Consider the following 119,573-nt stretch of genomic DNA (forward strand, 5'->3'; position numbering starts at 1 on the left):
GGTGTGAATGTGAGTGCGAATGGTTGTCTGTCTCTATGTGTTAGCCCTGCGACAGACTGGCAGCCTCTCCAGGGTGCACCCCGCCTCTCGCCCTAAGACAGCTGGGATAGGCTCCAGCCCCCCTCAACCCTTAATTAGCTAAGAACTGGCTGTATCTACCTGTGTGTTAGGGAGGGCAGACAAAGGTACATTTAAATCTGCAAGGGGTTTTAGAAATACATGCCACACTACAACTCCTAACATGTCAGACAGTAAGGGATGCTTACATCGTGATTCAATGCTTCTATAAACTATTTGGAGTTACCAGGAAGCATTTGTCTTCCTTAAAAGTTAGATTTTATATTTACCCCTGGGTTATTAAACAAAATTATATAGCTAGTGTTCAGCTGTTTTTCTCCTAAATAAACAATTATCAAGCTAGATAAATACAATTTAAATTCCAATGATGTCCAAATGTAGTGAAGTTATTTTGTACTTATTATAGGCAACATCATTCCTTTAGTCATCTATAATGAGCAAATTGTTCTTGTCTGGAGGTAGAATAATTCAGGTATACCATTTACAAAGTTGATATCTCTTATCTAAAGAAGTTGATTATATAAAGCAATATTATGACTATTGTGTGTCTTTCCACAATAACTACTGCACTATCATGTTTGATGGTATCAGATACAGCAACCACATGTGTGTCTGTTTTCTGGTTGGCTACAGGTGAGTGTACTTACTCTGTCCGCTAATCGTGGTTAACCGATTTGGAGTTTAATGCACTGAATGAAACAAAACAGTCTCACATCATACTCATCGCTAAACATTAGCTGTGTGAATCTGGCTGAGTCAATGAGTCAGTCAACTCACACAAGGGCCTGTTGGTTCTCATGCTGACCCATCCCCACACTGAGTTGAGCAGTAGTCTGTTACAACTCCAGACCACTTCTTTGCAGGGTCTAGTCTTATGCCCGCTTTCTCATAATAGTCATCAATAGTTTCACATTTTCTGGATAACCTGATGCCTCCTGCTTACACTGTAAAAACGTTTTGACGTAATTTTCAAACAGTGTGTTTTTCTTATTGGGAAAGTGCCACACTTCATAGTTACAAACTATTTTGTAGCCTCTCAAAAACCTTATTAGGCTCAAATGATACCCGTGTGACCAACCACTCATTCTATCATAGTCATAAAAGTGCAGGTCTGGATACAAACCTACATAATATTCATTAGCCTGTTCTCTGTGTCGTCAAAGCCAAGTGCAACAGCCGTTTTGGCTATCCATCTCTGGTCAAAACCCTCGTCATACATCAGAATGACTCTGCTTCCTCTCACTGTGACAGTCGGTGTTATTCTATGCTTGACAAAGTACTCCAAAAGTATGTAGTTATCAAAACTTGATACATGGTTAGCGATGTAGGTGTACCCACGGAATTTCGGATGCCCGTACCACAAATATACTCCCACATTTTAACCTGTTGAAAGAAAACGTGTTCCCCTGCAAATCCATTGCACACACAAAGTTAATCTTACCATTCTCATATCTGGTCTCAAAACCATATAAATAAGTATTTGTAATTTGGTTCTTTTTTTTTGATGGGCTGGATGAAACACCGATGTCCCAATATAACACGATAAGACCAAACAACTGTTGGTGCAATTTCCTCATCAACATTTGTTATAGAGCTAAAACAATAGTTAGAAGGTGGTGGTGTTTCTGATGTCATCTTTTTAGACTTTTTTAAGACCTCATCAACCATACTGCTCAGCTTCTTTTCCCCCACAACTTTCATCTTGGGGGAGATGAGCTGCACAAATAGTTTAATTAAAAACAAGCTGGTTTGGCTTTTGGCTAAATTAAGCATAGCCTCGGTAGCCCACTGTAATGCATGCATGTGATTCATCTTTAGAACAAGGATCTTTGTTTCAGAGAGAAAGTTAAATATTAAATATTAAAATGCTTTGTATTTGAATATTTGTTATTATTATTCTATTATAGGTTAAAGGCCATCTCACCTTGCAGGCACCATCAACAACCCCATTTTTAACACCTCACCAACTCCATACTGACCTGCTACATTTCCCATGGCTTTTCAAACTTTTATAATACAAAAGACCAAACAGCTGTTATTGCAATCTCCTCATCAACATATGTTACAGAGGTGATGCAATAGTTGACAGGGGAGGATGTTTTTGATGTCAAACCTTTAGAGACAATATTGTTTTAACACCTATTACCCATACTGGCCCACAGCTTTCATCTGAGGTCCATTCTGACATCCTGTACGGACCTTACCACCTGTTTCCACTGACACCTTTCACATGCACTAGCAATAGTGCCTTGTGTAGAGAGGGCAGAAAGGTACATAGTATCTACTATTCTAGTGGCCAACAACATGCTAAAGGACATATTATAGCTTTACAGCTCACACACAGATTCTTCTCAAGATCCACTTATAATTTTCATACTGTCACAATATTTATAAATGGATGGAACTCTTAATGTGTATGTAGCTTTTATTGTTGCTAATTATGATGGTTCAGTGACTAATATCACATTTACCGTACTGCATTTTATTCATTATTTTAGAGGCACCATCACTCCAGCTCTAGCCACTGTGCCTGAATGATCTTTTCTATGTCTTACCCTCCATTTACTGATATATTTTCCTTTATTTTATTTAATACGTGTTTTCAAAAATCTGAACAATACTGCAGTTGTCTAAGGATTAGGTTAGCAATTGTGGAAGTAATGGTCTTGTATTTATATTCTGAAATCCCATGTGGGCTTACTGATGACGTGGATCTCATGTCCTACATTACAATGACACTCCTGAACCTTTAATATGATACTAACAATCATTTGAGAAAAAAACTGAATAATTTAGCTGAATGCTGGTCTGCTTTATTACCATGCAAATGACAATCACTAGACGAAACAGTGAGCCCTTGAGATTAAAACAATTACTGTTATTGTAAGAGACAGCTACAAATGAAATTGCCAGGCCTGCAGCTTTGAATTGGTGACAGAGAAAGAGGTTAGGAAAGTCAAGCTGCTGAACCATCTCCATCAGGTTAAGTGCTTGAACTCCTGACAGACTGGTTGCAAATGAGGTCTTTTAGCTCCCATGAGCTGTGATGTGACAAGCTGTCTCTCAGCAGACTATAACTGGCCTACACTGCTGCATGATGATCTGCTGATCAGGAAGTCAGCATATGCTGAGCTTTAAGCAACAGCTCCCCCTTTGAGCATGGTGAGTTCCAAAATTTGTGTCATATAGAAGAGGAAAAAATAAGGCCAATTAGCGTTACATTGAACTCCACAGTCTTTATGCTGACTACAATGGGTTAGACAGGAGGCTGAGTCTGGAAGCAGACTCTGAGTCTGCAGTCTTTGGCTGTTTGGGGATTTTTTTTTTTTTTTATTGTTGTTGTCTTCAGATTCTTATGAGTTTTCTCTTTCTGAGATGGTCCTTATGCTCAGTCTGCCTTCATTTCTCCTCTTATTCCTTATAAATCTTTCTGTCTGTCTCAGGGTATGTTTCAAGCATAATTCTATTACACAGGTCTGTCAGTGTGTCTGAGTTATTTCGCTTTTAATAAAAGTAAGAATTGTCCTCAGTAAAATAAATCAAATTGTCTGTCACAGATGTCTATTTCATAAATACACTAATGGTGTAAAGTGCAAACTTTTATTTATTGTATGAATAATAAGCTTCTGATTCTGTAACAACAGCCATATAAACAGTGAGTATGCTGTTCACCTCAATTTTATTTATATAACACAATTTCACAACAACTTCCAAGAACCTGGTGACGGAAGGTCTCGTCTTTAACAGAAAGAAACGTGACGAATCAGGATCAGGTTGGTGCTTCTGATTGGAGGTAAAGGGAAAGTAAAGAGAGAAAAGGAGAGCACAAAGACAATCAACAACAAATTGAGTCAAATGCTAAACTGTGAAAGAGAGAGACAGACATTAATGACAATTGCATGTTAAGTAAACAGAAGCGAGTGGAAGAGAAATATTCATTCCATCGTGTTTTGGGGTAACCTGATCCAGCCCTGCTTATAAACATTTTCAAAAAGGAAAGTCTGAAGCCTCATTTTTAAAGTAGAGACGGTGTCTGTTTCCCAAACCCATGCTGGTGGTTTTACAGAAGAGGAGCTTAATATCCAAAGGCTCTGCCTCCCATTCTACTTTTGGAGACTCTAGGAAGCACCAGTAAGCAGCAGTTTGAGAGTGAAGTGTGTTTTTGGCATAATAACAGGGAGCCAAAGAAGAGAAGTACTCTCACTGCTGCATTTTGTAGCAAATGAAGGCTTTTCAGGGAGCTTTGAGGAGAGCCTGGTGATAGGGCATTACAAAAGCCCAACACAGAGTAACAAATGCACGAACTAGCTTTTCAGTGTTACTCTGAGATGGTTTTAATTTTAAGCAATATTCCTCAAATAACAGAAACGAGCCTGAGCCTGGTTCTGCCAGAGGTTTCTTCCTGATAAAAGGGAGTTTTTCCTTCCCACTGTCACCAAAGTGCTTGCTCATAGTGGATCATCTGACTTTTCTGTTTTCTCTCTCTCTTTATTGTAGGGTCTTACCTTACAATATGTACCTTGAGGCAACTGTTGATTTGGCGCTATATGAATAAAATGGAATTGAATAGTTCTGTCTCTGTGCTGTTACGAACTCCAAATGTTGACTGAAACTCTTCAGATGATGAAATGTTGGACATTGGTCTATAATTAGCTAAGACAGTTGGGTAAAGTAAGGGCTTTGTGTAATGGTTTGAATACAGCAGCCTTAAAAGCCTGTTGTTCGTAGCCTACTAATAATGATGAGCTGATAATAATTAAAATCAAAGGTAGGATTTTTTTTAAACAGCCCTGTATGGATTGTGTCTAATGGAGATATCTAATGGAGACATCTATGGTTTGGATAAAACAAATGCTGACGTTAGCTCAGAGACATCAACAGGAGTGAAACAGTCGAAGTATCATCAGTTACTACATTTACTGTCATGAGGAAGGCTCATGTATTGGGTGTGTTTTTGTCATTGTTAAAGTATTTGCTTTTGTAAAACAGCATAAAATGAACCTTGTGTTAAGAGAAAAAGTCAGTTTAACATTGTTTAACATTTAACAAGTTATTACAGTCATGTTAGCTAATTTATACTATTGTTGCAGTATTAACCATTTTTAAACAAAATTTTAAAAGAGTTAGTTTAAGCTTCAAGAAAACTAACTGATAACAAGATTTTGTGGTGCCTTGATACCTTTTACCCTTTTCATTACCCTAATTTTACTTTTATCTCAACCAATATAAAGAAGGTTAACAGCATTTGGTACTCACTGACTACTATAGCCTATGTTACTCTTTTATGCTGGAAGTGGGAGGTGGTGCATCTCTCTCTTTCTTTCAGCTGCAGCTGTGTGTAGTAGTGTCTGCTTAACAGTATATGCAGTACATCTGAGGCTAAGGCATGATAGTGTGGAGATCGTTTTCTTGGCCCACTTATTGTCAGTCATTCTTTGTTTAAAGACTCTAATGAATAATTGAAGTCTGATAACGCAGCATGTCAGAAAAACAGAAGTTGTCTGAAATATGAGCCTAATAGTGAGCTCAGTGGACTTCAGTGGTCTCTGCCGTTTAAATAAAATAGAACTTCTCTGGCAACAGGAAATGTATAGCAGGAATACATAGCTGACAATTATCTGATGTCATCCGATCATGTCAGCAGAATCTCAAAGGAATTAATGAAAAATCTTGAAAAATCCAAATCATAAAGCGCTGTGGCTGTTTGAGAGCAAAGGGAGACCCTGCCCATTATTAGCACTGCACTGGTTCTCACTGATGCTGCAGATGAAAGCTCATCCTTGAAGAGACTCAGCAGGTTACAGCAGGGGCTTCATTTGCTATTCTGCAAGGCTCACAAACCAGCGTTCACTTACGAGAATTTGATTAATTACCTCTGAAAGAGCATCTCTGATTATTCTTTTGTTTGGCTACTGATTTTGGCTAATTTCTGTTACCCCAAGCTGACTTGTAACAAGATGCAGTATAATCAGTTATACACCTGGGTCAGCGATTAATTCGAGTTTTGCAGATCATAATCTACAAGGTCTTTTAGCTGGTTACAACAACAGAATTTACAAATAATGCAAAACATGATGTGCTATAACTGATAAATTGTGATATTTGTAAGGCTTGTTAGACATAAATCTGAATACAGTCAGCCAGAATACGATAACTTTTAAAGTCTAAAGGCGTTTAGACTATAAAGGTAATGTGTGTCAGACATTTCTGACAGTGCATGTATGAGGTTTGAGGTATTGACACAGTGGGCTTACACTAACAAATATTCAAAGGCTACGTTCACGCTGCGGGTGAAAGCGCATCGAATCAGATTTATTTGACCCTATGCGACCCATATCCGATCGTAGTATGACAGTGTGAACGGCACAAATCCGATATTTTCAAATCCGATCTGGGTCACTTTCGTATGTGGCACTGAATCCGATACATATCCGATATTTTAGAAAGCGACTGCTGTTTAAACGGTCATGTCGCATTAAATCCGTCTTTTACGTCACTGACACAAGACAGACGCCAATTATCAGCACCGGAGAAGACATCGCAAACGCTTCCTGGCCAATAAGTGTAGATGTTAGTGAAACTGTTGGGAAGACAACATTGGAGAAACGTGAACATTTTATTTGTACTGTATAATCTGCAGATTCTGACAGAAATCTGCAACTATCCTTTGAAGCACCGCTCCTCTAAAACAGCAATAAGGATAATTATTAGGTTATTTACATTATTATGTAAATAACAAAATAACTCAAAGCAAAAATTGGGAAACGTAAAGTCCGAAGTCTTTATATTAAGGGCCATCAGTCAAACAATATTGTTTGCTCTGGGTCTGAGTTAGACTAAACCTACTGTGCCACATGACCTGTGCACCCAATAAAATGAGGACTGAAATTAAATTGTTTTGTTTTTGTGCATGGTACGGTCTCTCCACAAATATGCAACTTCTATCAACTAGTGTTTGCTAATTCTCCAAATATCACCACATAGATATTTGAAAATAGCGGTGGAGGCTGACGTCAAACACCAGCAACACAGTTTCTGCTGGTGTTCAAGGGACTATCAGCAAGTTATTAACCGATCAAGCTAGCTGTAGGTAGGTTAGCACCTGCTACCATCGGATAGTATCATACTATTTACTCATGCTTCCTGACTCCAGCCTCTCAGCAAGTACTACCTCAGTAAGGAACTGGTGGAGGTGTGTCTAAATAATTAACCAGCTCATAAATTTGTGTAAAGTGTTCATTTTCTAGCTCTTTGCTTTGAAACCAGGCCTTTGCAGCTATAACAGAGTGAAAAACCCTAATAGCATTGGCTTTTTGTATATCTTTGCAATGCACCTGCTGGTGTGCAGACATTGTAAACAGTGGAAAAGGCTGATTTGCTGCATATCTGTGTGAATTTGAGCTAATATTCATAACTTATGTATCAGCTCATGTATCTCCATCATGTTTTGAGGGATACAGTCTATCAATTTTGTGGTACTATGAAATCTGACCGATCAATATCAGTAGAAAGACAAACAAGTTCTCCACAGTAGCTCATAGCCTGTAGACAGATACTGAAAGACCTTTGTAGGATCATGTTTGATCCACATTTTTGCAGTAGCAAAATATAAACCCAAATAAAAGAATAACTCAAAGCAAGTATCTGACTGTTAACAGCACTGAGATCCACCACCACATCTACCACTTTCTCCTTCTCTTAAACATCTGTCAACCGCTTTTTCAGAGACCGCAAAGCAAGGGGAAAGGATTAACAAAAGACTTATTGTCTAGTTTTCCTTTGAGACTCAACCATGGAGGCTGCCCATTTATCTCTAGCTTGGTTTTATCAAGTCCAAAAGTCCAGCAATTACTTTTCCCCTCACCTTAGGGAGAGCAGGAAAGAGGGTTTCTGTAATCCCTGCTATTGTACAATAGGAAAGTTGTCCCTTTGTCATTTGTCCAGCTTACTTTAAAATATACTGCTCAAGTTGAAGGAGGCCACTAAGATGGATGCTTTCTGAGCTACTCAGCCTGGAGGATGTCGGTTGGTGTGTTGGTAGTATTTTGCACTAGAGAGACACAATTAATTAACTGGCAGTGTGTCAAGTCTCTAAACTGTGCAGAATTTAGCATCTGGTCGCATCAGTAGTGCTGCTGTGTTAGAGTCCAACTTTGTCATTACTGTTCATTTACTACATTCTTTCTCTGCATTAAATTACATTTCTTTGTATTAACTGGTAGAAATTGTGGCTCCAGAAGGCTTTGTTTGACTGTTCACAACTGTGTCCAAAACACAGATCATTTTGTCCCCGCTTTATTGCAGGGCTAGAAGGACAGCATGATGATGAGAGAGCAGTGGCTTTTTGAGGCAGTGCCAAGTCAGATTGAAATTCAGAAGTCAGATTCCATTAACACAATGGTGTTAATGGATTCTGACTTCCATAAAGAGCTAATGGTGGTCAGTCTCTGCTACTAATTTGCATGGAGAAGGCTGTGGCGTCAAAAACACCGCAGAGAGCCATCTGGAACTACAGCTCAATTGCAGTTGCCTGGATATGTCATTAGCAATGAGTACTGCTACTGTACCAAAGCCAATCAACATCACATAAGCGTCCCACTGTGTGGAGGTGGCTAACAGGGACTTAGGCCCAGTCTCTATCTTGGTTGTTCCATCCTGTCCCTTGTGTCTTTGTTTCTCAGTTTCTCCTATAGACTCAATTAGTTTAAAAAAAATAGAAAGAGCTCAAATTAATTGATATTTATTGGTGCAGTGCATCGCTAGATAGAGATAGATGGATACCAAGTCCCCCGTTTTCATTACTTAGGAAATTTGTTTTCAGTGGGAGAGATATTGCATCACTTATCCAACTGAGACTTCTCCAGTCTCAGTGCATTCTTTTATGTTTTAACACAGCAACAGTCCATCAGCATATTGTATAAATCCTTTAAAACAGATGAATTACTTTTGATGTGGGACTTGCTTGTTGGGAAATGATTTCTAAAAAATGCTTAACACTGTTTACAGACGGTTTGCCTTCTACACCAAGATGAAAATGCAGAACACAAACATACTTCCCCTTCCACAAGCCGGAAATGTGCCTACTGCTTCTCTTGATCTCCTGAATCAGCTAGCAAACGAACATCCACCCAGGAACAAGCACGGCTAATGTCAGTTTGCGAGCTAAAAATCTAACATGCCACTCAGCTTACCTGAAAATGCCACATGGTATAGATGTTAAATTGCTGCATATGGTTGTTATTGTACAGCTGTGTAAAGGTACAGCTACCAACAGCGATTTGTGTAGCTGCTAGTGCTAGCTCAGCTGTCAGTGAAACTGCTTAAAGCTGTTCCGGTTTAACTGAGATCACCTGGTTTCTCCTTTTCAGTCATAAAAATATTAAGAATGCAAATATCAGCCTTTCATTACTTTTTCAAACCTAGCTTGGATGTTTTATGCCATAACATTTACATTTTTCCTGCTAGTGTGAATATGGCCGTGATGTTGGGCTGCAAAAATGTATGACTTATCAATAATAAGATGAAATATCAAACACTAACAACAATGTGTAGTCTATATATCTATGCATTATACATGATATTTAAACATTTTCACATATTATTGTCATTTTTACAGAAATTCTAATATTTTTAAAAAACAACACCAAATATGTTCATATCTTTTTATCTGTGTTTGAAAGCATTTCATGTATTTATTGAAGCTGCAGACACTGCTGTTTAGATGATTAAAAAGACATTATAGTTGTTGTTTTTATAAACTTTTCCTTTTCCATCTTCCCTCTTAGTATCTTTATAGGCTCTGTGATTTGTTTCAGCTTTATTGCGCTTGACTCACTCTGACATTCTGATTCGACCTATTGGCACTCACAGCAGAGAGTGCTGAGTGAGTAATAAAGTGCAAGCAAAGAGCAACAAGGGAAACATATGCATCTTTTTTCAGTGCATCTTAGTTGCTACAAAGCTGCTACTGGCATCTATATATGTACAGTAATGTATGTAGACACCGATGTGTTTATTTGAACTGGTGTCTGTATGTGGGCAGGAGCCTATGCAACAACCTTTTCAATCTTTAAGTACATATTCATGGAGAAAATATGTCAGGAATTAGATTATTCAATTGCAAACACAGATTTAACTGCACTCTTTCAACGTGAGCAGATCGCAAAATAAAAAGAACAAATTATAAAGGTGCAAAATGTGACAATGTACAGAATGTTCGGTTAAAGCAGTGCAGAGCTTTGCTGCAGTCTTTTCTTTTGGCAGTGTGTGAGGCCTTATTATTGCAACAGAAGCCAGGAATCCTTAATCCACAGGGGTCTCAGTGGGAAGGAAAAGCTTCTTCAACAATCCCCGTTCTGGGAGCCTGTGGTGAAATCCAGCGATCAGTCAACCCTGAGCCTCTGAGCCTCCTGAGGGCTTGGGACTCAGGCCAGTGTTTTACAATGGCCCCTGTGCACTGAGTAAAAAGAAAGGAAGAGAAAAGCAGAGTGAGTGAGATGAAGAGACAAAGGAAGAGAAACAAAAGAGACAGAGATGCACCGATCGAGAGAGAAACATCGTAACTCACATAAACACCTAAAAAATAGGCCCAGTGCTGCTGAATTCATAGAGCTGAGCTGCAACACTGGTAGGACACAAGAGTGGGTGTCAATTTTGCACGAAGCCTACACACATAGACATATCCTAATAGTGTCTATGGGACAGTTTTGTTTCTTTTGAGGGGGGATATGAACAAAACCTCCTTTCAAACGACTTCAGCATTATTCAAGTTATCAAGATCCTGCACCACCCGACAGGAGGCCATCTTGTTAATTTCAGAACAGTGATTTAGAATCGATTCATGCAGCACTCGCCATGGAGCTCACCAGAACCTCCTCACATCATTCTGCGGTGTATCATTGAAATGCAGAATCAACCGCCGTGTGTTGTTACACAGCTCATAAAATAAGAAAAACAACAGGAAATCTTCTTCAGATTGATTGCGGGTATGAAATTAACACTCGCTGTTAAATGTCACTGAAATTATGAGCTGTGATGAGATTCATTTTTTTATCATTCTTATTAATAAAAATGGGGTTCGAAGGATATAATCAGTTGTCCTTTAGAAATGATAAGAAATCAACATCACTTAAAAACATTGCACTGGGCATGGCTGCATGCAGTTTTATGCACACGCTCATTTATTCAGCTCCCATTTAATGATAACCTTTGATCACAACTAACCGCGGACATCCTATTCACATGCGTGATTTCATTGTTCAAACATCCCGCACTGTCTTTTTCCCAGGCACCCAGAGATTGACCCTGCATTTCTGACCACTTCATCTACAGTTTTTGTTTACAAAAACTCATCAAGTGCTTAAAGTCACTGAAAAAGACTAAAAGTTCCCACTCTGTGAATGTGGGAATTTTCCCTTGGAAGATATCCCGGTGAGTCACATAACTAATAGGAAAAACTTATGCCCCTCACAAGAATCTGTTCATTACCGTGATTGTAATTACACGATTAAGTATGTGCAGGAGTAGAGGCCTGATGGGTGGCCATCAAAGCTCATCTGATCCTCCACCAGAGGGCACTGCGAAGTGCTCTCTTGACCTCAGAGCTCTTCTTAACTCCCCAGTAGTGCAATACTTGTATCTCAGCACTCTACCTCAGAGCTGTGTGTAGAGGCACTCAGCACAGACACACACATATACAGATACACATACATACACAGAATAATTTCAAATGTTGTCCAGCAGATTTCTGTGCTGTTTGTGTAGCTTGAACATGCAGACTGTAGGATGAAACTTTTCTTCCTTTGACTCCATACGGTAAAATGCATCATTCCGTTTCACAAAGCAAAGACGCGGATGTGCTTTGGTCTCTGCCAAAAGGAGTGTAAGAACAGAGGATGCACAAAAATCACTGAGCACACCAAAATGGATCTTTTTTTAATAATCGCCTTGTCGCACTGTGGTAAGCTTTGAGTGTATCTTTTGTGTCTGAACAAGCTCGACGCAAACACAGAAGGCATTCAAACATTTTTTAGGCTCCCAGCAGGATTCTTTAAAAGTTTTAAAAATGAATAATACCCCTTCTCCACATGGCATCCTCAGTCAGCATTACAGAATAGAAGGCAATAAAGTAATCTCCAGTGTGCACCATCAAGCTCAGGCTTCTGCTTCTGCTGCCTAATTTTTTTTTATTTTTTTATTTTTTAAATAAAAGTGCTGAAATATGCAGGAATGTGACAAATGACAGGGAAAAACCTGAAACCTATGACCTCCTTGCTTTAGCATGTCGGTATGCTTTTGGTCCATCTGGTCCCTTAAAGCAAGTCAGTGCAAAGTTGTTATGAGTGATCACTTTATTCCTATAAACCTATAGTATGAAGCCTTCCTATTCTCATGGGAGCACCCTGTTTGAACTCTGATGGAACCTTACTAAGATACTGTGTGTTGTGTTTTTTCCTTTAATGTGCCAGCCATCTGTGTGACACTTCCATAAATAATTTGTATTTCTGTAAACCACGCATTTGTCAGTAGGATCTATATTTTTTTTCTTAAACCATGTGAAGGCTGATTATTCAATGGTATGGCAAAGCTGTGCAGTGACCTCTAGAAAGACGAGTGTCTGAACACCCACTGCCTGACACTGAGATTGCACAATCGCAACACATTCTTGGATATAAATATTCTGTACGTTTTCAATTCAGATACTAATAAAGTTCAACTCTGAAGCGAATATTATCTCCTCGTTAGTGGGTGTAAATTAAGAGACATATGGTATGTTTTGCTTAAATACAATATACCAGAGAGGAGACTTGCAAGACTTTGGTCTACACACACACACACACACACACACACACACACACACACACTGGATACACTGGATACTATAGTGGTAATGCCAAAGCCATACCAGCTTGGACGTCGGCCGAATTAACAGGAATCAGGTGTTGAGGAGCCAGGACACACCGATGCGAAGTGGGCTAAAGAAGGAGGCATAGGACTGGTGAGTGTCAGAAAAGCTGTCCAGAATGAAACAACAAACATCGACGAGTACATCAGGAAGATGGCCACAACTGACCACGTGCTTAGTGAATACCTCAGGCAGCAGAAACCCAAGAAAGAAGAGGAGGAACCATTGTGGAAAGACAGGCCCCTGCATGGTATGTGCCACCAGCAGATAGAGGAAGTGGCTGATATCTAAAAATCCTACCAAGCTGGACTGAAAGAAAGCACAGAGGCACTAATCATGGCAGCACAGGAACAAGCTCTGAGCACAAGATCCATAGAGGCTGAGGTCTATCACACCAAGCAAGACCCCAGGTGCAGGCTGTGTAAGGATGCCCCTGAGACAATTCAGCACATACAGTGGCTTGCAAAAGTATTTGACCCCCTTGAACTTTTCCACATTTTGTCACATTACAGCCACAAACATGAATCAATTTTATTGGAATTCCACGTCAAAGACCAATACAAAGTGGTGTACACGTGAGAAGTGGAACAAAAATCATACATGATTCCAAACATTTTTTACAAATAAATAACTGCAAAGTGGGGTGTGCGTAATTATTCAGCCCCCTGAGTCAATACTTTGTAGAACCACCTTTTGCTGCAATTACAGCTGCCAGTCTTTTAGGGTATGTCTCTACCAGCTTTGCACATCTAGAGACTGAAATCTTTGCGCATTCTTCTTTACAAAAAAGTTCCAGCTCAGTAAGATTAGATGGACAGCGTCTGTGAACAGTAGTTTTCAGATCTTGCCACAGATTCTCGATTGGATTTAGATCTGGACTTTGACTGGGCCATTCTAACACATGGATATGTTTTGTTTTAAACCATTCCCTCGTTGCCCTGGCTTTATGTTTAGGGCCGTTCTCCTGCTGGAAGGTGAACCTCCGCCCCAGTCTCAAGTCTTTTGCAGACTCCAAGAGGTTTTCTTCCAAGATTGCCCTGTATTTGGCTCAACCCATCTTCCCATCAACTCTGACCAGCTTCCCTGTACCTGCTGAAGAGAAGCACCCCCAGAGCATGATGGTGCCACCACCATATTCAACAGTGGGGATGGTGTGTTCAGAGTGATGTGCAGTGTTAGTTTTCCTCCACACATAGCGTTTTGCATTTTGGCCAAAAAGTTCCATTTTGGTCTCATCTGACCAGAGCACCTTCTTCCACATGTTTGCTGTGTCCCCCACATGGCTTGTGGCAAACTGCAAACAGGACTTCTTATGGTTTTCTGTTAACAATGGCTTTCTTCTTGCCACTCTTCCATAAAGGCCAACTTTGTGCAGTGCACGACTAATAGTTGTCCTATGGACAGATTCCCCCACCTGAGCTGTAGATCTCTGCAGGTCGTCCAGAGTCACCATGGGCCTCTTGACTGCGTTTCTGATCAGCGCTCTCCTTGTTCAGCCTGTGAGTTTAGGTGGACGGCCTTGTCTTGGTAGGTTTACAGTTGTGCCATACTCCTTCCATTTCTGAATGATCACTTGAACAGTGCTCCGTGGGATGTTCAAGGCTTGGGAAATCTTTTTGTAGCCTAAGCCTGCTTTAAATTTCTCAATAACTTTATCCCTGACCTGTCTGGTGTATTCTTTGGACTTCATGGTGTTGTTGCTCCCAACATTCTCTTAGACAACCTCTGAGGCCGTCACAGAGCAGCTGTATTTGTACTGACATTAGATTACACACAGGTGCACTCTATTTAGTCATTAGCACTCATCAGGCAATGTCTATGGGCACTCAGACCAAAGGGGGCTGAATAATTACGCACACCCCACTTTGCAGTTATTTATTTGTAAAAAATGTTTGGAATCATGTATGATTTTCATTCCACTTCTCACGTGTACACCACTTTGTGTTGGTCTTTCACGTGGAATTCCAATAAATTGATTCATGTTTGTGGCTGTAATGTGACAAAATGTGGAAAAGTTCAAGGGGGCCAAATACTTTTGCAAGCCACTGTAACAGCAAGGTGCAAGATGCTAGCAGGCAGGGCATACATGGAACGCCATAACCAAGTGGCCAGCATAGTATTCAGGAACATCTGTTCCGAGTATGGCCTGGAAGTCCTATGGTCAAAATAGGACAAGAATAACTGAGCTAAGATCCTGTGGGACTTCCAGATAAAGACGGACAAACTGGTGATGGCTAACCAACCAGAATATAGTAGTGATGGACAAGGAGAGGACGATGGCCATAGTGATAGATATAGCTATTGTGAGTGATAGCAGCATCAGCAAGAAGGAACACGAGAAGCTCAAGAAAGACCACTGGCTGAGAGAAGAACTCAAAGAGAAGGCAACAGTGGTCCCAGTGATAATCTGAGCACTAGGTGCAATGACCCCTAGGCTAGGCGAGTGGCTCAATCAGATCCCAGTAACAACATCCAAGATCTCTGTCCAGAAGAGCGCAGTCCTAGGAACAACAAAGATACTGCCCACGACTCGCATGTTCCCAGGCCCGAGCTTGAAGGATAAAGACCACCTGATACAGGATACATCTTATCTTTAAGATCTTAAATCTTAGCATACAACATCGTACTTTAAGGTATTTAATCTTAAAGTACAACAGAGCACTCTCAGACTGGAGACTCTCAGACTTCCTAGATTATATGAAAATAAAATGGGCGGCAGAGCATTCAGCCTTAAGACCCCTCTTCTGTGGAACCAATTCCCTGTTTGGATACGGGAAAGAGAAATGATAAAAACAAACTTTTATTAGGCTTAAGCCTTTCTTTTTTGATAGAGCTTATAGTTAGGGCTGGATCAGGTGACCCTGAACCCTCCCTTAGTTACCCTGCAATACGCCGAGGCTGCTAGGGGCTGGAGGTTTCTTCTTGGTAAAAGGGGGTTTTTCCTTCCAGCTTTTTCTATGTTTGCTCGCTTATAGAGGGTACTCAGATTGTTAAGGTTTTCTCTGTTTATCTTACAGTATAAAACACCTTGAGGCAACTGTTATTGAGATTTACACTATATAAATGAATTGTATTGAGCTAAACTGATTTGGACTGAAACAACATTTTGTCTATTTAGTTCAAATTTAAAAAAACACAAGCGTAAATTTGAGTTTTTACCGATATTTCTTGAAAGGGTGCAATAACATCTTGGCATCGCCAATACTTCTAACAGCTAGTAACAATGGAAACAGGACTCAAGAGAGCAACGCAGACTCGGGAGGAAAAGCACAAAAAGCCAGACTTTACTTGGAAAAAAGGGTTTGTATATGGGTAATCAATCAGAGGGAGGAAAACAAGTCTGCCATAGAGTGAGCAGAGGGAGGAACCAGGGAAAACAGGCAGAGTAAAAAGAAGAAAAAAAAACACTAGGAGACTAAGAAAAAAACAACAACAACAAAGGCTGTCTCAGTGCTTAAGACACTCCAGCCCATCTGGCACAGACAGAGAGGGGAAGACACAGACCAAGTACACAAAGTTGGTAACATGGTTAAATACAGGTGATGCACATTAGGAAAGGCGCAAAGATCACAATGGCGGGAAACACCTAAGGGCAGGAAGTGAAGTGTCTGAATCAAAGGAGGCTCGAAGTGTACAAGCATGGCTTAAGGAAATGAGAGCTCACATTAGTCGGCAGCCTAGTGTGACAACAGCATATGTATGTAATTAACTTTGTGAGTATAATTTATATATGCATTTTTCTTCTTATTAGCTACAGCATGTTTTATTATTAAGCTCCATTTAATATTGACAAAGGCAGACTTTGTTGGCTGGTCATACTAACATTGACTTTGGGGCTTTTAGAATTCCTTTTAATGTGAATTTCCTCTTCGGTGAGAGTCCACCCTTATGGCAAAATCCCCATGAAGTTTTTTTTAAGCAATTTGCATATTGCAAATTCTACTTTTGTAGAAACAAGTGTTTCATGCAGAGCTCACAGCACTTTCCCTTTTTCAGAAAAATGCCACAACGCATTATTTATTGATTTCAGGTGAGAAATCAAAGAATGTTTTCTATTACTTCAAATATAAAAGCCTCACAGTCTCATAAGCCTGGACTCCTTTCTTCTTTTCCATTTCAATCACTACCTGACTTTCTCTCTAAAGAAAACTGGCAGCTTCATATGCGTTGTCTACTTCACGCTGCACATTTTCTGCTTTAAAGCTCTGCGATATTCTGAGGCCCTTCACTCACAGCAGGGGGACTCAGTGTTACAGAAACAATGTTTGCCACCCTTCCATCCTTCCTACCATTTAGCGAGTGCATATATGAGCAGCTAAACAGCCTTCCTCTTTATCAAGTGAAACAGTGCATGAAATTCAGATTTTAGTTCTGACTACGTGCTGACTCTGGCGCACACTTGATTGTTAGAAAGATTTCTGTCCCACTCTGTCACACGGCTTTGATGGAGAGAAAATCCAGTTTTACATGATCAGCTGTGGTTTCATGCTTTACAGTATTAAACATGTGCCCAGAAATAAGACTGGGGGAGGTTTGTAGCAAACCAAGTGTGTTTATCAGAGTGTTAAATCCTATCAAATATGCTTAGTTTCTCTTTGAATATATAGCTAATTTAACCTGGTTGATAAACATGTTGATGGTGAGGCCAGGCAACTAATGTTTTACTTCTGCTTAGTTATTTATCCCTCATTTCCCTCTAAGGTCAGTTTATTAATATATTATTCAGAAGCATCATCTAAAACCTGAGGATTGCCATCCATCTGCTAACATTGTGCCACAGGCAGGGAATAGATAAACAAACTGGATGTAGGGAGGGCTTAGCCGAGGAGCCCTGTGCTGAGGAAACTAGATACGAATAGAGGTTAGGGAGCCTGAAACAAAGTTTATGCCAGGCCACTTATTATTAAGTTAGATAATTGTAAAGGATGTCGAGTGATTTGACTAGCAAGCTTAACTCATCACCATCATCACCTTAAAGAGGCTGGGCGATTGTTTTGATTTGGATTATCTTTTATTGTGTACCTTTTTGTGTATATAAAACCTCTGTAAAAATTACCAAGCCCAGATTCTAAAAGAATGTGAAAAATTATCTCCCAGAGAAATGTTTCCCATGTCACTTATTTATGTCACCATAGAAACAAGTATTAAACAGCTAGTCAATCACTTTTTACTTTTTGACGGGAGTAGTTTTTGCTTGTCTTCAGCTACAAGCATGGCAAATGCTTTGTTGACTATTGTATATGTATGATTCAAGTGTGTTATACTCCCAGTATATAAGATCATCTTTTCTTTAGAAAAATCCTTTGTGGTAGGACTTTATTGTGGCTGTTATTAGCATTACTGTGACTAGCTATAACCTAGCTATAGCCTGTGACCCAGGCTAATATTTAGGGACAGACAAAATTCATATTAAATGAAATATCAATTTTAAATCATCACATGATAATTGAATATGTTTCCTGGATAAAAATCGTAAGGTACAGCTGATAACTACACTCACTGAATTTGGTGACACATGTCCTTTTACCTTGTTTTCACCAGGCCAGCTGGTCACACCAGACTGGATAACAGACAGGAGATAAAACAAAAGGGTAAAAAAGATGTGCTGCTGTGATATATGGGGTAATACAAATTCCTGTTTTTATTCATCTTTTTCTTTTTGTAAAAAATGACTGCATGTCACCATAACCTGAGAATAATATTTACAAAAACAAAGGGCATGACACAAATATTGTCAAAAATGATTAGCATCATCAATAAATTGGGACACGTTACACATATGAGACACATGTGTATTCCAAATTTTCCAGTGCTGTCATATACTGGCTTGGTGAGAAGAGCAAATTAAATTGACACTACTGATGGATTGTCTAAAAAGGGAGAGTAATGGGTTTATTGTGGGAGGAAAGTGTTTCTGACAGCTAGCATCTGTTAATCCAGCAATGCAAAATAAAAGCCTAAAAAGTCATTTCTCCATGCTTTTGTCATTATCTGAAAAATATAGCAAATAAACACCAGGCCTCAACTTCAAAATATGAGCCCAATCAACACCTTTCTGACAGTGTTAAGGGTGTTATTCACGCTGTAACACCTTTACCTTTAAGGATTTTGGGAGACATAGCTTGACATAGCTTAAAATAAATACATCTCAACTGATGTCCCACCAGTATATATCTAGACAGTGGAAGCTTGTTAACATCTCTCGTGCAGGACATATTTATTAAACTGGCAGTATAAACATTTATATAAAAACACTCAAATGCTAATCTAATCATAACACGGTATATGAGAAGTTCCACTTTGGGCTCTGGTGCTCACTCCTCAACAGAAACAGTTAAAATTTACAAAATCTTATCCAAGCACTGAGTCATGAATAGTGTTAGAAAGTCATTTAAAAAAATACATTCTGATGCAGAGATTATTAATCACTCAATTCTAGCAGCTAACCTTTGTAATTTCTAAAATATAATTACATGTTGTACTACATGTTTCAAGTAACCTAGTATTTTGTAAAAGACTTGCACACCTTATAGTGATCATTGATGTTAGACAGGCACTTTAAGTTCAATCTAAACTGAAATTACAATGAAAAAAAATGACTGGGTAGTAAAAGATTAATGTTATGAAGCTTCATTTTGCTTTATATTTTCATGTAGTTCCACTTTGAATGGCACTTAAAGAATCAAAGAACAAAGATTAATGTGCAGAAAAGTGAACATTAGTCAATTAATTGAACTAATGAATAAAAAGTGAGCTATTATACTCACTAAGAAAACCAAAAGAGAGTGGGTTCGTATTAGCTAAAAAGGCATGGAGAAGTGATAGCTCTTGGAAAAAGTTAAGGATATGCAGTTCTCTTCTATTTTCTCGTCTATAAGGTTCTCACTGCTGTCTTTGTTCAGGGGGTGCTTGATTATTACAGTGTGTCTTAAAAGCATTAAATCATGGTGATCAAAACAGACCACTGCGATTATCTGGCATTAAGCTCAAGTCTCTATCTTGACATTGGAAAAAAGGCTTCACATAACATTGACGTAGTTTTTGTGGTTTAATCAAGTCTGGAGTTTTGAGAGCGCGGGGCGGTCTGGCCAGACGGCTGGAGCAATGCACGAAGGTGATATTTGAGACTATGTGTTGAAAGTCGAGCTTGCTCTCTCTTTCCAGCATGAATTGAGAGGTGATATTTCTGCAATATGTGTCCAGTTTCTGCTCTATGAAAAGACTGCATTAACAAAGACAAATGACATCTGATAAAACTTGTTGTTGTCACCTGAACTGACGCTAACCTCAGGCAAGTTAGTGAGATATAACAGGAAAAAGCAATGTGTGTTATACTGTAGCAGAAAAGTATAAACACTTCTAGATACATAGGTAGATATCCTTTGAGGTAGATACATATTACGATATACATTAATCATTTGTCCTTCCCACAGTGATAATGCTACTAACACAAATACAAGTGATAGGGAGACAATCTACAGTGTTCATTTATAAAAATATCTTTTACATTAAAAATGTTTCAATATCAAATTTTCATCAGACTAACATAAACCTGTCAAAGTCAAATAAGAATCATTTTAGTTCAGTATTTCCAATCTGTGTTTCATGTGTCTTTGCAGATGTAAAAGGATGGTACAATAAGACAACATTGAAAGGTCTGCTAAATGCCCTAATTTAGCTTAAACAGAAATTCAAATGCTGGGAGGAAAAGATTGATTCAGTGGCAATTTTTACTTACCTGCTACTTACCTGGCATATCACTAGGTGCACTCATATTGGTTCGTTACTGTTACATGGCAATGAGTGAAATCAGTGGCCACTGTGACTTAAAGATTGGAGAGGACAGTTGGAAAACAAAACATTTTCACTGTTTCCCCAGTTAGCAAATAATCTCTACTTTCTTTAACCTCCTAAGACCCGAAGTCTTCAATGGCATGCATTTTTAATTTCTCTTCAATATTTGGGTTGATTGGCACCTGATGAATGTAAAAACAAAGAATTACCAGATTTCTTTTTTTTTTTTTTTTTACCAAATCTTTGTTCCTGAGAAAAATGAGATTCACATATGAGGATATTTGTTTAAAATTTCAATAGCACAGTGGCAGTATAATGTCCTCGTAAGTGGATACCAGGCCCTTGTAGAGCAAAATGTAATATTTTGCTCTAGACAACCCAAAATGTGATGTCCACATATGTGAACGCCAGGTCCTAGGAGGTTAAAAAAAATGGCTCTCAGATTTTCTTAAAAATATTTTCTGCATGTTCAGGAGTTGTGCTTAGTCCCTTAGTTACAGTGGAAATAAATCTAAATGCTTCAGCATACTAAGACATTTAGGACAATTTGCTCCCAACTTTGTTTGGGGATGGCCCGTTCTGGTTAGAATATGACTGTGCAAGTTTTAATGAGAAAATGTGGTGTAAAAGGACTTGGCTGGCCTGTACAGATTTCCAACCTCAACTCGATAGGACAACTTTGGGATCAATTGGAGTGGGGACTGTGAGTCAGGCTTTCTCATCACATATCAATGTCTGACCTCACAAATGCATTTCTTGAATAGTCAAAAATTCTCATAAACACTCCTGAACCTTGTGGAAATCCTTCCAAGAAGAGATGAAGCTGCTATAGGTGCAAAGGTTAGGACCTAATGGATGAAGAATGGGATGTCACTCAAGTTCATATGAGTGTGGAGGCAGATGAGCGAATACTTTTGGCAGTAAAGTGTATATGTACTTGTAGATATCACAAGTAGATTAATTATTAGATTGTTTTATTTTTGTTTTTACATTGATTCTTTACTTGCTATGAAAAACATCACCAGGGCTGTGACTAAACAAATAAAAAATTAAACTGTCTCACGTACATTTAAACATTTCTTTACCAGAATGCTGAATTACAACCCATCAGATTCTCCCTTGTTTTAATGACAGAACTGTAATTAATTCTATAATGCCCTTTGTATCATATTTGACACATGAGTTTCTGAGACCTCTATCTCATCAACATGATCAATACTTGCCATAATTTCAAAATGTTAGGAACAAAATTCTTTTTTATTCTAAAATTAACATTGTTGTTGTTAACAAACAGTTGCCAAAAACACCTAATGTATCAAATGTGATACAAAAATATATCATACACAAAATGATATAGCAAAAAAAATTGTGAATTTTGTTATAAGGGTCAATAAACATCTCAGTTCCAAAAAATCAGAATTTTTGGGCTAATTTTTTGATGGGTTGGGTCTTACAGGGTTAAGGGCAATTGTAAATAAAATGCAGTTGTTTAGTTATGTCTCAAAAAGTACTTTGCAAGGAGTACCAACTACCTCTTGAGCTATGGCCCAGCCAGTGGAATGAACTGAACCATGTTATCCATGTGAATGGAGAACCTTATCTTCACCTTCTGGACAGAAACATTACTCTAAATGAATGCTAATGTTGCTCCTTGAAATGTTCACAGGCAAATGATTCCTAACAAGTCCGCAGCAATAACCGCATCCCTATCACAGACACTGTGCTTCAAGGTAGTCCTGCTGGACTATGGTGGCAAAAAAAAAAAAAACCAACAGATTTAATGGTATATCATGTTTTTTTTTCACTTTTTTTTTTGCAGTGTAATGTTTGAGTGAATCTTTATTTGCTTTTGTCTTGTGCTGCACCACATTAAATGCATACATGCAGAATATCAGCATAATGTAAAGAGACAGCAATTGCAGACAGCACAGCACAGCTGTAAAAATAGGCATAAAGAATTACACATAGCGATGTAAACAAAAAGCAGATGTTTTACGAGGTTGGAAATACATTCAACATGCTTGTAGACCTCGAGGATACGTATTATGTACTTTGTGAGCATATTTGAATGTAAACAAAAACCTGATTGTTTAAAAGCCTCCACAGGACACCTTTAATCACTGCATGACCATATTCATTATTACCAAAAAAAAGTCTCATAAATAGCATCAATTTACTTTAATATAGACAAGTTCACACATATCTACTTACATCATCTGTCATGCTTATGGTAAAGGGGTTCCTGGTGTTGTGGGTTACATAAGCCTGCCTTTGCTTTCACATACTGCAGGAGCCCACTCATATCAGTGGGTGACATCCCTCCAGGGAGAGTTATGCATCCCCAGGGAGGTGAGAGCATGTCATTGGTGCAAACGGTTGGCTAAGGCTCAGAGGGAGCGTTTTAATTGTAGCTTGTGTCATGTTGAAATAGTCAGTAAGGCTTTGGTGACAGAAAAGGTTGCCAGCAATAAATGGTGTTGTGTTACAAGTATGATATGTTTTTACAGGTCTTCCAATGGTTACAGTGGCTCATGCTCTTTTTTGAAATGTGGAGAAATGAGGTCTTCTTCATGTTAAATGGATCTACGCCTTTGTTTTATTCAACACAATTGTGTTTTGGAGAATTGGGCTTTTATGCTATTTAAATAAAAAGTGCTTATGTGTACAATGCATTCAAACTTCGAATTATTACATTGAAAATACACAGGAGCAGGTTTGCGGTTTGTGGAGGCCGCCATGTTCCCAGCATCATATTTGAATATAGTGGCTGGTATGTGGTTAGAGACTGGCCACATACTAGCATATTGCCAGAGAAGGGGTACTCTACACCAAAGAAGCGAAAATGTCATCCTCTTTCTCATAACCTCAGGCCTCATCTCCTGAACTGAAGCCAGGGCTCTAACACATGAAAATGTGCATAAACATGTTATTTATTCCCGATATTGTTGTAGTTACTTATTGTCAGCAGATTAGACATGCGACCCTAAGCAACAACAGTGACATGTTATAAGCCTACATTCTGCCAACTAATATTAGGCTGAATCATCCTAAAAATAATATTTTCTGATAAACTGATAAACAGTTTGATTACATTCTCACATCATATGAGAGTTTATTCAGTAAGGGTCAGACAGAGAGAGCAACAACCCGACACTGACAGCTGAGGTAAACAGTAGACTCCTACAGATAGGAGACAACTCTGGGGCAGCTCCAGAACCAGTCTAAACAATAGCAGAAACACAGGAACAGGTCTCTCTTGGCTAACTAAAATATGTTTGTCCTACAGCGACCACCGTAGCTAAGATTATGCACTATCCACATTATGGGATGGGAAGTTTTACACATACAAGACCATGTGGTTGAAAGGAAGCTTGTTATTTTCTCCTCAGATGTATGAAATACAACTGAGAGACAAAAAGTGCTTATTTTAAACATTTCAGGTTGTCCGTTCACCAAGTCTGAGACTAACAAATATGCAGTCCAATCAATCCACAGTTAATGCAAAAAGCTCTCCTGACTGTCATAAGTCATTTGAAATTATCTGTAATATTTCACATGCCAGTTAATTTGAAGGTAATTTCAGAGGCATTGTTTGTTCAGCTGAAAAGCAAAAGTCTAATTAATCTGCACGGGCTGCAGTGAACGGCGAATAGCTATTGTAAAGTCATTCCACACCTGAGAGGAAGTGTTCAGAATATTCTAATTGTATTCCCATTTCAGCTGTCAGCAAGAGTGACGAATAAGTTGCCAATCTGCTGACTGTGAGACAGATGAAATTGAACGTTCAAGCTTTGCGAGTGAATTTGAGGTTTAATCTTAGCATCCAGCCAGAAAATACTAATCCTTGTGATGAGTGTATGCATGTTCATTACCAGAAATGAAAGTATAAGCCAAGTGGAGAACAATCAGCGACAGCACTCACCACAAATAAAGTCTTTCCCTGAGTGCTTTATTTGCGCAGTAAAACTTTTCTATTGTCCCTGCCCTATCAATAGGGAGACAAGAGAGAATGCAAATCCAGAGCAACCAACCTCTACTCCACACTCAAGTGTGAGCTTAATTAGCTTCAGGAGCAGGTTTGTTGAACAAAAACATGAAGAGCCAGACATTGATCAAGGGAAAGGCTCGAAAGATAAAGCACCAATGGCAACCTGAGTTGTCTTTAATTAAAAGTAAAGGGTTTATCCTTGCAAACGGGAGCTGCTGGTCTCTAAAGGGCACTCCAATTACAGACTGAGACAAAAGGGAAAAAATCCACTGGAGTAGTGAGCTTGTCGTGTCAGAGTTTTGATTTGTGTGGTGTTACAAAAGCCATGTAAATTGATGCGTGTAAATTTGTTGTGTGCGTGTGTGTGCGTATGAGAGACAAATATATGTATAAACGGGTATTGTACTTGTAAAAATATGTAAGTGTCGGGTCAGCAAAGAGAGTCTGGTTATGATTTTCCATTCTTTGAAGATCTGTGTGTGTGTAACGTGTGCACGTGCAAGTGTGCTGGAGAAGGGTAGGGGCTGGGGTTGGAAAGAAGGCGTCCCTCTAGCGGTCCCTCCCCAGCCCTGCCCCTTCACATAGAGAAGTATCTTGTAGCAGGTCCCAAAACTGGAAACTCATTCAGTCTCTTCTGAATGGAGTGTCTTTAACACAACAGTGGAGGACTTAACTCTTCAGCAACGAAAATATGAGAGCCCTGCATCTGGTTTTTGTTGGTGCCTTCCTGAGTGTACTGCTCTGCCTCCCCAGCCCTGGTCATGGAGGTAAGTGCCACTGCAAATCCCTCTTTTAGTGTCCTGGCTCTCCCCTTCTGCTCCCATTTGTCAGAGATCCACAGAAAAAGATCAGATCACCATCTCTGTCTGAGGCTTCCCCTCTGCATAAATCCAACCATGGTTGGCTGACAAGTTAATCCCTCAAAACAAACCCAGTATCAACGTTATCCTTTACAGATGCTGCACTGGGCTACAAACTTTCTAAGTAACTCCACATCAGATCTTCAGTTGTCTCCCTTTTACTGTTGTTTATTCATTCTCACGGGACACATGTCACTCACTGTTGTAAAACCTTTTATATTCTTCGATGAAACTCAATACACTGAGGAAAAGATGAGCAATGGTCTGACCACTTGTCCAAAGGCTGGGGCAACATCTGTCGGCTTCTCCTCTATCGCATTTTTTCTTCTTTTTTTTTTTCTTTTTTTTGCTTTCAAGTCTGTGGTGAGCTGAATGAGTGAGCGCATTTACCTTGGGAATGTTTGCATTGAAAGCGTGTTGCCAAAAGGCAGGAGGTAGAGAAGTTGAAGCCCTCTTAGCTGAGGTCCTGCTGCCGGCAGCAATGAATGGCTCTTTCAGAGGGGAAGTGCACAGTGGAAGGCAGAGCCGCTCCTTATCCAACAAGAGAGAAGAGAGATAAAAGTAGCAGTGAGAGAGAGAGAGAGAGAGAGAGGTGCTAGTAAACGAGTGAGAGAGGCAGTGTGTGTGCGTTTACAGGAAGCAGCCGCTTGATGGCCAAAGGATTATACAATGATCCCTTAGAGTAAAGAGGTACAGATATACTTTCTCACTATGATGAGCTAGTTTAGTCCTGCTGGATGCAAGTGCAGTTTGTGTGAGATGCAGAGTGCTGTGTGTCTTAATGGGAAATGAAACCCCCCTGTCTTCAAACAGCTTAAATAACTCACATTGCCACAAAGTTGTACACATGGCAAGTTGGCATGTTCAGCCTTGGACTTGAGCAGCTGTTGGGCCCATTGTTTTCCCCCTGCTGTCAGATTTTCAAACCCTCGCTGAAAATTCCACTCCAATTAAGTCTGGACAAATGTCTCCATTGGCAGCTAAAGTGAAAAAGTGTCCCTTGATCTGCATGTAGGAGTATTGCTTTGTTTTAGTGGCACATAGTCAAAGCTCGGCCGGGGAGCTGGACTCGGTTCTTCGGCACTGTGATCTGTTCACGGCAAGCATGAAAAGAGTCATCTGCCATTCTGTTTGCTCATTTCTAGATAAACCCCGCTGACGGGCGTGACAGTGACCCCTCTGCTGAAGAATTAGCTTTACACTGAGCAAACAGTGCTGTCTGAGTACAGAAAAATATGATTTGCTAGCGATTTATTTGCTAGCCTTTTGCATAACTGTAATTTATGTCTTTATTTAGATATAAAGTACACATTCACATGTTGGTGTTATAGTTACAGTAGCTTTGCAGTTCTCTACATTTTTAAGATGAAATGTTCCTTTGATTGAAAATGTGGCAGAATATAACACAAAAACTGCACCGGGGAACGATTTCTCCTCATCTAATTTTCTGCTGGCACAATCCTCTGTGCCTCAGTGTGAACAGCACTCACCCACTGACCCTAGAGAACTAAATGCTAATGTTGACCAGATGTACCAAGTCACTGATTAGATTTTGGCCCCCTCTGCTCTACAAAATGCCTGCCACAAGCTGTTGGGGGATTCTTCCATAGGCATCCTAGAAGGCTTACAGAGGGTTTCATTTCCTCCCAGTGTTTAAGTCTTCAGCTGTCACGGGACATGCACGCATGCACAGTGTCCAGATGCTTTGGTATTTTTTGTAGTCGTTTGCACCTTTCTACTGGGGATGCCCATACTGAAGTGGTAGACTTGTAGTCACTTTTATTGCAGTTCTCCAAGTCCAGAGAAATATAATCACTTCTGCCACAACAGCAGAAGCAAGCAGCACAGTGAGACGTCCACTATCACAACACTTTATATGAGCTTTCTTCTGTGGTGCAATATCCCATTTTCCAATTGAGTCTTATGCTGCTGTTTTTCATCCACTTAAATTGCTGTGAAAAAGTATTTGCTCTGTTTCTGATTTTTTTTTTTATTTATTTAATGTCACACTTACCAAAAATCACCCCAAATTTTTTCATAGTACTCACGTGACATGTGAATTAATGCAAAAATGCAGTTTTTAAAAGATGATTTTATTTATCAAGGCAGAAAAAAAGTCTTTCACATAACTCTGGAGGAATTCTGTCCCAATCTTCTTTGCAGAATACTTTTAATTCAGCCACTACCTGTTTAAGGTCATGCCAAAACATCTTGATTGGATTTAAGTCCAGACTTTGACTAGGCCACTCCAAAACCATTTTGTATTGCATGCTACTAACTTGCTGGTGTGTTTCGGATCATTGTCCTGCTGAATAACCCAAATGAGAGTGCGCTTGAGCTTCATGGCACAAACTGATGGCCAGATATTCTTTACTTCAGGATTTGTGAATAGAAAGCAGAATTCATGGTTCCGTCAATTACAGCAAGTCATCCAGATCCTGAAGCAGCAGAGCAGCCCCAGACAATCACATTACCACCACTATATTTGACTGTTACTATTATCTTTTTTTTCTATTAAATGGTGTGTTAGTTTAAAACCAGATGCTTTTCTAAAAATGTGGGAAATTGTGTTCTCTTTGGTCAGCAGTGTTTTGGTTTTTTTTGCCTAGAAACACTCCCACATATGCCATTTTTGCCCAGTCACCTTCTTGTTTCTGAATCATGAACTCTGACCTTATCTGTAAGGCCAGTGGCAAGTAATGTCTGCAGTTCTAATACAAATTCCTGCAACAAAAGCGATATTTTTTGGACACACAGCCAGAAAATCTGTAGTATTCTGTATTCATTCGTTATGAGAGCACTTTTTTCATATCAAGAGAAACTCGCTTTATCATGGTTGTGTCTGAAATTGGACTTGACATGTTCCTGTTCTGAGTCTTTAAAACACCCTGCAGCTCTCTATCTGTTCAGCAGACTTTAAAGCTGCCCTTTAACAAAGTTTGGAAAAATTGGATGGGTAGTTATTTCCAAATCATAAATAGCGCCCCAGTGCATACACGTTGTTTGGTTGCCCTGGTAATAGAGTTTTTCCTCATTTTTCTGTCTGTTGATAAGTGCACAAAGTTTGATGTTCCTAAGGAAGTCACATCTACTGCCACTCCCACTGTTGGCTGTTATTTACTTATTTACTGATTTCCTTTTTTCTTGCAAATCTTTCTAAATTAGGTATCTTGTTTGTTGTCTTGTTTTGCTTTCTGAAAATCCATTTATGAGATGTAGGCATTTCTAAAATACAGATATGAACAGACAAGCCCCTGCTGGCAGAACAAATGCTGCTGTGCAAATTGCTGCCAATGAATATGTTATGAAATACATACCATCTATCATCGCAAAAGCACCGTTTGAATTCCCATATACCTAATTGAGGAAGCTTTTCCTAAATTGCTCAGATAACACACATTAAGAGAACATCTACTACAAACAATATCAAATATTTTATGCACATTTGTAAGTGTTTCAGAGATGTCTTTCTGCTGAATGTGTTTGCATTTTCAATTGCAAAGCTTAACGAAGGGATTTGCATCCCAAGACTGCATATGAGCCAGCTATCTCCCCATGGGTATAATGTTACTATGGTAACAAGAAAAAAAAATAAATATGGAATTAGCCTCGGCTTTGTGAAGTGTCCGTATACAAGGCCTCCACATGTTCCTTGAGAGTTGGCAGGGAAAATGGTGTGACTACAAGTGTCTGCACAGAAGATTAATAAATCCAATATTTGTGCTGGGAAATTGATGAGATTAGCCTTTATTCCAGGTTGTACTGGTCCCGCAGACATGCTTCGTGACCCTTCCCTCAACTTTTAGTCTAAACACAACGTAAAGCTAAGATAGGATAGAAAAGTAGCTTTTGGAGTAAATGTAAACAAGAAAATCTGTGTTTATAAAAGGAGGGAAGAACACGCAGCTCCTCATCTGCCTTTTCTCTCTCAAGGGAGGACCAGGTGCTTGTAGCTCACAGTGAAATGCTTTTGTATTAAAACTGAGCGTCTTATATCCATGTTAGTGTTGTTAGTACACTGTCATAACAATGCTGGGTTCAACATTGCAGCTGACCAATCACGTTCTCTAAGCTTAGAGTTAGCATTAGCCAAGAAGTTAGCTAATGCGGTGAAAAGCTATCACAAGCAAACCAACATAAGTAACCTAAATTTGGCTGAAAGCAAAGCTAAGTTGGTAATATAGTTGTTGTTTTGCATAACTTCATAAAGAAAACTTTAGAAATGCTTACCATTTGTTCCAAAAGAGAGTTTTGTATAAAGAAAGACTTTTTTCCTCTTTTCCACCACAGTGCAGGGCAACGGCATCACAACATGACTTATCAGTTTCATGTTGATCCTAGTGGACCAACATCAGACACACCCATCCACTATATAGTGTTTGCTACATAGTGGACACAGTTAGAATAAGTAAACACTGTAACGGATAACAGCACAATCTATACACATTACTACCATATTAATCTATGCACACCTATTCATTTCTGCATACTTTACCGTAAATGTATCCACTTACAAAAGGATGAGAGAAACTGCAACTGTGCTACAAATCTTTTATGAATTATCATTATGCTTTTCATTTCATAAGCAAGCTACTTTCCACTAACACATTTACAGTTTAAATTGACCAGCTAAAATCTGTAATTTGAAAGTCATGCTGCTCTGGCATAGAAGGAGATGAGCCACTGCACGGTTGAAACATCTGAGGAGCATTATGCTTGCCAGGCACTCTCAAAGAGTAAGAAAATCAAATTAGCTCCATATCTGGTGTCTCTGTTTTGTTTTGTTTTTTTGTTTTTTTTTGTTTTTTTTTGGGGGGGGGGGGGGGGGGTTTGTTTGTTTCATAACAGATAAACAGGCTGCAACACATGATGTCTCGATGGATGTAGCGCTCCTGCTTCTGTACACTACCTTTCATAGCGTCACTTCACTGCTTTGTAGTGCACTATAGGGGAAATTCACAGTCAAGATATAGAAGGCTTATGCACTTACATAGCGAATTGGTGGACAGTTCAGACACAGCCATGTTTTATTTCCCAAGAAAATATGAGCTATAATCTGCTTCAAAACACAATAATACAAATCCCATCATTGAGGAGAAAGCAGGGTTTTGTTATGTTGTTTTATCTTAACATTTGCCTTAAAGAAAACAAAAAAAACCTCAACTCTGATTGCTTATGCACTGCAGACGAAGTGCATGTCATCAAAAACTTAAGTGCAGTATATGAGTGGCCCTTGTACTTGAGACAACATTCTGCTCACTGCCAAGCTCCTTCTTTAATGCGTCATGGAAATGAGACCCTTATTTCATCTCGAAGCATGGACAACTATCAATATTGATAATGTTTCTCGTATGATATAACCTTCCTCACTTCTGCCTGCCTGATGTTTCATCCTGCCACTTTCAGAGAGAAAGTTTCAGTGAGTCGTGGTTTATTAACTGCTTTTTTTTTTTTTTTTTAGGATTCTGGCCTGAGGCAAACATCATTGCGAGAATCCAAAATTAGCTGTATAGGCAACCTGCCTTACCCTGCTCCTTTCCTTTCTATAGCTTCATCTTGTTACTACAGGTAGAATTTTATATTTGACCTGCAGCTACAGAATGAACAGCATGTCTGTTCAGTGATTACAGTGGCGGGCCAATAATTGAGTTTTTTAGAGGTTTGATTGCTGTAAAAGCAATAACTTCTGTCAGCTTGTCCTTGAGCAAGACACTGGTGCTCATTCACAACGTGCTGCTGTGGTCAGATAAGCAAGTCAGCTACAAGCAAGAAATGTAAAATACAAAAGGCCTTAGAACAGTTGGGCTTGCTGACCACCTTATCCTTTCTTTCACCTCAGCAGCACAGCCCCAGCCAATTTACAAGGTGTTTTCATAGTTTCCGTCATTTGCATTAGCTAGCGGGATCCCAAGAATTTGGATGACCTTGGAACAACCATCTTGGAGCCCCAGACGGTCAGCGTCTAGTGCATATGCTTCTAAAATATCATATGATAATAAAAATATAATTGATGAGGGGCCATGAGAGCATCTGGAGTTACATTTTTGATAGTCCTAGTTTGAGCTCGGCTCGTGTAATGCAAATCCTTCTGTTCCTGTCATAGGTCTTGACAGGAAAGATCACTACATTGACAAAAAAAATGAGCCATACATAACTAAATCTGAGTAACAGAGTAATCATAACATAGGATGAAGATATCAAGTTTATCAAGCTGTCTTTTATGCAGCTGTAGATGTCAATGCCGGAGTAAGAGAGAAATTCTGACATTGAGGCATTCAGTGTCTTCAAAAGCACACGTGATAAAGTACATATCACTTTATTCTCAGTGTGATGCGAGAACCCTGAAAAACAAAACATACATACATGTCCCTTGCCTTGAAGACTCTGTACTCCTCTGGCAGATGATCTTTCCAACATTGTTCTCTTTGAGATTGCTGGCTGTCATTGGAAGGCGGCTCAGATTATTTTTTAGGGTTATGATCTGCTCAGAGCAGGCAGACAGCCCACACACAGAAGTCATTTAGCTTGGGGTGTGTGCACAAAAGAGTTTCTGTGCATAAACACAGGCCCAGATTTTGTCCCTAGTTAGACGTTCAGAAGCTATTCCAGCAGGGCTTCCTGTGCTGTTTTAACCCCTTTCAAGGCAATCAGATAAGTTGGTGGTACGGTTGAGTAATGGAGATTCTGTAACCAGATTTCAGGTCTGTAGGTGATTATTTGGAATTCCAGATTGTTACAATTACCTCGTCGCCATACAATTTTCGGCAATTCTTACCTACAGCAGCAACAGCACGGGGTTATAGCTGCGCCGGCAAGGGAGGAAAATAGCTGACATTTATCAAAACACCACACTGTACAAAAAGTGTGACCAATAATTTTTCTCTAAAACCATGACAAAAACAACAAAGTAGTGAATGAATACCACTGGCAGACATAACTGAGAAAAAATATTATTTAAATGGCTTGAGAGAGATATTGGTGGTGGAGGTGTAGGCAAAGGATAAAAAAATTGCAATAATTATGAAACATCACATGCTAAAACATATATTTTCCTTTTAAATCTGTCCAAGGTTATTGATGGAATATTTAATTACACTCGTTGCAACATAATGTGTTGTATTTACATCCTGCTGCCATGCTTTGTCATTTGCTTAAATTACTAGAGGTTGTATATCTGTGTGGGAATCTAGCCACGCATACAGTAAGGTCCAGATTTGAAACACCTTGAGACACTGAAACTGAGAAACACCTGCAAATTTCATGCATGTTGACAGTGTAAATTTTCATTTCTGTTTGAAATGGATGAGATTTTCAAGGCAAGTATTTATATGAAGATGCCCAAGTTTGTGGCCAAACTCCTCAAAATAGTTACACACAGCTTTTTAAGGTGGCGGCAGGTAGATTGTTCCGGGTCCTTGTGGATTTAAGCTGTCAGAGTGCCTTCTGTCTCCTCAGGCTAATTCAAAAATATTAAGACCACGACTCTTTGGAGTCCAAACCACCTGCTGAAGTACTTGTTTTTCTTCTTGTCACTGAAGATACTTTTTGTGTGTACTCCAGTTTTGGTGCTATGAATGTAAAAAGCAAAACTTAAGGTTCAGTCTGTCAAAGGAACTGAAACTTTTTTATGAGCGTTGTTAAGGAACCAGCGTGTTAAACACACCCTAAAATACATTTTTGGCATAGGAGCAGGCAACCTTGTACAGTAAAGTACTGCTCCCCCCCCCCCCCCCCCCCCACCATCCCCCCCAAAAAGCCCACAAAACAAAACTGTAATAATGTGATAATTTTATGCACATTATGATACCTGTAGGACCGCAATGGGGCCAGAATCTGTGTGGGACATTTACATTCAAAGTGTGTTATGACCCTGAGAATGATGGACTTGCATTCTTAACTGGCTGCACCAAATGAACTGTGTTTATTTTTGATAAGAGCTGTCGGGGAGTTTAGTGCCCAAAATGAGAACTCTAGAGAAAATTCTCATCATCACAGAACGGCCAAGTTTTCAATAAGCAGGAATTATGCATGACCAGATGTCTCGATATGAGCCGCCTCTATGGGGTTTTCTTGTTTTGTTTGGGGTTTTTTTTTTTTTTTTTTTTGAGGACAGTCTATTTTATCATTTGAATAAAGAAGAATCCATTCTGTTCTGGCTGCCATTGTTTCCTTTATCAATTGAAAATACATGAAAAGGAGGAGGGGAAAGGGATTAACAAAATTTTTTCTCATTCCAAAGACCTTTTGTGGAATCACTTATTCCCTCTAAATCAGTTTTCAAAATCTTTCTTCTTTGTTTGTCTTGTTGATCATCTCATCAGATGTTTTTTTCTTTTTAATGATCATATGACGTAAATTATGTCTGTGTTTTTATTGGGGAACAGTGCCTTCTTTGTTGAACACTGCACTGCCTGTTACTCACATGTCCTGGAATCAGACAAATGTTGCCAGTAGGGTAACAAAAGGCAAGCACAGGCGCTGGAAAAGCAGCTTGAATCATGGGAAAAATGTTTCCAGTGTTGAGCTGATTCATATGAGGACATGTTGGGAAAAGCCTGAGGTTTCCACTGCAACATCTGGAGCTGGCTTGGTCAGTTAGGAGCGAGGCAAAGCTGGAGGCTTTAATCAGACTGTCCCACTGATTTTGCGTACCGAATATAGACAAAACATCTGTGGTGGAAGAATGTCAATTAGCCAAGTTTTGAAGTATTCTCAGGGTTGCTTGTTGCTTTTTGCTTGAAACAGATGTACAGACTGGGTTGTTATCAGGAGCCATTATTAATCTCCTGGCAGCCCTCCAACTTCCTGAAAACGAAGTTTTGTATACAGTCAGCCAAACAAAATACATCAAATGCTGTACAGCAAATGAAAAAAGATGGCAATATATTATATGTCGAACTGCACATTTCTCAAGTATAATTGTTTTGTTCACACTGTTCCTTACAGAAATGAGCATGCTATTTTTAAGTGAATCAGTGGTAGTGTGCAGATGAATATGACTCACTGTTTTAAATATAGAGAAATCCACTTCAACTGTGGGGACTCCCTCCAGCCCAGAGGGTGTATGACTCACAAGCACAAGGCTGCAGTGGTTAATCATGAGACATCAGACTCCAGACTAATAGTTTTTTGTGCTTCTAATTAGTCGTCCACTCCTAGTTGTTATAAGCCTTTGCTCCAGGACGGCAAGACGAGTTGCTGCAGTGCGAGAACCTCCAGGGACAAACAGCATAGTTCTGCTTGGCGCATTTGGTGACTGACAGAGTTTAGAGTTTTTCCTGCAAACTCCTTAGATGTGACGTGGGAAATTCTCCAAAAAATTTAACACAGATGTGTTTTTTTTCCACATGCATGATTTTCAGCGATGAAATTCCCCTTTTTATCCAAATAGCTAGTCTCCTGCTATCAAATAGCTAGTCTCCTGCTATATTATTCCAAAAACACAGCAGCGGGGGGCTGCGGTTAGGACAGACACTTTTCACAGCATGCAGACCAGCGCCAGATCTCATCCTGTTGAACATCTTGATCAACACCACAGAGGGACCTGAGCAATTTGAAGCCAGGTGGCCTCATTACAAGCTGGGTTCATACAGAATCAAAGGGGGTGGGGATAGCACCAGCCCTGGGATCTGGCATTCTGGAATAGCATGGCCTAGTTAAATATAGCTAGACAGTAGCGCCAAGCAAGAGCATGTTGCTTCACACTAGGCTGACGAAAGAGACAAGGGAGGAAGGGAGGAAGGGAGGAAAAGGGGATCCAGGGTGGGGATTTTGGCTGTGTGTATGTGTGCGTGTAAGAGAAAGTGTTTATGTGTGTTTTCTTTATGCATTGTGGCTCACACAGATCCCAGTGTTGAGGGACCAGAGCAAATGTCGTCATTGCATTGGTTACGAAGGCTTAAAATAACCAGAGGAAATGATGTGTCCCATGAAGTTTAGTTTGACTGACTGTCTGCAGTAGCATGAAGCAGAGAACAGCTACACAGAGGAGCTGAAACACACGTCACTGCTTTGCCAAGTTACACAAGCTCCTTGTGCAATTATGTGTTGAATCTTTCACACAGTGATGGCAAAACAGATCCTCAAAACCTGCTGTAAAAACGTATTTGCTCCCTTCCTGATTACTTATTTATTTGCAAATTTGTCACAATTAGATGATTCAGGATATTGAGGAAAATTCAGTTTTTCATGAATCATGAATTAACTGTGATTAACCGTATTCACTAGCCATGCCCAGGCCCGATGACCGACAGACCTGCTGCATCGAGAAATCACTTAAATACAACCTGTCCGACAAAGTGAAGCAGGCTAAAAGACTTCTAAAAGCAACACATCATGCCACCATCTAAAGAAACAACAGAGAAGCAAAGTCATCGACATATATCCAGCTGGAAAGGGTTACAAAGCCATTTTTAAGGATTTGGGACTCCAGATTTAAGTCCTCTGGTTCTCTCCAGCATTTGACCTTAGAACTGAAGAAGCTTCTCGGATGAGAGGTGAAACATCTTCAAGCAACTTAAAGAAGTCCAGACGCTTTTCTTTCCAAGCTTCTTAGACTACGATGACATGGATGACTGAGAACCTTCACAGTTATACAGTGAGAGTCATTATCAAATGGAGAAAACCAAAATTCAACAACTCAACCAGGAGTTCACAATACAACCCCGAACAACATCTAAAGAACTGCAGGCCTCACTTGTCTCAGTTAAGGTCAGAGTTCATGAATCAACAATAATACATAGACTGGGCAAAAATGGCATCCATGCAAGAGTTGAGGCATCCACTGCTGACCAAAAAGAACACAAAGGCTCATCTCACATTTGCCAAGACACCTCTTGATGATGGGAAAATATTCTGTTCTTAGCTGGGCTTGATCTGATGGTAACAATATTGGCTTTCCCATGTCTATAAAGCTCTTTAGAGGTTGTTTGTTCGCTGTATTTGTTTTGGAAGCATCTTCACTTAGTAGCTTAAAGCCTTTGCAGCGTTTTCTACATGAACACGACCAACACACTCATAAAACACATATCATTTTGAACCATTGCATTACATTACCCAATAATTCTCTATCATCACTAAGCATGTATTCCCATTTCAACGCATTATTAACGTGTCATCAAAGGGGAGGGAGATCAAGCTCAAAAACAACAATAAGCTTTATTAAAAACAATTAGAAGAAGTAAATATATATTGCCCTTTAACTTCTCATTAGAAAATGAGAAAAACAAATCGGGACTAAGCAACTGACAGCACCAGGCGGGTGCATTGAAGTCAACAAGTAATCAGCCAAACCAAAAATGCAGATGATAAGGAAGGATTACTGTGATCCAAGAACAACCTGTTTTTTGTGGCTAGTTATGCAGTCTGATGTACTATATTGAGTCCGGCCTGGGCCATTGGATAGTCCCCATGGGAATGTGAAGATACAGAAAAAGGGAAGCTGACCATGTGTGACCCCAGAGCATCCTGTCCTCTAACAGCCAAAAACACATTCCTAAGCTTCTCTTCAGAGCAACGCTTCATTGTACTTTACCACAGAGGAGATACTTCAGATATCTGAAATGTTATTGAGTTTGGTTTAGATTTGGGTAGCTTGATTGTCACCACGTGCTTACTCGTAGTAAATTGCTGGGTTTCTTTCTGCAACATTGTACAGTCTTCAAGCTACAATGCAAAGTGACCTGAGAAGTGGTGCTATAGAAATATGACTGAAGAGAACTGAATTCTTGTGTTCTCACAACTGCTGCTTTCTTTTTATGGTCTTCTGATGGGGAAGGTTAAGCGTAAGGTTTAAATTATGCAGGTAAAAGAATGTTTCCACTTGATTTCATAAAGCTAACCAATGATATATATATATAAAACCCATTTTAAGTATGAAAATCTCCTAGAAATGTGGTCCAATCCTTGCTGAATACTCCCCAGAGGCTGTATAGTGAATTTGCAGTGAAAGAGAGAACATTTGCTACACATAAGGGAACCAATAACTGCTGGATAGCAATTAGCTCAAGGCCAGCCTAATGGGGGGAAAACTGAACTTGTTTTTCTGTCTTCCTGCTTTTTAATGCACACAAATGTTTTTTGTTTTTTTAAATTACCGAACTCACAGTACTTCTTTGCCCTTTGCCCTTCCAGTAAAAACTAATCTTGTACATATATGGAAAGGCAAAATGGTCAAGTAAACAAACTGTGTTATATAAACAGATGGCCATTTAGTCGAAGCAGGCTGGAGGGAAGCTTTGGAGTGTAGTTCAAGACTGTAGTTCCTACTAACTTTGAAAAGGATTTTAGATCTTTTAAACGTTGAACTAATAATTTGGGTCACTGGTTTCCATCTGTGGATGTCTATATATCTGTAATATACAACCAGTTACATCAGCTTTCTACATCAGTAGGTGAAAAAGCAATCATCATCATTTACTGAGTAATTAGTCTGAGTTCTGTCTCAAATGAGATAAGTAGGTGAAGGTGAGTTACAGTTGTAGTATGAGCCAAGTGAGACATTATGGATGGGGAAGCATGATTAGGAAGGGTGTGTCTTGGGTTTCACACACACACATACAAACAAGCACTACCATACTTTAGCAGACAGTGAAGGAGAGTTTAAGAGTTTAAAACTGAAATATCTGATCCCTGGAAAGTGTAGGCCAAAATAAGAATATCCCCCCGTGATTCTGAAAAGCAGTATCACAGCCACAATAAACTTTCTCTAAACAAAATTTATGTTTTCCACTTTGCAGCCAGACATTATCAGCCCAGACAGTAAATCAGTTTGTTGACAGGGGACGATCTTCAAAAACTGACTGGACAAAAATGGAGCTTGATACAATCAATCACAGTTAGAAAAAAACAAGAAAACAAAAAAAAAACCTTTTTATCTTTCTGCAGGAGTGAAGATTTCCTTTCAGTAATTTGTCATATTGTCTATTTTGGTGGAGGTCTCAACACTAACTTGCTCAGCAGCTGCTGCTGCAGCAAACTCATACTGTCGTCTAACGTGCAAGCTACTTGTGAGGAAAAAATTTTTCCTGGCAGCTCAAAGTGGAATAAACTCAACCCACTGTCTTGCCAAAGGCAATGTGGATCTCTTTTGAGATGTAAAGGTACACAGTCAGTTATGTGGAAAGCTATGGCTTCATGTTAAAGGCTCTTAGTGTTTTACATGGTAAATAGCAGAGATAGCAGCACTGGTGAGTGAAACATCTCATGATAGAAAAACTGAGGTTATAATTACTGAAATTGCACCTACTCAAGTATAGACTCAAGTATAGACTCAAGTATAGACTCAAATTCTGACTCATTGATTAGGTGTACTAATGAACACTGCAGCTTTGAGCCCATACCATATTACAGATTGTGCTTGTTAAACACATGTTGGCATTGCTCTAACCTTTCCCTTCACCTCAAATGGGAAACCTCCAGCTTCTCAAAATTGACTAACTCTGCAAAAAAGCCTCTCCCAAGCAGCCAACTCTTCATACCGGGCGCACTCTGCTCCTGGAGAAGAGGCTGTTTTCAACATTACATCCATAGCTCAGCTCTGTGCTGGAAGGTGAAATCCAGTCCAGATTGGAAACAACATGATTCGGTACTGTCTCTTGAAGTTTGGAATACTGAATTACTGCCAGGGAATGTTCACTTATTACCTGACATCTGTCTTTGTGCATGTAGATCAGCATTCCTGAGTCTCTGTATGTGCTGTGTGCGCAAAACTTTGGAGCTAATGTAGCAAACCTTGCTTTACCTTTGCAGGACCTGCCATTAGAAATCAAATGCAAAAAAGCTGCATTAAAGCATCAGCAAACTCTGAGTTTCTGCCGTGCACAGCACACGGCTGCGATCGGAAGAAATGTAATAGAGGTGAAAAAGAAATGACAGCTAGATGATAGATGACAGTCCTACTATGGAAATGCTGTGAACAAGTAGGAAAGTTGGAGCTGAAAAATGAAGCCAACACTTAAGTTTCAAAAACAGCAGTGCCTCAAATGGTCCAAATGTAAGTCAGTTACTCCCATGTTAATATATCCAAATTTACAGTCTATAGCTACATCGTCACTACCTTAATTGTGATTCCTATTTAAAAGTAAAATGGGAGGCCGAACCTTCAGCTCCCAATTTGGATTCGGGAGACAGACAACCTCTCTCCCTCTACGACTAGGCTTTCCTTTCCTTTGTTCCTTTCCTTTCAATTGGAAATAGACTTTAGGTCATGTTTGGGATATTAGTGTATTTATACTGCAATTATGTGATGACTACTACAGATTATTGTTAGATCCCTTCCAAAAAGTCTCCACCAATGTTGGTAAATGCATTTCTCTTTTATTAACTTTGTGTTGTGTAACCTTTTTTTAACACCTTTCGCACCACCCTCTTAATCTTGATCTTAATATAGGGGGTACTCAGTGGTGGTGACCATAAGGCTAAATTTAAGGCTTTAGATTGTAAATTCACAGATCAGTATTACATCCATTCTTTATGAACAGTTTATAATGCAGAATCATGGCTTTACAAAGGCTCGAAACCCACTTACACTTTCTGTTTTCAAGTTTCTGGCTTAGCACACTGACACACTGCCTTTTACTTCCAACTTATTATGAATTTTTTTCTCTTTATACTGCTGCCATTACTACTACTCACCTAATCTGGCCTGGAAAGAGCTGCAAATGGCTAAAGTCTCACATCATGGCCTTGATTTAATTTAAAGGCAGAAAACAGAGCCCAGAGGAGGTGCATAAGTCGGGTTCCCTCTCAGACCATTTGATTTACAACATGCTGAAAGGTTATTATGGATTTTTGGTCAAGATAAGTTATTTCAGACTCTAATGGCTGAAATTCGGTGAAATTTGTGGCTTATTTTCTGTGTCTTTCCCTTAATATAACTACTAGGTTGTACTATGTTTATCAAGCGCAACATTGATTGCTGCAGTGTTAATGAGAAAATTGGTGGCGGTGGTGTGGGGTTAGCATAAAGGTGCTACTCTTTAGAGCAGCACCACTCTTCAGGGAAAGTTACGTAAGTGACATTTTAAACCCTTCATGGGTAAAGTTCTAGAACAGATGCATAACTGCTCATATATTATTTGTTGTTTGTTGTTTGTTTTTTTCAGTTACCTCCATGTTGTGAGTTATGAAGAACATGGTGTCATATATTCCATTCGACCCCCTGACAATAAGTTCTTTTTTTCCAAAGTCATGTGTTTTAAGGGCTATGCTGTCAGTTATGTTTAATGTAACTATGGAGTGCATGATCCATTTACAGACAATGGTGGGTTTTTTTTTTCCTTGACCAGAAAAGACCTCCTCGGGCCTCTTTCAAATGCTAGTCATAAACTATTGATGGTGGTCCGCATTTGAACTTACTGCTGACTCCTGAATCACATCACTCAGGAGTGAGGTCATTTGGAAACAAACTTAGTGGCCCCAAAATAGTCAGTCTGTGTGGGGGGGAAAAGGGGAGCTATACCACATGAGGCCACTGTATTGGATTTATGAATGAGGCTTTAACTATGAGCAGGTGTCCAGTGTTACCGATATAATAAACGTCTTTCCTGTGAGTCTTGAGTTACAACAAGTATATTGTCAAGGGAGGGAAAAAGTGGTACTATGCTTTGTTGAGTGAAAAAGAGATAAATAATGTTAAACCATAGAACCTCATGAGTATCGTTTCATATGGGCATGTGGTATGATTTTAGGGAATCAATATGAAGACATGGAACACATGTTGTGTGAGGGGGACACTATAGTTTGACATTTTAAGGCAAGTCCTGTACCGCTTTGCTTCACCCTTCCTCACTCCGATATGCTAGCTTTCTGCTTTTTAAAATGGAGAAATCAGGACTAAAACAAAATCACAAAATATATGCAATCAAATATCTAAATTTGTGCAGCAATAACAGAAAGGATGGATGATGTATATATATCAAAACACATGGGCAAAAAACATTAAATGAGTGAATAAGCCCCGCTCAATAACAAATGAGCTATTGTGTCGTCACAGTGTTGCTTCACATTCACACTGCTGGCTTGGAAGCTCAGCGGTTAAGCATTTTCATGAAAAAGCAGCATTGTCCCGTTTTGTACTTTGCAGTTCAGTGTTCTGGATGTGTTTATTTCCATGGGTCTTATTCTGGTTGAATCGAGCACATCTGTACAGCATCTGAATGCCAGCTGGATGGTAGTGGATGCCTTTGGTGGGATTAACGAGAATCAGTGCACTACGGAGCGGCATTCATTAGCAGTCAGAAATACACACGCCGCTTCTCTTAGCCTGTGGAATTCAATTCTTCAACCTCATTTAAATTCTTATAAACAACTGTAAATATATTCATAACTAACTTCAGAACTCATTTACATTTGATCTATGGGGACAGCGCCATGCATTCTGAACAACTTCTCAACAACATATGTTGTGTTACATGCATGCCTCGAACCCATTATTGTATCCAGGGTGGTAACATAGGAGACGCTGATAAGTCTAGGTTTGACAATAATGGAAAGAAGAAATGGGAGACCTGTGAATGAACTGAGTTACAGCATCAGCAGTATTCATTTTCATGTATAATTCAGTCAGTCTGCATGTGTTCGGCACAGTTGGAAGGGAAGCTTGAGAGCTCTAAGAGTGAAGCATGTTATTAGGTGCTCAGAACACCAAAGTCTTAAAGACTTAACTTTAAGATTAGTATAATTTTGTCAAAAATGGCTGGAGTGATTGATCTTGATGTTGGCAAGTTCTTTGTCAAGATAAAACTACCCTCTGTATTTCTGTGTGTGTGTATGCTCCGGCTGAACTAGAGCTTCCTGCCGAGGATGACTGTTGCCACATCAGATATCTGAAGCAGTTAAAAATAAAACACATTATTAAGATCTTATGAAGCTGCTGTCACACAGAGAGTGACGTTATTGGAAATAAGACCAACACCCTGATGCTACGCCAAGGCCTTCTGGTGAAACAGCGGCTCAGAAGCCTCCAGAACGAGCTCTTTTGCCCCCCGAAAAACAGAATCCCCTCCTCCCATCGGGTACACTGCGTACTTTCTCTTTGAGTCTTTCTTTCCATTTGTCCTTTCCCTCGCTGCATTTAGTCAAGTGTCGGTTGGAACAGATTTTTGAGGACACAAAGGATCCTTTTACAGTAGCCATCTGAAAAATAACTTTCTGTGCCATTTGTTTGGTTTTCCCTTTTTTTTGGAGGAGGAGGCAGTTTCCTCCACAGCCCGGGTTGGACAGCTCCTCCCTTTATTGCAACCGAGTCGCCCTGCAACTTATAAATGTTTAAAAAAAGAGCCTCCTTCTGCTCGCTCCAAAACCACCTCAAAGCCTGGCAGAGTTAAAGGGCGAATGCAGTAAAAACGTATCAAACACATTCCATGTCATCAGCCACAGAAAACCCTGTTGGCTGTGCAGGCGAAAGGTTGTTCATTTCTAAACAGTTTTTTCAAGCTCTCCAAAGATCACCTTGCTTCTGCCCACCCGCAGCCCCACGCGAAGGCTGCACGGTCGTTTAGTGTCACTTCACCCTCAACTGCTAATTTGATAATTACATAAATCCGCCTGGATTTATAGGATGCATCTTCGCAACAGTTTGCTTTTTCGCAGCTGCTGCGTCGAGGATGACGGGTGAATTTTTCAACATTTTAGCAACACTGTGCCTGATATTCACATCATTAGGCATATTCGCACCAGGGAGCCACCGCTGGTAACTGCAGCTTACAAGTATTGCTCAAGGGCACCTCATTGAACCTGTTTAGTGGGAGGAAACGGCATTACTCAACCCAGAGTTCATTTGGAGATTCAAACTGACATCCCTGCAGTCATAAAACCTCCTCTATAACCTTCATGCCATCAGCACATGCATATGCTTTTCACTTCACATCAGGTGGTCCTTTCTCTGTATCAAGAGCTGTGTATGTGTGTGCATGTGTGTGTGTTTGCTTGAGAGGATTGAACTAAGTGTGTCTGTGGTTCATTGGACGGACTCTGTGAGAAGAGGAAATGGGAGTCCTCGTGTGTTTGTGTGTTTATGTTTTTCTTCATGTGTCTGTCTATCTGTAGCATGAGACAAACAGATGACTCATTTATTTTAAACTTCTCATAAATCATAGCATAAGAGTTTACCCATCATTGTACTACTAGAATAAAAACAAACATGGTTGCCATATACCAAGGCTGGTTATAAAAGGTTACAAAAAGAACACATTACCTTTATGGGGAACTAAAAAAAACGTATAAAACTAATGGTAAAACCCAGCACCACACCCTGCAAGTGACTCAAAGAAAGGAAACAAAATGTCATGCAGCTTTTACAAAACTACTGACCCGGCTGCACGTAACATGTCTAAACGACAGAGCCCCACTTGTCTGAGAAGGAGCCACATACACAGCCAAGTATTTGCAGCAGTGCCTTGTTAACCATTAATTATGCTGCCATTGCTGAGCAGATGCACATTATTCAATTATCTTGAATGTAAACCATCTTAGCAGGTGGGCTTCCAGTTTTCTGCAAATCTTTGGCTCCTTATACTTAGCAGTTTTTTCTATTTAAAAAGAGCAAAAGCAGGAGAGCACTGCCTGCAGTAATCCTGTTTGAAAACGTGGGTACGTGTTGCTGTTGCCATAAATAACTACATTCACCAGCCGCTTCATTATAGATATACATGTGCAACTACTTATTAACGCAAATATCTAATCAGTCAATAACATGGCAGCAACTCTGTGCTTTTAGGCATGTAGACATGGTCAAGACTGCTGAAGTTCAAACTGAGAATCAGAACGGGGAAGAAAGAAGATGTAAGTGAATTTGAACGTGATGTGGTTGTTTTCTCAGAAACTGCTGATCTACTGAGATTTTCCCACAAAACCATCCTAATGTTTATAGAGCATGGTCCCACAAAGCAGTTTTCTGGGTGAAAATACAGTGGTCCTTCGCTATAACGCGGTTCACCTTCCGCGGCCTCACTGTTTCACAAATTTTTTTTTTGTTCAATTTTGCATGCTTTTTTTGTTTTGTTTTTTTACAGCGTATTGTGTTCTGCGTCCTGATCAGAGATGGGGAGTAACGCGTTACTTGTAACGTAACGTAGGAACGCTGCGTTACTGCGTTACTAAAACCGTGATTTTTTTGCAGAATGTCTCATGACAGTGACGTAAGCGAGTGCGCCGGTCGTGACAACAGCTGTGTGCAGATCAACAATGGATCATATATCGAGTGCGGGAGAGAGTATGAGCGTGCAGCGTTTAAAGCGTGGACCTTACTGACCTTACTTTGAGTTTGATTCCATAAAAAGTGACAAAAACATTAGCGTCCATCGTGCGTGGGAAGAAAACTTCGTTTTATAGTGAAAACTTCCAAGCAAGCACCGAGTGCGCTATGACGTAATGGGAAACTCACAGAGAAACTCACGGATTCTTCCACTGACCGCCGCGGCACACCTGCACCAGGGTAAACCTCCGCCTACCGCGGTCCTGCTTTACAGGTGAAAATAGAGCAACAGGACCGCTGACTCTTTGACTTTATTTATTTTCTGCTGTGTTTTACTTGCATCTATTTGAAAGACTGAGTGTAAACACACAAAAAAATTTATATTAAACAAATTTCTTCCAGTCAGAGAATGTTGCATATAATTAAATTATTGCTTGATGCATAAAAAACTAGTTTTAAAAAGAGACTTTTCCATTTGATTACATTTTGTATGATGGATTATGTAGAAAAAGTAGAATTGGGCTGAAAGATCTATCGCTTTATCACCTATTCAGGTTGTAAATTGTGTTTTTAAAAAGTAACTAAGTAATTAATTACTTTTGAAAATAAGTAATCAGTAAAGTAACGGGATTACTTTTGGGGGGAAGTAATCAGTAATTAGTTACTGAAACTTTGGTTTCATTCTGTAATACTGGACTTATTTTTCTACAAAGGTTTGAACTTTGAGAGTGTTTAAACAAGACAGAAAAGTTTTCATGCCTGTCTGAGAAAAGTGTATAAAGTGTGTAGTGAAGGCTTTTACAGCCTTAAAACACCTATAATAATTGTAAAAAAAATAATAAAGTTGGCTACTTCGCAGATTTCACATATCGCATGTCATTTTTAGAACGTAACTCCCACAATAAACAAGTTACCACTGTATATGGTTCAGGTCAAAAGAGCCTGCCCAGATGGCGTTGAGCTTGTAGGAGGCAACATTTATAATCTATGTACGAACACTCGTTAACCATGCTATGCAGAAGAGCATCTCTGTATGCACAAAACATCTTTGAAGCAGATGAGCTATAGCTGCAGAAGACCACACCAAGTGCCACTCCTATTAGTAGAAAACAGGAAAATGAGGCTACAGTTCACACTGACTCATCAAAATTGGACAACACAAGACTAGAATAATGTTGCCAAGGCTCCGATAACCTCAAACTGGTCTCTTGAACATGACATTGAGTTCTGTGTACTAACATGGCCTCCCAAGTCACCAGAGCCCAAATCCAATAGAGCACCTTTGGGATGTGGTTTAATAGGAGATTTGCAACATGGATTTACCGCAGGTCACTTTCTTAGCAGTACCTAACAAATCGGCCACCGAGTGGAGCAAGCATGTTAATTGATCTGTGTGTTTTTTTTTTTGTTTATTCTATTCTATTTAAGTCACCTAAACGCCAAACCATCAGGCCATTCGCGAGATCAAACCAGCTGAGTGTCTCTTCGTCTTTTTGTCTTAAGTCTGCATTAAGATTGGGTGTGAGAACAAAGTGGCTTACAAATGCGTTCAAAGGGATTGAGTCACTGAAATCAAAGCAAAAATATTGCACACACCAAAAAGAGATAGAGATGATATCACCCACACGCATGATGGGAAAAAGCTGCTAATGAGCCTTTATGAATGTCTGACCCTAATAAGAGCATAATCGCATTGGGAGCTGTGAAATCATGTGCTCACCCATTAGTAAAAGGAACACACTTCTCACTCTCTCCGATTAGTCCAAGAAGCTCCCAAAAGGGCTGTTAGCATGCGCACTCGAGAATGTATTTAAATCTGTAGAAATTTTAATTACACTCAGATGGCTTTCAGCTGGGTTTGCTTGTTTAGTTTGGGTGGCAAATTAACGGTTTTACATGTGATTTCCTTGAAAGTGCACATTAAGTACAAAAGAGCATCACAGGTGATATAAAACTATTTTAATAATTTTAAAAAACAGATAAAAATATAAAGCAATTTGTCGGCCTTAGAGTAAATCTACATATCACATCACGAGAACTTGTGTCTGTGTCAGGTTTTCAGTCTTCGTGAGACACTGCCGCTGCGCATTTCTGTGTCTTCAAGCTGTGTTTGACAGATATGAGTCACATATTTCATTTTACTTTAAAAAAAACAACAAAAAAACGCGGGATAAAATTTCAGAAAACATCAAAATCCTCCATTCATCAGAGGTTAGATTTGTTGTGGCAGATGTTTTTTTCATGATAAAGTAACTTTGTGATTTTATCACTTGTTTGTCTGATGTGTGAAACAGAAGCTTTGCGAGAGCTGCCACAGAAAACTGGTTGCCAGCTTGACAGATCATCCAGATCTGTGAAATACTCAAAAAGCTAATCCTCAGATTTATGATTATCATATCCACTGACATGGAATTTAATCTCCCTGTGAGGTATGAGATGTGTGCATCCTCAGCCCATGTGGTGCATCGCTTCTCACATATATTCGCATATATACGCATTCTCAGAGTTTGTTTACTCAGCACTGGTAAGCACATCTGTAGATTGTTTAGAGTTTGGATTTTGTGCTGTAGGAGGCCTCCTGACTTATTTTGCCTCCCTCTTTGTTTAACAGAAATGTCAGTTTTAGTTTCCCCGAGCCAAAAGCAGAATGAATAATATTAATCACCACAAACTCTCCCCCTTCCCAAATGATCCAGACAGACCACTGTGCATGTTAATGTACTTTTTTGGAAAAAGTTCAAAAAGTTTCTTTTCATGATATTATCGAAACTCAGGTAACAATTAATGAATCACAATGAACATCCCAAATACAGGTGTCCAACAGGGACTTCTGCAGGAGGTCAGAAGAAGAGCAAGGCTATGAGGAAAAGTCTACCTAAAGCCTTGTCAGTACAAAAAAGTTTTAAAAAGAGGCTTACTCTGTGCTTTCTGACAGTTTGAAAGTTTGGCTTGATTAGGACTGTAATCCCTCCATAGATATTTTCCTCTGTGTATCCCAGGAAGAGAGATTTAATGGCATATTGTGATTTCGAATGAGCTCAGAAACTCATATGTCAGCAGAGACGGATCAGAGTTAGTTAATATGAAATATGTGTATTGTTTGAGGGTAAATTAGGCCAATTGTAAGTGTGTGTATACAAATAGTAAATCGAAATAATGTGACAAAAATGCTTCTGCAGATGGATCAGCGTACTGGTTTTGGCCGACTGTTGCATCAGAAGCCCTCCGTCACACAGTCCTCCAGCGGCTTTTGTCCTCTCCTGGTCTCAAACCAGGAATAATTTATACATTAATCGAATGTGTTTACTGCCACACTGGTGGTTTGGTTGTTTGTCAAAATCAAAAAGATTCATCAACTGAGTGAAAACACCAAGGGTGCTTTCAACTAGAAAATGCTGTCTCCATGAAACATTGTGCAGTTAGCTTTTAAGCACATTTTGTCTTGTTTGGTGATGTTACAGTGTAAACTGACTGTACCATTTACACTTAAAGGTAGAGTCAGTATTTTGTTTGTTTGTTTGTTTGTTTTTTTTGTTTGTTTGTATTATTATATGCACAGCAAAGAAACAAATTTACCGTTCAAACCTAATCGACTTCTATGTACATGGCAAGAGATTGACCACATATTACACCAAAGGCAGAGGAGAAGAGCACGCATAGGCTTTCGTGTGTCGTGAAGGTAAATTTCAGTTTGCGTCTGCACCTTCAAGAAAGAGACAACATGAATGGCATCTTAATAAAATGTCATCGTCTTCCTCATCACCTGAACTAAAGGCAGGGCTGTAACACACAGAAACGTGCACAGACATGCTTAATTATTCCAGATATTTTTACAATTACTTATTGTAGGCAGATTAGACATACGAGCCTCCCATCTCTGCAACCAACTGCTGCTAAACAATAAAAATAGCCGGTTAAAAGCTAATATTAATCCTGCCTCATGTTAGGCTCAAGCATCGTAAGAGTCACAGTGTCCCACTGATGAATACTCTGATTATATTCTGACATTGTATGAGAGTTTATTCACTAAGTGTCAGAGTGCAGCTATGTTAGGGCCACTTCAAAGAAAGTTTCACTAACACTGGCTAACAGCAGCTAGCAGTGGAAAAAACAGCAGCGCTAACTGACTGAAAAAGTCATGTTTGTCCTTCAGGGGCCACCATAGCTAGGATTACGCACTTGAATTGGGAGGGATTAAAAAAACAGTATTCAGCTGCCTGCAATCTACTGGCATCTAGCAGTGAGATATTACACCCTGCACCTTTAAATAAATGTTTCGATACATTTTTGGTCAGGCTAAACAGTCCCAGAAACGCATGTGTTCAACACAGCACCGTCTTAGAGAACCAAGATGTTTCCTTGTTTCTTAGTCTGTCTGTTGTGTTATTGTGGACTATGCTGAAAGCTTGTTCAAATATGTAAACCTGGTTCTACTACATATCTGAGACATCATGGTCTATTACCAACCAGTGACTATCTTTTCTACAAGTGACTTTGTTGTTGGATCCATGAATACCAGAGCTGGCACAAAATAAGCCCCAAATTCCATTTACAGCCAAGAAAGTGAGGCAAAAGAGCTGGCACTCTTGTTTTGCTTTTAAGACGGAAACATCAAGCACTTTACTGTGTTATGCACCCTCCCTGGTTAATAAGCTTGATGAATTGCTTATCAACAGCTGACAGGATATTGCAGACTGCTCCGTACTGTGCTTCACCAAAACTTGGCTGAATGCAGGTGTCAGCACTATACCGCACAGAGGCTTCACACAAGAGGAAAGGTTGAGTTGTGTGTTTCTATGTAAACAAGAGGCAGCGCACAGGCAACACCGATTTAACGGGCCTGCTCTTTGGTGTTGGAGACGCTCATTATTAAATGAAGCCCATAATACCTGCCAAGACTGTTTGCTCCTATTGTATTAGCCTAAAGTAGCAGTCACTGAGGCAGCCCGGCACCTATTAGACACATCATTGAAATGGAAGACTCCTACCCAGAGCTGGAACGCCAGGAATTTAGAGGCATTAACTTGAAGAAGTCATTACCAATGTGCACACTAAGTATGATAAAGCACTGGATCAATGCTGTAGTACTACAGTTAATGATTTTTATGCTGTATACTGGCCCCACCCCTTGGGCTGTAAGACTACAACATGATCCTCCTCAGAGCTGTTCAGAAACTGGTAAAAACAATAACTAACATGATAAAAAACAGAGATGTTTCCAAGCAGCGGGTAAACTACAGGACCCTCTGAATAGTGCAGCCTGTGTTTTAACTTCCTACATCAATTTTTCTGAGTTTTCCATCTAACTCTGATGTGCGAGTTCAGTAAAACATTAAAACTATTACAGAAAAAATTGCGTACTGGCTTTAAGCAACATTTACTGGTTAGTGATGAAGCTTTAGTTTCCATCGTGACAGATCATCCAGATCTGCTGAGTGTGTCGCAATGAATTCTGTTGTTGTCTTAATAACATAGCACTCTGTTTGTGTAGAAGCTAATTGTGGCCACATGAGAGTTTTGATATGAAACTACAGAAACTAGATGAAATCAGCTTACTGATTCTATCTAAGGTAGAAAGCACTACTTGTTACCATTTATGGCTACATAATAACTTCAGAGTTTACATAGCTTGAATTATAAAGTAGAAAATAAGAAAGAATAAGAAAGTGAAAGTCTGCTTTGCAAGAATAAAGGTGATCCAGTATATATGCAGGATGACATATCTGATCTACAAAACCATAAACATGAAGTACATGTGTTTAGCAACACTGTGTGCCAGATGACAGCATGTTGTGCACATGTTCATAAAACCTAAAATAGGAAAGATGTGCAGAAAAAGAGTGAAGGACAGAGCGCTTGCTCGACAAGGAGCTATAATCATAGCATACCTTCACTCAAGCATAGGGAGGAGTGAGCAGACTTATAATGAAACTCATTTCAATTCCATTGTGCTTACACAATGCCAATAAAGTTTGTGAGAACTTAAATCTTTAAACAGTTTAAAGAAAGCACATTTCTTATTAGCATACTGAATGCTAAACAGTATGTTTTTTTACTTGGTGTGCAAACTGAAACGTTTTTTCGTCACTTTTTGAAATTTTACCCACAGTTTGGGGTCTTTAAGAGTTTTTCTAGGGTTTTTGTTTTTTTAATGTTCATCCACCATTTTCTTAAATGTATCCAAATTTAGGATCATGGAGGGTCTGGAGTCTGGAGTGAGAGGTAGGGTACACGCATCCATCCATTCTCTTCTGCTTACCCTTGTCAGGGTTGCGGGGGGGTGCTGCTGGAGCCTATTGTTGTGGAAAATTTAACGATAACCTGCAACACACCCAGTGAGCTTGATTTGAAGTGGGTTTAATAAACACATTGCAATGTGGAGAGAGCATCCCAGTGAAACCCTAGGACCATCTCTGAATCGTGGCCACCACCCTTACATCTTATATACAGAGACACAGACAAAGAACATTCCACAAACTCTTACATGCTGGCCCCTCTCACAGGGGGCTATACCTCCTCCCTCATAGAGAGAATTATGACCTTGTTTTCTGCTTGGCTGTCACCTAAGGATTTACATCCCTGATAAGCAGAGGGAGTCCCACTATCTGTTTAACGTCTCCCATTACAATGGCCTCACTGTGTTAACATTCCACATGCATGTAAACTAGTGACAAGAGTGCTCTTACTATAGTAAAGTGAGAAAGTGATATTACTATAACTAATGTGATATGATTAAATATGTGATTACTACATGAGAAAAGAAATCTGCCACCACATTATCCCAACAGTCTTAGGGCGAGAGGTGGAGTACACCCTGGACAGATCGCCAGTCTGCTGCAGGGCTAACACATAGAGATAGACAACCATTCACACCTATGGGCAATTTCGATTTACCAATATACCAATTAACCCCACTAACTGCACCAACCCTAGATTCAATTGCATTTAATTTATATAGCACCAAATTACAAAAGTCGCCTCAATATTGCAAGATAACAACCCTACAATAATACAGAGAAACCCCAACATTTAGACAACTCCCTGTAGGCCCACACATTGGCTATAGTGGGAAGAAAAAACTCCCCTTTAACAGGAAGAAACCTCAGACAGAACCAGGCTCAGGGAGGAGCAACCATCTGCAGTGAGGGGAGGAAGACAGGAAAAAAGACATGCTGTGGAAGAGAGTCAGACATTAATAATAACACATAATTAAATGGAGAGTGGTGTGTAAACACAAGGTGAGTGACAGCCTACACAGGTTGGCAGGGCTAAAAGAGCGAGGCAGACAACTATTCATACTCATGGGCAATGCCACCTCACCAATTAAACTAACATCCATGTCTTTCGCATGTACTGTCGGAGGAAACCCCAGAGTATCCAGTTGGGAGCCCATGGGGAGAACAGGAAAACTTCACACAATGGCTCTCAAACCAATCGATAGGCTTGACCCAGTACCGTCTTACTGTGGTGCTAACCACAACATGCCGTCAACGCAATTAAAATCTCCACTTACCAGCGGTGTCTGTGAAGCTGGACAACAGTTGAAGTATATACTCAGATTTAAATTACAAAAACAACAAGTAAAACCTTTCATACAATCAATACTTAGCATCGCCAGCTATCCAGAACGATTTTTAAGAGCTTTAGTTTTTTTGTTTTTTCATTTATGTTTTGTTTTGTTTTATCTTCCACGTCAGAGTTTACAATGGTTGCCCCTCTCAAGTTCCTTTCTGTTTACAGCTGCAGGGTTTTGTGAAGGCGAGCATTGATTTTAGTCCTGGGCTTCGCTTTGGTCTTCAGTCAAGACAGTGAATCTGTCTCGGTGGAGCTTTCGCCTCCAGCGGTGAATAAAAAAACATATTCCACATTTTCTCCTTTGCCTGCGCTCGTTCGCACAGCCCCACTGATGATCTCGCTCTCACTCGCTCCCGTTGACACTTATTTCAAACAATGCGCTCCTCCAACCCTTGCATTCATCAAAGTCTGACAGCCTTGTCAATATCCTGTGAAAAAAGCCATCTTGTGCCTCAACGGGAGGAACAAATGTGGTCATAAATCTAAATATGGATGAGGAGTTGTCAGGATTGTATGTAAAGCTATATGCAGTGATGTGGGTACTATGCACGGAATCTGTGCAAGCCATCTGTGGCCGGGCATGTCTTATGCCATCAAATTACTCACCCGTGTGTGGCACTTTCATCAGTACGCGTAATTATGCTCTGCCAAGATTAAAGATTTGCCGACGTGATGATGGATGAAAGGCTCAGAAGATGAACCAGATTTAGATTAGCAGATACATTTCCACACAAGTCTAAGGAACATGTAGTCTGATACATAGACTGTGTAATTGGTTAATTTTAAGGACTCTTTTTAGGGATGCTTTTATACTTTACTGTGTATTCAAAGTACAGAAAACACAAAAACAATCCCTAGCCAAAAGTTTCTAGTATTAAAAGCAGCTTACATGAAAACAAATTGATCTGTAACTCATCACTGTGCATTGTTATTTTTATTTGCCCCAATTTATGTTCTGGCTACAGTCAAGAGTTAAATGGGTATTGATTAACCTACTTGTTTCAAATACAGCTATAGTATTTGTTGCTTTCAACAGTAGGTTTCATGAGGCTTTCAGAGTTGCTAATGGATCATTGCAAAAGCACTGGAACAGCTAACAAAATAATTAAGCTCTTGCCAAAACCTGTAGATTAAAGTCTTCTTGTTTCTACAGCGAGAAATAATAACCGGAAATCTCTCCAGCAGCCGAAAGCACGTACCTTATTGTTTTGTGCTAAAAGAATCATCAGTTCTTCTTCTTCAGTTTTTCAGGGTGTGGAATTCAAGACCTTCAGCAATCTGGTTAATTGATTTGTCATTCATCAAAACATAAAACAATTTATCTTAATAATTGATTAATGATTGGGCCGTGTGAGAAGATAATCGTCATTCATCATAATTTTCTGTCTTTTTCGTATTGACCAAACAATGTATCAAGAAAATCATTTCAAGAGTGATTGATAATGAGAATAATCATCAATTGATCGCTTGGAAATTCATTAACATTTACCCCAAATCCAAATGTGAACTGGTTTAAATTGCTGGTTGTATAAATGATTATGTTTTTTAACTTTCAACTAAAAATGTTATGTCCCATAATTGCAGATGCATATCAATATTAAATATACAATATAGATACATGCATTGTATCTATTATTATTACTATGTATATTTCTGATTACATTAATGAGGACCACAAAAATTGTCCCTCAACAGGTATTTGTTTGATGAAAGAAAAATAAATCAAATGAAATGTTAGACAGTTACGCTCTCTTATGAAATAATTTAAAATAAAAGAAACCAATGTGAAAATTAATGCACTGGATAGCAATAAAGATTTTCAAAATAAAACACCAGGTTTCTTAAGGTTCAAAACCTTTTCCTTAAGCTGGGCATACACTGTGCGATTATTGGCCCATTTTGAGCCGATTTTTCAGTCGTGCAACCGTTTTGGGGATCGAGTTTCGCCTCAATCTTGTGTCGTGTATCATGTAGTATACATGAGGTATACACCTCACGACTGGCTCCCGATCATCAGTCGTTTGGTCCTAAGAAAATCAAACCTGTTTGAAATCCTGTCGGCCGTCGTGAGGGTGTCAACGCAGCCTCTCACACTGCGCATGCGCAAACAGAAATGGAAGTAGAAAGATGGAGCAGCACGGCAGTGCAGCGTGTGATCTGGACACAAGCCATGGAGGTACAACTTGGAGAACTTTGGCAAGCTCATCAGAGCCTTTTCGATGTGGCCTCACAAAATTGTCACGACCACAACAACCGTGAAAAGAGTTGGATGGACATTGCTGCTCAATCACAGCTACCTGGTCAATGTTTTTCATTAGCAATTTAGCAAAGTTGATGGTGGTGGTGTGCGTGTCTGTGTGAGTGAAAAACAGAGAGGGAGAGCGAGAGACAGATTTTGTGTTATAAGCTTCATGTTGGGGACGCACAGTTTGAGCACTCAGGTCACATCAGAGTGTCGGGCCGTATAGTGTGAGACCCTGCATCGTGACCTTAGAACTTCTCACCCCTGCGATTCAATTGTACAGTTTGAGCAGGAGCTGAATAACGCGACTGAAAAAAAATCGCACAGTGTATGCCCAGTTTTATACCTTTAAAGACGAATGAACTTTACCTTTTCATATCAACCAAACTCTCTTCCGCTGCACAATAAACAAACATGAAATCCTTTTATTTATTGAACTCTTACCTCTAAAAGAGTGCCTCATTAAACTAAACATAGGATTTTTAAAACTTTCATCAACTATATATTTTGACCCATTTTATTACCATGAACTGCTTCTTTTTTCAATTCTTTTTATACATAAATCTGAATAATTTCAGCCAAGTCTCAGCTATCTTCCTAATTGAAAAAGGAACCAGACAAGGTACAAAGTGATGCAGAACATACAAAAATGCTGCAATAGTAAATTGTAGGTACAATGAGAGCTCCAGGGTAACGTGACATAAATATATTGAAGCATCTTCATTTAAAGTAAACATGAATAAGAATATCCCAAACCAATGGGGAATATTTCACAGACCTTCACAAGTGTAGGTGTAATAAACTGTGTGGGAAAATATCTCTTGGATCTCAACTGAATTCAGCTTAGTTTTACTTGTACAGTGCCAAATGACAACAACTGTTGTTTTATATAAACAGTATTTTACATTGTAACTTAAAGACCCTACAATAATATGGGAGTAAACTCCCCACTCAGATGACCCTCTGTGAGCAAGCACTTGGCCACAGTGGGAAGAAAAAACTCCCTTTTAGAAGAAGAAGAAACCTCCAGCAGACCCAGGCTCAGGGAGGGACAACCACCTGCCACGACCGGTTGGGGATGAGGGGACGAAGACGGGGCACATATAGACTGTGGAGGAGAGTCAGAGATTAATAGGTCTGATTAAATGCAAAGTGCTGTAAAGTGTTTGGAATATCATTAGTTTATTCATCAAGTTTCCTCTGATATGTAGACAGCTTTGGCGAGGCAAGTCAGTGTCCTGTATGGTTCAGTTCCAAAGTGCTCCTAAATCAAACAAAGAAGTGAAGTTGTCCAGTCGTGTTCAAACAGGTGAATTCAAGCGTAAAAAAGTAATGGATGGTCTCCTTCTCCAGCATAATAAAAAATCAGAGCAGCTCCTCGGGGTAAGAAATCGATCAAGTTCAGGTATGGCTTTCTATTTCCTTTGTCAAAGACAATCCCAAAACAAATGGTATTTGCATGGAATATCAAAACCCCAGTTTTACTACTGCATGAAATAAATAGTTACCTATATTAAATGGCCATAAGGAATATAAAATCAACTCTCAAAATACCACTCTAATAGATTAGTAAATCCACACATTGATACAGTACTTGTGTTTAGTGCAGCAGTCATGATTTTTTGATCTTTTATTTAATCATCAAATAAACAAAGTTGCAATTCATATTTAAAATTCCCATTCAATTTATTAAGGCAGAAATATGCAACATTAACTAAAGATTTAAAGACAATAATGTAAAGTCAACTTCACCTATCAAAATTGGGAAAATAGATGCCGCCGTGCTAACACAACAATGGACAACAGGGCTGCAAGGCTAATTAGCTGGTTAGCTCAACACAGCTCAACTGGGCTAAATTCACCAAGACACACTTCCAACAAACTGTCATCTCACACTTTAGTTATTAAAGATATGATGAACCATTGACATAGCCTAAATAATTTGTTTGTCTATAAGCTTATTAAGCAACACTTTATATCCATTCTATTAGTTACATACTAGGGAGGAGAAATGCTTTATAAATGCCATCTTAATGTTTAATAGTTTTCTAATAAGTGTTTTCACAGGATGATTCCATAAAAAAAGGTTCAAATGTTCACTTCTCATGCACCAACAAAGGCTTTTTTGTCTCTTTTAAGATCACTTCTGAGCTTACCTGTGGTTACATTCAGCTGTCACAGTCTGTAAGACTTTGTATCCTGGGTTCTGGCAATTCAGACATATCTTTGACTGCTCTAAAAGAGTTTCACTTTCAGGACACACACTACCATAGATCATTTCTGAAGTTAAAAAGCAGTCAACTCCAACAGTAACTGCTGTGATCTGCTGTCATGCAAGAGGTAGGTGGTACAGTATGGGAGGATGTTTGATTTCTCCTCAGTCATCTGCAATACATATGGTAGTTTCTAACAGAGTGAAAAGCATTTAGCTCAATCAGCCGTGCACGGTTGGGAGGTGGGGGATGATGCACAAAGGATGCTTATGAGCAACTTCCCTCAGATAAAATGAAGAAATAGCATTGTAATCAGACACATGCAATGAGGTGCATTACTTGTAATTACATCTGTTGGAGCTGAGAAGTAGTTGTTGGAACAACACTCAATTCAAACTCCCTGCTCTTGTTGTCATCTAAATGCAAATTATAGGTAATAAGAACCTCTGTCAATCTGCTGAAGTTCCATGCCAACTTGAAGAAACAACAAACAGAAAAAGCTCTCTGATGTATCTCTTTCTGTGCTCACTCTTTGGATTTCTGAAGACTTTTTGTTTTGTTTTCCAGATACAACATTCACTCGGTTTCTTTTTCATCATATTCTTCCTCTGAAAGCGTTTGTCTTTCTAAAGTTTTTTTGTTTTGTTTTTTTCTGCTTTCTGTCTGCAAGGCATCTCTGAGGTGCGGTGAGCTATGCTGCTTACAAACTCGTGGCACTGTGGCGTCAATTCTGACTCATGACCTTTGTCACAAGTTAGTCCTTTCACACAAGAAACCAAACAGATTCAACTGATAACAAAAAAAAAGTAGCATGGGTTTTTCATTCAAATTTCTAAAAGGAAAACTTAATTTGTCACTTTGTTTGCAACTGCAAAATATCTTGGATCTTGAATGGCATCAAAAACTCCATTAAACATTAGTATCGTTTTTGTCTTTCTTAAGCCAGTCTTTCTGTTTCAAACTTAGGTTGTTTCACCTGCCTGAACATGATCTCTCAACATCGTTTGACTGGCCTACTTGTCTTTCTCTCTTAGACTCTTTGGTTTCTGTGACAGCCCTCTATATTGTCTAAATATAAAAACTTTTTAGGAATAGCATGTTGGTTATACAGTAGATGGTAGTGGTTTGTTGCTCAAATAACACATTTGGATTATGGGTAAGACACAGTGGCCACCCTGCTTTTATCCTTTACTGTAGTGTCAAATGTTGCAAGCCTATATGTGAATAACAATATTTGGAGGTGAAGAAAAATGGCCGGCAGATATTTCAACTAAAAGTGGTCTTAAAGATTTTGCTTTGAAAGGCAGATGGCTCTATGAGAGAAGGGCAATATGAAGGGTTGTTATAGTCATCACAGATTATAGTGTTGGACTTGTACTGTTGCTACATCCACGCACGACACAACTGCCAAAGGGTGTGAGTTATGTACAGTAAACAGTGGCTTGTGTTAGAGGATGCATGTTGCCACGACGTCCCCTCAGGCTAACTGCGGTGCGCGGAGTGGCCGCCGTCATTGATTGACTTGGCAAGCTCACGGGTTCTGTTTCCCCTCCCCCGGGTCAGTTTTGTCACCACATGTTTAAACCATTACCACTGATGTGGCATGAATGTTAAGATCCAGCAAAACCAGTGTTTGCCTTTAATGCGTAGCCTTCCCTGTTTTGTGTAGGCAGGCGTGCTGTGACTGGACAGATGTCAGTGTTCTCACTGAGAAAAAGAAGGTGATCAGAAGGTTGCTGGTTTGTGCGCAAAGACAGATCTGGGCAAGTGTGTGTGTGTGAGAGAGAGAGTGAGAGAGAGAGACCCTCTAGGTGTGTGTATCTAATTATGCTCAGCATTGCTGGAGCCCTAATAAAGGGTTGAATAAATATATTTTTCACACTGGTCTATTTTGAATATTTTGGTTTCAGCCATATTTGTATTTGCTTGAAATAATCCTGTAAGGACACAATAAATCTTAGGATTACATAAAATCCTAAAATGTATTCTTTTTTTTTCTACAAATCAAATTTACCAGCTGAGCAGTACTGTAGTATGTAGTTGAGTATAAAGTCCAAATCCCCTGTGCGTTCCTCCTCGTCTATTATGCCTGCTACTAAAATTTTTCCACTAAGAACCAGTATTATCCATCTTCAAGCCAGTGCTTCAATAATAAAACCAAACCCTGCAGAACTGTGGAAAAATGAAATAGATGTATTTGTTGGAGCTGGGACATTAGACTGCTGTTTAAGTTGTTGCGCAGCGTTTCCGGGCTTTCCATGTTAAATGCTGTTTACTTTGGACTGAAGGCTGTGGGGCTGAGGAAGAGTGAGTTCTGCACAGAGGGATGCTAAAGAGAGGTTTGGGGTTGGGGGGTAGGGAGCGCTAGTAACATTTTCCCAAAAGACAGTTGGAGAAAAGGAGCTGGGTGGAGCAGGGTGGGCCTCTTCAACGGTAGCCTGGTGGAAAACATTTATCTGAATGGCGGGAGACGGAGGGCTGACTCAGCCAGCGGGCACAGAAGGAATGGCTGTTAGCTTGTGAGATCCTTAACCCGTGGCAAAGGGAGGGAAAGCGTGTGTGCGTGTGCTCATAGCCACTAATAGGTGCAAGGGTGAGTATGGGTGTTTATGTTTGCACCGTGTACTTCTGTTTTTGGGTGTGTGCACTAAGACGGTTTAGAGTAACGCCAGTTGATGGAAGGGTTTCAGAGAAAGCATCTGGATAAAGCATTTATCTGGGGTACGGCTGCGAGGGTGGTAGGGAAATGAAGGTGGGGGCAGTCTGAGCTGGAAAGGGTCAGTCTGGTGGTGTGTGCCTTCAGCTGGTTCTCATTATGGAGCTAATGTGACACTCTGATCTCAAACACACACTGAGTCTGCAGACCTGGTTTAAAGCCGGATATGGGTTTTGAGAGGCCCCTACACTGCAACCTCTGTATCACAAGTTCCCCCTCTTTAGAGACTAGAGGCCTCATTTACAGATAAGCCTCACCTTTAGATTTGGTCATGGAAAGAGTGTGTAGCTGTGAAGGTTGAAACTGATGTGACAAAGGCTCCTTTCAACATTTAACTATTGTGAGGAGAGAAAAATGTGGCGTTTTGGGTAACTGACATAAAATTAAAAGGTACCAAGAGTTTGAATACTATCCACCTTACAACTAAATAAATCCAATTTTGTATTGTCTGTTACAGGGGTGTCAACCATAAGGCCTGTGAAGGAATTTGTACATTTTTGCACTTTTAACTGTATTTCTTCCTTACATAAAGACTTCCTCCATGGTTTTTTATAACCACACTATTATAATTAAATATTAATTAAATAATTAAATGACAGAAAAGTTCCTGTAGAACTTTTTTTTTTAATTAACAAAAACTTTATATTTTATAATTACAGGACAACCTGGGCAAAAACAAGCCAAGACGTCTTCTTTAATGTACACAAGGCATTCTTTTGAAATTGCACTTTTTCCCATCCTAGGTCCGGCCCACTTAAGATCAAAGTATGTGGCTCCCAATGTAAAATGACATACCTTGTCTGCTATATAGCATGAGGTGAAGTTGCAGCCAGGACCACATAAAATTGACAAGTCATTTTCTGTTTTGAATCAGTGAGACCCAAATGAGAGAAAGACATAAAAATAATTTAACTGATCTGTCTGGAACATAAAGCCATTTCTATCTAGTGTTCCCAGGCACTGGACCCCAGCTGAGCAAGGTTTCTTGGTTTAAGGTGCTAAATCTCATTCCCTGTGCTGACATATAAGTGGAATGATTTATGACAGTGAACTGCTATTCAGCAAAGTACGTTCCAAGGCACTGAAAAGCCAATGTCATGCTGATAATTAGTGGAGGAGTGACTGATGCATGCAATCGTACTCATAACTGCAGTCACGAGGGTACTCAGTGCGAAAGCTGAATGGAGCTATTGATACTGTCAGAAATGACTGTTAACGATAAAAGAATTAGGATGAGAGCAAACACGCAGACATGTACTTTCAATACCCCCAAAAAAAGTGTGGCTGTGGAAATTACACGACCAAACGCTGGTGCTGTCACGTCTTCTCTTCTTATTCATACTTCAATTGTGGCAGTTCCAAAAGTGCCTTAGGCACTCTCAGTAGTGTGCAACAGCATACCAGCCATATGTATTGTGAAAACATTAAAACCCAAGGCACAACAGAAGACACAAACCTCAAGAGCATAGTTTGGAGATATTAAGAGAAATATTAACTGTAGGGGGAGAGTTGAGGTGCAACATAGAAACACAGGCCCCTTGTGACTACTTATCTAACAAAGCCTGCAAACTGAAAAGAATGCCAAAATGTCTCCTTTCACCAAGATGCTCTCTACTCAGTTGATATAAGTGAAAAATTGGGGGCAAGAGCCTATTTGAATTCTGTGTAAGCTAAATGAACTGAGAGCAGGCGCTGTTTAGCTTAGCCTGCTATGCTGCTACATATATTAGCCATATGCCCTTCAACTTGTAGCATTTATATGCAAACTAAAATTTCTTTGTGGAGCACTGAGGTAGAGATATGTTGGCATTTACTGTTATCAAAACTAATGACTTTTTCCAGCTTCATGCTTTTATGCTAAGCTATGCTAACTAACCTCTGGCTCCAGCTCCACCATACTTGAGGCAGATTAGCTTTCTCTCAAAAAAAAACAAATAGGTGTGTTTAAGATTTAAAACTTCGATTTAACTGTTTTTAAACACATATATAGCAAGTGTGATAAAGAATAAAGAAAGCGGTATATAAAAAATATTTTTAAAAAAATACTTTCTAAACACCTCTTTTGCCTCATTAAAGTAAACACAGTACATTCAGGAAATAAGCTGATGCATGTACTTCCAGTAGATTTTTTGGTTTCTGAGGATAACCCAAGAGAGATTAAAAATAAAAAGTAAAAAAACAAGTGTGCAGTGATGCAAATTTCATCACCAGATGATGAGCAGGAGGCTCCAAGCAGACAGCCACATACTGGGTAATTTTGGATTCATCTGCACAGAGACTGCACTACCATGTGCCAACTACCCATGCACCCTTCAGCTGGTCTTCCAGTGGACTTAAAAGAAATATAACAGGAATGGCTACTGGTCCATGGAGCCTGCAGTTGTGTATGTCCAAAACCGAGCATAAGCCCCACTTCAGGGCTTCTGCCAAGAGAAGTTCCCCAAGAGGTGGATGAAAAGTTGCTAAAAGGTTCCATTTAATATTAACCGTGATCTTTTTTCAAAACCTGGTAAGCTAATTTGTTGACTAAACCTGAGGAAAATGTAACTGAAAACTGAAAAAGTTTCCTCCAGAGATGGACTTCAATGTGGACTCATATCAGCATACTGATATAGGCTGTATCAGATAAATCATAATGATAGGGGGGGGGGGGAATTCTGTCATGGGAAAATTAGGGGTTTATGATGTCTATTAATTAAATCCAGACTTTAACCTGGGTATGATGTGGTATCACACTTTGAAACAGGGGCTTAAAATAACCGACATTAAAATAATTTAGTTTAATTATCCGTGCTAATCACGACACAACAACAGGACACAGAACGTCTTTGCGCTCCCATTTTGTGTTGACATTGTAAATGTTAGAAACTTAAGAGGCTGTACTTAACTGTGTGCTAATTTCCTGCTGCTATTACTCTTTGGTCCATCAATGCTGTGGGGGGAAAAAGGCCCAACCATTCTAGCTACCCATCCATTACATGCTGCGCTCTCAGTTTGTTTTTTTTTCACCTTTAAGCTTCTTTTCAATCAAGCACTGTAGGTTAATGAAAATCCTCAGTTGGCCTCTAATTAGATTTCAGATGTGAAAGCACAGAAGGACAGTACACTTTCTTTACCGAACGATGCGAAAGATATCACTGTAAAAAAAAGTCTTAGATTTGATAGTTTGTGTGCAATTTTTTCCTTCCTGTCTGCTCCCTTGACACACTGTTGCAGTCACTTCTCACATGTGAGACTTCATTAAATGTCCTTCAGCTCCATAAACAATTTCAGGAGCTGAGGGAAAACAGAGAAAGGCATAGCTACATGTATAAATAATCACACATTAGAATATCTCTTTCAAAACATGACAAAAGAAAGTGTGTGTGCTCAGGCGTAGTGAGGTCCATTTATTGTTAGGGGGATTGCAGGTTGAAATCCTATGGGGCGGTCCACTCCTCTGATGTCACGGAGAGATTATTTTAACAGGACTCACTGTGCGGGACCTTGACCATGGTTTCCGTAGCTCAGCTGGGCTGACAGTGGCACGCTTTGTATTAGTCAGTCATAAACTACAGCAGAGCCCCAAATCACTACAATGCATCCGTTCATGGCTATGTTTGTCTTACAATGCTGTTTGGTGAGTGAGATCATCAACTGAAGTCATTAGGATCACAAGTCTTTTAGCAGAGTTTTAGGAGCCAAGAGCCTGCAAATTAATCAAACACCTTAGTGGTTGGAAAATTGAAATTCAGGAAAAGCATAGCTTGAAAATTTGAGAATGTCCCATTGTGTGCTTTTAAACTACCATAATATATCTTTGTCTGCTGTGGCCTGAAAGAGTTCAGTTAGCATTTCAGGGTAATGAAGCCCAACTTTTGAGGGGATATTTTCCCTGAAAGCTGTGCAAGAGAGTGTACATGCTGTAAAAAGGCGTTCGTGGCAACTTTCTGGAGTATACAACAAGACTGTTCTTTGGCTTTCCAGTCATGGGATTGGATGTTACGCAGTGGTAGGGTACTCCCCTATAAGCCCTGAGTTATCCTGCTTTTTTTCCTTCTTAAACTAAACAAATGGGTATAAAAAGACAGATAGAAATATCTCTGTCAGTTTTATGTGTTTTTATTTATTTATTTGTTTGTTTGTTTGTTTGTTTGTTTGTTTGTTTGTTTGTTTGTTTGTTTGTTTGTTTGTTTGTTTGTTTGTTTGTTTGTTTGTTTGTTTGTTTATTGGAATATTGGAAAGTCTTCAGTTACACTAATTAAAGACACTACCACTTTTATGTCATTCCAAAGGGAGTGCTTTTCCTTTCATTCTGCATGGAGACCAAGCTTTTCAGAGCAGAGCACAAATCCAGACAGCATGAGTCTTTCACATCCTCCACTCCACGCTTTGTCACAAGTCCATTTACCTAAGCTAAAATTACATTGCACTTCCATTCTCTTTTCACAGAGAAAGGTCATAATTTTTCGTTGCTGCCGCTACCCCTTGTCTGTTTTGTAAGCGTGCGTTTTATAGAGAGACAGCCTGAAAAGTTGTAGGTTATTGCCAGGGAGGAGGCTTCCAGCTGTGGCCTCCACAAGCCTTTTTTTAAGTATTGTACCTCTTCAATCTGGCTGTGATTGGAGTGTCTCAGAGGGATGCAGAAGTGGATAGGGATTTGAAAGGGAGGGAGGGGGCTAGAATTATGCAGCCTGCTTTCACGCTAGCATAGCTGGGTCTGAGAAATGGCTCCTTAAAGCCTGTAAAAGTGTGTCCCTGGTGACTTCTGAAAAGTCTGGAAGGGATCCTCATAAAGCAGCACTGTCAAAGTATGTAGAGTTGTGGCTCAGCTCTCTGCTGTTTAAAAGCACTGGAGCTAGGACTATTGTCTTATGGAGAGTGCTGTATTCAGAGTCTCTAAATGTTTTTGCCAAAATGCTCACTTCCTGAGAACATTTTAAGAACGTCTTGATGCATCCTCAATCATCCAGGTAAGTAAATCTCCAAAAGTTGATTCTGTTCATCTAGACGTAGTGTTTTGTTCCTTCAGTGGGCTGGTTTCAGTCATTATGCAAATGTACTGTTTATAAGATTGGGGAAACCTGCACTCAGCTGAGACTGAAGAAGTTACTTGGATGAGTGACGAAACGTTTCTCCCACTGAAAACGTTACGTCCAGATGAACAGAATGAACTTTTGGAGACATTTTAAGAACATTTTTCTTCTGTTGGAAATTTTTTTTTTTTGAAATCTGTATTAATATAGTGAATCTGAATGTTTATTGAGGGATGACAATGTCATCCAGTGGTTAGCACTCTTGTCTTACAACAGGAAGATTCTTGATTTGAACCTCCTGGCTGGGTGGGGCCAACAGCTGGAGTTTGATGCTCCCAACAAGTTGGTTCTGACATATAGTTATGACTTACAGCACACCCTATATCAAACTTATGGTATATTAAGAATATTATGTTAATTATTTAATGCTGCTTTGATTATGCTCAGCAGCATATTTTATTTAGCATCTGTCAAAGCAAAGAATTGGAGGGAGGTGGCTGGGGTGGATGGTGGGCATATGAAACACAGGCTCTGTAACTGTAGTAAAGGATAGTAAAGAAATCCATTTAAAGAAAGGTTGCAGCTTTAGTGCAGTGTTGAAACGCCATCCATCCTCTTCCACTATGATATTTGAAATACTCACAGCTGATACTTGGCATTTTGGTTTGATAAATAACAATAAATTATCAAGGCTGTTCACTCAGCTGATTAGTTGTAATGTGCAACTTCTCCTGTTCTCTTCCAAATCCTAACAGTACATTGAGCTGTCTGCAGACACAATTAGAAAACAAATGTTTACCACAGGTCTAAGTGCTATTGACCCTTGCAAAGGATTATAATTGTTTCGTGGTAATGACTGAGTTGCCATGTGGCAAAAACAATATTGCACTTATAAGCTCTCAGGTTCTGTCTGTGGTTAGCAGACTCTATTTTTCATATCCTTGAGCCATCATGCCCTGTTGCAGTAGGCAAAACCCAGCAAAGGAAAGAAATGGCAAACATAACCTCTATTTATAGTCAATCTAACCATAGCTTAACCATGGGTTACGCAAGTAGGTGGTTTGTTTGGATTCCAAGCAGTGTTACCATGACAACATTTGAGAAGAGAACCACACACAAGGTCCTTTCTTCTGCTAAATATTTCAAACAAACAGAATAAGTACAATAAATAAAATAGCATTATTCTGTTTATGCAGTTAATACAAAGTTCAAGGATATCAGTTTTCACAATTTTCTGCATATAGTTTAAAGATTTCCTTGAGTGACTGTAATGAGTCATTTAGCACCCTGAATCCTTAGTTCATGTGTATCTGCCACATCTTCACACTCACTTAAAGTAGGACTAAAGCGATTCTGACTGATCAGTACGGACATGTCACAGGACACAAAGTCTTCTCACTGTCTCCGGCACTTGTGGTCAGCGTGTCTCTCTTCCCTATAGCTTTTCCGGACATGTGTCACTAGCCTGGGACCAAAAGAGGATAGAGAAGAGGAGGAGGAAAGGGAGAGGAAGACAAAAGGGTAATTCATCCAGCGATTCTTAAAAGGGAGGAAGACTCAGTTTCCTCCGAGCATTATAAATACAAGAGCAGTCAGTCATCAAATTATAGCCATCTGCATTGGCCTGAGACCAGGATTCTGCTTGACACAGAATGGTTTGTGTTAAAGTGCTGTTAAGGGGGAGGTGTGGTAGTTGAAGCTTATCAGAGACTGTGCTCTTGGGTGGTTAAACTTCAACACACAGACTGACACCAAGTGTGGCAGAAGAGCCACAGCTCCAGCTTACATCCTTTGGGAGCAATGATGTTCCTTTCTGTATGATGATGCCTTGTCAGCAAAATCCCCTCAGCTAGTTCCCATCTACATCCAGCACTGAGTGCCTGGAAGATGGAGACTGTGGCTTAGTCTTACACTGCAGGAAAAGAGAAGAGAGGAGGTTTGTGTGATGTACAATTCATTTTCTGTCATCCTGGAGGTATCTCTTTGCAAACATATTAGGAACTGTTAACACTGAACAGGTTTCACCAAGGGTGCAGAGACAAAAGAAGTGCCACAGAGCGAGACATTTATACAGATAGCATGTTGAAAATGTGCTTTTCCTACGTGAAGCCTATTCTACACAGAGCTTTACACAGCTTAGATGGAGAACTAATGAATTCCAGGTCCAGGTACACTGCAGAGAGTAAAGCTTTTGTGTGTATCATTAGAAAATGTGCTCCTTTTTCCTGAAGGCAACAGCAGCAAGCTGAATTTGAACCAGAAAATCCCCAGGCAGAATTGTCTTGGCATCGCTCTCTCCTTCAGCTTTTTATCCCCATGCTCAGTGAACAATCCAACAAAAGCTCGGGTTTAAGAACCATGGAGCTCATTGCGATTTTCTTTGTTAATGCAATTGCCTGTAAGAAAAGATTCTGTTCCCCCATTTTTCAGTTTCAGCCTAGAGGGTCCTATGCAATTAGCACTAGTATTTCATTTAGAATACCTTAGCTTTACCAAAAACTCTCTGAACTGTTCTATAATAGCCTCTGGCGCAGTCAGTAACAGCTAACGACAATAGACTCCAAAAAGTGACATTTTGCAAATGAATGATGTGTAACTACAACAATTTCGTCCAACTCTCTTGTACAAATGACATTTCCATGTTCTGTAACATTTCCTTGTTGAGTTGTCAGGGCTGGTTTCATTGTCATTGTGATTTCTTTCACTTTTCTTTGTTGTTATTCACACAGTATGTATTACAAAGTTTAACATGTGATAATGTCAAATCCACGTGTGATATCCGTGGCGTTTCTGTGACTGCAAAAAGTCTCTCTGTGTGCTTGGCCTTGTGCTTAGACCATTCATCACTGACTTTGTTCATGACAGAGCAGCCCTGGACCCAAAACTAAATGCCTCTTAGTTAAAACGCAGAACCGTGGGCGTGACGATAAAAGCTTTGCTTTCGTTCTTGCTGACATCAAAATGATTGTCTTTGTTTACATTTTCAATGTTTGTTGCAGATCCGCAATGGAAAGGCTCACTTACAGGATGAGAGACAAAAGGACAAAGTTAGCCTTCAGTGTTTTGAAGTTGGCAGCATGACATTAATGTAGACGCAACCCAGACATAGGCTGTCCTTTACAGACACACACACACTCATTTGTTTCAGCCCTGAGAAAGTACTTTTTTCCATTTATAGTTATGAATGTGAATTCTCGAGCCTGTCATATTTTCTTCTCCTCTCCTTAATGCCCTATCGCATGAAGCCTGCTAGGTTAGTTAATGCTGCTGCTGATTTTGAGGGAACATTTTGTCCCTCATGATCTCCCAGGAATTTATGAACTTTGACACAACACTGTCTCTATCTCGCTGCTGGACTATTCCAAATATTCCAAAGCATTAGCACTGGCCGATCAGAACATTGCTTTCTTCACTGTGAGCGTCTGTGTCTTGGACTATCACCCTTGTGATGGCAAGTGGGCGACTAATTCTATATCTCTTGGCTAAAGCCATGGAAAACCCATGGCTGAGGAAACGGGTTGTTGGAGGTGGTCCAGTTTAATTTCAGAGCATGTGCACTGGAAAATAATTGACTTCCTCCCCGGTTTACATTTTGTCAAGGGCTCGAGAGAGCACAGTCCGGGGCAGGTGGCTGAATTAGCATATCATTGAAAATGAGACAGCTCAAGCCTGGGAAATCCTGCTCCCCATGACTCTATGTGCCCGGAAAAATCTCCGCAGGGGTAATGACTGATGTCTCAGTGAGAGAATCCCTTTGAGGCCACAGGAGCTCCTCTTCAGCCAGGAGCAGCTGGAGGACACCTGATAATATAGAAATCAGTGCCTGAGAACGTTGCACTGTAAAATGAGACTGTATTAAAAAATGCTCCTCTAATTGGTTTCGCCAAACTTCCACATCAGAATTCAGGGAGTTGCCAGTCAACAGCTGTAGGATGAGTTGATAATGTGTCATCCTGTGCAGGTGTCTTTTTGTGTGGGCCACTGTAGTAGGCCATGTTATGCTTCCACAGTGCAGACAATGCAAATGATCATGCAAATGAGGCTATTTTATGTTTAGCTACAAAAGTTTTGGTGCCTTTTCCTAGAGAAATGACAAACAAGACATATGGTGCAAAGTGAAAGAAAATAAGTGTCCGTGTATGTATCCGGGGTATAAAAACAGAAATGTCTTTGATGTATAGGATAACATGATCCATATATTATACTTTCAGATAACCTACATTCACTCTTCACAGAATCCTACTTTGGGGACAGCTTCTGTCATTTAAACGCCTTCCAAGATGTCTCCACCTTCCAGTTGTCACTAAAGTTCAAGACAAGTCGACGAAGTGGGCTGCTACTCCTGGCTGCTGGGAACGAGGACTACCTGTTCCTTGAGCTCCAAAATGGGAAAATACAGGTGCGGATTTAGAAATGGCAATAATCTGAGCCCTTAAAACTCTTTTTAAACAAAGCAGTGTTGGCACCCATTGGATAACCAATTCAAAAACAGAGCAGTTGTTCAAAAGAAGAGGCTAAAACAGACAACTGCATTTCTATTTGCAGCTCTACGGGAAAATCAAGTCTAAGGACTCAGAAAGAACAAAAACACCTTGAAATCAGCATAACTTATTGTATTTGTAGAGAAGTGTAGTTCCACACTTCAACTTCAGCTACAGTGCGAAATATGTTATTGTCAAAGTCACCTATGCATAGTACAGAGAGTCCTGTTTCAGAGTGTTTTGTTATAGTGAAATAATAAACAGCTAAAGTGATTTACATGGAGAAATGACCTCAAAATAGTCATTTAATCAGGGTAATTTGCTTAATTTGTCACACATTAAAATCCCAAAGAGATCACGAGTGAAATTACTAGAAGAATGTGTTATGAATGGGTTATGAACTACGTGACCTTTAAAGTAGTCGTGAACTCTGTTTCAATTCAATAAGCTACGATTACTTCATCGTGAGTCCCTCTAAAACAGGTGGATTGATTATATTCTTTTGGGGGGTTTTGTCTTCTCTAGTTCTCTCACTTAAATGAAAACTGTTTATGTCTATAATAAATAAATAATAAATTAAAGCAGTAAAACTCTCATCAGTTACGGTGCGACCGAGACATACAGACTTTTCCCAGAAGGGACAATATTGCTTCATTTTCAGTGAGGAGAAATCAAAGGTTATTTGTAATAAAAGGAAATATTACTAGTCGACGTTTTTCAGGGATATCAGATACATTGAACAAATAGAGTCGAGGCGCCACAAAAATGAAATTGCCTTTTCTGTGAGGGATGTTAAAGAATCATGTAGTTCAACATTTTTTTTAAAGAACATTCAGATCTCTGATTTTATTAGTGAAACTTCTGGGAATTAATTCATTTTCTAAATGAGTTAATTACTTATTAATTATGACTTCTTTGTCATTTGCTTTGGTTTTGTCATACACTGCTTGAATGTTCTATATTGTAAAAAAAATTTAATTTGTCTTTCATTAGCCAAATAATTAACCTGCAATCAATTGTAACTGACAGGATCTGGCAATGATAATGACCACAGTTCATTTATGACAAAACGTTTGAGGCAACCACTGATTTCTTTATATTTCTTGGAAAATGGGAAATTGGTGGAGTGTCTTATTGAACCCAGAAAATACAAACGTACATGAAAATACAATATATAAGGAAAAAAACTGCTTTTCACTCTGACAAGATGATCCCACACTGCTTAAAGAACGTTGAGGTCTGGGCTTTGGGGAGGCCAATACATGACTGACGGTGTCACATTGTGTGTTTTTCCGTTCTGGTATTCTTTTAGTGAACTGGCAGTATCATAGTCATGGTGAAAAACGAAGCCATTGCCAAACAGACAGCTTTAAGATGTCACTGCATGGTGTAAACTGCCAAATCTGACTGTACTTTTCTTCTTCCTTAATTTCATCAATTTTGACAAGATCCCAAACACCGCTGACTGAAATGCAGCCCCCAAGCCATGACTCTCTCCATGCTGATGATTTAAACCAAAATGTACAAATTTGGATTCATCCCTCCATAAGAACTGTTCCCACTGATTTTCAAACCATTTCTTGTGTGATTTGGCATAGCTCAACCTTTTCTCCTCATTTCCTTTCCTTAAGGACACCCAACATTCCAGTAAGACCATTTCTGATGATGCCTCAGCAAACAGTAGATGGACTAGATGCATTTCTGAAGTCCTGTGTAGGATCATTGCTGGATTTTTTGTATTTTGTGTAGCCACAGTACTGGCTCATTCCTTAAGTTAGATGCTTTTTTTAATGCTTTAATGAGTTATAGGTTAGTGTTAAGTAGCTCAAGAAACAAATAATAAAAAAGCATTATTTTGAAAGTGGTCAGGTACAAGGACTAGACTGAAAATGACCCAAAAAAAGCAGCCAAAAAAGAAAGTCTACAAAATGATTGCTCAAGACCAAAAACGAGGGGTGACTGAAAACCTTTGCACAGTAGGGTTGTTTTTTATAACCTTTTTTAGTTAAACCATAGTGAAGTAAGTCATTAATGTTAAGTATCATGTCCAGATAAGAGTGCAGAGATAAATTCATATAATAGCAGCTCCAATTAAATGAACACAAAGAAATACCCAGTGTTCCACAATATACAAAAGATGCAATGCAATGTAATTTTTCAAATGAAATAAATGATGTTTGTTTCCACGTAGGCTCGGATGAACATGGGGGCTGGTGAGGTCACGCTGTCCTCATCTGAAGGAGCATACCTGAACAATCTTCTGGACCACAAAGTCTCACTGACACTGAAAGAAGGCAGGCTTACCATGACAATTAATGATGTCTTTTCAACATATGTTCCTGTGAGCAATGACGGGGGGCAGCTCAATATTGACCAGGGCATTTGGCTTGGAGGAACTGAAGACCTGCATACTTCGTACCTTAGCAATGCCATTACTCCTTTTCGTGGCTGTATGACTGAAGTCAAATTTCAATCCCATCAATTTGATATTCTCACTTCAACATTTAAACGATGCCAAGACACAAAGGAAGCCTGCAGCAATGAGTTTGAGGCTGGAGATGGCGAGACCACCAGTTTCAGCACCCCTGATTCTTTTATATCCTTCTCCACCTGGAGTGGAGGTAGTGGTTCTCGAAGGGCCTTGGAATTTCTAATGAAAACCACCATTGAAGATGCCTTACTTGTTTTCCATCCTGGCCAAGATTCGGACTTCATTGCTGTTGGTGTTGTGAAAGGCTATCTCAAAGGTTTACTGGACCTCGGTAGTGGTATGGAGGCCCTGAAGAATATGCAAGTGCGGCTGGATGACGATCAGTGGCACAGAGTTAAGATCGAGATCAGTCAGGATTCTTTTGTTCTTAATGTAGACAGCCAGTCTTCCTCCCTTTCCCTTGACCCATCACAAAAACTGGATTTGGTCGGAAGCCTGTATTTAGGGGGCATCCAGGCAAAAAGGAAGGAATTCTTCCATGGCAATGGTTCATTAGGTCGCATCTATCAGGAAGATTTGACAGACGAATCCTTCATTGGATGCTTGGGAGAAATTAAAGTGAATCAGAAAGACAGAAACCTGCAGGATGCTCTGGTGACCAAAGATATTCATGTTAAATGTGAAGGAGAGGACTATGACTACTCAAATTATGACGGGGAATTAACCTCAACTTCCCCTACAATCAGTACCCCACATGTTTACATTGACTTTAATCAACAACAGCACTGCTACCCAACAGAAAACACGACAGAGTTATTTAGAAATGTGACCAAGCTTCTAGATGTCACCCCATTACAAGTGCCAGAAGGTGGAGAGGTTTTTCTTGATATCAACAACTTAAACCCTACATTTGACCTCAGTGCTGCAAACATGCAACAGTCGCAGATTACCTTTACTCTCGAGAGTCTTCCCTCATATGGCTTAGTCGATATAAACATTAACAGACAACACATTCAAAAGTTTACTCTTCTTGATATTGTCAATAAGAGAATCAAGTATATGCATGATGGAAATGAAAGGCTTGCAGATCAAATCTATTTACAGGTGGTTGCTCAAAGTGATTTCTACCTTCCAGAATGTTTAAAAACTCCTCACAATTATGTCCTCCCAATTGAAATTCTTCCAGTTAAGGATACACCACAACTTGATATAAATGAAATCTCCATCGCTGAAAATGGCCGCACTCATTTGAATACCAGCATCATGAGGTTGTTGGATTTCGACTTGAATTGTGATGACTTAATTATAACTGTTACTTCAGAGCCTCCCAAGGATTTTGGTTACTTAGAAGACAGAGAGAAACCAGGAGTAAGCATCTCAGAGTTCGCTTGTAAGGACCTGGAAGATGGAAATATTTATTTTGTACACAGAGGTGGTAGTACTGGTATGATGACCCTAGACGTGCCTTTTGAAGGATCAAGCCTTTTCACTACTTTTAAGTTGTCCGTGATACAACCGGATTTAACTATGGTCACTAACTCTGGCCTTCTTTTGTCACAAGGAAGCAATGCATCCATAGACAATCACAAGTTGGCTGCTCTCGCTCATCCTCGTATTGGCGATATTGTGTATAACATCACACAACCTCTAGTGTTTGGAGAACTGCAGATTCTGACAAATGACGGAGTGTACAAACAAGTCACAACTTTTCATCAGTCTGATTTAGATCAGAAGCGCCTTAGGTATGTCAGCACAGACTCAAGTGACCAGGAAAATACTGTGTTGGAGCAGATCCAATTCAGCGCTCATCTGGGGCGGTTCTCCCTCTGGAACAATACTTTTGCAGTCATGATTGCCCCTGCTCAAGTGAAGGTTTCTCAGCTGGTACCACTGGAAATGGAGGCTGGTGAAGAGCAAACAATCACAGACCTTCAAGCTGAATTCATTGACAAAACCCCAGACCCCAGGACAATTAAATACATCCTCATTACACCTCCAACACTGGGAAGCCTCCTGTTGTCAGACAGAGAGCTGGGTGAGGGTGACATGTTCACCCAAAAAGACATTTTAGACAATGCCGTTAGCTACAGGGCCCGAGTGCGAAGAGCTGTGGATACTACAGATCAGTTCCAGTTCAAAGTCTTTGCTGAGGATCAGCACTCTCCTCTGTACACCTTTCCGATCAATATCATTGCCAGCGCTGATGCCCCTGTTTTGACTAATAAGAAGTTGGTTGTGTTGGAGGGCAGTGAGCATGGTCTTAACAAAAACTACCTTTGGCTGGAGTCTTCAAGTTCTGTTAATTTCCTGTATCGGGTGACTCAAGAGCCAAAGCATGGGCGGCTAATAAGGGATTCCCCACCTGGAGTTGCTAGATTTGAGGGGGCGATAAGAGTTTTTAGTAATGAAGATATTGAGTTTGGAAGGCTCGTTTACAAGCACGATGGCTCCAAGACAAGCAGTGATGAGTTCCATTTTTTGGCAAATGAAGAAAATGCAGAGAGAACTGTGAGCGATGTTTTCAGAATATCAATCCATCCCAAAAATGAGCATACTCCTGTGAGGACAGTGGATAAAGTCTTCAATGTGGTCCGTAACAGTCAGCGCCTGCTAACAACAGATGTCATTCAGTTCAAGGACAATGACTCGGGTTTCAATGACAGTCAAATCGTCTACGCTCGTGAGGGAATCCTTTCGGGCAATATTGTCTCAACATCACAGCCATCACAACCCCTTTTCCGCTTTACACAAGCCGACCTGAAAGATAAGAAAGTCTTATTCATTCACCACGGAGCAGATCGGGAGCGCTTTTCACTCCAGGTGTCAGATGGCTTCCACAAGACCACTGCGGTGCTTGAGATCCAGGCAGGTGAACCCTACCTGCGAGTGGTGAACAACACAATCATCGTCATCGATCACGGAAGCACCAAAACCCTTACTACCGCCCTGCTGAGTGCAGAATCCAACATGGACATCAGACATGACAGTGAGATTACGTTTCAGATTACATCCCCACCCAAGGATGGCAGAATTATTGTGAGTGGGATTGAGGCATCAGTTTTCACAGAGGAAGACCTGAAAAAGGGTGTAGTCTCATATGAGCACAATTATGAGAGTCTGAGGTCCAAGGACTCCTTCAGCTTCACTGTGCAGGCAAATGGACTTTCCGAAGAGGGCACGTTCAGGATTAAAATATTTAAGCAAGGTTACTTGTCTGAGCCTGAGGTGGTCGTCAATGCGGTCATCATTTCTTACGAAGGAGAGCACACCGTAATCAGCAATGATCATCTCAAGGTACTGTTTACTGATTCTGTAATTACAATACTTTTTTGTATTAAGAGAGCTACAGTCAACAGTTTGCTTTGCTGACATTCAAGTTGTGCAGCACGTATTTGCTTTTATTAAATAAGAAAGACTATGTAGTAGATATGATCTTCATATGACAGAAATATCGTCTTTAGAAACATATTTTCTCTTTGTGAAAACGATCTTTCCCATGAGTCACCAAGCAGACCCTGCTTTTAATCTATATTATAACCACATGAAAGCAGGGCTAAATATGACTTTACAGTCGCTGCTTCTAATTTGGTTTATGTACTAAATTGCACTCTATTAAGTGCAGAAAACAGAGCACTAAGTATCCCCCGAGGAGCTTCCTGAATCCCACTGTAATTTATAAGATGAGCCTGCATGCAGTTCATCATGGAAGCAATTAATGCAGTTTAAAATGCTGATCCATTCATTGCAAGCTATATGTAAGACCTTGACTAAGGTCTAAATAATAAATCTGAACATACACTGGTTTTACAGTATGAGATGCATATTAAATATACAGTGCTGACTGCACAGTATACACAGTACTGAAATATGTATGGAACAAAGCCTTGACAGAATGGCCTTTACAAGAGGTAAAATATTGACTTTATTTCTGGGAGTTTTTCCAATGTGTGTGTCTGTACAATGAAATGAAAAGCGGTATGATCTTTTGAAATATTGCCGTAAGTGAGCATGGCTCCTACAGACTCCAAGGCTCCGCGCAGGCTCGAGATTAAAACTTCTCAAAGCGAGATGACCATAAATCTGCCTGCGCGTAAATCTGCAGCACGGCTCTAACTGTTGTCAAATGCCACAAATGTCTATTGAAGTTTCTGTTCACAATGCTGTCTAACAATGTGTCTTAAGTCTATATTAGACACTATAGCAGGGCTATTAATTATATATTGTGAACTAAAAATACAACTAAACTGTTTTAATGCTACAGAGAACAACTGTACTGTATATTTGTGTACGCAATTGTGGATGTTCAAACAGGGGAACAACAAAATAGCTGCAGTTTTTCAGTGCTGCCACTTCCAATCTAGATTTTCCAGAATTTTAGACAAGTAGCTAATTTCTTGGTTTTGCTAACTCTTGAGGTTGTGCAATATTTTTTACATTTTGCCCAGAACAAAGTATATCTAAACCATACTTCAAAAGAGTTAGAAACAGCAAAAGATTTCAACATTTTTTCTTACACATGCAATGCTACAAATGTACAGGGTTCTTCCAATGCTCGCTATGTACAGTCTGCATTATTGTCAAGCTACCAAACACTTAGGATACATATAAATCTTGAATATTAAATTAACAGGATATACCTTTGACTTGTTAGGTGGAGCAAGCTGACATTTTGCCCAGTGAAATGATCTTCACGATCAAAGAACCGCCTCAGCACGGTCATGTGGTCAAGCTGACAACCAGTCCAGACGCTGAGGCCTCACCTGTCCTCGACTACATCCACTCTTTCACTCAGGAAGATATTGATGAAGGACACATTCTCTACGTGTCTGCACCCACCCAGGTTTTGCTTTGTTTTTTCCTTTCTTTCACTAAACATATTCAGTTGTAACTAGTCAATTACTTCTTCTTAATCCCGTTCCCTTTCATATTCACAATGAAACTAAAACTAGACGAAAGGCGACCACAGCTTCTGACAGTTTTAAGGTACAAGGTTTTTCTCTGAACATCAATAAATTATTTCCTACATTTATCTCTTTCAGCGGCATGATGTCTTCACACTGGATGTCAGTAATGGTTTTAACACAGTGGAGAACCTGCGCATGTTTGTGAACATCGTGCCCCGGATAATCCCTGTCCAAGCCCTCAACTTTACTGTGAAGGAGGGCCTCAGCAGAGTAATTAATGCAGACATTATTAACATCTTGGACCCCTTCTACAACTCATCAACCATTGACATTTCTGTGGATGAACCACCAAAACACGGGGATATCCGCTCCTTGAGTGGACAGGAGCTTTCTTACTTTTCATTAGAAGAGGTAAGCAGACAAAGCACATCGTTAATGAGCTCTTCTGCTCTATGCATGTCATTTTTGATGTTCATTATTTGCAGTACATGCGTACACCAATGATACACTTCCATTAACTGTTACTACCTGCCAGAAATGTCTAACCTGCCAGCATCATGAGGAACGAGCACGTGTAGGAAGAAGAATCATTATTGTAGCCACTCGGAAAGTGGGTTTTGAAGTTCTATTAAAAATCTGACATTTGTTGTTGCCCTGCAAATTGGCAGGAAGAAGCAGTGCAAACTTTTTATTTACCAAATGGCTGCTTGCACCAAATGGTTAGCTTATGTGCAACACATGTGGTGCCAAGTGGCCCAAAACATTTGATTTTCAATATAACATTGTAAGGATTAAACAGATTTCTTTGTGTCTTGTGTCCATACAAGGAACCTGAATTTCATTTGGACAAAGATTCATATATTTTTGTCACACTGGGTCCAAAAATATTCTCACAAGAAAAAAAAGGCCATCAATGGGCAGTGTAACATCTTTCTCACACTAGTAGGGAAGGGCAGTTGTTCAAGAGGATTACCACAACAATGCGTCACTTTGGAACTTTTCTCAGCTACTACTCGGTGCTGTTTGGATTTGTGTAGCTACACCAGATGGAGAGAGGAGAGAAAATCTGGGAGCTTCTGCAGCACAGCTAGCTCGTCTCACTCCATGTGGTTCAGACACCCCAGCTTTAGGAAAATATGAAAAATGCATGAGTAGTTACCGGTGGAAAAACCTCATGCATTCTGAATGGACCGCATAGTTGAGTGGAGCTAGTTAGACATATATCTTATAGCTCCTACATCTAACCCACTGCTCTGCTCTACTTTGCTGAAGCATTGTGGAAAAACTGACGATGCCTTTGGAGCGCCTGCAGCCAAAATAAACTGGCTTGCTAAATTCCTATAATAATATGTGAGTGCACACAAGCTCTCCCACACTTTACTAGACTCACTCATGTTGTGTCTTTAAGAGTCTAATGTGCAGCTCCAATGAGTCTGCTGCAATGAACGCTGGGAGAAAAAAAAATCGTGATACTTTTTTTGACATATTTGTACTTTTTCTTTAATTTTTCTTCAAATGTTATACTCAGAGAATCCAGTCCAGTTAGTTATCCCAAATAGGAATTCAGGTTCAAGCCTAATTTTGAATATTTTTTGAGTCAACCCGCAATTATTATAAAATAAATATAAAATAAATATTTTAAATATATATATAAACATTATAATATATAAATAAAATAATAAATGAAAACAGCTTAGAGGGGAAAAAAACTAGTGCCGTTTTCTTCGGCCATCTGTTAGCACAATTAGCCACACAGCAGGTCATGTTATTCGTTAGATAATTGTAAAATAATCCAAAACATAAAGTCAAGAAGTCCAGCTGAATGACTTGAATTAGACGAGGTGATGATCAGTAGACAGCTCGCAGCGACAGTCACCTTTCACTCTAAGCAGGCGTGCTTTTATTACACACTAATGACCAAATCTGCTTTTGTACTACGCTTTAAACATTCCTACATAAATTAGGAAATTTACAGTCGACAAGGACTGACTAGCTTTTGGAGCCAGCCTCAAGTGGCCATTAGACAAATTGCATTTTTTTGGGGACTTTGTACACTGGCTTAATTTTTCCCATCCCAAAGGTGCCACATGGGAAAGCTGTGTTTTTTTTTCTGCTAAGTTCAATATTATTTGAAGCTCAAGTAGGAAAGTCCCCAGATGTCACTTGGGAATGCACACTGGACTTATTAGTAGTAGTGCTGCAATGAAGACATCAGTTTGGGCACTGAGGTTATGTAAGCCTACGGTTACACAGAAGAGTCTACTTTGAGAAAAAATTGTGACTCATACAGATTCACAGGAACGCCTGCCACAATAATTTCAATTTACTTTATGTGCCATGTGGTCCAGATGGGACATAAGCACAGAATCTGTCATATGAACATCCAGTAACATGAAACACTTTGTTCCAATATGTCTTTGTTTTAATCAGTTTCAGCTTTCCATCAGGTCTCCATTAGGTCTGCAGTAACCTATTAAAGTCTGCATTGTCTTCTTTATATTTTCACACAGTGCATGTTTTCTGAACACTGCAAGCATGCCTTTGCCATTTATACTCCATAGTTCAATAGCCAACCAGACCAAGAGACTTTTCATCGGCCTAAAATTAGACTAACATAAAGTCTGCAGCTAGTAATAAACACAACCATACACATCAGCCTTGCTGAGTTGGCCAAGTGTCCAATTACCAGCAACTGTTTATTGTTCCAGCAAGCAGACTGATTTTCTCTCCGACTTTCCCTGATCAGTAATGATGATGAAGGTTGTTATTCCAAAAGGATGCCCGTCATATGGAATCCATTCGCCAATTGCTGCTCTCTGAAGCAGGTCCCTTCATCTCTGTGGCTTTCTGGCTTTTGTCTAGACAAAGATCTAATTGTTCTCTTTGCAGAGAAGTGTTCTGAATCTGTAAATGTGTCAAAAAGTATCAGCGAAAACGGATGTTTAAGTTAAATTATTCGAGCCATTCGGCAAAGATTTTAAACAGGAATGCAGAAAGGTAAAGCTCTTTGTTCGGCCCAGCCACAGCCGCTGTTTTCTATGTAGTTCCCTTAACAATGGATGACTGACTCTTTTCTACATCTGGTTTCTCTCAAGGTGTCAGCTCACTTGCTCCTGAGCTGCTATCAGACAGACATTTAAATCCTGATTATAGCCTTTTCTCGACTTTGAAAGCTGGTATCATATTATCTGATTGGAGAAAAACAAAAATAATACAGGGTGCGCTATAAACAATATATTCTTCTCATCCTTTTAAAATATAATCCTTTTAAAGAAAATGTTTGAAACTATACTTTGAAACACTTTCTTTGCAAAGATGTGTCCAATGAATATTAGGTTACATCTAGAAGACAGTGGGTCTGGCTTCACATTAAAAAAAAGTCTATCAAAAACTCCACTTACCAGCAACTCTACTGCCCGCTTACATACGGTAAGTTGTTTATTTAATCAATGCAAAAGACCGATCTTTATGCTGAGCTGGGGAAACTGTCTCCTGGCAAATTTGGCATATTTAACCAATTGATTTATGACCCAGACCAGAGAATAGCTGGTGGTACGTGGGCTCCCTCTAGTGGTTTGCGGGAAGTCTCCCCCCAAAAATTAAGATTAAATAATATAGCATGTTCTTATTGAGGGATTTCTGAAAAATTTAAACGTACAGCTCTGCTATCACTTCTGACATAAATGAAGACAGAAAACAGCAGTGACGTTTGTATGGTTACTGAATTTGGGCTAGCTGATATAATGATGTGCCACATGGTGGCTAGCTACGCAGCTATGGTTAGCATAATGCAAACACATTGAAGCTGGAGAATGAAAGCTAACTTTTTTCCATTCAATAAAAGTTAACATGAGGGTTCCTGGTGGTTAGGGACAAATGCAATCGCATGGCAGGATGCTGTAAATGGACCAAACTTCAGTCAGGAAAATACTGAGATAATTGCTGAAGCAATACCAGCAATTGGAACCAAAAATTTGAATTCATCACTCCATCAAATCTGTTGCCACTGATTTTTACTCCAGTACTTGTCTAATTTTGCATTCCTTGTCCTTTTCTCTGTGTCTCTTCCTTAAGAATGGTTCTTTGTTGTCTGTCATATGTTGACCTGTCACCTTGAGTTAGCTGCATTTTGTTATAATTAAATGATAGGTGTTAAGTGGCTTAACAAACAAAAACAAAAAAGAAGAAAAAGCATTCCTCTGACAATGCACAGCTATAAGTACTGGTCTGACAATGAGTGGCAATAGATTATATGGAGTGATACATTTTTGGTTCAAAGTTTGGAGCCAGTAGCTAAGGTCTTTGAAATACCTTGAGAAAGCTATTGTTCAAGATCACTTTGAGGAATGGCTCAAGACTTTTGAATAATGCTGTGTGCAGGTCATGATCTTGAATTCCTCCTAAAAGATTTAACCAGGTTTATAGAGAAGTTACGGCTCCCTGGTTTCCACTGTGTACAGATGCTAAGAGACACAATCACACTGTAAAATTGAATCCCACCTTTGAAGTTCATCTAACCTTTTATTATGTGTTCTGCCACTCATGAATCATGATGAGATCTATATAACAACTGGCATCCTTTTGGTCTCTTGCAGATGAGACGTGGAGAAGTCTACTACATGCACGACAGCACAGAGAGCACCGAGGACAATTTTACACTCTCGCTCTCTGCTTATGACATTGACCGCAGGAGCCTCCCTTTCACCATCTCGGTTACTGTCATACCTGTCAACGACGAGCCCCCGAAACTGACGCGCAACACCGGAACAGAGGTAATACTTTGCTCTTATGAACGTGTGATAGGTGACCAATTCTCCCACATGCTCATCAAGCCAGAAAAGTTAACATATTGAAACTCCCTTATGCTTATAAAGTGTTGTACATTTTACCCGATATCAATTCAAGCTGACCACCAGCTTTCATTCCCTGTGAAAGAGAAAAGAGCACATGTTTATTGCAGTATTTCAAACATTATTGGAGCAAGTTATTAGATGAAAGTGTATGTATTTGGTCTCTCTGCTGCAGTATGCAGGAAGAGAGACCTAGTTTGACTCGTGCATGCGTGATTGACAGGCTACAGGCATTACCACCTGCTTCAAACTCTGGTCTGATGCTCAAGCCGCGCAAAATATGAAAGAATGACAGATTAATGGCTTTATAACGGTTGATGAGATTCTGGCGTGCTGAAAGGCGGTCAATTTAGCAGAATTACCCCATAGTGCTTTGTGCTTTAGTCTTCATTTAGTTTGATTTTCCAACAAAATAACAGACAGATCAATCTGTCTATAGAAGCTGATAGATTAATCTTCTCTGAATGAAATGTGTATGCTTTGCTGACAGTTCTCACATCCATACACTATAGTTTCAGCCGCAGTAACAGTCCAAAATCATGAATCTTGTATGACCTGCATATAAAATGTTCTCCACGCAGTAAGGCAAACGAATGCATGGAATTTGTACATCGAGTCTGAACTATACAGATCTCAGATATGCACCGTCTCCCTAAGAGTATTTGCTTTTTTAATAAAGTGAAAATTCAGAATGTAAGTTGTGCAAAGTCACGTTACAATAGAAGGGCAGTGATTCACCACTGTGCCCACTATAAAGCATCAGGCGGAATTTCAGGTATACATTTCTGAGTATGTGTCTAGATTTTCCATTTTGATCCTGTACTGTCACTTTTCTGAGGGGTAAGTTGTGCTTGGGTTCCAAGTGAAATTACAGCATAACGACACAGAAGTTTGATGGACGTGCATATTTGCTTCTCCCCGGCGATTTGGATAATGTTTCATAAGTTGGTAGTGGCAGACTGTCAAAGAACGAAACACCTCCGCACTGAATTCTTAGAACTTTATGTTGTAAGAAGAAAGGTGTATATTTGAATGACTCTGCTGAAGGCTTATAATGAGTTTGTGGCAAGCTTTTAAACTGATTTACGTCAGTCATGAAAGAAACGTTTAGGGGGATGAATAACGTAGATTCTACAGCAGGAGTAGTCACGCAGTCGGAAAAAGTCGACAGTAATCAGCTCACAGAACTGGAAACCAACTGTGTCATTCAGCTCTCCCCGCTCTGCCTGTGGCTCCTCGTCTCCCTGGCAACCCGTATTTTTGGAAAACCAAGATGGTCGATGAGACCGCGGCTTTCTGGCAGAGTGAGGCCAGCATCCAATCCCTGCGACTCCTCTGCTGCGGCTGCAGAATGTAACATAATAATATGTGGATGTCTAACCCGCACAGAGCAAGGGGCTGGCCCAGTGGCACTTGGATTGATTTAGAGCAGGAAGTGTGTGTGTGTTCTGTGTGTGTGTAGTGACCTCTGTAGACATGATGACTAACACGACCGTGATCGGGTTCTGCTCAGTCTGATCACATTTGGCCTGGTGTTGCAGGATACAGCTGGTCTTGATTAGAATTTAAACCCTGTCTGTCTTTGTCTGCTTCCGCCTGACTTTGCTGTGTTTCTGTGCAGAAACACAGCCTGCCAATCTATTTTGCTTTTGCATCTCTCACATTTTACAAGATTACTTTGACTTTGAGTGATAGCCTCATTACCCTCGCTAAGTACTTTTGTTTAATCTCTCATTACGACACAAAGTAGGAGCGAGGGCATGTAGTTAACCTGTATCTCTGAGAGGAATGGGCTGGACGAGGGGAGGAGAAATCGAAATTAAATAGCATTATTCCCGCTGTCAACTTTAGCTCCCGAGTATAGAATTACGAACACACTGGTGGATTTGTACTTAAACATGATGCCTAGGCAGTTTTGGATGCAGCTGCAAACATCTGGCGCCCCTCAGAGTCTCAGACGTTTAGAGGATGATGTTGAGTCACTGGCAAACAAAGTCATTTGCCTATGGCAGCTACTTCATTACTCCCTCAAAATGAAATGCCAGCCATTATCTCCAATCAGATTGAATTTGCGGCCCGTCCTCCTAGGTGCTAAATGCATTGATTGTTATATAAACTATCAGTTTGCGAGACCATTTTCAGATTGCCTGTCCTAGATTGGCTGTGGTTGAGAATGGGCTAATGTGGCCATCTAGTGTAAAGGACCGGGAATTGCTCTGTAATAGCATCGCTCAGCCTTCTAACAGTGTAAATTCTGTTTGCCATTAGCAAACATATGCCTTTTTGTGAAAAAGGTACAGTACACATTTCAGCATTTAATTAGTATCTGATGGCTCTTGGACAACACCAGAAAACATTTGAATGGGAAACAGGGAAAAAACTGTTTGTGTACTAAATCCTGCTGGAGACCAACAGGAAAGCTTCTCATGTCAGCCTCTGGAAAACCTTAGTTAAACCTAGTTCCTATAAGAGCTGGCATTTAACAGCAATCTCTTTGTAAAGGTGAATAAATCCTGGGCTTTAGATGACTTGAGAGCTTTTCTTGAGGATGTGTTAGGCTGCTGTCGAGCAAACAGTTTTCAGCATTAACATGATTATTCCCACAGATAATTGCCAGTAGCTTGTCCCCTCAGCTTGAACGATGGGACACCAAATTTGTCTGCAGTGCTGCTCAAAGCTGAGAAATTGTCCAGGTGGGTGGTGCTATTTTCAGCTGAGTCATGTCTGCATACTGTACACCGAAGGCTTCTGCGAGAATAGGGCTAAAATAGAGGGGTGGGCATGCACTGAGCAGCCGTCTCATCCATGGTGCAAAGAGGAAAAGTGGGTGTTCTGCCTTAAGGCAATCCACTTGCAAACCTCTCTGATAGAGTCCAGATTTGGCTGGGAACATTTGGGTTAGTCTGCACTCCCCCACCATCGGTGTGCCCCTGGACAAACTATCAGACTGTGCTTTTTTGCAGGCCGCGAGAAGAAAACTGCCCCAAGGAGAACGAGCTCCTCTAAAGCCCCATATCACAAGATCTCTGCAGGTTTCTGCAACAGCGAGGATAAAACGCTTTCCTGTTTGTTGTTGTAGGCTGATGTGATAGAGCTGTCGATTCTACCTAGCACCTACCTAGCGACACATGTTTTTGCTCATGAAGGAACTTGACACATGTAAGCTTATTGTCCCTCCTTTTTCTTAGTCCACAGCCTCTATGGTGAAAAGACCAAAAAAAATCACCAGGTCCAGTCACAATCTTAGTCTCTGCAGGGACTTCAGCCAGCAGTGCCAGTGGTGCCACAGTGTGAGATACATGTTTAGTAGATTTTTTTTTGGCTCAAAATTCATGAAATTCAAGCTGACAGTTTGGGCATTATTCCAAATTTTGCCACATATTTGCTTCAAAACAACCAACTCTGCTCTCCAAGGAGTAGACATATACTCATATAGATGCCTTTGAAGCAATAACTATGTGTAACTTAGACTTTCAAAAACATTACCATTCAAATAAATTTGGGTTCTCTTTAACTGAGGTGTCGAAACGTCTTTTGAACTACACATGAACTTGTCGGTGCTAATTCTGTTTGACTGTACACGCACATGTTTCAGCGCAGAAATACGCAACACATGGGTAACTTTCACATGAAATGACCCCCGTCTTATTTCCTTTTTATCTGTTGCAAACATAAGTCTTCTTTTATATCTTGCTTATGTCTCCTTTGTTAATAATAGACTTCTGCATATTCTAAATGCGTTTTTTATTATGCAAGCGACAAATATTGGTCTTTTCTGCCGCTCGACACTGAGATTAGACCTATAGACATAGGGCTTTTGTTATGAATGGGACTCTTGATTTATCTTTGACTCAAAGCCTACTTATCTTTGCGCTCATCACCATTTTTTAAGCGTTATCGTTTGAGAGCAACAAAGACAAAATCTAGCAACAGAAAAAGCAGTAAGTGTATAATGATGGATCACAGCTTTGAACTCTTGATGCAGTCTGGGCTTTGAAAGGGCTTTGATGGAGTGTCAAATTGAGTGGGATGTTATAAGCACTGGACTGAAAGGCAACTAAATTATAGACTTCATAAAACATTTGTTATATTGCAGAACTCTGGAGGTATGTGAAAAACCAGAAGTGACATAAAGCACTTAAAAAGACAAAAGCTTCAGAACTGAAGATTAAACTTTCTCTGAAAGCGTCTATAATAGGGAAATGGAAGACAATGCGGCCCTGGGGATGTTGATTGCTTGATGAGTCTTAAGGTTTTCCCTCAACATCTATTCCCTGATATTTGCAGCAGCGCCACATTTCTGGAGAATATGGAGAAAAATAGATTCAAATGGCAAATTATTTTGTACACATCTTACTAAAGATGATTTTCTGCCTGTGACTGCTTAAATTCTATTGACAGTCATATTATTTTAATTTGTCCAGTGAACACATGAGCTAGCTTGACATCAGTAACAGAAGCCTTTAATGTAAATTCCAGCAAATGGGAGGACAGGAAGCAAAACTAACCCAGAACATGATAAAAAAAAAAAACTTTCAAAATAAAAACAGGAAGTTGCCAAAATACATATATTAGACAAAGAGACAAGACCCATATACTTGACATAATTATGTAGTGCATATATGGAATTCATTTCTTTATTTAGCAGAATTCATTAGAATGTTTTGTAACGAATATTAAGGGAATATTAATTTAATTTTGTTTTCCAGAAGAAAAGAAAAACACTTTGGGAGATTGTACAGCTACTGAAATTGTTCTGTATTTAAATGGTTATGACCTGTTACTGTAACAAAGTCATAATAAAAGAATCCTTATATATTATTCCCCATAGGCTTACATGTTGTCAATACAAACAACAGCAGTAAAGAACCTAGTTTTAAATACAGCGGTATGGCATTGTTAGCATATAGCTTTCCTATATGCTAAAATTTACCACAAGAGTAAATTGTAAACTTGTATCAGTAACTCTTTGAAACCGAGACACCAACCTGAACAGTACAAATAAATCTATTTCATGTTAGAATAACAATAAAATCATGACCCAAAACATCATAAAACAGAAACTGTTTACAAAAATCATGTAGATGAAGTAAAGACATAAATGAAAACTCAGGACTATTCATAGTAATCCAGCTCACTATTAGTATGTTAAGTCAAAAAAAGGAATCAACATTTTCAAACTCTGTAACGAATCAAATCCAAACAGTTACCCAAACTAAAATGAGCCCATAAAGGACCCTCCATTGAGAAACACATAAACCCTGAGACCAAACCTAGTAAGCATGCACAGTCAGTATTATACCAGAAGACCTGCTAAACATCTGTAGTCTGCCACATTCAGTGTGAGCATGCTAAAAGCACTACTGCACCCAGTTACACTCTCACAGGCCCTTCATCTTGTTGCAAATAATCCTTTACATTTCATTAAGAGTGTTTCCTACCATAAAGCAGTATTGGTTTTAAATGTGTGAATTGCCTACAGCATAAACTTAACTATTAATTTAGGAGTTTCACCTGCTATTAGAGTAAAACTAAATCCCACTTTAAGACCTGAAACTGTTTGTGTGCCATGCCTTACTTACAATATTTGGTGGTGTGTTTTTGAATCCTCGTGAAAAAACAGAAGATGTGAAAGCAGTGTAGACACTTTACTAAAAGATTTTAGTACCATGGCTGTGATAATAGCAGAAAGAGTAGCATCAGTTTTCTCTTTAGACATCGTCCATTAGCAACAGGGTTTCTGATAAACAGCCACCATTAATCTGTACAGAGAAATCGGTCACAGAAGCTGAGCAACTATTTCTTTTTTTTCTCCTTTGGTAGTATCCTCATTAGAAAAGAATCCCATCGAGATAGTTTGTCTTTTTTTTTTTTTTTTTTTCACCAAAACGCTCTCCAGGCTTTGGCTGTGTTCTTGTCAGTGTGTCTTAATCTGCACTTCCACCCAGAAATTCATACCGAGACTTTATGTGACACTGACAGACAGATTTGAAAAACCAGGTCCAGTCAGATGTGCCCAGTCTCCTTCTACTATGGATAATTTTTTTTATTAAGAGACGCTGTTTAGCGCACTGAAATTTGCAATTACAGCATTGAATCAGTTAAAGTAAGTGATCCTTGCGTTACTGAATGATTTTCGTTTTAGGAGGAAATGCATATCTGGTTTGACCTCACGTATTAAACAGTGATCACATGTTCTGTTTTGTCCTCAGAGGGCAATAATTGTGTCCTCCCCAGTTCGATTACCAGTTTCTGGTCACTGAGTCTGTGCTTTGTTAGGATCTGTCGCTTTCTGTCTCCCACTGACTGACACTTACCACATTAACATCTACCACCGAAGTGTCCTCTTTTCCTCTGCCCAGAGGCTTTCTGGTCTTTATCCCGGGTCTGTAAAAAGAGGGAGTGTGGTATTGAAGGGTGAGTGGCTTTCTAGATCGATATTTACTTCTCACTGCAAGGCACCCTAAGCACACTCTCCCAACTGATTCCAGCTATTTAGGAATGTCTTTCTAGAGATCTGGCCCATTTCTTTCAATTAATGCTCTTTTCAGCCATCCGACCATTAGAAGTCCATTAAGGGCCCTCCACCTAGGGAGAGTCATTCAGTCTGCACTGCTGTGTTCCATCTTCTGATAACAGGCGTGTGCAGACTGCCATGGAGAAATAATTAACCTTTTAAATTCTTACTTTGGAGCTGGCTGCTTTATGTTTCACGGATAGGCTGGGTTTTCTTTTTGTACTTACCATCAATCGATCTGTCTGTCTGTCTGTCTGTCTGTCTGTCTGTCTATCTATCTATCTATCTATCTATCTATCTATCTATCTATCTATCCATCTATCCATCTCTTATTTTTATTTGTTATTTATGTATGTATTTTCATATATTAAATAAAAATACTGCACAAAATATCATGATACTGTATTGATGTTTTTCCCCAACCCCTAAAGTGTCTTTAACTGTGTTTCTCTCTCCTGTTGTCTTTGGTATTTCACAGGTTTTTGCTGGTGAGGAAGCTGATATCACCTCCAGCATGCTGAGCACTGAGGACGCTGACACTCCCGCAGAGGAACTGGTTTACAACGTTGAAATGCCGATCAATGGGAGGGTTGCACTGAAAGAGGCGCCTGATGATGAGATCCTAAATTTTACGCAGGCTCACGTAAACAAAGGCGAGGTCGTCTTCGTCCACGAGGGTGAGATCATTAGAATTAGAGGTTAAGTGCTCGATCACGCTGTATCTCCGCTGACACGCTGATTACTCTGTGACCTTTATTTGCGTCTACCTCAGAGTGTTGCTAACACGACGAGCTGAAACACAGGTCTTTATGTTTCTCCAAGCAGAAATCTCAATAAACTTGTAATGTAATCAGAATGTCACTGGTATTGATCAATAGGCCAATTAAACCCCAGAGATATACTGTGGCTAGGTTGTAAAAAAAATAATTAAATAAGTAGTACATGTAATATTTATTTGTACCTTATTGTGACAAATACGTGGTGTTTTTTTTTTACGTTCTAACAAGGCAATAAAGGTGTAGCAAGCTTTAAACAATGTTCTGCCTTTTCAAGTGTAAAGACAATAAAGTTTCAGAGAGACAAAAAAGGGGCAGAAACAAACAAAAGCAGATTCAAAGCTCGAACTTAACAAGTGACCCGTTAAAACTGTGCAATCTGTTCTGCTCCAGGTGAGGATTCTGGCAGCTTCAGTTTCACAGTGACAGACGGCGAGCACACGTCTCCTCTCTACAAATTTGTCGTCACAGCCAGGCCACACACCATCACCATGGTAACGCAGGCGAACCTCATGGTATTTCCAGGTAAGATGCCAAAAAAAAAAAAAAAAAAAACCTTCTGAAGATGACAATGATAGAAAGATAACCATGATGATGAATGCGCAGTCACGCACACAGTATAGTTACGTCGACAACCTTTATTTTAAGAACTGGTTGTTAGTCAGACTTATAACACACAGAATAAAAGTGTGTGGAAAACTTATTTAACGTGTAATACACAGGATGTTCCTAAAAAACAACATTTTTCAATTATGAACTTCTGAGGTGTAATCTTCTTACTTTTTTCATATTTTGCTGTTTGGGATGCTTCTGGGCTTACACTCTTTAGGAAGTGTGTGGGTGTGTGTGAATCCCTCAGCCAGTAACAGCTTGCTGGGTCCATGCTATTTCCATTTCCTTTGCCTTCCTGTCTGTGTTAAATTCATTTTACATCATGGGCCACATATGATTGATCTTAAGTGGATCGAGCCAGTGAAACACCCCTTTCTGTCAGTATAAAGAAGTTCATCAGTGCATTTAATCCATGAGACATTGCAGTTTCAACAATACAGTTTACACTTTTTATACATGACAAAGAAATGCTGCTGTAGTAGGTTATTTGTGCTCGAATCGTAAGAAAAAAAGTTGTCGATTGTTCAATAGCAGACTGAAAAAACAGCAACATTTCTGTCATGGCATTGTTTTTTTGTTACTTAATTACTTTGGTGTAGTATGAATCGCTTGGCTCTAAAAACATCTGACAATACAGTTAAGAGTCCAAAATGTATACTCTTTCACATTTTCCACATTCGTCCAGTGGGCCTTATTGGAGTCTTTGTCGAACCGATTCTGGCCCCCAGGAAGCTCATCTGCCCTGTGCATGAGTTAAAGTAACCTCTAAAGTTTGGGGCTGTAATTTTACAAGCTGAACTAGACTGCAAAGAGGCCACATTCAGTAGAGTCATCAGCACTCATCAGAGGACCGCTTGTCTATGTGTGTGTGTTTGTCTTTTCACAGGAACAAGGCAGCCCATCACAAGCGCCAATGTGGGGGCTGTAACCAGTGGGGATGGAAATGAGATAAGCTACTTGCTTTTCCGCCCGCCTCGTTTGGGAAGACTCATCCTGGCCAATGACAGGAACCAGTACGAGGAAATTAGTCAATTCTCACAATCACAGGTGATTGCTTTTTCTGCGGGAGCTGCGAAATGTGCATTTCTGGCATATGTTTCCTTTAGGAGACATTTCTTTCTGTTTATCAGAAGTTGTAAATGATTTTATGTTAGCAGGGAGATATAGATCGACATAATAAACCATGAAATGAAATTGAAACTAAAATGTACGTTAGATCCTTTAATGTTATCTCCTTTTAATAATTACTTTTAGAGTTTTGGGGTTCAGTGAAAATATGTATTTCTGTTCTTTTTTGCAGAGTAAATCCTCTTTACTTTGAGATTTAACATCACTATTAATAGCAGGTCAGCGTGTCTAAGAAGTGACAGCTGTAAAAGGCACGTCACTCATCTGTTGCACAGACCATCAAGCGCACATGGGAGATATAAGACATAAAACTGCTTCCATGCGTGTAAGACAGCTAATCCTATCAGCACAAGCTGGCAGCACAGGATCAACTTGTGCAGTTTTATGTACAGTTTTATTTCCTCTGCATACGCCCATACCTTTTTGACATGATAGAAAATGTCTTCTTGCTGTATTAAATGTTCTCAGACAATCAATAGTGCTGATTTTTCGGTGTTGTTTTTGCTTCCTGAAAACCAGCCTCTTGTACAGCCCTCTGATTGCTGGCACTAAATGTTTCAGTTTGTACTTTGGCTCCAAGGAACAAATTAGTGGTGTCGGTTGCTGTTAACCAAGCAACAATGCTGTCCAGTTTTAGCAAATGTTCAAACAAGATTTGAGAACACCTCTTCTGCCACACCAGCCCTCTGTCCTCCTTTACTCCATCCATGAATGGTATCCTTCTTTTCCTCCTGTCTGTTCAACATCCTTTGTCCAGTAAATCTACTATCCCTCTTCTCCACCTCAGGATTCCCAATTTAACTTTGTCTCCAAAGGTTTATTTGGACTGTTTTGGGGAGAATTTAATAACGCTCTCCCAAAAAGTTGATTCTGTTCAACTGGACGTAGCATTTAATAATGCTCTTTTTAGATATTTATGAATGAATATGAAGATAACTTTGCAATCCACATTCCTTTCCTTCCTACGTTCCCTATCAGCATCTTCACAGATCCAGATAAGGAATGATTTGTAAATGTATATGTATTTTTTGTAAAATTAATTGTAATCTACTACTTAAATAGGAAGCATATTCATGATGATAGCAATAACTGTATTTTCATAAGGAAAGCAACTCAAAAGTTATTAGCCCTGAAAGTCATGAATGATGAGCTTTACTGTCTAATGCTGTCTAAACTCCCTTTTTTGTTTGTTCCACGTTCATGTCTGTAACTGCAGTTTGTTGAATCTGAATGTATTTTTCTTTCAAACTGACAACATGTGAAGCATGAACATTTCTTTCCCACCAGGGGGCATCGTTGCTAGTGATGTCTCACTGGTATTAGGAGTTTTTGTTTCTTTGATATCCTTTTAATCCTTTTAATATTGTTTGAAGAGTAGGTGTGTGCAGCTTTGCTCTGCCTGTACCTTTATGACTGTTAAGTCTACATGCAATGGGCAGAGATGGAAAGGGCAGAAAGTAAGGATTTCTGAGTATAATAAAATCTCTGTGGCTTTTTGTGGCTAAAACCAATTTGGCAACACCCTTCATCAGGGTGGGGTTCTTGATTCCAAAGAGCTCCGCTGTTCCATAACCACGTTTATGTTTATTTGTCTAGCATTATTATTATTATATAACCAAATATTCAGATTACAAAAAATAAAGAATATTGAAACTTTACTGATGCTAATTTTAGCTTTTAATGGCTTTGGTTTAGGACTATGAGGCACACGGCGTCGATAGTTTAGCAGCGCCGCACGTGCAGCTGTGTTGGCAACAGTCGGATCAAGACTATCTGTTCATTTCCATTCTTGACATCTGACCGTGCTTGGACGAGCATGAGAACAAATTCTTTCCCCGAAAACTGCTCCTTTTGGACTGTGACAGAAAATCTAACACGTCGTCAAGCCGAAAGCATTTGATGATTTGAGTTATTCGGCAGCGTGTGTTTGCTTTTTTCCTGCATGCAGAAATTCATATGTGCACCTTTCTGTGTTTGTTTGAGAGAGAGAGAGAGAGAGAGAGAGAGAGAGAGAGAGAGAGAGAAGAGGCAACAGTGACTTCAGGCAATCCAGCTGAGCTGAGCCAAACCACTGCTCCGAATAAAAATATCTTACCGAGCTAAAATACCAGTCTTTGCCTATAAAGTTAGTCAAGCAAACAAGTGACTGACTGCAGTGAGCCACATGTCAGATAATGAATCCTCGACATTTCTATCAGATTCTACAAAAGTTAGTTGGAATGAAATAAATAAATAAAGTATCTGCTAAAATAAAACTTGCTTTGAAGTGATCGCCAAATTAAGAAATAGTTTTATTTGAAACAACTTACCACCTTCTGTTTTCGCTTCCTCTGATGCACAGCTGGAGTCAGGAATGGTCTACTATGAGCACCAGCTACCCGAGAAACCATTCTGGGCAGTGAAGGACACCATCGAGCTCTTGTCCCAGTCAGCATCAGACGTCCATCACATCCTGCCCATAACCGTGTCTTATTATGCTGCTCACAGCAACATCTCCTCACAGCTGTGGAGGAACAAAGGTAAATGATGAAATGAGGGACATATGCAACACTTTCAATTAAGTAAATTGCATGTTTTTTTTCACAGGCCACACTGATAAATGAGAGCCTGCCTAAATGATCACTCTGGTACTTACCAAAAGCATACATATTATGAATACATGTGCACAGATGTTAGGAAGCAGAGATGAGAGTCTGCATCTGTGAAGCACCATTAGAAGACTCCAGCGAAGTCATTATTCAAACAGACATTTCAAGTATTTTTCTGTTAGTTAGCTGAGTTTATCCTTACCACACATTGTTGTATGCTGTAAAAGTAAAAAGGGTTACTTTGTGTGTTTGAGTGCAGAGCGTTCCTGCAGCACTTTAAAATAGTTTTTGTCTTTTTTATTGTATCCTGGAGCTGGCATTTTGCGAAGTGTTGTAAGAGTCACTGAATATGTTGGTGAATACAGCACAATGCTGTAATTGCTGATATCTTTGGAGAGAGCACAAAGATTCAAATAATGTGCATCAGTGATGATTTGAATGCAGTTTGTCATTCTCACACTTTACATATAAATGTTTAGTGATACATTTCAAAAAAGAGATGCTATTTCTAGGATATGTTGTTTTGTTTTTGGTTAAAAAATTCAAATTAAAACTGTGCTCAGACATTTTGGAAAAATACTGTAATTCACCCAGCAACCACGCGTTTGTTACTGAGTAGGGAAGAAAAAAAGTTCTATTTCTGGGGAGTGTGCTGGTGAGTTGCAGCTTGTTCTTCATTTTAGATTCTCTTCCTTATTCTTTACAGTAATTTACTATTAAGAGTCTGAAGTCACAAAGGGACCTGTCAGCCGTACTTCTGTTGCTGCCAAAACAACAAGCCCCCTGCTCCATCTGTCTCTCCAAATGTATTCCAGATTCAATCTCCTGCATAATTAAATATCAACAGGAGAGACAAAAATAGATAGTAGGTATCTTTGGGGGGGAAAAAACAACTGGATTAAATTTAACATTTCTCTTCGTTTGTGTTTTTTCTGCTTAGGTCTGGATATTGTGCAGGGTCACAGAAAAACCATCGATGATTCAATTCTTGATGCTTCAAACCTTCTGGCTAGCCTACCAGAAGAAAACCGAGGGGAAGTGGATGTCATTTTTGAAATTAAGCGTTTCCCCGGTCGTGGTCGTATCATGCTGGATGGTCAGGACCTGCCCCGTAATACCCCGTCCTTCATGCAAGAAGATGTCATTCAAGGAAAGGTGGAGTATGTCCATGATGATCTGGCAGACTCGTCTGACAGCTTTGCTTTCAGAGCCCGTCTTAAGTCTGAGGGCCGTAGTTTGGCCTCACCTGCTAAGTCTGTGGTCCTGGAGGAAGTCTTTAACATCTCAATCAAACGGAGGGGCTCAGACCCCCCTGAACTAGTCACTACAGAAACACTCTTTGAGGTTCTTCAAGGCTCCATGACCCTCTTGACCCAGAGACAACTTAACACTCATGATGAGGACAGTCCTCCAGATGAGGTGCACTTCAAGGTGACCAAAGCACCTAGCAATGGTCGACTAGTTGACTCAGGCACAATGGAGGCAATCTCTGAATTCACACAAGAGATGGTCAATCGTGGAGAGGTGGGCTTCTACAGTGACAACAGCCTTGTAGATAGCGTCATGGAATTCGTAGTATCAGATGGAGAACACCAAACCGAAGCATACATGCTGCACATCGTCGTACTGGCCCACACCCTGCTTCTTGACATAGCCCCTGAGATCAAGGTGAAGCAGGGCAACGATGAGACCTTAGTGACTGAAGAGATGTTGAAGGTCAGCACTGGTGGCCCTATTGAGGAGGACATCCTTTATAAAATCACAAGTGCTCCCAAGTACGCCGCTGTCATGGTAGACCGGCAGCCTACATCTGCTTTTACCCAGAAACTGATTAAGGAAGGCCGAGTCAGTGTCCGCTTTGTCAAGTCCACTTCACCCCGAGACAGTGTTTCATTTACAGCCCGCAGCCGGGCTGCTAACATTTCCTCTGTCCTCAACATCACTGTGCAACCTCTGGCCAACATTGCTAGGGATCCTCTCTTACCCCAGGGTGCGCTTGTCCAACTGGATAAAAAGCTTCTAGATGCAACTTCCCTCGCCAACAAGACTAAAGTTACCCCAACGTTCACTGTCATCCAGCAACCGAGAGGTGCTCGGTTTGTAAAGTCTGGAGGCCCAAACGCAGGTGACTCAGTGAAGTCGTTTAGCCAAAAGGACCTGGATGAGGGTCGTGTAGCTATGGAAATCTTAAATGGCTCTTCTGGATCACCTAGTGGTGCCACTCAGGATGAGGCTCGCTTCCTGCTCAAAGCTCACGGGGTCCCTCCTGCAGAATGTGTGCTTTCCTTCCAAACCGGTCCCTACAATGCCTCTGGAATTTACCCTGTCACTCTGTTGAGGATTCCCTCCAAAGACATTGATCATCTTCCTGGGATCCCTCAAGTCACTCCAGTTAGCCCTCTCTGGCCCCACGGAGATGCCACTACAGCTTCTGGATCTGGCTCATATGGAAGACCACAAGCTGCCAAGCGCAGTAACATCTGGCCTATTATCATCCCTATCATGGTAATCCTCATTCTCTTGCTACTGGCGGCTGTCTTGGCCTACTATCTGATTCGCAAAAACAAGACGGGTAAGCACAATGTCCAGACGGCAGCATCCAAGCCCAAAAACGGCGAGGTGGCCACCACAGAGACCTTTCGCAAAACTGACCCAGCCAATAACATCCCAATGTCCAAGATGGACTCCAAAGACGCAGACCCTGAGCTGTTGCAGCACTGTCGGACAACAAACCCGGCCTTGAAAAAGAACCAGTACTGGGTCTGAAGCACTCTGAGATCGGACACAGAGGGAGTATTGGGAAGTCTCCTCAAATCATTCCTCTCAGTATTAAAAGCAGCAGTTTATACGAGGCTAATTTTGTTTAAGCCCTTTACTCAACTCAGCATAACTCTGGACAGATTCTCAGGCAATGAAACACTGAATACTTATTGGCAAAGAAACAGGCAGTTTCTTATCTACAGGTGCTCGGGCCATGTCTATTTATTTTAGTTTTACCATTCCTCTTTGTCACAGGTCGCACGTTAAGACATAAACATGCCATATGTTTGAAAAGAAGTATTTAGGTTGTGCTCTGTCTGTGTATTCCATATTTATCGTAAGCTGACATTATTCAGTGAGCGGTTAGAAATTTTCAAGTCCCGGATTTGGTCAGATTTATTTTCTTGGTTCAGGAAAGCTAAACGTGTTAGGTGATGAATATGAAGTGAAATGTAATATTTTCAAGAAGATGGAAAACTGCCTCTTTGTTTTAATTGTTTAAAGGTCCTTGCACCTCAGGGCTAAATCTAGTTTAAAGGCCAACACGCCTTCATTCACTTTCTTACTGAAAAAGACAGATAAAAAGACTGATACCATTTCGCTACATCGCATGTCAATGATCAAAGCACGAACTAAAGCTAAAGTCTCGAGTTTCATCTCATTTTTAGTCTTTATGCTACGTTAGGCAAAGCTAAGCTAATGGTCTACTTGCTGTACTGAATACACAAATAAAAAAGCTGTACCAAGCTTTCCATCTAGTGACTGAATACACGTGTTTCCCTGAAATGCAGAACTTTAATCTCATTGTGATTTGATTTGACTTTAATTTTACAGAGAAAAGACGCTTATTTAAAAGGCGTTTATAATCAAACCCTTGTGACAGCGCACACAAAATGAACTGGATTTAGCTCTGAGTCACGCCATCATCTGCCATATGTTATTGTTTCTAAATGCTTCCAAAATACTTGTAAATATTTACTGGACTGGCACAGCACTGACCGCATAAATACACACTACACAGTCTGCAGACCGCAGGCAGGACGTTATTTCAGTGATGCTGGACTTTAAGACATCCGCATTGGCCGACAGGCGGGTGTGAGGTCATCTCAGAATGAGATGTTTCCAGTTCCTGGGTTTGCAATTATGAAATGAATAAAATATTGGCTATAATAATATTTGGTACTTTTTTTTTTTTTTTCTTTGCCTGTCCTGTTTGGCTCTTTTGCCATCAGAATTGTTGTCTAAAGGCAAAGAAAGATGCCCAACGGATTTACTTTACCAAACTGACCATCCCAGCCTTGCCGTAATGGTACATTTAATTCACCTTTTATTGTTTATTTTATTTTCACTTACTGAATACGGGACAGACTTGACTGGGGGAAAGAAGGGGAGAAAGAAAGAGGGAAAGAGAAACAGCTGAGAAGAGGGACGGGGGAGAAGGGCAAAAGACAAAAACCAACAGAACGGGCAGAGAAAAAAAATGCATATATCAATCACCTGGATCACCTGCTGAGAAAGAAAAAAGAAAGCAAGCAGAAGAGAACAAGAGTAATAGAATAAACAACATCACAATGATATATGGGAATATGACAGTAAATACTAAATGTTAAACATTATTGTGCAGCACATAAGATCAACAGAACACAGTGTGTATTTGGTACTGTACTGGGAATAATAAATATAACAATCCACTTGTTAGGTTATGCTGATTAAAGAGGTAGCTGACAGGAGGTCTTTGGAAGCTAGTTTCGCTTTTAAGCATTCCATATGTAAGTGGAATACATAGAAGTTATTTTCAACTTTTATCTATAAATATATATATGTATGCTAAAACTAAGAGGAGTGCTACTGGAAACTGGAAACTTCTTTTTAATGTGCATTTTTTTGGTCACTCTGACCTGTGACGCTTATTTTTTTTAAGGTAAATGAAACACAGCAAGAGGAAGTGAAAGTGCACAATAAAAATACTGGATACAACTTTTGATCCACTAAAAAAAGGAAGAAAAAAAAGACTTAAACAACTTATTTTCTTAAAACTGTTTGATTATTTGCTGTACATTTTTCCTCATGCTGTCTACCAATGACAGCTTTGTTTTTCTAGTCATATACTGAATATACAATGGAGTATTCTTCTTCTATTGATCGTCTATTTTTGTAGCGTACTGAGTAAATGAAAAGTTAGTTTCCCTCCTGCAGCATCTTTTCCTGTTTTATGTGTAAATATTGTGATTTAGAGTACGGTTTTGGGCCCTATTAACATTTTGAAATCTAAACCCGTGGACCACTTTATTTACACTGTGAGATTTATTCCAGTCCAGTAAAAGACTTCAGCCTTTGATTCTTTTACACTTTTACAAAGCTCTCACACACATACTGTGGGGTGATATTTGTCCCATGCTTTCATAATACTTTGAGGTCAAAAAACACTGAAAAAAATAGGCACAGCTGTTGCAGTGGCATGGATAGATTTCACAGATATAACCAATAAAGTGGCAAGGGGAGAGTGTATATCATGTTTTGCATCATAAGGTATTCTGTATGTACATGTAACTACATTCAGCTAGACTGAAATGATATAGATATGACGTGTGCGTGTGTGTGTGTGTGTTTGTGCAGGTGCCCGTCACTCCTCTGTTTCCTGCTTACTGCAGGTTTCATCACCACCTCCTCTCCTCATTCATTATTTATTATTTCTGTCATTCCCCACGCATCAATTCATATTCAGGCTATGTGTATTTTGTCAGAGATGAAACTTATCTGTAAACTGCAGGTGCATTCACAACAATAAATAGCACTATTAGGAGAAAACTTGTTTCTGGAACAGTAGAAATGTCCTTTAAAGCCTCAGTATGTCTCGGACTTTATTTCTCAGTACTAATGGAAATAAAATGTTTGCGCAACAAAACCTGTGTTCGTTAATCTGTCTGACTTTTATAAGTGCCAAGACTGCAAAATACAGTTACCAGTAACCCCACTTCTTCCATGCTTTAGTTAATATTTAGTTAACATTAATATTAAGTTAGTGCTTATTACACTCTTGGACACTACTGGATCACTGGGCTCTAAGCTGAACCATAAAGCAAAACTATAAACATAAATGTTTATGACAGATGTTTCTGAATTTCAGAAGTGAGCCCTTTAAATTTCATTTTGGCCAACCAGACTCTGCTGCATGCTGGAATAGAGGAAGTCTGCACTTTCCCACTAAGTAGTTTGCCAGTTACAAATGTGAAATCAAATCATCCTGCATTGCTGCTCATGTGCTTGTTTTGATATTTACAGGCATAAACAAAGTGATTTCTACAAAGAGACTTTCTTTTTAACGAGATTACCGCAGAGAGAAGTTCCTTGACTGATCCCTTATGTTGTTGTGATTTGGCCCATATAAATAAAATTGAATTGAAATGTTTCCCTTTTTGGCCACCAGGTGGCGTTAGGGTGCAGGTGGCCAGTGTGGAGGGCTGAAGTGTTCCTGAATTTGTGAGCTCACATTCAAAATCCCGCTCTGTCTCCATCCGTCACTCTTTCCAGTGAATGGCCTTTGCATTCATGCTTTCTCCGAGCTCCTTACGTTTCATGTGCTCTGCTGTCTTCTCCCGGCTTCTCATTGGTCCGCTGCAGCTCGGATTCGAGCTCACGTCACGCAGGTTTCATAAGCTACCTGGCACAGCTGTCCCTCCACATGTGTGTGCTTAGGTCATAACTCAGAGGAGCGCCGCGCATGACAAGTCGCGCGCTCTGGCAAGATAAATGTATTTTTTAAAGGAATACAGAAAAAAATGAGGACTGCTAAATAACTTCCCCAAAACCGAAAGAAGTTTAGAAAACAAACTTGAAGAAACTGAAAAGGAAATGATGAAAAGGAATCTGGATTGGTGTGTGTGTGTCGAGCCAACCCCTAAGTTCAAACTGGGGTATGTGCTGCCCTGTAGTGTTGATAACAAACTTGTTGGAGAAGGAATTTTAGTTCTGGCACCAAAAAGGTTGCGGTGTTGTAGATCTCAGCACTGCTGCCAAAACATGCAAACCCTCTTTGTGGGAGAAATCATTTCCTTCTTCTGATGCTAAGTGGACACCACCCACAGATCTGATTGTATCCCAGCAGAGGCTGTTTCTCTGTAACCACAAGATCCCCTCTTCCTGCTTCACAATCTTAACCTAAAGATGTTTCTTAAAGCAGGACTCCTTTTTTTAAGTTTTGACCAGGTTGAAGAAAGTAAGCCAAGAATTGCTTGGTTTGGAACAAGCTGGCTCCTCCTCCCTCCCAAAAGCCCTACAAGAATGGAGGGAGGAAGGCGTTACCATTCTTGAGATACCATTAAAAAAAGAAAAGAAATGCTTGAAGTTCAACTGCGATTTCACGGGGCTAGAAAAAGTGACACATCAGATTTTTGTTGTGCATGCAGAGTTGGAGAACAAACACACGCACACGCACCCTTTTTCCTCCAGTCAAAGTTGCCAAATCTGAAAAACACGCAAAGACATGGACTTGAATTTTTGGCAAAATTGCTTGTTTGAGGAGAAATGATCTTCTCCTTTTCTGTCCAAAACTTGACCAGTCTTTTATTAAAAACTTGTAGATAAAGTGAATTCATAATGAAAGCTTCAACTAGTTAAGTCAGCATTATTTCCAGCCTCTTTGAGTTTAACAGCATAACGTTGTGTGTTAACCTTCAATAAGGGACTGAGTTGGACTGTGTTGAAATTGGCTTTAGTTCTTATACGCAGGCTCTGAGTCACTTTGTTTGCTTTGGATTTTATTCAGGTTACAATATCTACAGACTCCAGCAGTTGTCGACACACAGCAAAGAGCACACAACAAAGGAACTTACCTAAACTGGATGCTAGTGCTGTGTGGTAATGCTCATTCTGGTATCAATCTGATACCAAGGAATACAGAGCCAGTGTTGCCGATACTTCTAACAAATAAAGGCAGCTTATATAGGAGCGAGCAGCGTGTCATGATTTATGAGATGAATCCTCATTCATTTGAAAATTCTGAACACATTTCACTGACTAATAAATCATTGTAATTTCCACAATAATTAGTTAATACAACAAAACACACCTTTCAGTTTTTAATTAATTTTTTGGAGGCCTGAAATGTAAATGTGCAGAAGCTGATTTGGGGTCAGTCAACACAAAAAGGGCCGGACATTTTTCATAGTTCATGTTTGAGGGATATTTTTTTTTATTTCCAAAAGAATAACAATAATTAACACGGTTCAGTGGGCTAAGTACTGAACTTAATCGGTAGGTACTGTAAGGTATCGACCCTCTTGCACCAGTATAGATCCGATACCAATACCAGCATTCAGTATTGATACTGAATGCCTTTCAGGGCGTGCTGTTCCCACCTTCCCATGACATCTCCCACTCCAGTGCTGAAAGTTGTGACACACGTCGGCCTTTGAAGAGGCCAAACTTCCAGTACAGTACAAAGAACAGCTTCATCCACCAACACATTTAGCTTTGTGGCTTTGATCAGCGTCAGCATAAAACCCAGACAGGATTTAAACTAGGATATGGTATAAATGTGGATGTGATTAGCTATAACCCTGTTGGCAGGTGTGCTGCTGGAGTTTTGACCTCTTCTGAACGAATACTCTGCAGCTCATACCCTGTTGCCATGATTAAACAGTCAGATTAGCATTTTTGTTCCCTTCAGGGTTGCAGATACAGAAATTAAACAAATGCACTGTGTTTCCATCCACAGTGCTCTGAAATTGTAAGCAGGGGTTCTGCAGAACTATGATTGTCTGCATATCCTCCTCCCTTCCAAAAGTCCAAAGACCTGCAAAGATTAGTCAAAATTAGTCCGTGCTGGTTTTACCCGCCATTTTCACAGGCAGCTGCTCCCCTTGAATCCAGTAAGCGGTGAAAAAACACAAAGATGTGTACCTGACCAATCAGAAGTGTTCAGCACTGCCCGCCAAACTCCAAGTTCTGTACTTATACTGGCCCCAAGCAGGGACTGTTTAAGGTCATTAGAACCTAATTTAGACCCTGGCACATGGAACTGAAAGTCACTGAGTTATTGCAAAGATTCAAATTCCTTTGGGAGTTCCTGCAGTACTGATGCAGTTGTAAACACCAAACGTGTCATATTTTGATTTATTGCTTATTTATCTCTCCTGGAATGATAATGATAAATGGAAGGAATGAACTGCATGCATGCGGCACTAAAATAAATGATACTTAATACATGTGTCCGTATTGTAAAAGTATCGCCTAAGATTCAGTCTGAACACACAAACAGCAACTCTGCACTTGCCCACAGATGTCAGAGGAGGTTTTGAGGTGGTCCCCGTGGGCCACGTGTATGGCCGATACATGCTGGGCCGGGGCCAGAGGAGTGAAACACAACCCTGTTGTAGCAGTTGGTCCTGAGAGTAGAAAGGCCTTTCATTCACACACAAACAGCTGGTAGATAACAGATGATAGTTTTATGTTGCTTAGTGCTGCCCAGCGTGTGACAATAAACAGTGCGGATGATATCAATTAGAAATTGGCACTCATTCTGCTATGATGATAATTCCCTAAAGTTTTAGTTACAGCCTGGTCTGTTAATTATATACTTATTATTTATTTTATTAATTGTGGTTTATTTATCCAGGTTTAATAAAAATCACTGAGGTTAGAATCTCTATTTCAAGAGAGACCTGCCCAAGAAAACATGCAAAGGTTAGATTTTGGAGATAGTAACAGATTTAATATTGTGTTCAAAAATAGTAAAGGGACACTTTTAATCACATTAAAGCATCAAATCACTTTAACTTCTGGGATATCGATCTGGTTAGTTAAAATTCAGAATGGGTGAACTAGAGGGGCAGCAAAACAGGAATGACATTTTTCCCTGCTCATCTTTTCTGTCTCTTTTTCACTGGTTTTGCATTTACCAAGGATCGGTGTCACGACTGGTAGCGTGAGGTAACACCTGAACCCTACTGAGGTTACACGGGTAGTCCAAATCCTCCAGCATGACACATCAATACATGCCATTGCCAGAAGGTTTGCTGTATCTCCCAGCACAGTAGCACAGCACAGGAGATTCCAGGAGACAGGCAATTATGCCGATAGAGCTGGACAGGGCTGTAGAAGGTCTTTAACCCATCAGCAGGACCAGGATCTCTTCCTTTTTGCAAGGATGAACACTGGCATTGGCATTTCCCAAAGAATACCATAACTGGCAAGTTCACCACTGGTGCCCTGTGCTTTTCATAGATGAGAGCAGGTTCATGCTGAGCACATGAGACAGATTTGCATGTGTCATGAGAAGCTGGAGAACATTATGTTGCCTGGAACATTGTTCATAAAGACCAGTAGGTGGTTTGGGGAGGCTTTTCCATGCAGGGCCACACAGACCTCCACAGGCTAGGCAACAGCACCCTGACCGCTATAAGAAATTTCATCCAAGGATTAATCCTTGGACTCACTGTCAAAATTTGGGAATAACTGGGAACAGCACATTGGAATTGTCCAGTTGTGTTGGCAAAGCCGCTGTAATTCATGATCCCTGACTGTCCATGTAAACAGAATAATTCTACCTTTTGTTGCTCAGTATCTTTTTAGCTCCAAGACGTTAGCAGTTAGCTTATTGGATATAATGTAGTTAATAAGTTAATAACAGGAAGGACAACCTACTCTATATTGCAAACATGTTTTTAGCAACTGACCTCCAGTCTTTTCTAATCCCATACAGTTCATTCCTCAGCTGACTACACAGCCCCACCAGCAGGGCAGCTTCCCTCTGAAGTCACTCAAATGGCTTCTCTGGCTTATGGCCTGACCAGAAAAACAGATGATTCCTCCAAGCCAGGACTGAGCAAGTACCCTGGCCTGTGAGGAAGGCACTGTGGTCGTCCTGCTTTGTTACTCCCTTTGGCTGGAACACTATTGTCATGGAAATCTCTGTTTTGTTTTGTGTGTGAGAGTGTGCACATGTGTGTGTAATACCCCACAGTGGAGTGGGATAGACTAGAGAGCTCCAACCAAGCCTCCTTTTATCTTCAGTCCACCTCACCTCCTCGTCCCACCCCAGAAATCACGAACAGAGGCCAAAACCCCAACAGGGAGTCATCGGGGTGGCTCCCAGTCACTCAGGTTATCTGATTTGGGTTGTGTGATTGTTGGGGTGGGGTGGAGCTCTCCCTCCAGGGTTTATTGTGTCACTGCATGGAGCAAGAAAAACAAATTGCATCAGTTTTAAGACACACTCATTAAAATAAAATGGAAAACAATTGGGGGGGGGGGGGGGGGGTTTACCTCACCAGAGAACAAAAAACATTTTTTTTACCTGATGTTGTTCTACAAATTTTTACGGTTTGCTTCTGAGTCAAAGGTGGGTTTGTAGAAGAGAAATACTGTGCAAACTCTGTGTCGATTTTGGAAATGAAACGCACCAATCTGTAACTCAACCCGAGGAAGTGCGGTCCTGAGGTGGACCTGAAGGTGCAGGAGCAGGGTGGAGGCCCAGACGTGGTATGCAGGACCCAAGTGAGAAGTTATTTTAAGCAAGAACCCTTCTGGAAATTCAACAGCAATGTCTGCTTCCACTGCTGTTCATCACCGGCGTCGCTCCGCAGGCCACCACGTAACAATGTGAACCATCCAGTGGGTGGAAAAACTTTGCTCTTTAATCAAATTCTAAAGCAGTCGAGAGTGTGGACTGAATATCTGTTTGCCAAACAATGAGCTTTATGTTTGCAACCAGTGCAAAATATAAAAGGTTTTCAAGGGGAGTTCTCCTGTGAAAACAGCTGTAAAATGTTGTTTTTTAGCTCCAGCTTTGACAAGTCTGAGAACAGATCAAGTGATCATGACAGTATTGTAGGTGTGCCTTGGAAAAAAAAAACCTTTAACAAACTTTTAAATGTGCAGCCTAGTAGTTAGGGATGGGTATCGAAAACCGGTTCTTGTTGAGAACCTGTTCCCATTGTTTCAATTCCTTGGAATTGTTTGCCATTTTTGCAAACGATTCCCTTATCGATTCCAGTCGCCCCGAATGACGTCACCACGTTGCGGAGCGTCATTTACCTGGCAGGAAACACGGCGGCTCAAACGCTCAAAAGTTTGGTTATACTTTACGAGAGCGGATGACAACAGGGCAACTTTCAATACTTGCAAAGTAGATATTTCATTTAAGGGAGGAAACACTACGAATATGCAAAAGCATTTGCTCACAAAACACACGATGACCTTAAATGAATGTCGTGGTTTTAATTCAGCTCGTGAATCTCAACCCAGCAGCAGCGCTAACGTTTGCACGTCCTCTCCCGTTAATGCGGCAGGTAAATAATCAACTAACAGTGCATATTATGTTAGCGCGATCTGGCTTATTACAAACCTGCCATTACTGTGCATTTAGGTGACCATGATGAGAGAGACAGACAGAGTCTGGCTCAGATGCTGGCAGTTCTCGCTGCAGTCTACCGGTAGCGTCTCCTTTCAGGCCAGGATAGACGAATGTCACCGAGCAGTGACTAAGTTTGTGGTCAAAGGCTTGCCACAGCAGATGCCCCGATTTTCAGTAAGTGAATGTGTTTAATTGTAGGCAGGGACATTACTGGATATTCTTGTGCAATTGCTACAGAATAATTTATGTTATACTTTGTTATTGCTACAGAAGAATATTTATTTTATTTTATTATTTTACATTTACAATTTTTTTTCCTGGGGACCCTGTGACACCCCATTGAAGAGCCATAGGCTGGATCTCTTAAGAGAGCAGTAGCAAAATCCTCAAAGTAATGGCTCAAAAAGAAGAAACGAAAGCTTGTGAAATTCCATGGTCACCTCGACTTGCAACAGAAAAGGTGAAATGATTTCAATTGCAGGGGGCAATCCTGGTTTCTGAGACCAAGGGTGCACTTACATCATCCACTGAAGAATAAATGCTTTAAAAAGTGCATTTTCTTTGCGGTGTTGTACATGTGCAGCAGCTTTACTTGATTTAAAGAAGATCAAACATTTTTCTTGTTTGACTATGTCAAGAAAAAGTCAATGACAGCTATGCAGTGTCCTACACTCTAATATGAATGCATACATAACAGTACTGTCCTCGCTTCTACCATGGCGTTGTTTTTGTTTTGGCACAGGAAAACAATGTGCACTTTGCACAGGCCTGAATCATACTAACACATCTCCTGTGAGTTCACTTGACAGTTTAGACACCAGGAATGTGACTTGTTTACAAAGTGAGTGGGTGTTTTCATTGCTGGTGAGGAAGATTTGCTGGGATGTGGCTAATTTCTGGCACTATCTGTTCACAGTTTAGTCTCAAACCATTGAGGAATGCTTGAGTCAGAGGAGGACAAAGACAACAAAAATCACGGGCTGCAAACATTACAGGAAAACAAACTTGGCATGCCTCCATGGCTGAGCAACCAGGGTAGATTTAGCGTTTTTGTCTCTTTTTTCCCCCTCTTATCGTCTTCCCTTTGGTCCATTCTTAAACTCCAGCATTTGCACAGAGCGTGAGGTTACCAGATAACCAGGCTCAGCTCATTCACTCCTGTGTTGTAGGTCACACTCTTAATGTAGACTCTTTCTGGGATTTGTATTTTCCCACTTTGAATTTCACCTCTAAGAGTAACTGAGAAACTTTATAAAGTCTGCCTGTTACACTGAACGGATACTGAGGGACTAGAGGTCTACGACTATTAAGTGTCCTGTTAAGTCCTTAGATAGTGTCGCAGTTACTGAGGTCTTTTTGTTCGTTTTCTTACTTTTATTCTTTTTAAGAACTCAAAGTGGGATCACTAGTATAAACCGTTCAAGGCAACATGTCTTCTCCGAAGCTGAAATTTCCCCGTTTACCATTGAGTATTAAGTCTGTGAATCCAGAAGGATCAGGATAAGTCTGTGATCATGTTTTGGGAATGTGATATTTATTTGTGAACATTTTATTCCATTTTCTGTCGCTATTCCTGCTCTGGGTTATGTGGTCAGCACTCTAAACATAGACCTCTAGACCTTCCTTTCCCTGAGGCACCTCTTCCTGCTCTTCTAGGGGGACACCAAGGTGTCCCAAACCAACCAGGAGACATTATCTGTCCACCGTATGCTCAACCTGTTCTAGGGTCTCTTCCTCAGTCAGACATGCTCGAAACATGTCACCTAGGAGACATCCAGGAGGCAGTCAGATGCCCAAGCCACTTCAATTTACTTGTTTTGATGTGAAGAAGGAACAGCTCTACTCTGAGGCCCTCCCAACTGACAGAGCTCCTTAACTTAACCTAAATCTAAAGCAGAATTCATGCAGAGTGTGTTTGCAGTCTGCTGGCTGTCCGGGGATGGCCCATCTACCTGCAGTAAGCTCTGTTTTCAGGTGGAAGCAGTGCAAAGTATGTCATACAACTGGTCTCTGGGGCACTTTTGGTTGTGTTCTTGTTGGTTCGTCACCCTGGAGAGGAACGAAGTTATAACAGTCACTGTCCAGGCAGTCACTGTCTGTGCTTTTCATGCTGTATTTTTCTTTCAGTCACTACTAAGACCTCATGGCCGTAGGGGTGAGGTGGGTAGACAGACAGCTTTGCTCTTGCTTCACAACAGCAGAATAGTACACTGTCCACATTACTTAAAACTATGCATCAATCTGTCTGTTAATCTCGCACTCCCTCATACGTAAAAATGAGCTGTGTCCTAAGGTGAGGATTTCAAGGATTTAAAATTATGTAAACTCCTCCACTTGGGGCACAACTCATTACTACTCCTAACCCATAGTGGGGTTTTCCAGCAGAGAAAACTTCAGGTGGTGTTAAGTTTTCATCCCAGCTGTTTCACACTTGCAGAGTGTGCAAGCGGGAGGTCATCACTTGGTGAAGTCAGCAAAAACACAGCATTTGCAAAAAGCAGACCCTCTGCACTTGGCAGCCCCTACAAACTCTGGCTACGTCCACACTAATGCATTTTATCTCCGTTTTGGCCTCCCGTCCACACTAATCGCTCATGGAAAACGCAGCGTTTTCAAAACGCTCTCGAAAACGCATACATTTGAAAATGGTGCTGTCACGTCGCAGTGTGGACTAAAACGATGACATATGTTAGTCATATGATGCAGTCATGTGACCAATTAAACTAAGATAGCGGAGTAAATAAGCGGCAGACTAAATGAGGCAGGTCGAATCTTCTTGTGTTTCACGCATGCGCAGTGCGTTTTCAGCCATTTCAATGTGGACGCGCAACTCTGTGAAAACGACTAAAAAAAACGTTAGTGTGGACGCAGAGAATTTTCAGATGAAAACGCAGTTTTCAAATCTATCTGGGCTAGTGTGGACGTAGCCTCTGTCTGAGAAGAATAAGTCTGGATTACTTCTGAGAATGTGAGCCAGGCTCTTCCTACACTTGTACAGGGACCACCACACACCACACCCCAAAGGATGAAGTCCTCACACACTGTTCAATATCATCTAGAGGATATTTGTGAAGCTATGTTGCAAAATGTCAAATCTCACAGCGTGAATGAGTCCTTAAAAGATTCTGGGATCCAGATCAAAAGCTCATTTAAAAATAAAGTCCCGCCTTCATTAACAACGTTCATGCCAGTTCATCCATAATGTTTTTGAGGGTTGCTTCTAGCAAACAGGCAACCAGACAAATAACCTCCTTGGTGGAGATTAAATCTCAGATACTAACACTCTATTGTGTTTCTTGTCCCTCGGCAATATTTAAGAAAACAGGGGGAAAAAACTCATGCCCAAAACTTTTTCATACCAGTTAACCAGTCCCAGTTGGATGTATTTCATTCTCAGAGTTTGTGTTCAATGATGGAGGGGTTGACTATGAAAACATTCCAGTGTTTCATTCCAACAATACATATTCACCATTAAAAACAAGCAACTGAGTAACACTCTTCCCAAAACAGTGTGGTCAATAACACTAAAGTGGAAACATCAAGCAATGAGTACTGTACATCAGAGAGCAGTGAATCACAAAGCGTGGACGTCTGTGTTGTTGGAATAAAACCTTTTAGTTACGCTTGGCTGTATCATTTCTACAGCCTAGTGTTAGTTTTTCAGTGTTGACGTTTGCTCTGTTTCTCAAACAGATTATCTGTCCCGAGGGAGACCAGCGAGGAGCAAGTTTGGTATGCGATAGCTTTGCTAAAGTGTGTGTATAGATGGCTGTCACTGTTAAAATCATCATTCCAGTGCCTGTCTAAAAGAAGCCTGTGGTTCTTTGTTTTGTTTTGTTTTTCATCTTACACTCAAAATGAAAGTGAAGGCAAGATTCTTAAGTGGTTTGGGCCTCAAAAATATATCTGCAGGATCTGATTCATTAACTGGATAGATTTTTTTTTATTGTTATTATCATTCTCGGCAGATGGACACCCATCCCCGAGCCTGAATCCGCTGGAGATTTCTTCCTTTTAAAAGGGAGTTTTTCCTTCCCATTGTTGCCAAAGTGCTTGATTTTTGATGATTTTTTTTTTTTTGGGGGGGGGGTTGTATTATTGTAAGGTCTACCTTACTCTATAAAGCCCCTTGAGGTGACTGTTGTTGAGATTTGGTGCTTTATAAATAAAACTGAATTGAATTGAATTCTTCTTTTGGCCCGTTCTTAAACCTCTAGATGTCAACAATTTTTTCTTTCCTGCACTCTATTTGAAATACATACAATACTCAAAGTTACAGAACTCAGTGTTACGATCAAGCACATACCATTGTGATTCAGTGCAGTCAGATATGTTGGTACTAGCCCATTAGTTGTACAGAGATAAAGTTGCTACATTAAAAATGCCTGTTGTCATTAGGCTTATATGAGATCATTAAAAAAACGAGTCCATGCCTCCATCCCTGCTATGCGATGAAGGTCTCGTCTGCAGTCACTTGAACCTCACCTGCAAACACACCTGCCTCTCATTCCCTTGAAGTAGTTATCAGCAGTCAGTTGTGTTTGCACAGCCACACAACTGTCTTCTGTCTTCTTGTTTGCTTGTCTTTTGGGAGGGGATTGTATTTTCATATTTATTTACATGCAGTGACATTTACTTTCATGGAGGTCTATGCCTTTATTTTTTTTTTTTTATAAGATAAAATCAAAAAACAGCGAAGGTAGAATATTCACTGTCATGGAAACCACCAGATACTGTACGTGGACTCACTGAAGGTTCAGTTTGGTGAGTTTATTTACAGTGAATGATGCACAGTCGAAAACACAAGAATAATGTTAGTGATACTCAAACACAAAGCACTGCTCACCGTATTCCACAAATAGGTCTCTCCAGGAGAAAACATGCATAAACATGCTCATTTATTCCAGATATTATTGTAATTACTTATTGTCACTAGATTACACATGCAAACCTGTCTCTGGACAGCTGACAGTGAGCCAGTTAAACAACAACAACATGTGGTTATAAGTTAAAATTACACCAGCTAATGTTAGGCTCAAGTGTCCTAAAAATCACACTTTCTAAATAGTTTCTGATTACAACAATGTTAAATCCACTTCCAAGAAAGTTTTTTAATGTTAGCTAAAAGCACCAAATTGAGGCTAACAGCAGCTAACAGGGGCGAAAACCACAGCACTTACCTGCAGACACGTTCAAGATATACTCAAAAAAATAATCAAATATACTCATATAACAAAAATATACTCAAAGAAGAACAGTGGCCAGACTTGTTTGTCCTACAGCAGCTAACGTAGCTAGGGTTATGCACTTGAACTGAGAGAGGTAAGAAAACTGAATTCAGTTTACTGCAATCAACAATCTTGTGACATGTAGCGGTGAGATTTTACACGCTGTGCCTTTGAAGTTTCAATATCTATGAAACTGAATACAGTAATGTGTAATTCATCAGCTGCATTCAAAAACTGCAGCTTCCTTGGTCTGATATTTTTCTGCAGTCATGTCTAGCTTAGAAGAAAAAGTGTAGCTGTGGATCAATCGCTAACATTAAAATGACTATCCCATTTTGTAATGCAGAGTCTGTTAGATTATTATGATTCACTGAGAAAGCTGCTGAGTGGACTTGAGTAATCTGTCTGTGAAGGTTCTCAGTCATCCAGGTCATCGTAGTCAAAGGAGCTTGCAAAGAAAAGCGTCTGGACTTCTTTAAGTTACTTGAAGACGTTTCACCTCTCATCCGAGAAGCTTCTTCAGTTCTAAGGTCAAATGGTGGAGAGTACCTCCTGTTCGACTCCCATCACCCTCTGGAACACAAACTTGGAGTAATTAGGACCCTACACCACCGGGCAGAACATGTTCCCTCTAAGCCTGAAGGAAAAAAGAAGGAACACACACATGTAAAGGAAGCACTCAAAACGTGCAGCTATCCTAAATGGGCGTTCTTAAAGTCAGCAAAGAGGCACAGAAAAGAAGACCAGACACCAGCGAGGGAGGATAAGAAAGACAGACGCAACAACATTGTCATCCCCTATGTAGCCGGTGTATCAGAGAAACTCAGGAGAGTTTTCTCCAAGCACGACATCCCGGTGCATTTCAGACCCAGCAACACGCTCAGACAGAAACTGGTTCACCCGAAAGACAAAACGCCATAACACAAACTTAACAATGTGGTGTATGCTGTACAGTGCAGCGAGGAATGCCCAGACCTCTACATTGGAGAGACCAAACAGCCACTTCACAAGCGCATGGCACAACACAGAAGAGCCACCTCCACAGGACAAGACTCAGCAGTCCATCTGCATCTTAAGGATAAAGGACACTCTTTCGAGGATGCCAATGTTCACATTTTGGACAGAGAGGACAGATGGTTTGAAAGAGGAGTGAAAGAAGCCATCTATGTCCACTGTGAGCGACCATCTTTGAACAGAGGCGGGGGTTTACGACACCAACTCTCTGCCATCTATAACCCAGTTTTGAGATCCCTTCCCAGACGCCTTAACGCCCACTCACATCCTGGGCCACCTGATCTCAGGAATTCGCATGATAAGGTGGGGCCAGGTTTCACAATGAACACACCCGAAACTCTGGCTGATTGGGTCCCACACCCAGTTTCACACCTTGGCTCAGGGGATTAGAGGAACATCAGGGGGTCCTTTTGTCCCTCTTTGGGGGGATACTCCCACTAGGTTTATATGTGGGACTCTCCACCATTTGACCTTAGAACTGAAGAAGCTTCTCGGATGAGAGGTGAAACGTCTTCAAGCAACTTAAAGAAGTCCAGACGCTTTTCTTTGCAAGCTCCTTTGACGACTTGAGTAATCATTAATACATTTGCCCCACCTTGGCTTGTCCTACTGCAGGAAATCTCAATACTGTGAAATAGGGCTATTGTTACGCCATAGCCTTAAACTTTAACCCTGTACAGCACAGCACTGCCCCAGGGCAACAGAAAGTTTTTTTAAGACAGTACATGTGAACTTAAATGATGCCAACCAATCAGAGTGTTTGGGAAAGTATCACATTTCTGTCCAACCACCACTTCCAGGTGTAGGGGCAAGTTGAAATGTGGTCCTAAATATAAAATTGCACAAAGTCTGTGCAATCCCAAAAAACAAAACAAGAAGATAGGGCAAGCCAGTGGTGGGATATCTTAAAAGTATGAAAAGAAGAGAAAAAAGCAGAGATCCACAGCTCGCATTCCAGATCAAAATCTTATCTTGGACAATACAATATAATATATCACTCTGGCCAACATCACCTCAGCTAGTCGTGGCAGATGGCCACCCCTCCCTGATTCTGGTTCTGCCGGAGCTTTCTTCCTGTTAAAAGGGGATTTTTTCCTTCCTGCTGTAGCAGGAAGGGCATTCTCTGTAGTGTTCTAGGTTCATTACATTACAATATAGACCACCTTAAGGCAAACTGTTGTTTTGATTTGGCACAGTATAAGTAGAACTGGATTGAATTGAACACGGCAAGATGCAGGGTTCCTGTGGGCATGTGTACCTCTGTTTTACAGCACAGAAGAACTGTTTTGGAAAGTTTTACACAGAATGACAGCAGCGTCTTACAACATGAGAATAAATAAAACATGACATCAGACAATTCAAACCTAAGTCCGTATCAAGTCATATAAGGAAATACGTTTCAAGTGTTTTTCAATTCTTTGTTTCAAAATGTTTGGAAGACTTTCTGATATTTGTATTGCTTTCTAACAGTTGTGTAATGATCTACGAGTTAATAATTTTCTCTTTTGTTTTACACCATTGTTGCACAAATATCTTGGAGAGGGGATGTCTGTAATATAAAACTGTTTGTCCTGGCAATAAAATGGCCCAAAATGAGTCAGAAAATTATGTTTAATAATTTCCACCATGTTCCATCAAAATGTGTGCGCTCTCACTCCCTCTCACTTTGTGTCATTTTTGGAAAATAAGAACTGCTGCACAGTACCTGCTCAGCCACAGGTGGACAGGGACAAACAGTCAAAGCATTTAAACCAGGATTTATGATGTGTATTAACTCCATATGGTCCAAAAGTATCACAACCATTCTAAATATATTTCATTTCTAGTGTGAAACTGTAGGGACTAGTTATTCTGGGAGCCCTCAGCAGCTGAAGAGACAGACATTCCTCTCAGGACCTACCTTCAGTAGTTTCTGCAGGTTTCAAATGTGTTCATATGCAAAAAGAAGCTTTTTGGTGAATTTGACACTGTCAGGTTAGTGCAATTACTTTTATATGCCAGAAACATCAGGCATGCAGTAATACAGACTCGGCAATTCATACACACTCAACATGTCTCCTGTGTGAAGTCTGTTTGCTTATTTGTGTGTGTCGGCTCAGTCTCGCCATGAATTCCAGCTAATCGTTCCATTTTCTTCCAGGCCGCTCTCTTTGTTTCCCCTCGCCTGTAAATACAGTGGGTGCAGACATTAATGTCTGCCCACATCTGTCCACTGTGTAATCACAAATTCTCTGGAAAGCTGCGGCTAACTTTCAAATTAGTTTATAGAAATGCTAGATAAGCATCACAGGCAACAAGATCATTAGGAAATTTTTGAATTTCAAAACATTTTACGCTAAAATGCACTCAGTTTTCATCAACGGCAACACCAATGCTCAGACTGAGGATAACTTGCAACAGTTTCAGGAAAGACTAAGTGTGTCCTTTAGCCTACTTATTTCTGTTGCCATGGTGGGAGTTTTGTCAGTTTAGTCATCTAATGTTTAAAATGAAGTTCTATGAGAATCTGTGCTATACGTGGTGTGCACATCACTTCAGTCTTTGCACTCTAACTTGTCTGACAACTTCAGGAGAATGTTGGCAAAAGCACGTGCAACTGATTAGTGTATAAGATAATCTGTAGAATAAAAGAGGATGGTTGAAGTCTTAGTTCAGATAATGAGATAATGTTTTTTTGTGGTTTTTGTTTCCCATAACAGGAATGTTGTTTACATGGATTGGGCAGTGTTTCAGGAATGCAGGCTGTTCTGAGGAAATGACTGTTGTCTCCAGAGGGAACTTCTGACTGGAAATCCAGAGGGAGAAAGGTTGACAGGGAGAGACTTTAATGGCACATTCAAAGGTTTCCTAGGAAAAGGAATACAATCTCAGATTTAATGGCATCCCCATTATTAGGTGACTTGGCATTTCGTTTAATTTCTCTCCTTGAAATTGAAAACAAAGAGTGGTAACAGCCCAGTGAGTTGTGCCATTTTTCAGTATGACGAGAGAGAGGTTTGGTTTTGTGTAAGTACAGAAAACAAGAGTTGATTATTTGCTTTTCTGCCCACACAGAGTTATAGATTGCTAAACTGTAGGCTGGGTGTTTCATCCTGTTTGATGGAAACACATAATTCTCATTAACCTGACGTTGAGTCAGAGGGGGTTTGCGGATAGAAGAAAGCGGCGGCTGGTTAACTCAATTTTCCCTTTAGATCATTCTTATAGAGTGCAGAGAAGAATAAGTGGATAGAAAATTATTCTTAATGAGCAGCACTGATTTCAGTTTTTCTGAGGCTCATTAGGTGCAAACTATGGTGCCTAAAATATCCAAATCCTTTATAGCTTGTTGCCTGTCAGTGGGATCAATTTTAATGTTTTAATTCTTTGCACATTTGTTGTTTTTGTATTTATCTGGCTACAGTATATGTTATTGTTACTGTATGTATTTAAATGGTTATCAGCTGCTGGTGTAATGTACATAACAAAGTCATAAAATATTATGATATTTGGGAATCCCCATATGCCACTCCCCTTATTGATATGTGTTGTCAATACAAACAATGGCAGTGAGAAACATAGTTTTGAATAGCTCTATATGGGATTATTATCATTTAAAGAGAACCCGAATGACACCCTGGATTCCAACCCAGGACCTTCTTGCTGTGAGGTGACAGTGCTAACCACCAAACCACTATGCTATTACTGCTATAAGAAACACTGCCCTGTTGCATGTGATCAAACACCTACACTGGGGCCTCATCAGGCAACTATGACTTTCAAGCTGACAAGAAGTCATTTTTTAAACATACTTTTTGAATTGAATATTATTTTAAAAATCAGTCTGGCACTCCTGCAGGATCCTGAAACTTTTTATCGCTTTGACAGCTTGTTAGATGGGCAATCTCTTGCAGCTGTTCAGAAGCCTTCAGGTTGAAGGTGATGAGGATAATTTTCCACAAGATGAAATTCTCCAAACACAAATGTGCTTCCATATAGCTCCAGTAAATGCATCCCACTCTAGATATCGAAAAGTGTGGGAAAGGTCCAAACACATTGTTCAAGTTAAAGAACTCCAGGCAGTTTCAAGAGAGCAATCAAGTCAACAAAGTCACCAAATAAAGAGCACCAATATTGTGTTGCTTTGTTCAGTTTTCTCTGATGGAACGTCTTTTGCTTTTGAGCGTGTTTGAGTGTTAAACCTGCAACAGGCTGGCAACCTAGCTATATGTGACAGCTGGTATAAGCTCTGCCAATGTTGAGTCGGATAAGCATGAGAAAAAAATGGATGGATGGAGTAGATAACAAATAAAGTAAAAACAAAAAAGGAAAGGGTGTCTCACACAAATGCTTTCATTTCCAACTACAGTTAAACAAATGCTTTTACCACGTGTAACATTACTAAACACTACATCAAGGGGGGCATGAACAAGAACCCATGTCTAATCTCCTCACTGTCATGACAACATCACTAAAAGGAGGGGCAACATGAGCCAATCAAATTTCATGTGGGACAGGGCCACCCCTGGCCCTCCCTTTAGGCCTGCCCCTGGAGTTGAGTCTGACCAAAAAAAATAGTCTACCTACCTCAACTTAAAGCACTCATTAAAACCAAAGAGTGCATTAGGAAACCACACGGCCAAGATTGAGTCAACAAGACAAAACAGTCACAAGTCAAAGATACCTAAAAAACTGCTGTTGTTTTTATTTCACTATTACAAACTACTGTTGCTTGAAGTTTAGCAGTTTAGCTCTCTGGCAGTAAGAAACTGCTGCACATTTCACATGAACTTGAATAACAGGCCAAATTCTAAATTAGAGCTCAGGGAAATATCTGGTGCTGGATTTAAAATAACGAGTTAAGGTTTAAACAGATACAGAAGTACCCAAATTAGAACTACCATCACTGCAGTTTCCATGTGATGACACAGCAGTCCTGTGTCTACATTTTGTTTGAATCTGTCTGGATGCAACAGCGTCTTTTTGCCCGATCTCAGAACATTTTATGTGCCCTGTATTTGTCTGACCTAAGCCTGAGCAGTCCCTCTGGTTTCCTGAACTACCTCATGCCCGACTCGCTTGCTATCTAATGATCTTTGGATCTTTTGTCATGTCTTGAGAAACAGGTCTTTCCCATGTGACGCCATTAAAGCAAGTGTTACTTATTTGGGCTTGTGGAAAGGAACAAGGTTCTTATCATTTTAAAGCTGCAGCACACACAAACAGCTCAATTAAACATTTCAATTAACAAGATTAGTCAATGACATTTTTTTCTGCCATCTACAAATGAAAGCAAATAGATGTTACACAGTGTATAAAGCTTAATGTGACAGTACTGAGATGTACATGGCAATGAGTATTTACTACACGTGTCTTTCAGAAGCCAAAACCCAGTCACAAACTGCATTCTGATGTCACATTAGCACACATTTACAGACCATTAGTACAGATGAAATATGATGCTGGCTCGCAGAATCACTTCTTCTTTGTGTAGTTGCTCCAGGCTGTACGTCAGTCTGACTCGTTGGATTTCTGGTTTTCCATTTTTTTGCCAGCGTACTGTTCATGTGTATCACTGCTGAGTGGACTAACAAGTAAGTCAAATATTAAAATGTCTGTCAGTAAGAAAAGATACTGGGTTTGGATGATAAACCCCGTCTTTTGGGACATTACCGCTGTCACACCGAGGGTAAGGCTGTGTTGACTGGTCAGATGGCTTACCAAAAACACACATAGAAAAAAAGAAGAAAAAAATAAACCAAGGCAAAAGATTTTAATGGGACTTTCCAGAAGAATGTAGAAGCTTTTTGAGTCCAGCCCACTGGAATGTCCTTTCTCAACCAGCCTTTAGTCTATGCTGTTTTAGTAAGAAGTATTAAAAAAGGATCAGAAGAGTAAATGTGGAAGCCAACGGAGACGTGACCTCTAATCTCAGTGTTGGTATCTATAATGTGTGTGTGAGAGAGAGGCGGGGGTGGGGGGGAGCAAACTGGAGTTTTCAAGGCTAACGTTCTGTGCAGCAACAGAGACAAAGACTTCGATTTCTACTGGCTTGAGGAGACTTGACATCTGTTATAGGTGGCAAAGCTACACGTCTAATCTGCAGGGCTTACCAGGTAGAAGAAAGCGCGTTCACCATCTGAGAAACACTTTGATTTCTCACAGTGATTTTTTTTTTTTATTTAACCTTTATTTAACCAGGAATGTCCCGTTGAGATCAAAGACCTCTTTTTCAAGGGAGTCCTGGCCAAGAGGCAGCACATTTCAAGACAAATACATACGAACAAACAAAGTTAAAATTACACAAAACAATTACACATTATTGAGGCAGCCTGTAGGCCTTTGAGTTTGAGTTTGAGTGATGCATCTGGAACCAGTCAGGCTGAAGTCTAGGTCACCCCACCCCCTTATCAGTATTTGAGTGGAGGGCAAGAAGACAGAGGGATGAAGGAGGGCAGACAGAGAGACATAACAAGACAAAGGTCTAGACAGAACAGCAGCCAAAGGCAAACAGAGATTTAGCACAAAGAGGTAAAGATTAAGCCTGAGAAAGAGCCATGCTATGAACTAAACACAGCAGACACTTTACTATGTACGCTTTGCCAGTACCAAGTTGGACACCCTTTATTTAGGCTTTCATTGCATAGATTCAACAAAATGCTGAAATTCCACAGAGATTTTGGTGCATATTAACCTGATAGTGTTGCACAGTTGCTGCCGATTGCCATGATGCAAATCTTTGAGATCTGGAGACTGTGGAGCCCAGTGGAGGTCCATTGTGGTGCTCAAGAAACCAGTTTGAGATGATTTTAATATTGTGACACAGTGTGTTGTCCTGCTGGAAGCAGGCATCAGATGATAAGTACCCTGTGGTCATAGAGGGGCGGACATGGTCAGCAACACTTCTCAGGTAGGCTGTGGTGGTTAACCATCCACCACCACCAGCGGCCTGAATGTTTGATACAAAGTAGTTTTTTTCATGTATTATATGCCAAACTCTGACCCACCATGTAGATGGTCATAGCAGAAATCATGGCTCGTCAGACCAGCCAGAGTTTTAACAGGTTTGACACAGTGTGTGACCAGAGACGCTCTGCTGCACATCTTGGTTGAAACGAGTCGCTATTTGAGTTACTGTCGCCTTCCTATTAGTTTAAAGCAGTCTCTGCATTCTCCTCTGACCTCTGACATCAACAAGGCATTTTCAACCAGAAAACTGTCACTCACTGGATTTTTTTTTCTTTTTCAGACCCTAGAGATGGGATTGTGTGAGAAACTCCCAGCAGATCCCGTCTCAAAATTCCATCTCAGCAATTTCTGAAACAGTCAGACCAGCCAGTCTGGCACCAGCAATAACCACATTAGTTAGATCACTTTTCTGCCCCAATTTGATGCTGTCTTTGAACAGTTCAGCAGGTCATCTCCACCCTGTCTACATGCTTAAATGCAGTTGCTGCCATATGATTGGCTGATTAGATATTAGCGTTAATGTGCAGTTGAACAGGTATACCTAATAAAGTGTCCGGTGAGTATATGTCAGTGCAGGTAATTAACATTTTGTTACATTAATTGATACTTTTATGCTCACTAATGAACAAATAAAGTTCCCTCTTATGTTCCACAGTAGCAGAAATGATTGTGTAAAATCAGTGAGTGACCCTTTAAGGTCCTCTTTTGTTTTGACGCATCCTGAGAATTTCCCAGAAGACGAGTACTTCAAAAATAATTCCCATATGTTTCAGAAACACTACAGTGACCATATTTTCATCAGCCTCAACCCACACCTGCCTCTGCACACATCTCACCGTCATCTCTTAATGAAACTATTAGCTGACGCGTCAAACAGTGGAGGACTTTAAACGGCGAGTTTTGCTGACTACATCTGTACACTGTTTAGTCTCGCGATACATAAGTCATCATTTGCTGAGAAGCGTGGCTCCCACACACATGTGTCAGTTTACAAATATAGTTTCTGGAGCCGTTTCGAACCAACTTGTTAAAGATGTGATTCCACATTTAAGGTGGCCGTGTTAAACACACTGAAATCCTCAGCAGTGCTAAGCTGCTGGGTCCTACTGTAGGGGTTTGGGACAACCCTAAAGAGATCCCAAGGTATCAATTTAACTGTCAATATTTAATTTTTAAAAAAAGATTTTTGCATTAATATCAATCAGTCTGAACAGAAAAAAAGTCTCTATATTTGAATTCCAGAACTGAATGTGAGCAAACTTATCTGGCTATAAAGTTAAATCTGTAATCCAGGATTTGCCTCCCAAAACGAAAATACATGGAGCCACAAATCTGCCTTTAAAGTTGGCTTCTTCTGTTTTTTTCTTGGCCCAGTTGTGACGTTGGCCCCAGCAGCAAGCG

The 119,573-nt window shown here is 40.1% G+C and overlaps 1 protein-coding gene across 1 annotated transcript; it reads left to right on the forward strand.

The window, feature by feature from the left end:
* Positions 1–25,406: 25,406 nt before the first annotated feature.
* cspg4 (chondroitin sulfate proteoglycan 4) lies at positions 25,407–98,522 on the forward strand. The gene is made up of 11 exons (XM_086299346.1): positions 25,407–25,531; positions 68,816–68,979; positions 71,253–74,786; positions 76,144–76,332; positions 76,532–76,807; positions 80,992–81,168; positions 88,242–88,440; positions 88,933–89,064; positions 90,038–90,198; positions 92,621–92,798; positions 93,808–98,522. Exons 1-11 carry the CDS (start codon positions 25,456–25,458, stop codon positions 95,631–95,633), a joined length of 6,912 nt encoding a protein of 2,303 aa, XP_086155472.1. The 5' UTR covers positions 25,407–25,455; the 3' UTR covers positions 95,634–98,522.
* Positions 98,523–119,573: the final 21,051 nt, after the last annotated feature.

The sequence above is a fragment of the Aulonocara sp. 'chitande type north' Nkhata Bay genome, linkage group LG7 (genome assembly GCF_057382095.1).
Source record: "Aulonocara sp. 'chitande type north' Nkhata Bay isolate Kocher_YH1m ecotype deep benthic linkage group LG7, A_spYH_male_GT1.1, whole genome shotgun sequence".
Classification (NCBI taxonomy): Eukaryota; Metazoa; Chordata; class Actinopteri; order Cichliformes; family Cichlidae; genus Aulonocara; species Aulonocara sp. 'chitande type north' Nkhata Bay.

Coding starts and splice junctions, on each gene's coding strand:
- cspg4 (XM_086299346.1), top strand. CDS start 25,456: ATGAGAGCCCTGCATCTGGTTTTTGTTGGTGCCTTCCTGAGTGTACTG. Junction 68,980..71,252: donor TCCAAAATGGGAAAATACAG/GTGCGGATTTAG, acceptor GTTTCCACGTAG/GCTCGGATGAACATGGGGGC. Junction 92,799..93,807: donor ACAGCTGTGGAGGAACAAAG/GTAAATGATGAA, acceptor TTTTCTGCTTAG/GTCTGGATATTGTGCAGGGT.